Here is a 121,130-nt window from a genome sequence, read left to right on the forward strand (position 1 = left end):
CAGATTGATATAACAGGAGCTTAATGTGCAATAGATTAAAAAAAAATGAACTGAAAGCTGTATTTTGGAAGGGGCATTGACTAACTAATGCACACCCAGAGGAGGACAACCAGGATCCTCAGGGGACTTGAAACCATATCATATATGAAGAAGGGCTGAAGGAACCTGGAATATATTTGACCTGGAGAACAGAATTATTGGTTGAAGGAGAAGGGGGAATGTAGAACAGTCACGATCACCATCTTCAAATTGATAGAAGATACAAAGGGAATAAATTTGTTTATTGCTCCTGAGAGCATAACTAGGCTTCATGGGTGGTCATTGTAGGGACTTGGGCTCAGTAGTACAGTCGAAGTAAATCAACAAAGGAATTGTCTGCCTCTTGAAGCCCTGCTTTCCATCACCGAGTATTCAAGTCAAGACTGATTTCTGTTTCACACATATCGTAGACAAGATTCTTGTACTGGTTGGGAGGCTGGGCTGAATGACCTTGGACCTTAAAGAGCCGGAAGGAACCTTAGAGTTCATTTAACCTGACAAAGCCAACCCAGAAGGGACTCGGGACATGCCGTATTCAACACGAAGCAGCTAAAAGTAGTGTCAGTACCAGGTTTGCCGATTCCTACGCAGGAACAACCTTCATTTGATTCTGCTAGTCAATTATTGTTACATCTCTTGTCCTTTTAACTGCTCAACTTTTACAGAGTTGTGTGTGTTCATTGTGTTCCCTTCCTCACCACCAACTTGCCCCAGAGCTTTGCAATCTACTTTCTGAAGACTTCTTCCCTCTACTGTAACTATTATCTCCAGGATTTCCAATCTCCCTTCAAAATGTTTTATTGATTCAAAACACATTTAACATCACTATCATGTCCTTAATGATTCCCCTTATCCCACCTAAGAGAACTCTTCCTGGTAACAAATCAGCATAGCTAATAAAATAAACAGGAAGATGCTTCTGTGTCGGATTACAGCACTGTTCAGAGTTCTGAAGTCTTGCAGTGTTGTTTTTCTTGACATAATTGAGGTCCTTGTGTAAAATATTCTCTTTGGCTTACTTCGCTGTACTAATTCATGTCTTCCCACATTTTTCTCAATTCTTCATATTCATAATTTTTCTTTCAATTACATTTTCTTTTTCATTATTATAAACTTGAGACTGCATACAAAACCATGAATCTCATCTATGTAGAGGGTTTTTTTGGTTTTGTTTTTGTCTACTTCTAATTTATCATGGTAGTTCCAACATTACATGCTGGTTTATCCATTTAGAAACTTCCTTCTCTCTTTTGTTTATTTTTTAAACTATACATTCATGCTATTTGGTTCCCTTTTTTTTTTTTATCATCACTACCCCCTCCTACTCTCCTGACTTCCTTACCAACCCCTCCCTGAGGTAAGGGATTGTCTTTTTGCTTGTATTGATTTATCTCTCCATTGCTTAACCCAGAGCCTGACCCTTAGTAAGCAATAAGCACCTAATAAATGTTTGCTGCCTTCCTTTGATGATCTTCACCCATTTCATGCTCACTCATCATGAGGATCCCCCAAGGATGCTAGGCCCCTTTCTCTTCTCCCTCTATAGTATCTTGAACTTGGTGTTCTTAACAGCTCCCATGGGTTTGATGAACATTTCTGTGCAGGTGATTCCCAGGTCTATAAATCCAAGCTAAGTCTCTCTCCAGAGCTCTAATACTGATTACTAAGCTGTCTAGACATCTTGAATCAAACCCAACATGTCCAAAACAGAACTCATTTTCTTTCTTCCCAAACCTTCCCCTTTTCCCATCTCCCAATTACTTTTGAAGGTACCACCATCCTCTCAGGCGTCCAGGCTTAAAACTTCAGTGTTATCCTCCACTCACCCAATACTCCAATCTGTTGCTAAATCTTGTCACCTTACCTTTGAAATACTTCTCATATATAACCCCTTCTCTCAATTCATACAACTACAACCCTAGTTCATGCCCTCTTTGTTTCTTTTTTAATTATTTTGAATAATTTTTAACATTCTTTTTAAAAGTTTTAAGTTCCAGATTCTCTCCCTCCCACACTGACTGAGAAAATTTCCATGAAGAAAAATTGAGGCCATTCACAGAGAGCTCCCTCTTCTACCTTGGCTAGGATGTCTTCCCCTACCATCCCCATCTTCACCCTTGTCTGACCTGAAGAAGTGACCCTTATTCTTGCACAAATGATTCCATTCCATCCCATCTTCTCTAGCAGACTGTTCCTTTATCATCCCCACCTTCTCACTGATTTTCATCCTCTCCGTGACTACAATTTGCTTCATTATTACCTATTATATGTCCATGTCTACATCCCCTGCACCGATCCCCCCAAAACTTCACTGGATCAATCCATTCCTGCTAGCTATTGTCTCACATTTCTCCTCCCTGGGCTAAACTTGAGAAAACCAACTACGTAGGTGCTTCCACTTCCTTTTCTCTCTTAATTTGCTACAGTCTGGCCTCGAGTCTCATCATTTAACTCAAACTGCTCTTTCCAAAGCTACTAATTCCAATGGCCTTCTCTCAATTCTTGTTCTTCCTGACTTCACTGCAGCTTTTCACACCGGCGATCACCCTCTTCTCCTTGATGCTCGTTTCCCTAGCCTTTCCTCATACTACTCTCTCCTCTCTGCTCCTTTTCACTCTCCTTTGCTAGATCATCAGCCGGGTCATGCCTGTTTATTCCATAGAGCTCTGTACTGGACGCTCTTTTGTTTTCCCTCTATACCAGGGTTGGGGAAGCTGCGGCCTCAAGGCCACATGTGGCCTTCTAAGTCCTCAAGTGCAGCCCTTTGACTGAATCCAAACTTCATTCTTTGGATTCAAAGGGCCACACTTGAGGACCTAGAGGGACCCATGAGGCCTTGGGGCTGCAAGTTTCCCAACCTGCTCTATAGTACTTCATTTGGTGATTTCATCAGTTCCTATAGATTCAATTATCATTTCTATTTACATGACTCAGAGATCTACCTATCCAGCTCTAACCTCTGAGCTGACTTCTAGTCTTGTAACTCCAACTGCCTAATTACATCTTGAACTACAAGTCCTGTAGACATTTTAAACTTAACATGTCCAAAATTGAACTCATTATATTTCCCCCCAAACCTGCCTCTATTCCTTCCTTATGTACCTGACTCTTGAAGGTAGCATGATTCTCCCAGTTACCTAGGCTTGCAACCTAGCTTTCATCCTCAGTTCTTTCTCACTTCCCATATCCAATGTGTTGCCAAGTTCTGCCATTTTTACCTTGATAACATTTTTTTGCATATACCCCCTTCTCTTCTCTGACACTGCCATCACCCTGGAGCAGAGCTTCATCACCTCACACCTGGACTATTTGCAATAACTTGTTGGTTGGTTTCCATGCCATAAGTCTCTTCTCACTCCAATCCATCCTCCACTCAGCTGCCAGTGACCTTCTTAAAGCAAAGGTCTGACCGTGTCACACCCTTCTCTCTCACTCAATAAACTCCACTATTTAAATTATCACCTACAAGGTCAAATATCAAACCCTCTGTCTGGCATTCATAATTTTGTCTCTTACACCCTATCTTTCTAGTTTTCTTACATCTTACAGCCCACCATGTCCTGGGATCCAGTGATACTGGCCTCCTTGCCGTTCCTGATTCTAGGCATCCTCCCTCATATCCTTTGTCCTGTCAAAGAATTAACACACAGCACTATGATTTCAGGTTAATCAGTGCATTTTTATTTCATGTACAAAGGAAGAGGCATATCACTGACACAATTGAATGCCATAGCCAGGCTTTTCATTTGATATATGCAGTATGTAATTTTTTGAGAAAATAGAAAAATTGAGAGAGGGTGGTACAGATTTAGCTCCTGGGGAGGTATGGAATTAGGAGACTGACGAGAATACATAATGTGAAAATTAGTGGGGCTTGTAAATATTCTGAGAAAGTTAACATACCAATAGATTATTGATAAAGCAGGCTGAACAAATGTTTTCCTATTGTTTTGCCTAGGTATAGCAAGATTTGTTTTATGGGACTAACTTCCTCATAGTCTGAGTAGCAGTGCCTACCCTACTCATATTCCTTTATAGTCATGTCATACTCTCTAGAATAAAATAAGACATAGCCTACAATCCTCATTCCAGAGACTTCTTTGGAGAATGGCTCTTTTTCACTCACACACACACCCCCCAGAACTTAACAGTGCCTAAAACATAGTGGGCATTTTGTGCTCCTCTTCTAGTTCTGGCTGCACTGATTTGGTACAAGAGCATTTCAATGTCATGTAATGACATTTGAACTTCCATGAATGAATGAACTTATTTAGGAATTAGTGTCTCAACCATAGATGTACAAGGGATCTCTTTCCCTTCTCTAATTTAAAAAAAGTGTTTTTATATTCGGGCCATATGTTCATTTAGTATTTGTCTCTAGGATAAAATATAAATTCCATTTAACTTTCCTAATTCCTTCATAACCTGGCCCCAATCTATCTTCCTACCCTCACTGGACATTACTCTCCCTTCCACACTGCCATCCAGCCAAACTGGCCTCTGTTCCTTGCACAAGATACTCCATTTCCCATCTCCCTGTCTTTGCTCTGATCATCCTGTTTGCACTGTACTCCCTCTTCTGCTCTTCCTCATGAGAGTCCTTTTCCTTTAAAATGTAGCTCAAGAATCATATTCTGTATGAAGCTTTTTTTTGGTCCCAACTGCTACTCCCCTTCCTCTCATACTACCTTGAATTTAACTACTTCATTCAGTTTTCATATACTTATAAATGTACTTGTTTTCCTTAGAATGTTGTTTTTCTGGGGAGGGCAAGTTTCATTCTTTGTACTTATATCCACAAATGAAAAATCTATGGGGCTTTTCCTCTTAATGCCAGAGAAATGAAAATCGATCATTAAAATGAAGGTGGTACCAAGCAAAAAATAGAAGGACAAATGGTTAAATGTTGTAAAGGAAGTAGCCCTGATTTCAGCAGTCTGAGGTAATTGACCAACTGTGTGTTTCTTAAGCCTAAGAAACACAAGTTGCAGTGAAACATTTTAAAATCTATCTTTAAAAATCTATTATATGCAAATCAAGAAATAACATTTGTCCTGTTTTCTGACCTGGTCACAAAATAGTGACTTAATTACCAAGTGATTGTTTTGATGGTAGTCTAGCTTCATGTCTGACAAACTCTTCCAATTTTATCCATTTTTTTTCAAATAGAGCCCTTAATTCAATTGCTTCTGAGTCTTTCTTACTCTAGTCTTCCATTGCTCAAATTTCTATTGTTTTAAACCAGTACCAAATAATTTTGATGATTATTGCTTGTAGTGTGATTTGAAGTCTGCAAGTGCTACGTTCTTACAAGAACCACTTCCTTCCAGTGAATTTTGTCCAGTTCTAAAAAATAACCTCTTAGTGGCTTGGTATGACACCAAATCAATGGTTTTTGAATATTTTGTTCCTGGCACTATATTAGTATTCGCTATGAGGAATTAAGGCACACTGTGTAATAGTTGGAAACTTCTCCATGTATTGCAAATATAAGTTGTGTGTAATTGATGGTACACCCTTTGAGAACGATTGCTCTTAAGTTCAGGTGATGCAGCTCAACCACAATTTTCCTTCTCTACAGTGTTTTGTAAAATACTTGTCTTCATAGAAGTCCTGAATATTTTGGTGGGTTGAGTACCAGGTATCTAATAGATTTCTCTCAATAGAAATTACTGCCTCAAGTAGAAAATACAATCTCCTCAACCTGGCACTTAAGTCTTCCCCAATCAAAGACCCACTAACTTTCCTAGTTATTTCCTAATACTCTTTGCACCCTTCACACTGCTGTAGTTGTTCCCTGAACTGGATTCTCCATGTCTCTGCACAGGCTATCTCTTATTCTGAGAATGTACTTTCCCACTTCTTAGAATCTCTAGCTTCTTTCAGGTGCTGCTCCCTCCACCTCTCTTCCCACTCTTCGTGCTTTCTCCTTCACATTACTTATCTGGGGACCTGGGACATGTAAGTTGCCTGAGGACATTTTTGGGTTTTGTGCCTATGTTAGGACACATAGTAGAGACAGATAATTAAGGTCTGTTGAATTTAACAAGGCCTGCTTTATTATTCCTCCTTTATATCTGAAATCCTCTAAATTCATCTCCATATTCTTTGTTTTCTGCCTCTTCATAAGCTTTTTTGTTCTAAAATGCTTGAAGTCTGCCAGCAGGTAATCAGAACGACACTAGATGCTCATAATATTGCCCACATGGAGTCTCCACACGCTTTCAAATGAAACTTTGGTCTTGTAATGATGACACAAAGTAAGGAGCAAAGCTTTTTTTTTTTTTAAATTCTTTTTATTGCAGTAGTGAAAGTTACACTTCAAACTGAAGCAAAGCAACACAAACCAAAAGATTAAAAAAACTGTAAAAATAGACACAATATAGAATCCTTCCAGTATACAGCACTGAGGCAGAGAGGGAAGAAAGGCTCTATCACAGATAATTTTGGTGACACTTTGGCTCAGAAAGAAATTAACATGACTAGTTTTTGAAAGTACTTGTGGTGACATTAAGAAACTAAAACAAAATCCACCCAAAAACACCTTCCTCAGGTTTCTCATTTGAAACTATGTGTTCTTTGGAATACATCTTATCATTAAGATAACAATTTAAGGGAGAACACTGACCATCGAGTTTAGTTACCCTGAACACACTTTTAATTCTGTATTCATATTCATTCTCAGGAGGTCAAAATAGATAACAACATGTCACCTGGTGGTCTCAAGGGCAGTAACTTCTCAAAGACATTATTAGTACAGCTAAATGCCCTGTAAGATGCAATCCATAAACCCCATATTTTTAAACATTCATTAGAGCTCATTCAAGAATTCAACTATTTCATCTTAACATTTGTCTCTGCCGCCCCATTGTCATCCCTCTAATGGTAACTGAACCATTCCTGAAAAGTTTTAATTCCTCTTATGAAAATCTGGCTATTCTGTTTGTTGGTTATCCAAGATCTCATTTGGTTACATCCAGGCCTTACTAATATACATTAACTAAAAAGACTTAAGTAAATGAAGCATTTGAAAATCACGCAGTCTCTAAATGGCTACAGTGAAGCTAACATGGACCACTTCATCATTTTTCAGAAGAGTCAACATACACACACAAAAAGAAACAAGAAAGATGGGCCTGGTGGTAAGATAGAAAGCAGATAATGGGAAAGACAGTTTCAGGTTCCTACCATTTTACCATGCTGAAAGCTGAAATGTGGTTATTGACAGAAATTTTTGGCAAGTATAGTTAGTGTAAGAAAGGAGACTGATTTAGACAGTAATTCAGTTTTAAACATAACAATTACATACGCACACCCTTCCCCAAACCCCCAATAGTAGTTTACATCAGCAATACAGATAGGCACACACGGTCAAGATGGTTATAATGGAAACATTAAAAGGCTTTGTAGACTAAACCTGCTATCCCTTGGTGCAAGCTCCCTTCTCCTGCCCCTATCCCAGCAAAGCCCACCTTTATACTTGCTCCTGAGAAAGGCCCTCTTAAGAGGATACATTTCTACCATTGTGAGCAGAATTTGCCATTACTTGCTCAAAGTAGCAGTGAATGGGTTGGTAATGCTAATGGAGTGTGTGTGCAGATAATATAAATGTTCTCTTGGTCCACTGGAGTGGTTTGTTTATAATTTAATTCTAAATAGCACTGAGCACATTTTCTCTCTATGGGTTTTTCTTATACAAAGTGTTACATTATACATGTACTTTATTTATATGCACACACATATACAAATCGCTGCTTTCCAAAGCCTATGATCTGGAAGAGTCTTTTAGTAGCAAGCTCACATAGCACAATAATACTTTTATGGGTCCATAACTGAATAAAAAATATTAAAGCTCTGTTACAATGAAAATCCTTTAAACGAATATTTGTTATATGGTAAAGACAGTGCTCTTTATCAATAGAAATCATGTAACATTATTTTGTTCTCCCTCTTTCGGCATAATTTACCTTTTACTGTTCAGAACTGGAAGTCTTAAGTACCCTAATATAACAAGGACAAATGCCACCTACTTCAGATTAGCATCTGTTGGAAAACCTCAACTGCTTGTACCAAAAGGAGCTCGGTGTGTGTGTGTGTGTGTGTGTGTGTGTGTGTGTGTGTGTGTGTGTGTGTAAAGATACTTACACACACCCCCACACACATATATTTATATAAATATATATAGTATAAAATATATTAGGTCAACTATTAAATGAATCTATACCCTGTGTACCCAAAATGTACTCTTAAAAAAATTTACACTGTTGTAACAAGAAATTTATTTCTTGCCTTGATGCTATATGGCAAACTGTTTGACCAAGGGATGTAACCCTGTAATGGGGAGTAGGGTTGTCATCAAAAATTGAAGGAGTGTCCCCTAGCCCTCATCCCCACCACATAGAAACTTTCTTCTCCAGTAGCATTTGCAGGTTCTGTGACTTGAGGGGAAATGGAAAAGGTGCCATCATTCTAGCAAACATCTGCAGGTTTCTGAGCCCTTGGAGCTGCCAGAGGCATGGTTAGGCTCACATGGCAAAGCTACTCGGAGTGAAATAAGTACACTTTCCTCTTTAAAATAATGTTCTCCCACCCAAAAAACAACAACGAAAAACCCCAACCCCAAAGAGCAAAAAGGGACTGTTAAACCTCCAACCAGCAAGGGAATAACTGTGTACACAAAACTCAAATAGCCCACATGCCAAAAGTTAGCCAAAAAAAAAAAAAAATCTGAAGTTAAAAAGGCTGCTAATGTGATGGCTTCCCCGTGGAAACTAATTCAAAATACAACTTCAGTTACCACAGCACCACTAAAATGACTTTAGTCTTTTTGAGTCATTTACCAAGAACAATCACAAAGTAAAGTTTAGTCTTGTGCACTGAGGCTCTGGAAGAGGGGGACAGAGCAGGACATATTTGTAAGTGAACACTGTTTTTCTGATACTGGTTTTGTGAAATGAGCCTATTAAAGACACTTTCACACACAGGCAAACTGGAAAAAGATCATCTACGTAGTACCACAATACTACTACTATCTTGGATTGCAAACTTATACATACATTATCTTATTCTCACAACATCTCTGTGAGGTAGCTAGGGGCAAATATTATTTACCACCATTTTACTTAAGGGGAAACAGAGGCACAGTGGTTAAGGAACTTGTAAGGACACATAGCAATTCAGTGGCAGAGCTGGGACCCAGCACCAAGGCTAGGTCTTCCAACTCCCTAGTCAAGTTGCTTTTTCTACCTTTTGAAGGCCAGGAACAGCCTATTGTTTTCTTTATTACAGTTGCTGTTCTCAAGTCTCTGTATTTGAAAATACTTCCTTCTCACATTCAGCCCATGGCCTAGTTGACATAAAAATAAATGTTAAATAGTGTTTTCCTAGATTAAGAACAGATGTATTGGTGAAATAAAAGAATGAATTCACAGATGGATTAAGAGGAAAGATTGTAAGTAGCATTTCATTTGATATTAAAATTTAATGTAGAAAACTTTGTTTTAGTAGAATAAAAGTTGAAAATAGAGGAAATCCAGCCCAGTAAAACTGGAGGCAACCTTCATTGACTGTGAGGAATGGGATTTCTCTTGTAAGAGACTGAACACTACTTCTTTGAAGAAATAGGAAAAAAATGTTTTTATACCACCCTGCTACACACATTCCAAACACAATACACTATTTTCTATAATCAGCAATGCCCAATTGCTGGCAAACAAATCTCACAGTGACTACTCGTGGCATTAACTCTTTCGATTCTAAAGTTTTACTTAAACAGATTAGGATTTCTTTGCTCTCTTTCATCAAAAGCAGCATTGTAACTGTCCACATTAGAACTGGAAATGAAACATGAAGGTAAGAATAGTTTTATGTTCTGAAGAAGCATTATATGACACAAAACAACTGAATGCATCACAGTTTAGAAGCCTGGAATCCAGGTTGGGTAAATCTTCAAATAAATGAAGAGAAAGGGAAGAAACCAATAGCTTAGCAAATCAAAGCATATTTAAAGTGCCAAATGACTAATATTCCTAGTTTCAGGTACGATCTTCTTTTCTTGTTGTTCTTTGTATGTGCAAACACTTATTTTGCTGGTATTTATCAAAACAAAATTACTAAGTTATAATTTCATGGCATTTTAATCATCTCTCAGGAAAAATTAACAGCATGGGAATATTTGGATGGAGGAGCTCTGTGTGAACCTGGTCCTTATTACCAGCTTTAAAAAAAAGGCACACGATACTTACAAGGTTATCACTAAAAATAAAAGCTCATATAGCTTTTGCAAAGATATCTATCATTAAAAACAGAGATACTATGAATTCCCTGAACATCTGAGAACCTAGTTACACTTCACTTTCTGCAACTAACAACTCCTTGAGACTAAGTGAACTTTAATCAATTATTTTATATTCCTCCAACGAAGTTCTTCCCCAATTCCTGGTGTTTCATTGTAGTCTAGCAGTGACTAGGAGCTCTTGGCACCCCTACTGTGCTACTGGAGCACAGACCTGACAGGTCCTACGAGGCTGTTAAAGATTTGTGCCTGTCACCTGAATCCCAGCCTAGCTAAATGCAGAGAGGCTCAGCATTAAAAGGTGAATTTCTTCAGTCACAGTAATTCATGAAAATGACCTAAGATGTATGAGTTGTGATCCTGTGTTTCAGCCAAGGAAGTAACCAGACAGACAATCATGGATGTCTGAAGCATCTCTACTGCCAAATATGTTTTCCCTCCTCCATCAAAACCTACTTGACAAAATTCAACATCCTTTCTATACCATTAAGCAAAAGCCACCATTTTATCCACAGGAAAAATCTTCCTAGAGCAGGGGAGCCTTGATTAGTATTTCAGTTTTGGTCTGTTAAAGGGAGATTAAGACAGGCAATGCCATGGCAACATAATACTAAGAAAGAATGAGCATGATACACATTCTGTAAGCAAACTTCAAGATACTTCAGTTCAACTACTGAGTAAAGCAACAGTCCAGAATCCAGATTGAGTTTCCACTGCCACTGCCTCAGGCCTATTCTGCACATTCACTTGGTATATATTCTCTTTCCTAACTATGAAATTCCTCAAGTGCTGTACAAATATCCAAGTGCGGCCCACTTGGAGTGGCTGAGAAACATCAAACAACTTTAAGGTTTCAGCCAAAGCAAAACAATACTAGGAGGGCCCTACTTTTTCTTCAGTGCTTTTCCTTAATTTCACAGACCCATTTATTTACAGAGATCTCTGATGCCTCCACAAAACAAAGGGATGCTAGACACATTAGCAGTGTTTTTGCAGAAACACTGTTCCCTTCTTTGGTTTTGAAAATGTTTTTTAAAAGGTAATAAAAGATATTCCAACCACCTAGTGAGATATAATGAAGGCCAAAGTAATTACCCTTACTTGTCCTAAAGCAGTTCCATTTAAATGAAAATTACGAAACTACTTACATAAATATAGTAAAGTGTTAAGAGAAAACCCTGCTCCCCCACCAAACTCCCAATATCTTTATATGTTTCCTTCTCCTAACATTATTCATGGAAGCTCTTTGCTGATCCATCTTTTGTCCACTTCAATGGCATATTTCAACAAGCCTCAACTCACCAATCCCTATGCTTTTGTACTGTATTAGACCGAGTGTTAGAGAACTTGGGTCCAGGGATTTAACCTAAGCCAAATGGCAACATGAGCTATATGAACCATGCTCATTCCTTTCAGAAGGGAGAGATTTCTCCATAGAAGCTATAAAAATTCTGGTCTAAACTGGATCTACAAGAAACACATAAGTCTACTTTAAACTGACTACAATGTATAAATATACACTGAAAGAAAAAACATTCACATTACACAGAATTGGTAAAGGGAATTTTTTTTAAGAGGCAAGTGATTACACATTAAAGATAAACCAACTTTGACAAAGCCATATTAGTCTAGGGATATTAGACTTTTGAGAAGGGTAAAAGATTCCAACAGCATCTGCATTAAAGGGAAATATAATGGACAAATAAACCCTGGGGAAAAATATACTTGGCAATGTTCTGCATTATTATATATATTTGAACTAACAATTTGACTTTGTCCAATTCTTACTAGTCTTCCCCCTCATTAATTCAAATTAGTGACATATTAGAACATAGTCAGCTCTCAACTAACCACTGGAACTTTAAAAATTATGTGCTAACTTTGCCCATAGTCATCATGACTGTTAATTTCTCAAAATCTATGCTAAGACTACCTGCCTTTAATACTGACAACTCAGGAAACAAAACACAGAACAATTTTGAAGGCAAATCTTTGGTGGTGGTGAATCACTATATAATGCATTCCAAAGATAAATAAATATCTGCTGTATTAGATTACCTGTGTTGTACCCGCTGACTGAATTTGTAAAACTGTTTCATAATTCCAAAAGAGATTTAATTATTCTGTTGTAGACCATTTCAAATGAAGTAAATTTGAGAAAGAAATGCCATGACCATTCTGGTAACTTTCCAGATTAAGTAAACCTATGCTTTCATTACAGAGTTTGCTGTTCGAGATTTAAGTCCAAGCTGAAGAAATATCCTCAACTCTGGTAGCTTACATTGAAAAAAGCCACTATATAAACTTATGTTTTCACTATCTTTAATGTCCAGGCTGGTATTAACAAAATTAAAAAAAATTATGCTGGAAAAAGGGTTTATATAGATCTGTAGTCCAATCCCAAACTCTAAATGGAATGAATGAAATTAAGCAGTTTGGTTGATATCTTAATTACATTGCATCTGATTTCTTCTATTATGTATGATTAGAAAAGTTAACATAACTGAGAAAAGGAAGCTAAGCCTGAAAATTTCTTTAGTCAAAATATTTTAAAAGTAACATCCAGGCTATTAAATAATGAGGTGCACAGATATTGCCAATAAACAAAAATGCCACAGTAAAAAGCTCATCTTTTAAAAAAAGTGATAAACTCATAATTGCTATCGAGACCATTACAAAAAAGGACATGTTTAATTTGCCAAGGGATAGGAACTGGACCTGTGATTTTACTAGGATAAGGAAGTCCCAGGTAAAGGAAGTCCTACCAATGTAGTTCAGCACATTCTTGGCAAGTTATAGTCTTTGCTATCTAAAGTAGAGGTGCCAAACTCAAGGCCTGCAAAAGTCCCAAGGGAGACCAGAACCAGATTAAAATGTAATTAGGAATGTTCAACAAAATAAAAATGCAATGCCACATGTTAATTTTATGGTTTTCTAAGTGAACATATGGCTTGAAAGTTTCCATTTCTATTTCAGTTTGACACCACCGATCTAGAGCACCAAGAGGTTGCTGGATCACTTGCCCAAGGTCACACAGCCAATACGTATTAGAAGTGGGTTATGGAGGGGGAGTGTGCGTGTATGCGCATGCAACTATCTTCCTCTTTTAGGAAGTTTTTCATGATAAAGATAATGAGAGAAGGGCCAAGGTGTACATTAAGAGAGAAGACAAGGGTAGCTAGGTGGTGCAGTTGATATAGCACCAGCTTTGGAGTCAGGAGGATTTGAGGTCAAATCTGGCCTCAGACACTGTGTGACCTTGGGCAAGTCATTTAACCCCAACTGACTCCAAGAGAGAGAGAGAGAGAGAAGACAAGTCACCTGTGATGTATGGCCTCAGATGTACGGCAGGCAATTTTTCACTTTTGGGTATTTTCTTCTGTACTTGGGTCAATTACAATCTTGTAAAATTACAATTACTATCTTGTAAAAAGGCCTGGTAGTTTTATTGTTCTAAAAACCACCGTCTCTATGGCCTCCAATGACACCAAGAACTGAAAGGGTTACTTCCGTAAGCTCTTTGGTGAGAATTTCTTTTTACTGGAGAGAATAAAAAACAAATGCACAAAACATATTTTTCCTTGTTTTATCTTAGTCCTGACTAAGAGAAACGATTCTAGGGTAAAACACTTGGCATTTAAAAATAATTATTCCTGTAGGTTTACAACCACATAATTATTGAGAATAAAAACTGACAGCACCATCTCCTGGAAAAGGCACATCCTGAGGTCAATCACACTTTAAAAAAAAAAAAAAGAAATGCTTTATGGAGACTCAAATCTAGACAATACTCAAAAAGAGTACATAGATATAGAATTTGATAGGCATTCTTGGAACAGATACTTCAAAACAGCACTTCTTTGGATAATTCTAAGCTTCTCTATGCCATATAATTAGTATTGTGTTGTCTACATCCAATATTTAAATTTTTATTTTCAATATTTTAGATAGCCAAGCAAAAACCCGAGTTCTTAACTATAACCAGGCAGTTACAAATATGGTATCTGCACAAACTTGACCACTATTGTCTCAGTATTACCAAAATGACACTCAAAGTTATTTATTTTGTGAACTCAAAGTTTGAAACTAAAGTTATATAAATTTAAAGTACCATTTTTGAGTACGAAAGCAAGCCATAATTTGTCCCAGGAGTCAACCTGGCCACTGAAAAAGGCGAATAACACCAATATAGTGACCACACAAATGTCACTGGTAACAGGGGAAAATAATTTGAGGGAAAAACCCATTCATATTTCCTTTAGTTAATTTTACATTTGAAAGGTTATATACACATATAATCTTTCTTATTTCTTTTCTGACTCCCGCAGAGTTATCAAAAGTGAGGAAAGTATGCATGTGGCATATACATACCTTCATCATTTTTGCTAACACTGGAAGTCAGAAAACATAAACATATGGGTATATATACATAGAAGCAAGTTCATCAGGGTGTAAGATCATAGGATACACTGAAATAAAAGACTTCACATCTTGAAACAAAATCTCCCACTTGTTAAGTATGGGAATTCTAAGAACCTAAATAATCCACCAGACAAACAAAACAAAACCTCAACAACCAAACCAAACCAAAGCTCCACCAATGACAGAATGAGATTCTAATTATTCATGTCTGACAGATGATATCTAAAGGTTTATGATTCATACAAAAGGAAAATATGCCAGGTTAATGGCTTCTGGCTATAGATGAAAAATCAGATTAACCCACTATAAATGTGAAAGTTACTTTTATGTGTTATCAGTTCTCAAAATATCTCCAAACAGTATTAGAAAAGAATTAACAAATGTTTAAGATCAGCCTAATGACACTCAGTAAAAATGCCACTATACAGAGCTATTAGTTCGGCACATTGGCAAATGTTACCACCCCCCCTCCCCACCCTGGCCTTGACCAAACCCTATCCCAAGTGAACAAAAACACAAATATTAAAATTATAGCTGGTTTCTTTTGAAAGCTGGACCCAAAGGTCAAACTTCTTAAGTCACAATAAAATGAAAATAATCACTCTTGGCAAGATCATGTGGTCTTCTGAAAAGAACTTCAGTTTCGCATTTCTCAGACAATGGTCCCACATCCAGACCATCTGTCTGGTATCCTACCATACTATCATCCTGCCCCTCACCAAGGAAACTCTTTGCCAGCCTCTCCTGTACCACTGCAGCTGGCCTTTTATTTTCCTAGATATTCTCTTATCTGTAACTGAAGCTGAATTTTGTACAATCAATCAAGTACATTCTATTTGAGAATACAGAAATGAATAGGAGGCAGAAGATACAATAGTATGTATGCGTAGGTAGCTAGGCAAACTAAGCCAGGTAATGAAAAAGCCGGAGATGTTAATTCCAGGAGGCGGGGATGAGCTGTCTTCACGTACCTGTCAAACAAAGTTGTCCATCCTTGCTAATAACATCATTCCTGGACTATTTCCTTAGAAAAGAAAAAGATTACTTACATTGTGATTAAGAACATTTATTTTGATAGAAGTATACTAAAAAAATATTCTGAATTTCTCCTTAGAGAAAAACAAAAGAAATCCAGGGTCTCCAATAAAAACATCAACTACCACTGAAGATGAGCTGCCCTTTTTCCAAAAGGGAACGATTAAAACTCCAAATGTTTTAAATAAAGGAAGATATGGATATTTAGTATCAGCTAAAATGACAGCACCCATCATTATACTTGATTTCCATTCCACTGATTTTCTTTAGGAGGGAAAAAAGATACCTGGTTTCAAACACCAAGCCTTGATTCTTGTTCACCTCCTCATTCTCTAGTGCAGTTAACCGTCTCTGTTTAAATAAATATAGCAGCTACAGTATCACAAAGGTTTGGCCCCAAATGCCTGAAACTTAATAATAATGGAATGCAAAAATGTATATTGACATATTTGCATTCAACTCCCAACTTCTCTTCACATGAAAACCAATTATTCCAGCTGGTAGGGCTAACATTTGGGGGGCAAAAAGGAAATATTAAAGCAGCAAACAAATTTAACAGCACATAACAGATAGTAAGGGCAGGAGGGGAGATGCAGTGTCTCAGGAACATTTCTTTTTAAAAATAATCAAAAAGGTTAAATATTCTGCACCAAGATGCAATAATAAATGCTTAACCCAGTTTCAAAAAAAAATCTGCCATTTGACCCAGCATCTTTAATGTTCACTGTAATTAAATTTCCAATAATAATTTTAGTATGCAAAATAGGAATTTTTTTTACCCAAGCTAAGACGTTGAACTAGCATTGTTATGAAGAATCAGAGCACCCTCAAAAGGAATTACTCAGAAAGTAAATGTTTACACTTATTTATTTTGTCTAAAAAAGTGCTTCTGATAGATATAAAACAAGGGTCTCCTCAAGCAGGTTTTGTGTAAGATGCTGAGAAATATCTTCCCTGTAAATGAGGGATGTTTATAATGCTTACTTGAGAACCTAGAGTTCTTCCCACTGGACTCACTAACAAAAGGAAATAGACAGCAGCCACAGAGAAATCTGGCCCTTTATCACTTGGAGGTCTGTTGTGTTTCCTTCTCTTGCCCACCTACACAACCATGTCCAGTGCAAATTTAATTATTAAAAATTCATGTCTTTGCAGTATATATTTTCCCCCGGGAAAACTGTGAGAAAATAGATATGTACAGTATACACACTGCAATAAAGCTCTTGGAGACAAGTGTTGTGAATAGGACTACACACATTTCAATACAACATAGAAATGATGCACCAAATACAGTACTTTCTCAGTTTTCTGGCATAAAAAGAGGGACCAAAGAATTTATGCCTGCTAGAGCAAATGGGCTCAGATTTTAGGCTCAAAATACAGTAAATTGGCAATAAGTGGGTTATGTATTAGAAACAAACTAAAGAACTAAACCTATTGGTTTTCACGTAGAGAATAGATGGGATTCTAAAGGGCTGGGATAACAACAATGCCCATTATCAACTACCAGCAGTATTCTATACTCTGAACCAGTGCAAACAAAACAGTTAAAAATGCTTCTCAAGAATTAAAAAGTGCAAAGCTCCCCTGATTCCCTATTACTGAATGCTCAGTTCTGACAGCTTTATAGTCCTTTCTTCATTTTAAAGTGGAATGAAGGTATTGAGTTTTGTGAAATTTCACATCTCAGTGATTTAACTTATTTATATTATATCTCAGCCCTTAGTATGTATTTATAAAGTGAAATGAAGTATTTAAGTCACCAACACCCTAATTTTAAAAGGGAATTTGTAACAATGATTAAGCAAAAAAGTGCCTATGGTTTATTAGTTCACTAGAAGTTCTCCTGATTCACTTCAGCCAAATGAAAATGGGCACGAGGAAACATGATTCCTGAAAACTAAACCTAACCAACCCAATTCAAACATTCAGTCATTTTGAAGGCATTTCAGTGTGTTCTGAAACCTGAACTGTGCACTGGACTTTATTAAAACTCAAAGCTCTAGTTCATTCCTAACAGAGAAGCACATACCCCAATGCAGGTGGTTCCCACTGCCTTCTACCATCACTGTGAAGTTACCCAGAAAGCCCCGTGTGCCCATAGATGATAGCACTTTCTTTCTGAGATTAAGGCTTTTTTTTTTTGGTATTACTTTGCCCTTTTAAAAGTGTGGAGGTGCCGCTCTCGCCCAGCGAGTGGTACAAAGGCTGCTACAATACATCCAAGCAGACACAACTTTCCTTTAGAACAGCTTATTGCACTACAAGATAGCAAAAACAAGGCGTCAGTTCTTAAAATAAACATGATTACATTTCTAAAAAGGATGTGGCCAATATGATCCACAATTATTAAATTAAAGCATTATTATCCTAATAAATACCAAAGAAAGGAAGCTAAACTTCAAGACACATACATATGTTTGTATATATACACATACACACATACACTATATATGTGTATATGTGTGTGTCTATGTATGTGTGTGTGTGTGTGTGTGTGTGTGTATGTATATATGAAAGTCACATTAATGTAGGAGAGGCAGCAAGTAAATCAGCAAAAAAAAAAAAAATCCATCTTCCATCCTCATGCTTCAGAGAGATCTCCAATTCTGGATTTCCAATTACTTCAAATATGTACCCCCTTAGGGATACTTTCTGGAGTGGCCTTCTGTATTCAATTTGCAAAATGCAAGAGGCTTCAAAATCCATATTGCTTACCAAAGAAAAACAAAGAAAACTTCTAACAAGGTAAAACAACAACTAAGATAATTTAGGTTACTACTCCTATCACTGCTCATGTTCACCTCTTGCAAATCTGCAAACACAAAGCCCACATTTGTGTGTGTGTGTATATATATATGTATATATATATATCTCCACACATATGCTCAATGCACACATGTCAACATATAAGCATTTTCCCTTCATGAAAATGATTTCTAGAGCTGAGAACTCAGAGCTGTGTTAAAACACAAAGACAGCAGCTGGCTAAACTAACTGTGAGGGTGTGCACAAATAAAAATCTAGTCAGCCAAGGCTGCATATTCAAATGTACCAGAGAGAAGAGTTTGCAGATGTCACTGGTAGCATTAGAAAAAAAAAGGAACTAAAGTTGACGAGGTAGAGAGAAGGAAAAAGAAAAAGGGATGTGATGATGAGCAAAAAGGAAAGAGAATGCTCTCCAATGGAGTAAGGTATAAAAATATATACATAGCCATATATCTATTGTCTATGCAGATACACACACATATGCGAAGTATGCATGTGCATATTTTAAAATACACACATGGACACTTTTTACATGTATACACACTTTAACTTTTTGCACATTTCTTCTAAACAATCGTTTTGATTATTCCTGTAGGTGTATATTTGTTAAACCATAATTTTCTTTTTTTTTTTTTGCAAAGATAGTTGTGCTGCCAAGCAACTTGAGGTAAAGGCATTAGAAGGGTTTAACTACAAGAAAAAAAAAATGGATTGCGATACTTCCTATGGGAGACCGCACAAAAAGCAGTTGGCTGGTTTCATATTGCATAATAGTGCTGTGTTCCTCGATGAAGTAAACAATGTTCCGTGCGTCAATTTGAGGATCAGCCCCCGGCCCTCCACAGGGCTGGCCTCCCTATGGCTGGAGGCATGCATGCCCATTCAACTGACCCCACTAGAAACATACATTGTATGTGAATTCATTTTCAGTTTTTTTCCTCAGTGAGTATACTTGGACTCCTTTTTTAAGCAAAGTACATTGTGCGTAAGGTGTCTTGGTGAATCTGTACAGCCTTGGCGAGAGCTTGTGGGTCTCTGCCATTGCTCTGTCCTGAAACATGACTTCCTTCAGCACTGCAAGAGAAGTGAAAATCAATATGTAAACCCAAGGGATACCCTAGAGAAAGAATACTCTTCTGGGATAATTAAGTAAAATAATTGTATCACTGTTGTTATTACTCATTAGAAAAAAATGAAAACAGATAAACCCTCACGTTCATAGCAAATAAATTCAGAGTTCAAGATAAAAGCAACAATTTGTAGAGGTTATTTAGCCTAATATCATAGAACTCATTTGGCTTAGTTCAAATGCCAAAGTCTTCATCCTGAATGGCAACTCTCTAGAGTAAAAAGATATATATTAAGGCATAATAGCAGAAAAACTTCTAAGTTCACCTTACCCTGTGTGCTACAACACCTCAGAAGTCTTCATAAACAGAGAGTACCATTATTTTTCTGAGAATATATATGCATTATGTTCTGAAAGTAAGAACTTCAAATCCATTTATCTGAATCATTTTATGTCAGGAACAGAAGTTCTAGGCTTTATTCCCTCCTGTATAGTCAGCCAGGAAGCCTTAAAAAATTTATTAGTTCGCTACAATAGGAAACTGGGTATGGAGAAGGAGAGGAGAAGCTCAAAACTCAATTCAATAAACATTTATTAAACACCTAGTCTGTGACCGGCACAGTGCTATGTACCCTAAAGAATGACTAACAATACCTGTGTCCTATTCCATTTTACCTGTCATGTTCTTTGTCCACAAGATGATATCTGGCTCTGAATGCTACCAGGTGAGCATAATATGCTGGAGCAGGTATTGAAACAGATCTAGTACAACGCACATATGTGTGGCAGAGTTGGTAAGTTAGCAGCTGAAGTTCATCCGCAGTAAAACAGTTATCATCCCACAAAACGTGATAGTGTGAGGGACGGCTGGTACCCTAGGCAAAAAGCAAAACAGCAATTCTCATGGAATAAAAAACTTTTGGAGCGATGTACACTCTTCTGTCTCACACACATACACACACACACACACACACACACTGCACAAGCTTAACTGCAGTTCTTTAGTTTAAAAAAAAAACAGCTTGTCATATTAGTAAAAACTGATTCTTTCAAATCTCTTTTAAATTCATCTACTCCTTCCTGTTCCCATTCTTATTTTCCTAGTACATGCCCTCCGCTTCAGCCTCTCTGACTTCGTTCTCTACCCCTCTCCAGGTCATCTTTCATGCTACATTTACTACCTTGTGCGATTTGAAGGTGAGTCATTTACCTTGCTTGGGTCTGTTTCCTTGTCTATAAAAGTAGAGGGTACTTAAAGTCCCTCTTGGTTCTAGATATTTGATTTTATGAACCACTACTGCTAGGATAATTTTCCTTAGGCACATATATGGCCATGTCACACCTTTCATTTATCTAACATATATGAAGCACCAACAGTGTACGAAGGCACCAGGGTTACGAAGACAAAAATGAAACAGGGCCTGCCCTAAAGAACTTATATACACATAAGTGAACACAAAGTATACATACGAAGCAATCTTGGGACAAGAGCGTAGGAGCACTAACAATTCAGGGGCTCAGGAGGCAGTGCACTTCAGCTGAGCTTTGGAGGAGCTGGGGATTCTAAGAAGCTGATGGGAGAAGGGAGAGCATTCCAGGCATGGGAGACAGCTTCTGCAAAGGCTAGAGATGGGATGTTTTGCAAGGAAAGCAGAACAGTTTGGCAAGATCAATCAGACATTTCTTATCCATTTACTGGCAGCTAGACCACAGTGCACAGAGCACTGGGTCTGGAGTCAAGAAGACTCACCTTCCTGAGTTCAAATCTGGCCTCAGACACTTACTAGCTTTGTGACCCTAGGCAAGTCACTTAACCCCATTTGCCTCCGTTTCCTCATCTGTAAAATGAGCTGGAGAAGGAAATGGCAAACCATTCCAGTATCTTTGCCAAGAAAACCTCAAATGGGGTCACAAAAGTCAGACATGGAAATACAAAGACAATGAATAAAAACATCCCTTCTTGCAAAGGGCCTGGCACAGAACAGGCACTCAATAAACATCCACTGACTTAGTGTCAGAGAGGATTATTCAGCATCCTTTTCATCATCTCTGGTTCTTTTCTCCTGGATGTGCCTTTGTTCCTGGCTTTGTAAGCCTATGTTCCTACCCTATTTCCACCAAGGCCGCACTCAATAAATGCTGCTTCTTCCAGAACCCCTCTCCAGGTCTCTCCCCCACATCCCTAACATCTTTTCTTCCTGGAACCCTGCAAATCCCTTTGTATTACTCAGACTCTTGCAATTTGGCATTATAGTCACATGTAGTATATAACACATTAGTATGTTCTATTTCTCTCTACTCATTATAAGCAGATGTGAGGGCAGGAATCATTCCTCAATTCTGTTAATATCACCTGCACTTTGCATATTGTAGATGGATTAAAAAAAAGCCCGTGGAATGCATTCACCTGGAGTAAGATGTGAAATTATAGTGAAGTATTACCTGAAAGAAAAAGATACTTGAAGTAATTTCACCTAAAGCCATATTGTAATCTGAATCAATACATATTAAATGACTTAATTTTACCTTTAACGAATAGTTAAAAAAAAATTATTATTGATATTTACAAGAATATGTCAAAATGCAAAAGGCTTACCTGTATTCCAGCATGACTACAGAGGTAAAAATCAAACTCATAGGGATGGGTAATATCTGTATCTACTGTTGTTCCAGCTGGGATGTTTCCACTTCTTCCAACCTATTTTTTCCCCATGAAAATGTAAACAAGACATAAATAACATGATTGCACATCAGAGGGAAATAAATCCATGACACGTCTGCTACCTAGGCAGATCTGAGTTCTTCTGTCTAGGATTTGGGTCTCAGGTTTCCATAGCTACTTATCTCTGGTCCTCCAGCCAGTCAGGTGCTAGGGATCACTTTAGCCAGGATTCTTCCCTCCCAGTGTTCCTCCATGGATCACCTGGCATGGAGTATTATTTTATTACCTGTTCTGCTATTCTCCATCCACATATCTTTTATTTTGAAAATAATTTTCTTAGCCCGTATCTTTTTTCTTATCACTGTATTTTCCAATTTGGATTTTAAGCACTTCAGAGGCAATTTTTTTCTCTTAAGCATAATAAGGCTTGAAAATTAGACAAATGCCAACATTTAAACTCTAAGTGCCATGGGCTGTGGTTATTTGGGCCAACTAGCTAGCTGTCTTTTGGCCATGTTTATATAATATAGATTAACATGAGCTAGCTATTAAAGCTCTCTTAAAAACACAAACATAATTAATTTATTATTTATTTCTAATTATTATTTATAAGAAAATGAAGAGGCAGCTTGGCACTGTGAATAAAAAGATGACTTTGGAGTCAGGAATATCAAGGTCCAAATCTACCCTTTGACGCAAATTGGCTATATGACTCTAGGACAGGGGTGGGGAACCTGCCGCCTCGAGGCCACCTGGGATTTGTTCTGTGAAGTCTGGATTAAGTCAAAGGGCCACCACGTGGCTTCAAGGCCACAGGTTCCCCACCCCCACACTAGTAAATCACTTGACTGCTCAGTGCCCCAAACAGCTCTCTCAAACTAAGCTGCAGAGCAGCTGCCTTGGTAGCTGCACTGGCAGAAGGAATTCCCTTGCTGCTAGTTCAGTACATTGATGAAATTACAGGGCTGGTGGGGCAGTAGGAAAACAGTATTTAGACTAAATAATATCACTGAGTAAAACCAAATGAAATATAAATATCTAGATATAGATTAAATGCTTTTGTGAATAAAATTCATCCCTTTTATGAGTTGTTGGTTAATTTAACTCTGGTTTCATTTGTTTTGCTTTAAGGAGAAGCCTTTAGCCTTCTCTCATTTGTGCTTCAAGTATTAACAGCCCTGCAGCTTCCAGACAGCTTGGTATCTAAAGTCCTTAAACTACTTACTTGCCGCTTATTAAAGGGTATTGATTTACTGCCTTAGCAGTCTTCTTTTTGAGTGGATGACATTTGCCTTTTGCTCCTCACATCTTTCTCTCTTCCCAATGGCTTAGTTTTCTAGCTCAGTAAACTTGCTCCTTTCTGCTACACAGACATGAGAATGCCACTTGACCTCTGTGGTGGTCTCTGTCTAATGCAACCCAAGGCAAATTTTGCACCTGGGCAGCTTCTCTTCCTTGATTCTTTTAATTTTGAAGCTAGTTTTGATATAAAAGTTAATTTGCAGCAAATGGATTTATATCACACATGAACCAGTCTAGCAGGCTTTTATTTTTCTTCTTTATAACCTGGCTTCTGCTAGAAAGTATAGCACACTCTCTTAAAATCTCTAAAGGCTAGGTCTTTTCTTCTGAATATTTGAACATCAACAGTTTATAAACAGATAGGCAATGTTTTTATACTAACTTAAAAACAAAATGAATTTTTAATATTCATCCAGTTGTTAGAAACACTAGAAACTAAAAAGGGTCATTCACCTCTAACAGTCAACATCTCTGAGCCTATTGCTTCTATACCCACACTTTGTTACACACATACAACTACCACTCCACAAAGGCAGAGAAGGTGATTTAAATGGAAAGGATCACCCCAAACATGTCACAAGTTGGGAGAACTCTGATGATCGCATGCAATGTATGTCTGATTGATGATACTGTCCCAGATGAAAGATTACCCTTTCCGTTCTGTCAGCACAAAACAGCCGTGTGTGGTGGCGTTTCTGTACCACAATGTAGGTGATGCCAGGCTGGTAGTCCTTCTCCAAGCTGATGCAGGCTTCTCGAATGGCAAGCAGCTCATAATATAATACCTATATCAGAGAAAGTTTAGAAAGTCAATGGTGTCTGCTGTATATCTTTCATCAAAAGGAATGCTTTATACTTAAGGTTCCTTATTTTTTCCTCCCCCTTTTCAATTTAGTTTTTTATTCCATTTATTCACCATACCTCTTCAGACTCTGCCATCATGCTCGCCTACCTTTTCCCTCTACCCCTATGGTCTCCTTCCTCCCAGAACTTCCATTTTAAGGAAGGGAATAGATCAGTATCCCCACCCCCCACCCCCATTCCAGAATGCTCCCTTATGTATTCTCTTCTCCCCACAGAATGTAATCTCCTTGAGAGCACTGACATCCTCTCTCTCTTTTTTTGGCTTGTATTTGTATTCCCAGTGCTTAGCACCAATGCCTATTACACAAATAATCACTTAAATATTTCTTCACTGACTACCAACTTTGTGCAGTACACTGAGTTAAAAGAATACAAAATATTTAAACAAGAAATAATCTTTGCCTTTATAAAGATTACAATCTAGTAGAGAGGTAGAACAAAAACATGTAGTTATATGTGGCATTACATGCTAAATGCATTAAAGAGGTACAAAACTGAGCATTGTGGGTGGGCTGAAAGGTGGAGTTGTTTCTGATGGAAGTGCAGGGGGGCAGGATGATAAGTAAAGGCTTCAAGGAACAATAGCATCCCATCTGTCAAACTGTATGATCCTCACACCTATCAAAACCACACAAAATCTAACTACTGGTCATTCTAAAAATAAATTATACTGAAACATCAAAATTAAAAACCTTCTATGATGTCTCAACTCTAGATTCTTCAGAGAGCTAGAATTCATTACATAGGCATCATTTCTGGATTAATCTCTGGATCAAGACCTTCTGGGTAGCTCACCTGCCGAAACTGGCCCTCAGAAACACCATCCCGATAAAAGATGATGCGAGTGGGCTTGAAACGGGTTGACTTATAGAACTGGATGAGAAGTTCCCTGACCATGGAGGCCAAATCTTGGATGATCTCCTGTCGGGGTCTTTGAACTCTTACTGTGGCACAGTACCTGCTTGGGTGGGCATCCATACTGCCTACAACCTAGAAAAAAGATGCATAAGAAAATGAAGAAATGACTACCAAAGTCATCTGGAATTACTAAAAATGAATATCTTCCTTATACAAATTAGCATTATTAGATAATTTGTAACGAAGAGAATGAAGACCCAAATTTAACCTTACAAATTATTGCACAGCACAAGGTAACACAAAAGGCAATGGAGACTTAGAGTTGGAAGTGGGTTTTACTCTGGCTCCAACACTTATAAGCTCCATGCTTACAGACAAATCAAAATTTCTGAGACTCAGCTTTCTCATCTGAAAAATATAACTAATATTGCCCTGATGATGAGTATATCACAGGGTCATTCTGTGAAGGAAATGAAATACTGCATGTGAATGAACCTTGTAAACTGAAATGCAAAAGAAATGTGAGCATTCTTTATTATATATAGCCTAGGGTAGAACTTTGCACCTCCCTAGCCCACGCCACCAATGATGGATGGACACTACTGACGGGCACCAGTAAGAAGTCTACACGATAAGTAAGGGAAGAAAGTAATGCCGCAAGAAAAACTGGGAAACAGAGAAGATGAGTGGACGAGAAAGGAAATGAGGAGGAAAAAAAAGATAGTTTGCCACTAATAACTGCCTCAAGATCCATTCAACAGTACTAGCTCCAGAAGCATCATTCTGGAATTTAAAATACAAACTTAATGATGTAAAAAATAAGAAATACATTAGACGTAAAGCTATTAACTCCCAATGAAAACATTTAGCAAAAGAACAATAATACTTTTATATAAAATCATAGAATTTTGGAATTGGAAAAGAACCTCAAAGGCCATCTATTCAATCCACAGATCAATGGACATAGAATGAATAACATCTCTGCAAGTAGCATTCAGACCTGAAGACCTTTAATAGGGAGAAACCTACCAAGGAAGCCAGCTTCATTTCTGGAAAGCTCTAATTTTGGGGAAGTTTTTTGTGACTTATTTTGCTTCTATGGACCCTTCCAATAATTTTTTATTTCATAAATTTATCAAATTGCTGCATTCCCTCTCCTAGTCATAGTAATTTGTCCTGATTCTGTTTTCTTTGTCCTGAATCACTTCCATAGTCATCTCCTCTAAATGTCCGGCTCCCTAGCCTCCCTTGTAAGAAAAAGTTAATAAGTAAAGCCAACAGATACAGATTTTTTTTTCATGTTTTACTGTATTCTTTGTCACTTATAGCACAACAATATTCTATTACATTGCTATTCCCAAATCACTAGACAAAGAGGTTAGTTTGCAGTTTTTGTTATCATAAATAAGACTACTACAAATATGTATTTTTCTTTTAATAACATCTTTAGGAACAGTCCTAATTAGAAATATGATTACTGGGTTAAAAGCTATGATCAGTTTTGTAGTTCATTGTAGAATGCCTAAATATACTTTCCAAAGAGATTAAACCAGTTCACATCTTCATGTCTGTTTTCTGATACCTCCAACAAACAATGAATTTTATTATCTTTGCCAATTTGATAAGTGGTAAAATACTGCCTCACCTCAAAATTGTAATTTCAATTTCTCAGATTACAGGGTTGGAACAGTTTTTCAGGTGATTATTAATAATGTGTTAATTCTTTCAAGAACTGCCTGTTGTATAATCTTTGATCGCTTATTCACAAGGGAATAGGCATTATTCCTATTAATGTGTCAGAGTTTGTAGATTCTAGAGTTTTGACTTTTATTAGGACATTTATTTAGGTCAAAGGCCCTCTCCTTACAACTTACTTTGCTTTTTATGTGGGATACATTACTTTTTGCTGTGTAAAACCTTTTTTTCTGTATAAGGCAGCCTAACTAGTTTGTCTCTAGTAATTTCTTCCATTTCCCTAAAAGTTATCATAATCATAAAGATGAAATAATCCTGCAAATATGTTTAAAAAACTTATGTTTATTGATTTAATTGGAATTTATTGTAACATAAAGTGTGAAAGCATGGATCTACTCTCATTTCTGGATAAATAATCATCCAGTTTTCTCCAGTTTTAATGAATGATTTCTTTATAACCACTTATTTCTAATGTGGGTGGAGTCCTGTATTTCACTATACCTACCTGTTTAACATAAAAAACAAGTAAACCACCAATGTGCTTTATGTTTAATCAAGATAAAGTTCAATCATCACCATCTATCACTTTAATTTTGAGTATGTTTATCAGAAATTTCCTTTTACAGATCTATTTTGATTTGTAAAAAAAATTACAACGGCCATTTAATAGGCATGGATTTTATATGAAAAGATGCTGACTCCTTACAGGTCCACAAAACATCACATATGCTTCAGTTTCCCTAGAAAATGAGCCATGAGCAAGATCAACAAAATTAGCCTTTTGTATTCCTGCCATTTACATTTTTTCTATTACAGTAAATTTCTCAAGAACGTAAAGTATGACTCAGAACTAAATATAAACCAAGAGAACCACTACCAATATTTCGTGATGTGTGTGTGTTTTAACTCAGAAAAATGACCTATGCCACATAGTATATCTATGATAAACTAGAACAGGGGTGGGGAACCTTAAGGTCATATTATGGCCTTTTAGGTCCTTAAGTGTGGCCTTCTGACTGAATCCAAATTTTACAGAATAAATCCTTCTATTTTTATTAATCCATTTTTGTTCATCTTTTATAGTTTTATTCTATTTTAAAAATGAACATATTTAAAATATCAAAGAATAAAATAAGTTTCAATCAAATCATCCTCCCAGATTGACTGGCACAATCAGAACATTAGTAAGCCATAAGGGCTAAATTGATAACTGTTACACTCATTATTTAATTCTAACTTCCCTCCCCTTGACTGGCACCACTACCGCGTGAGGCTGGTTGGTGAGAGTTTATGTGAGTCGAGTATGCCAGTTTGTTATCAGCTTTTCACAAGGGTGCACTGTGTTTCTGTTTGAAGTGGAATTTGTGAATAGTTGCAGAGCTCCACGGTATTTTTTAGACCAAGAGAATGCTGAAGGAAGAAACAGATTTTTTAATGAGGATTGGGAATTGCAATATTATCTCGTTTCTGCTAAAGATGATTTGCTTGCTCTGTCATACTGCAATATCAACACTAAAGAAATTCAATGCTCATCAGCATTTTAACACTCATAAGGACCACAAGTACTTTAAATTGGAGGGAAAGGTTTTATGAAAAACTGTACTGCAGAAGTTAAAAGATGAAAAGCAAAAGCAAAGACAATATTTTCATGCAGGAATAAGACCTGGAAATAATGCCACTAAAGCAACTTATAAAATAGCTTATATACTCACAAAAAAAGGGAGGCCATTCAATGATGTAGAAATTGTGGAAGAATGCACTCACTGTCCAAGTTGTAGGATGCTTAGATCCCAACAACGTTTCAAAGTACAAACAAGTGCCTTTTTCAAGGAGAACCATAACTGATCTGCAGTATGAGTTAGCCTTCAACTTAACAGCACAACTTCATACAATGCTTCAAAAAGAAAATAAGTATTATTTGATCCCTTTGGATGAATAAAATGATACTACTGACTCAGCACAGGTTTTATACTTCATTAGGGTCATAACAGAAGATTTTCTTTGCTACAAACTCACTCTGGGAACTCTTGTGAACAGAACACAGGGAATAGATCTCTTCAACAACTTTCAAGATAAATATCGTGAAGTTGGACTGAATTTGATAAATTTAGTGGGTGTATGTACAGATGATACACCTCCCATGACAGGAAAATATTTTAAGTTATTAATAGATCATATTAAAAGTTATTAATAGATCCAGATGCTCTCATTTCTTTTCACTGTATCTTGCATCAGCACCCTATTCTAAAGCTACTACTTTAAGTGATACTTTGCAAAAAGTTGTAAGTGTTGTTAACTATATTTGTGCAAATGCAACACGGGCATTGTCAGTTTCATAACATGCTCAAGTTGAATGATGAGGCATTCAATGGGAATCTGTCATATTATTAAAGCGCACTGGCTATTGCAGTGACAGGTGTTAGCCAAAATTTTATCTCCTTGAGAACAAATAGTTAAATTTTATGAAGAACAGAATCAACAATGTGAATTATTGAAAGAAGATTTCTATAGAAATGCTGCATTTCTGTGTGATACCATGTCAAATCAAAACGACTTGAATAGTTCTTAGCAAGGTAAAATTAAGTCTATATATGAGATGTGGCAAAAACTCCAAGCATTTTTAAAAAAGCTCTCTTTGTTCCAAACCCTTCTTCAAAAGGAAATTTTGGATGAACACTTTCCCCAGTTAGCAAAGTTCACTGATGAGCAGGATGATATATGGGAATCATTTGAACAATATGCAGCTGTTATAACCTATCAACTGGAGAATATAATGAAAACATTCACTGACTTTGAGAATCATGACATCACACTCGAATTAGCATTTCGGACACCTAAAAAACTACAGATGGAATTGACTGAGCTCTCAAGTAGATGACATTTTAAAGTCATTGTTTGATGTAAAGAAAGATCCAAATGAATGATACCCGTCTAGAGCAGGGCTGTCCAAAATGCACCCCGCCCCCTGCGATTTATGCAGACCGCCTACAAGCATAGAAATTTACATAAATGCTTTAATTAACCAAAGCCAAGCTACCGTAGAGCTCTCACTAAAATGGCAAATCAAAATATATTGTCTATTGTTTCAATAAAAACCTAAGGTTGGACAGCCCTGATCTAGAGAGTCAACTAAAACTGACCTCCATGCTGCAATCAAATATTCAAATGCTTTCCAACAAAAAAAGAGACAAAACAAAGTCATTAAAAGGTTAGTTAACTTTAAAACTAACAAACTTTTCATTTTTGAAATTATTAAGTACATACTAGTTAGATTTTTACAAAATAATGTACATTTTTGAAGTTTCTTGAATGTGGCCTTATTTGATTACGGCTAAATGTTAATGTGGCCTTCCAACATGAAAAGGTTCCCCACCCCTGAACTAGAAAAATGAACAAGCAGGCTTTCAATTATGGTTCTCTATAGAAAAGTACTTCTTGAGCCACACAACTAACAGAAGTGTAGAGAATATAATATCCTGCCAAATCCATTGTTTGTTGATTATGTAAAAAAAAACAGCCATAAAACCACATTCTAATTAGGAGAACAAAATGTAGTCTTTAAGGTTTTTTCCCAATTTATCTCTCACATGTATGTTAACAGCAAGACGATTCCATGCTAAATGCAGCCATGGAGATAACTCTGTTCAGTTATTGCTGATCATCAACATTAAGCAAGGCATCAAACAGGGAGACATGTTCACCAAAGGTGTTTGCAGAGTCATGGAAGGTGCCCTGGGCAAAGTCAAAACAGAGGAGGTATTCCCTGTTTACAGATGACATTATGTTGATTGTACTGAGCCCTGCCTTCTCAGAGATCCATAGTTACTCAAAAGAGATTGGCCTAGCCACCCACAAATGAAAAACAAGGTGGGTTGCCTAGGTTATGAGATCCAGCTCTATGAGCAACCCATTAGGTTAGTCCATCAGTATACATATCTTGGCCAGGGTACTATAGACAGATAATGAACTGAGCCTAGAATGTAATCCTTCCTAGAATGGAAGGAGGAGGTTGGGCTGGACAACATCTGGGAAATGACATAGCATTTTTAACGACCCCAAGCTGCTCAATGTTTCGAAATCCTATCTTGTGAATACCAATGTTCTTCTTGTAATGCTATATACCTGTAGATCATGGAACACCATGATCACAGAAGAATCACAACTGCAGGTGACCTAAGGGGCAATGTAGGTACAAGCAGGTTGGAGCATATTACTTGCACATGAGAAGTTAAAGACATCAAGGGATACATGATGAGAAAAACAGATGTACTAGAGATATAGTAAGAGTGAAGGATAACAGAAGAGCCAAAATGTAGAGCTGTCCATGAAATAGTAAATAAATCAGAGAAAGGTTTCTAGCATATTGAATACATCATCTATGAAGCTAATTTACAGAAAGATATTGACATGAATTACATAGGATGAATAGGCATAGATGGGTTGATTTATACTGTGAATCGAACACCCACATGGAGGAGATCATGGATCCAATGAAGTACTGAAGTATAAAGTTCTGTTTAACAGTAAAGAGATAGCTTCCTTCACTTTATCAAACAATTTAAAAACCATTAACTGAAAATCTAAAGCCTCTATAAAGGGATAACCGGAACACAGTATAGAAATAAACAAGGTATATGCTAAAGTACTGTAAGTTAATTTCTGAAATTTATCAAGTCTACTTGTAAATCTAATGATATTTTAAGAATGTTGATAAGCTCATAAGCAGCAGAAAGGAACTCACCAAGCCAGTGGTATGAAATGGAGACTCACAGCTTCATACACATTCCTCCTTTTGTGTTCTACTTTGTATAAGTATTTAAGTTCAGAATAAAAAAAAAATTTAAAAGAATAAACTCACAGCAGCAATTGAAGGTTTCTTCCCATCGCCAGCAGGTGGATGAGTGACATCTGCTCCCAAAAAGATCACTGGTTGTTGGAACACAGAAGGTCTTTAAGATAAAATAAAAAAAGTGTGTGTGTGTGTGTGTGTGTGTGTGTGTGTGTGTGTGCTAGGCTACTACTAATTAGTTATAAGCTGCTTAGTTACAGATCTGCCCATTTAGAATGGGGGAAAACCCTACACAAGTGAAAAAAGCCTGTGAATAGTTTGCTTGGTAAGCCTGTTCTACTGAAAACTTTTATTTGCTTAATTCACATTTCCCTATCCCATAGTAATATTTTAAAAATGTAACTTTAAGTCATACGAATGATCTCAAGTCCACATTCTGACAGTAGTAATAAGAAGAAGCATTATAGTTACCCTTGAAGACACTGACAAAAGACTAGGGAACTACCCCAACTATTCCCAAGTTCCCTTAAATAACTTTTTACAGATATAAGATGTACCAATTTATCTAAGTATCTTTTGAATCTTTTAATATTTTCACTACCTACTACCTTTTGTAGTACAATCCTAAAGTTTATGTAAAAAAAAATGCTACAAAGAATTTAATCCAACTTCCTCTCTCTACATTTGAGGAAACTGTTACCCAAAGAGGACTGATTTGTTTAAAGTCACATGGTTAGTGAGCAGCCAGAACTAGAAGTCACATCTTCTAGCTTCTAGTCTACTACATTCCACTCCTTCCCCTCCCTACTCCAGATTCTCTTTAGTTATTCTGAAACTGAGAACTAAGGACTTCATTAGTTCAAATATTCCTAAAATTTGTTAAAACACATCTACATTCACCATATCCATATCTTATGATTTTATGCACACTTATTCAAGATCTAGCTCAAGCTTTCTCTTTTGTATTTTGCTACAATGTTTTTTATTCTGTTGCATCTACAATATACACATTCATACACATATATATGCATGCACATGCGCGCGCGCACACACACGTTGTCCATGTCTCCTCTGACAGAATGCTTTCCTTTTTTGTCTTTGTACCTCCAACACCAAGCACAGGACCTGGAATGTAGCAGGCATGTATGAAATGTTTACGACAGCTAAGTGGCACAGTGGATAGAGTTCTGGGCCTGGAGTCAGGAAGTCTCTTCTTCCTGAGTTCAAATCTGACAAACTTATTATCTGTGTGACCCTGTGCAAGTCATTTTGCCTCAGTTTCCTCATCTGTAAAATGAACTTGAGAAACAAATGGCAAACCACTCCAGGATCTTTGCCAAGAAAACCCCAAATGGTGTCATGGAGAGTCAGACATGACTAAAAACAACTGAAGAATGACAAAGAAATGCTTGTTGATAGTCTTCTGTATCTGTCCTGTGCTTTCTAGTCTCCATGCTTTAGCTCTGTTCCCTCTGCCTGGAATAGTTTATTTTGTACTCTAAGAAAATAAAATAACCATACAAGTTTAAAACAATTACGTTTGTATGTTTATGTTTCATCCCATGAAGCTGGTAATGTAAATAGTATCAACATTTTTACAAATAAGTAGAAGGAGACTCAGATTAAATATTTAGTCCCAAGTCATACAGCTTTAGTGTCCATATGAACCAGATCTCCTGACTCCAAATTCAGCTTTTCCCACTACCACATCCTGCCTCACTAAAAGACTGGATTTAAATTCCATACTTCTGGAATATAGAGGGCTGTGGCTGTGCCATTCTCTTCATACAGCACTAGAACATGGATGTATTGACTCTGTCACTTGAAAAATACTTTTTGAGGATCACAACTACTTAACCTTCCAAAAAAAGTATAATACAATTTGTTTTCCTAATAGTTTATGGTAAGATACTTGTTGCAAGGGTTCTTCTTTGGTATTCAAGATGAACTCGAAGCAAAAGTTCATAAGGATTTTGATAAAAAATTTTGATGAAACTTTAAATATTACAAAGGATGAATGAATCCCTGTATTAATGGGGATACTTGCAGAACTAAAAGTTTTTTCTCCAAGAACTATCTTTGATAGGTTATGGCAATGCAAAACCAAATGGAGTCATTTATAGAATTATATTTATTATTAGATTATCTTACCTTTGATGAGGTACAAGGATATTATTGATTCCTCCTAATTTAACATTAATCTTTAGGCACAGGTTTGAGAGGGTTTGAGGAGATGTTTTTATAACATTCTTCACTTGAACACACTGGGTAGCCATCCCCAAAAGTGTGTCTCCTACTCTCTTCACTTCCGCTGAAGAGCAAATACACATATCTCATTAGGAAAAAGCAAAAGTATAACCTTGAAATCAAGCTGGCTATATACTACTAACACATCACAATTTTACTTGTTTAAATTTAAAACAAAATAACAGATTGATTTTAGGGTTGTCTCTAGCACTTAGTTATATTTAAAGAAAAAAACCTGAAGATCAGTCAGTCAATAAAATTTATTAAGAACCTACTATGTGCCAAGCAGTGTCCTAAGTGCTGGGATACAAAGAAAGGCAGTTCCCACTCCTAATCTAATGGGGGAGACAACATGCAAACAACTATGCACAAACAAGTTATATATAGGATAAATAGGAAATAATTAACAGGGGAAAGGTACTAGAATTAAGAGGGATTATGAAAGGCTTCCTGGAGAAGGTAGCATGAAGAAGGCCAGGAGGTAGATAAGAGGATGGATAGAACTCCATGGATGGAGGATGGACGGTAAAAACTCCCTGAGTCGGGAGACACAGTTATCTTGTGAGAAGAGCAGCAAGGAGGCCAGTGTCACTGGACCACAGAGTACATAGTAGAATATAAGGAGACAGGAAAGGTGAAGGAGAGACTAGATTAAATAACATAACTGAATAAAAACATGGTATTAAATTAATTTCTTACCATACACAGGTGTCTTCCCGGGCAGGATAACAATGATGAGCTGCAGTCCTGAGTAGGTGTTCTTGAGATGCCGGAACATGGGCTCCACGCTGTCTGCACCCTGAGCGTATTTGCAGAAACAAGGCTGGCCCTGGATGGGCATCCCTGCATCCTTGGAAATCTTACGGAGCTGGTCGGTGAAACCCCTTCAGAGAAAGACCTTTGAATGTATTAATTTATCTAGGAACAACATGACATATCACGTAAAAGTGCAATGCATAAGAAAAGTAAAGTGAATCAGACCACTATGCCTTCAATAAGAAAAGTTAGAACAAGTAACCATTTGAAAATGAAGATAAGTAGCAAAACATCTTGGCTTTAAAGGAATACAGGATTGTATAACAGTACAAAAAAAGTTATTTTTGCATTTATACTTCATTTGCATTTTTGCATATTAATGATTTTTCTGAGCTCAATAAAGTAAGGTGTACTTTAACCCACTTCAAAAGAACATGGGAAAACTCAGATGAAAAATAGATTTAAGTGTTTAACTTAAAATAAATGTGTATTTATTGGAGGTTTAAATCAGTTGGACCAAAATAGAAAAGGTCCCCAGTCAAGAACTTTGTCCTTCCTTAAACATGGGTCAATAACAATGACTAGGAACAGAAGACAGGTTTTAAAAAACAAAACACCACAAAACTTTGTTTTTGGTTTAACAAAAAAAGTTTAACAATTTTGATAAACAGGAGGAGGGTGAACTTGAATGGTGGCTATATGGCAAAATATGGTAAGATTTCCAGTTAAACCAAGAGATACAGAAAAAGCCACAGTAAGAATTCACAAAAATAAAACTGGAGGTGTTTTCTCTCATCAATTTTGACTGATACCAGCTATCCAAGGAATCTTTTAGAAATGATCATTTAAGTCTTTAAGATGTGCTGGTCAATCAAGACTGACAGATTATCACTGATTTCAAAGAATAATCAGATTACTATACACAGTAATCAAGTATATTCAGTATTGAGAGAACAAGACAAAACTGGTAAATAAATGTAGCTAGAGATTTTAAAATCAAATTAAGACAAAAAGGCTTTAAGAAAGTAACATGTCTTACTTCAATATTTCTTCTCGGCACTGTCTCTGAGTGGCAAAACAGGCTATAGCCCACATTTTGATCTCAACACCTGTGTGGAACTGTTTCCCTCGCATGTCCCATACTCCATGGCTTGGAGTTGCTACAGTTCGATTCTAAAAAAAGACAAGATGAATTTGTTTCTTCTTCTTTTTGGGGGTGGGGAGGAGGCAGGGGAGAAAGCAGGGCAATTGGAGTTAAGTGACTTGCTCAAGGTCACACAGTTAGTAAGTAAGTCAAGTGTCTGAGGCCGAATTTGAACTCAGGTCCTCCTAACTCCAGGGCCAGTGCTCTACTCACTGCGCCACCTAGCTGCCCCTAAGAAGAATTTGTACTAAGCCCAAAGGGTAGTAAGAACACCTATAATCTATTTAAATGATGCACCATTTGATGAAAACAGGAACTTTTCACCTTATGTCAAGAAATGACTGGTTTCTCTTTTCTGACCCTAAATAGAAAGTAGAGTCACAGCAAAACAATCTAAATGAAAGCTATTAACAATTGTGTTTTAAAACTATCTACTATCACTTTAAACAAAGAAGAGCTAGGAAAAGAGTTAAAATTCCACTTCAACTAAGCTATCTTTCTGTTCTACCCTTGATAAATGAAATATGAGTGAAGAAGAGAAAAGGGAGGGCTTTTACCCGTCCTCCATACTGCAGCATAGGAGCGGGGAGTACACGTCCTGTTACACGAGCCATTTCATCCCGAACTTTAAACTGAAACTCCTGAACAAATGGATCAGCATCATAATTTGCACTTCTCACCTAAAGACAGAAGAAAAATTTGCAATTGTTAGGAAAGATGAATTTAATCACTTAATACTTAGAAACTTGTTATTCTTCAATTATGTTAAGCCCATGCTTAATGGGCCCATAAATGTCAAGGACCTAACAATTTTCACAAAATTTTACAATCTGAGATGACCAAAATGTCACATTGACATTAAGTTTATTTATTCACAAACCAAATATGGCCACTAAATTTTCGTAATGCTTCTTTTCTTAGTAAATTGAAGGATGTACTTCCAAAGAGGTATCTAAAAATGGTGAACAAATAAGTGGCTCTGCACCACCAGTTCTTTAATGACTCACTGGGTTAAATTTCCTGTCCTTCCTCTCACTTTTTTTATTACTAAAAAAATTTCCTGTTTTTATGGTACATAAAAATACAAACTATGGATTATATGCACAGGTTTCTACATAATGACATTTACTGACAAGGCATGAAATTTTACTGCAATCACAGAAAATAAAAGATATGGCAGTCATAATCTAGTGTGAAACTGGACCTTCTCACACCTGTATCATGTTGCAATAATTAAGTGTCCTCCGCAGTAAAGAAAAAAATAAAATTAGGAAAATCAAACTGGCTTGATAAACCTATAAAGATAAAAACTGAGGAAAGGATTATTTAATAACAGTACTTGGGAAAACTGTTCAGCAACTTGGTTGAAAAAGATTTAATCCTTATGTTTAAAGTATATACTTCAGTAAATTCCAGCTAGAGGAAAGACTTAAGAACATGAAAAAAATTAAAAGATGGAATAAAAAATGGAATATATTTATCTCAATTGTGGAGGAAAAATTTTCCTATTACTATTCAACAAAAAGAGGGAATTAAGAAAATGTAGATAAACTCAACTACATTAAAATGAAAAATTTATGTACAACAAAATATAGTTGCAACAACAACAAAAAGACAGCTTGGGAATCTATGGTAAACAGGACACATAAAAAGCTAAGATAAAAAATAGATCAAGGAACTCTTTAAAAAATTATAAAGGTAACTCCTAGTGAATAATGGATAAAGGCTCAAAATATATGGATAATTTATTAAAGAAATACAAAATGCTTACCCATTTGCAAACATATTCAATGTCACTAATTATGAAAGAGACATACAGTAAGCCAACTCTGAAGTATTCCCATTCAATTAATGAAACAAATGACTAAACTCAGTAATGGCAGGGCATGGAGAAACAGGTACCTCTGTTCACTACTATAATTTTAAAACTTGCAGAATCTTTCTGTAGAACAATTTGACAGTAGAGTAACAGTTATAAAACAATCATATCCTCTGACCCAACAATTACACTATTGCAAAGATAACCTGAAAATATTAGGCATTCTTGATATTGCTTCAGATTTTTCATAGCAACAATGCACATAACTGCAAAAAACCCAAGAGAGCAATGTCAGCGTCTAATGGGGGAATGGCAGGGGTCGGGCAGAGGCTGTCTCTTTCAACTGCACCACGTTCTTTTTCATTACCAGGATCTAACAGAATGGTAATAGTAGTAGTTCTACTGCAGGCACCACTCACTATCCTTCTTATTACCCACTAGATTACACTAGATTATAACTTCTTTGCAGCCTCAGCACACTCTCTTATTCTTTCCTTTCCCTCACTTTCCATATTCAGGTGCAAAGTCTTATGGTCTCCACCCCTACAGTGTCTCTCGTATCTACCTCCTGTCTCTCCTTCCACAACTCTTGCCTTCAACAGTCTTGACTTTTGTCCCCGTGCTTCTATTTCCCCCCTTTGCTAATCCATTCTCCACATTACAGCCAAAATGAGATTTTTAAAGCAGAAGTCTGACCTTCTTGATATTCTTTTGCTCAAAAAGCTCCCAAATGCCTCTGTTTAACATTTAAAGTCATTCATAGGAGACAGAGCCAAGATGGTGGTATAGAGGAAGCAACCCAGCTGAACTCTCCCAATATTCCCTGCCAAACAATTTTAAAATAACATGTCAAATCAAATTCTAGAGCAGTAGAGCCAATAAAAGGTCAGGGAAGGTGATATATTTTTCCAGCCTAAGACTTATGAGGTTGGCAGAAGAGGTCTGTGACACTGGGGTAGGGACCAAGCCTGGAGCACATGTGGTGTGGCGACACCAGTGGTGGGCCTTGGAGGCAAGCTCTCCGTCCAGAGGTGGTAAGTGAATTGGACGACTGGTCATAAATTCCAGGGGACCATGAGCTGGCAGTGGGTGCAGTACCCCAATGGATTGCCTAAATGATGTTCTGAGTCACAATTCCAGGGTGGAGTAGAGTACTAGTGCTTGGGGCTGCATGGGAACAGGGGTCCTTCTGGGTAAAGACCAGAGCTCAGACCAGAAGAGCAGTGACCACATCTCTCCTTGGATCTTATCACCCTGAAAGCACCAAAAACTTCCAAACCCCCAGAACTTGCAGCAAAAATAGCAGCTTGGAATAGTGCCTTCCAAACCCCAGGTGAGCAGAACTCAACTTTAACATAGAGTTAAATGTCAACAAATAGGCTGAAAAAAAAAAAGAGACAACAACAACAACAAAATCCAAACATAAAAAGCTACAATGGTGACAGGGAAGATCAAGAACAAACTCAGAAGAAGACAACAATGTTAAAAAAAAAAAAAGCCACAAGCAAAAACACCAAAGAAAAATGCAAATTAGAAACAAGCCCAACAAGAATTTCTGGAAGCACTAAAGAAAGAAAAGAATGGTAAAGGAAAAATTGGAAAAAGAAATGAAAGTGATGCAAGAAAATTATGAAAGAGGAATAACAACTTTGTAAAAGAGGCATAAAAATGCTGATGAAAAGAACATCTTAAAAAACCAAAACTGGCAAATTGGTAATAGAGGTATAAAAATTCACTGAAGAAAAGAACTCTTTAGAAAGCAGAAGTAGCCAAATGGAAAAACAGGTACAAGGCTTCACTGAAGAAAATTATTCCTTCAAAATCAGAATTGGGAAAGTGGAAGTTAATGACTCCATGAAACATCAAGAAACAAAGTCAAAAGAATGAAAAAATAGGAGAAAATGTGAAATATGTCACTGGAAAATAAATTGAGAAATAATTCAAGAATTACTGGAATATATGAAAGCCATAATTAAAAAAAAAGAGCCTAGACACTGTTTCAATTAATTATCAAGTAAAACTATCCCATTATCTTAGAACCTGAAGGGAAAATAGAAAATGAAAGAATCCACTGATCACTTCCTGAAAGACGCCAAAACACAAACTCCCAGGAATATTATAGTCAAATTCCAGAGCTAACAAAGTCAAGGAGAAAAAACTGCAGCCAGAAAGAAACCATTCAGATACCATGAAGTCACGGTCAGGATGACACAAGATTTAGCAGCTTCCACATTAAAGAAGTGGAGGACTTGGAATATGATATTCTGGAAGGCAAAGGAGTTAGGATTAGACCTAATAATAACCAAACCAGAAAAAAAAAATGAGTATAATCCTTCAGGGGATAAAATTGCCATTTAATAAAAGAGAGGACTCTCAAGTGATCCTGATGAAAAGACCAGAAAAATCTCATATTTAAACACAAGACTCAAAAGAAGCATAAAAAGGCAAATATTAAAGAGAAATCATAAGGGACTTAATTAGGTTAAACTGTTTATGTGCCTAAATGGGAAGATGATACATGTAATTCCTAGGAACATTAACATTATTAGTGTAGTGAGAAGGGAATCTACATAAATAGAGGGCACGTGTGTGAGCTGAATTATGTTGGGATTATTTCTCCAAAAAATGAAGGGGTAAGAAAGAGGCATACACGTGGAGAAGGGTCAAGGAAGAGGAAGAATGGGGAAAATTATCTCACATAAAACAGGTGCTCAAGGAAGAGCTTTTACAGTGGAGGGGAAAATAGGGTGAAGGATGGTGGGCAACACTTGAACTTCACTCTAATCTGAATTGGTTCAACGATGGAAGAAAACACACACACACACACATACACACACACACACCCTTAATTGTGTAGGACATCTATCTTACCCAGCATGGAAGTAAGAGCAGAAGGGGATAAGAAAAGGGAGGAGTGCAGATTAAGGGAGGCAGTGGTCAGAAGCAAAATAGACTTTTGAGGAGGGACAGAGCAAAACAAAAGAGAAAAGCATAAACAGAAAAAAATAGGATGGAGGGAAATACATAGTTAGCAATGTTAACTGTGAATGTGAATTGTAAATGAATTCACCCATAAAATAGAGGTGAATAGCAGAATGGATTAGAAACCAGAACCCAACAATATGCTATATACAAGAAACATACTTGAAACAGAAAGACACACACAGGGTTAAAATAAAAGGCTGGAGAAGAATCTATTATGTTTCAGCTAAGGTTAAAAAAAAAGGCAGGGGTAGCAATCATGATCTCAGACAAAGCAAAAGCAAAAACAGACCCAATTAAAAGAGATAATCAGGGAAATTACATTTTGCTGAAAGGTATCATAGACAGTGAAGTAATATCAGTTACATATAGGTGTATGTATACAGATAGATGTGTGTATGTGTGCATATATGCATATATGTATTTGTATATCTATATCTATGTCGATGTATATGTATAAAATGGCATAGCTTCCAAAGTTTTAAAGGAAAAGTTAAATGAGTTACTGAAGGAAATAAATAGCAAAACTTCAACTTCAACTTTCCCCTCTTAGAGCTAGATAAATCTAACCATAAACTAATTAAGAAGTTAAGGAGATGAATAGAATTTTGGAAAGTTAGATATGATCAACCTCTGGAAAAGACTGAGTGGGAATAGAAAGAAATATACCTTTTTCACAGTTGTATAAGGCACCTTCACAAAAACTGACCATGGCATAAAAACCTCACAAACAAATGCAGAAAAACAGAAATGTTAAATGCACCCCTTTCAGACCATAATGAAAAAAACATTCAATAAACAGCCCTCAAAGCACAGATTAAAAATTAATTGGAAACTAAATAACCTAATCCTAAGGAATGAGCAGGTCAAAGAATAAATCATAGAAACAATCAGTAATTTCAATAAAGATAATGACAACAATGGAAAAACACACCAAAATTTGTGGGATACAATCAAAACAGTACTCAACGGAAAATTTACATCTCTAAACACATTTTATATCAACAAAAAAGGGAAAGAGCAGATCAGTAAATTGGGTATGCAATTAAAAAAAACTAGAAAAAAACAAATTGAAGAGGAAATTAAAGCAATCATAAGGAGCTACTTTGCTCAATTACATACCAATAACTCTGAAAATCTAAGTAAAATGGATGAATATTTACAAAAATATAAGTTGCTCAGATAAACAGAAGAAATAGAATACTTAAAATAATCCTATCGTATAAAAAGAAATTGAACAAGCCATCAATGAGATCCCTAAGAAAAAATCACCAGGACTAGAAGGATATACAAGTGAATTCTACAATATATTTAAAGAACAATTAATTCCAACACTATAGAAACTATTTAGAAAAACAGGCAAAGGAGTCCTAGAAAATGTATTTCATGACATGAATATGGTTTTGATACCTAAACCAGGAAGACAAAAAACGGAAAAAATTATAGACCAATTTCCCTACTGAATACTGATGCAAAAATTTTAAATAAAACCACTAGCAAGGGGATTACAACAATATATTACAAAGATCATACACTATGACCAGGTGGGATTTATAGCAGGAATGCAGGGCTGGTTCAATATTAGGAAAACTATAAGCATAACTGACCACATCGATAATAAGACCAACAAAAATCATATGATTAACTTCAATAAATGCAGAAAAAGCCTTTTGACAAAATGCAACACTCATTCTCATTAAAAACATCAGGAAGCATAGAGTTAATTGAAGTTTTCCTTAAAATAACAAATAGTATCTATCTAAAACCAAGACCAAGAATTATCTTTAAATTAGAAGCCTTCCCAATAAGATCAGGAGTGGAGCAAGATTGTCCATTATCACCACTATTATTTACTATTGCACTAGAAATGCTAGCAATAGCAATAAGAGAAGAGAAAGACATTGAAGGAATTAGAATAAGCCATAAGGAATCAAAACTCTCACTCTTTACAGACAGCATAATTGTATCCTTAGAGAATCCTAGTGATAAACTAAAAAACTAGTTGAAATAATTAACAATTTTAGAAAGTTGAGAAAATAAAATAAACCCACATAAATAATCAGCATTTCTATATATTATCAACAAAGTCCAACAGGAATAGACAGAAAGAGAAATTCCATTTAAAATAACTGCTGTTACTAAAATTAACTGTTGTCAAAATAAGAAATTTTTGTGGTGGCAAAGAAATGGAAATTGAGGGAATGCCCATTAATTGGGGAATGGCTGAAGAAGTGGTAGATGAATGTAATGGAATACTCTTATGCTATAAGAAATGGTGGGCAGGCAGATTTCAGAAAAACCTGAAAAGACTTACATGAACTGATGCTAAGTGAAGTGAGCAGAACCGGGAGAACATTGTACACAGTAAAAACATTATGGGATGATCAACTATGACAGACTTAGCTCTTGTCAGAAATACAATGATCCAAGACAATTCCAAAAGATTCATGGTGGAAAATGCTATCTACATCCAGACAAAGAGCTATGGAGTCTGAATGCATATCAAAGCATATTATTTTCACTTCTTTTTGTTTTTTCCCTTTTGTTCTGTTTCTTTTTTCACAACATGACTAATGTGGAAATATGTTTACATCACACATGTATTGCTTGCCATCTTGGGGTGGAGGGGGAAGAAGGGAGAGGGAGGGGAAAAAAATCTGGAACTAAAAATCTTATAAAAAATTAATGTTAAAAAGTATCTTTACATGTAATTAGAAAAAAATAAAATACTATTTAAAAAATAACTGCAGACAAAATAAAATACTTGGGAGTCTACTTGCCAAGACAAACTGAGTACCGTGGTTACAAAACACTTTTCATACAAATAAAGACAGATCTAAATAACTAGAGAAATATTAATTGCTCATGGGTAGTCTAAGTCAATATAATAAAAATGCCAATTCTACCTAAATTAATTTACCTATCCATACCAAAGACTTATTTTATAGAGCTAGAAAAAAATAACAACAAAATTCATTTATAAGAACAAAAGGTCAAGAATATCCAGGGAATCAATGAAAAAAAAAATGAAGGAAGGCAGCCTAGCAGTACCAGATTTCAAACTATATTACAAAATGGTAATCATCAAAACAACCCGGCGCTGGCTAAGAAACAGGGTGGTGGGTCAGTAGAACAGATTAGGTAAGTAATACACAATAGCAAATGACCGTAGTTATCCAGTGTTTGATAACTCAAAGATCCAAATTTTTTCATCAAGAACTTACTATTTAACAAAAATTGCTGGGAAAACTGGAAAACAATTTGGCAGAAACTAGTTAAAGACCAACCTCTAACATGGTATACCAACATAAGGTTGAAATGGATACATGATTTAGCCATAAAGGGTGATACCATAAGTAAATTAGAGGAGCTTGGAAAATTTTACCTCTCAGATCTATGGATAAGGAAAGAATTATGACCAAACAAGAGATAGAAAGCATCATGGGAAATAAAAGGGCCGATTTCGATGACATTAAATTAAAAAGGTTTTGAACCAACAAAACCAATGCAGCTAAGATTAGAAGGAAAGCGGTAAACTGGGAAAAAAAAATTTTTGCAGCAAGTTTTTCTGATAAAGGCCTCATTTCTCAAATATATAGGGGACAGAGCCAAATTTCTAAAAATAAGAATTATCACCCAACTGATAAATGGTCAAAGGATATGAACAAGCAGTTTTCAGAAGAAGAAATCAAAACTTGATATAGTCAAATGGAAAAAAACGCTCTAAATCACTATTGATTAGAGAAATGCAAATTAAAACAACTCTTGACCACCTCATACCTATCAGATTGGCTAACATGACAAAAAGGAAAATGACAAATACTGAAGGGGATGCAGAAAAATAGGAACACTAATGCACTGTTGGTGAAGCTGTGAACTGGCCTAACTATTCTGGAAAACAATTTGGAACTATGCCTAAAGGGCTTTCTAACTCTGTTATCCCTTTGGCCCAGGAATACTACTACTAGGTCTGTAACCCAAAGAGATGAAAGGAAAAGGAAAAGGACCCATATGTACAAAGATTTTTATAGCAGCTCTTTTTATAGTGGCAAAGAACTGGAAACTTAGGGAATGACCATCAATTGAGGAATGGCTGAATAAGTTGTGGTATGTGATTATGATGGAATACTATTGTGTTATAAGAAATGATCAGGATAGTTTCAGGAAAACCTCTGAAGACTTAAGAATTGATGCAAAATGAAATGAGCAGAACCAGGAAAACACTGTACACAGTAATAGCTAAATTGTAGGGATGACCAACTATGAAAACTCAGCTACTCTGATCTCTGATCAAGACAATGATCTAAGACAATTTCAAACAACCCAAGAAGAAAAATGCTATTCACCACTAGAACAAAAACTAGATTGTCTGAATGCAGATTGAAATATAATTTTTCACTTTATTTTTCTTGCCTCATTTTGCAACATGACAAATATGGAAATATGTTTTGCATATTTTCACATGTATAATTGATAACATAGTGCTTGCCTTCGCGATGGGGGGAGGTAGAGAATTTATAACAAAAAAAGGGGGGGCGCACTAAAAATAAATAATAATTTTGATATTGGGGGGGAAATCAATAAGTTCATTCACATTTAGGTTCCAGCCTACATTTCCAGGCTTACAACCCATTATTCTCCTTCACACATCCTATGGTCCAGTCAAACTGTCCTACTTGCTATTCATCTGAAGCAACATGCCATTTCCCATTTTAGTGCCTTGGCAAAGACTATCCCTCACCCTTGGAATGTACTCTATCTTCATTTCTACTCTGTAGAATTCCTTATTTCCTTTGAGGCTCAACAAATGTACCATCTCCTACCTGTTCCTCCCTGTGATTAGTGTCCTTCCACTCAGATATTAATTTGTATAAATTGTGTTCTTCTTGTATTCTCTCAATAAAATGCAAGCTCTTTGAAAGCATGGACTGTTTCACTTTTGTTGCAATATCCCTATCACCTGACATAGTAGAAGCTTAATAAATGTTTGCTTATTGGTTTCTAGAGCTAAAATGGAGATTGGGTTCTAATGCTCCTAAAGGCAAAGGAGAGCTATATAGAAGCAACTGGGGAAGTGGGGTGAAGGAAGAGTGCAAAGTGTGAAAAACTTGATTGGATGTGCATGGAGACTTCCCTTGTGACTTGTCTCAGTTTTTAAAGGGTTAATAAAAAACTAACCAATCTGCTAATTTCTTCTTGTCTATCAGGAGCAGATCTTGCAGTTGCCTTGATCATGGTGGATGTCTGATTGTCAGTCAGCTTCTTAATGCACCGTTGTCCTGCCACAATATTACAGACCTACAAAAGGGAATAAAGATTATGTTCTAGATGTCACTTGAGTTCTTAAGAAAACTAAAACCCCAAAACAAAAACACATCATTCCTTACATAATTTGGTGTGATGAATCTATTTCACAAACCTCTACTGAAGTATCTAGGTGGTACAGTGGATACAGTGCTATGTCTGGAGTCGGGAAGACTTGATTTCAAATCTGGCCTTGGATACTTACTAGCTGGATGACCCTGGGCAAGTCACTTAACCTCCATTTGCCTCAATTTCCTCATCTGTGAAATGGGGATAACAACAGCCTCTACCTCTCAGGATTGTTGTGAGGATCAAATGAGATAATATTTGTTAAATGCTTAGCACAGTGCCTGGCACTTAAAAAATGCTTATTCCTTCTTTCTCAAAGTTTACTTTAATGAATTTTTGAAAGTACCAGAGATTTTTTTTTCCACTTTTAAACAGGAACAGTTTGTGGAATTTAATTTATACCTTCACTTATTTATTAGAAGAAAGAGTAAAGGAAACTGTAAAAAATTTGAACACACTAGGGATATCTGTGATGGATCACAAAGTACATTAGCCTATTTACAAGTTCTAATAGTTCCCAAGGTGCAGCTAGGTGGCGCAGTGGATAGAGTGCCAGGCCTGGAATCAGGAAGACTCCTCTTTCTGAGTTCAAATCTGGCCTCAGACACTTACTAGCTATGTGACCATGGGCAGGTCACTTACCCTTCTTTGCCTCAGTTTCCTCATCTATCAAATGAGCTGGAGAATGAAATGGCAAACCACTCCAATAACTTTGCCAAGAAAACCCCAATGGGGTCAGAAAGAGTAGGACATAAGTAAAAAATGACTCAACAACAACAAAAACAAACAGTTCCCAAAGTTATGAATTATAAGCTATGACAAGCAGCTTTAATTACTTCCAGAGGCAGGTAAGTATGCTTCTGCTCCTGTCCCACTTGAAGACAGGGAAGGTGAGGATACTTCAGCTGGAGGTTGTACTTCTCTCTGAAATATTGTGCTACTGTCCTTTCTACAGTTTGGCCATTTTCTAACTGTAAAGGAAAGCTGGAAAACAGAGGAAGACTTTTAGAAATATCATGGAAAGTAAGATCATCAATTATCATCCTATTAAGAATGAGTAAAGCTCCCAATCCACTTAATGCTAGGACATTTCCTACACATTGTCTGTCCACTTACAAATACCAGCTTCTCTTACGTTTGATGACTGGCAGGTCTCCTTGTTACATTACAAACACGATATTTCCGCCTCATTGTTCCACAATGAGTCACTTCAACCTTCAGACCTGTACCCAACAACAAAAACTGGGGTTACAAACCGTTGCACATAAAATACATTTGCAACTGAACATATAAAACAATAGAAGAGCCTGTCTACTACCACCAGGCCTAAAGAGCCACTTCTGAACAGCTAAATAAAAATGTTTAGAGGACTAATTGGCAGTGAAATACTTTTAATCAACAAGATCCTAATTCTCATCATACCCAATGCAGTCCCCTTCAAAGGCTCTATACTTAAACAATGAAACTACTAAAATTCAATAACCCCTATAATTCATGGGACAAAGGTTACCATAAAAAACCAAACACCTATTGGTCATAAAATCCAGGTGTTTGAAAGTGAAACTGTGAGGGTGTAAACGACATTAAGATGACTGTTCTTCCCTTTGAAAATACAGAATGTTTGATAAGCCTGATTTACTAATGTTTGGACTAGAGACAAGAACTCCAGAAACCAGTGGAAGGAAGCTCTTAACAAGTTTACTGGGCAAGAGGTGACTTGAATAGGACTTCTGTATACAAGTAGAGCTGTTCTCTAAAGAGCTTTTTTATTCCTGGCTACTGGGGACAACAGACAACCTAAAAGATTTTGATTCAGTACTTTTTTGGTGATATACTTCTTAAAGACATATCAGAAAACTATTAACTGAGTCAATAAGGAGACAGAAAATTTTACTGTTAAGTCCCTGAGGTGACTATTTTTCTGTAGAATAATAAAGGCTAAGAAAATAAAATATGGTGAGAAATGTTACAAAAATATATACTAAAGGTGTGTGTATTGCATAGCAAAGTGTTAAGTGAGGAAAATATTTCAAATGATAAAGTACAAAAAGAATTGCCTAGTTGCCTGAATTATTTGAATAAATTGTGATTGATTCCTCTTAATTGGACAGTCATTTTCATTAATAAAGCTCTGCAAACATCCTAAATAAGTTTCAAACTCTTATTGCAACTACTATTTTTATTACATTATAAAGACAAATTTCCCTCAAGATTTCTGCTGTCCAACTATTAAAGATGACCAAATTAATCAATATTCCTATGTTTATTATTAGTATTATTATAAATACAAGAAAATACAAGAAAAAATTCAACTGGAAGCAAATTAATACCATGGAAAATGAGAGTTTGGGCTTCCACTTCATACCAATATGCCTGTCATCAGGGTTCTTTCTGGGAATAAACTGAAAATCAAATATATTTTCCATTTAAAGTGTATAGCATGGAAGACTTTGAAATTCCAAGTTTGACTTTCTAATCTTGGTATATAAACACACCAAGTTTTTATTATCTCTTCAAAACCGTCTTCCTGACATCAGGAAGGGAAGAAAAAACTCAACCTGTCAATGAGAAGTACTTAAATGCCATTATTTGGGAAACATAATATTAGCCAGTCACCAACCCCCACTTTCCCAAACATAAGACAAGAGAAGCTAAGTATTCAGATCATTGTCTAAAGGGTATAAAAAAAGCTGAGTTTTTAAAATGTGGCTAAATGTTTTGGTGCCCATTCCCCTCCCCACCACCTCCACCCAACCAAATGTTTGGTTGGCTTTAATCAAACAGTTAACCTATAAACTTGGCTTTACCTTCACTATAACATCAACTTTATAATGATTTCTAGTGATTTTTCAGTCATTTCTTTGGGCCCCTGAGCAGTTGAAGTTAAGCTCGATTCCATGCTCTTCGGGCAGCAGCTGAATCCTTGTTCTGTACATCTTGTATTTTCTGTGATAGAGTGGTGATGTGAGTTGATTGCATAGTTACCACAAAGTAATGTATGTGACTGTATGAGACTGAGGTGGTAACTAAGCAGCAACTCCATTGGAAACTAGGCATTTAGATGGTATCGTATTAATGGTTCTGCACTATCTTCTAGAAAATGCAAACTGTGCTGTTAATGCTAATCATGTAAAGACAATGGCATAGCAGAAAGATAAAATAAAGGCTTCTTGTTGTACACTTGAGCAGTATTTCTTAAGATAAAACTAAGATGCTTATTTTCAAAGCAGGAGAAATTTCCCTTCTAATCTTTCCTCTCTTGGTGACAGGCACAGTATTAATGGCTGTTAGGAAAGGAGACATCACTTCTCAGTACTATTTGACATTCTAAAACATTTATAGTGGACAGCTTGAATGGTCTACTCTAGCCCACTGAACCAAAACTCACATTCACCAAGAATAGTTTTTAAAAACATGACGTATCTGTTCTTGGGCATGGGCATTTTGCAAATTTATTATCAGTTACACTAAATGGAAGCAAGTAATAGGAAAATTAATTTGTTTAGCATCACTATTCCAAGTAACTGTATGCAGGTTTTTGCCACTGTGCTAAAACTGTTAAGATTTCCATGAATCAATGGCCAACTATGCGACCAACTCTAACTACCCTTAGTCCACACTATTCTAGGACAACATATGTTAAAAAGGATTGATCATCTCCACATTCTAAATGTTTTTAAATGAACAGAAAGTAGAGAGGATTTGACTGAGGTAATGTTTGACAGTTTATATTATATCATTTCACAGAAACTTAAGAAAGTCACTGTACTGAAACACCGTCAAAGATGAAGTACTCCAGCTTTGAAAATTAAACATACCTGGGAGATGAGCTTCCTGCTTTTAAGGGCATGGCAAAAGCTGGATCCCACCAACACTCCAACTTCCCCAGCTGGAGTAGGTCTGGTATCCAGTCAAAACACTAGCTAGTACAAATTTTATTTTGCATGATAATGGGTCACACTACTTTTAAAAAGCTCAGAAATTTTCATTATTTCTATTTCATTTATTGCACATGAAACAAAATAAAGCCCTACCAACGAAGATGCTGTAGATATGAAAGCACATGACAATTTGGGGAATATTCTTATTGGTGATGTGTGATACATGAAAAATTACTTGGATTATGAAACAAAATTTCAAAGAAAGCTGTAATCGCTCCATTTTTGGTCATTATATAGAAGCTATTCCAGACATCCTTGTTTACTCACCCTTTATCTCTTTGGTGAATTTTACCCGATGAGAATCAGTCAGAGGTCTTGGTTGTTCATCAATGTTATGAATGTCAAGGACTTCACACATGAACTGAATTACAGGTTGTGCTTTGTAGAAGGCAGTAGCAGAAACTATAAGGAGAAAAAATTTTAAGGGTCAAGGACTCTTCTATCATCTTGTAAGAGATGGGGGGAAGGGTTTTGTTTCCGCAGAGTTGAAGGTGTCCTTCTATCCCTCCCCAGCCCAGTTTTAGCAGAATGTAAGTCAGGTGACTCATTGGAACTACTTCCAGTCAGAGCTCTGATCTAGCAGAAACCAGGCCTTAGCTCGGTCAGGTGAAAGGTCACAGGCTTGTGCACATGATTAAACGAGCCATTTGAGGACAGCATGATGTAGGCAGTCAGGGGGTTGTATCTGGCCAGTGAAGAGCCTGGCGGGAGAAGTCAATAAAAGGAATGGCATCCATCTAAGTCCTTTGTACTCTCCTGTACACTGTTCAGGGGACATGCCCATTTATTCAGGCCGAATAAATGTAAAAACATAATTAAAACGCCCCCGCTTGGGTGGCATCCTTTCTCATGAGAAAGCAATAAAATTCCTTTCTACATTCTACCTTGAGAAGCCTCTGAATTTAATTTGGGGAAGGGTCACTGTCCCACACAATCTTTACCTTTTGTACAGAGTTCAAATGTTACTTAAAAGAAATATCAAGATCTAGCATTCATCAATAGCACATATAACAAAAGGTGCTAACATACCAATTTTAGGTTTGTTTTTAAAGCCCTATTCATGAAGCATGATCCTAACCTGATTAGTAGACAGCCACCTAAAACACTAAAGAATGAATCTTCTTTATACAATTCTTTTCAGCTTAAAATCACTTTAGCGAAGGTAACATCACACAGCATTACTTAGACCTATTTCATTGTACAGATAAGGAGACTGAGACTCAAAAAGGTTAAGTGATTTGTGCATGGTCACATGGGAAGCAAGTGGTAAAACTGGAATTCAAACAGACATTGTCTGGCTCTTCACCTGGTGCTCTTTCCATGATACTATACTAATTTTAAAAGTGAGTGAGGCAAACTGATACTAGTGGTACTGAATGAATTATTAATATTACTGATAATAAAATCTAGATGTAGATTTTTCTAACAAATCTGTGACAAGATTTTTTTGGTTGTCACTTTCTTTTTTCTCCTCAGAGAAAAGAAAAAAAAATCCAGCCAACTGAATAGGCTAATTATTATTATGCCTGCCTTTTGTTATCATCAAGCTCAAAGACTCATATGAATGAGGAAAATACATAAAAATGTTCAGAGAAAAGGCAAGAAATAGAGTGAATTTTAATTGTCCTGTCAACACAAAAAGACATGCTACAAGTTAGATCTGATGCAATTCTCCTAGTCCTGTTAGTCATATTATGCTTTTTTTTATTCAAAGTTTCTCCTTCTGGCTTTTCTCTAGGCTAGGTCATTGTTCTTCCATATAAAGGCAGGCACCTTAGAAGTAAAATCAAATTGTTTTATTCATAAGAAACTTGTAGAGGTCAAGGAAGAATTTAAATTAAATTAAAATTAAAATCAATGGGGGGCAGAGCCAAGATGGCAGCTGATAAGCAGGAACTAGTGTGAGCTCCGTACCGAGTCCCTCCAAAAACCTATAAAAAATGGCTCTGAACCAATTCTAGAACGGCAGAACCCACAAAACAGCAGAGGGAAGCAGGGCTCCAGCCCAGGACAGCCTGGATGGTCTCTGGGTGAGGTCTATCCCACACGGAGCTGGGAGCTGGGAACGGAGTGGAGCAGAGTCCAGCGTGGGCGGCGTGGACCATCCAGACCAGGAGCCAGGCAGAGGGGGCCCTAGCGCCCTGAATATGTGAGCTGCGGCAGTTACCAGACTCCTTAACCCCCAAACACCAAAGACTGCGGAGAAGGTTAGTGGGAAAAGCTGCAGGAGTGGAAGGAGTTCGCGGTTCGGCTTCCAGCCCCGGGGGCAGTGGAGGTGGGGCAGCTACAGCTGTTGTTACTTCCGGCTCCAGACCCACCTGGTGGGAGGAATTAAGTGTCGGATCAGAGCAGGAGTGCAACAGCCTGCTGAAGATGTAAGCCCAGTCCGGGTTGGGGGTTGGGTAAGGAGCAGTGCTGGTGCAGCAGAGCTGGCACCTCCCCGCCAAACGTGGAACATAGAACTCTCTAGTCTACAAGCAGTCATACCCCACTGAAAAACTCAAAGGTCAAGTTAGTTGGCTGGGAATATGGTCAGGCAGCAAAAATGCACCGAGATTCAGTCTCAGACTCTGGATTCTTTCTTTGCTGACAAAGAAGACCAAAACATACAGCCTAAAGAAGTCAATAAAGTGCAAGAGCCTACACCAACAGCCTCCAAGAAAAACATGAACTGGTCCCAGGCCATGGAAGAGCTCAAAAAGGAGTTGGAAAAGCAAGTTAGAGAAGTAGAGGAAAAATTGGGAAGAGAAATGAGAAGGATGCGAGAAAACCATGAAAAACAAGTCAATGACTTGCTAAAGGAGACTCAAAAAAATACCGAAAAATACACTGAAGAAAACAACACCTTAAAAAATAGACTAAGTCAAATGGAAAAAGAGCTCCAAAAAGCCAATGAGGAGAAGAATGCCTTGAAAGGCAGAATTAGCCAAATGGAAAAGGAGGTCCAAAAGACCACTGAAGAAAATACTACTTTAAAAATTAGACTGGAGCAAGTGGAAGCTAGTGATTTTATGAGAAATCAAGATATTATAAAACGGAACCAAAGGAATGAAAAAAATGGAAGATAATGTGAAATATCTCATTGGAAAAACCACTGACCTGGAAAATAGATTCAGGAGAGATAATTTAAAAATTATTGGACTACCTGAAAGCCATGATCAAAAAAAGAGCCTAGATATCATCTTTCAAGAAATTATCAAGGAGAACTGCCCTGATATTCTAGAGCCACAGGGCAAAATAGAAATTGAAAGAATCCATCGATCGCCTCCTCAAATAGATCCCAAAAAGAAATCTCCCAGGAATATTGTCGCCAAATTCCAGAGCTCCCAGATCAAGGAGAAAATACTGCAAGCAGCCAGAAAGAAACAATTTGAGTATTGTGGAAACCCAATCAGAATAACCCAAGATCTGGCAGCCTCTACATTAAGAGATCGAAGGGCTTGGAATGCGATATTCTGGAGGTCAATGGAGCTAGGATTAAAACCTAGAATCACCTACCCAGCAAAACTGAGTATCATGCTCCAAGGCAAAATATGGATTTTCAATAAAATAGAGGACTTTCAAGCTTTCTCAGTGAAAAGACCAGAACTGAATAGAAAATTTGACTTTCAAACACAAGAATCAAGAGAAGCATGAAAAGGTAATCAAGAAAAAGAACAAGAAAAAGAAATTGCAAGGGACTTACTAAAGGTGAACTGTTTTGTTGACATTCCTACATGGAAAGATGATGTGTATGATTCATGAGACCTCAGTATTAGGGTAGCTGAAGGGAATATGCATACATATATGTTTATGTATATATATGGGTGAATGTGTATGTATGTAAATATCTAATATATATATATCTATATATATATATATCTATATATATATACACACACACACACACACACACACAGAGAGGGAGAGGGAGAGGGAGAGAGAGAGAGAGAGAGAGAGAGAGAGAGAGAGAGAGAGAGAGAGAGAGAGAGCACGGACCAGGGTGAGTTGAAGATGAAGGGAAGATATCTAAAAGAAATAAAATGAAATTAAGGGATGAGAGAGCAACATACTGAGAGCGGGAGATAAGGAGAGATAGAATGGGATGGATTATCTCCCATAAAGGTGGCAAGAGGAAGCAGTTCTGTGGGAGGAGGGGAGAGGGCGGATGAGGGGGGAATGAGTGAACATTGCTCTCATCAGATTTGGCCTAAGGAGGCAATACCATACATACCCAATTGGGAATCTTACCCCACAGGAAAGAAGAGGGAAGAAGATAAAAAAAATGGGGGGGATGATGGAGGGGAGGGCAGATGGGGGTGGAGGTAGTCAAAAACAAACACTTTCGAAAGGGGACAGGGTCAAGGGAAAAAATTCAATAAAGCGGAATGGGTTGGGAAGGAGCAAAATATAGTTAGTCTTTCACAACATGAGTATTGTGGAAGGGTTATACATAATGATACACATACGGCCTATGTTGAATTGCTCGACTTCTTAGGGAGGGTGGGTGGGAAGGGAAGAGGGGAGAGAATTTGGAACTCAAAGTTTTAAAAACAGATATTCAAAAACAAACAAAAATGTTTTTGCATGCAACAAGAAAATAAGATACACAGGCAATGGGGCGTAAAAATTTATCTTGCCCTACCTACAAGAAAGGAAGGGAAAAGGGGATGGGAGGAGAGTGGGGTGACAGAGGGGAGCGCTGACTGGGGAACAGGGCAACCAGAATATATGCCATCTTGGAGTGGGGGGGAGGGTAGAAATGGGGAGAAAATTTGTAATCCAAACTCTTGTGAAAATCAATGCTGAAAACTAAATATGTTAAATAAACTTAAAAAAAAATTTAAAAAAAAAATTAAAATCAATGACCAAAATGATGCTCTCAAGAAGTGAAATTCACATCTTTTAAGCGCTCTACCTTTCAATCAATTGGTTACACCCTGCTAAATTCTAAGCACTATGGAGTTAAGGAGGATGTCTCCTTCCGCTCAGCTCACTTAGCAGTGCCTTGTCAATAACACACACTTATTGAATGGTTGTCAAAGAGATGCTGTCCTTGTTATGTCAGTAGTCTATATTAGAAAAAACAAATAAAACTATGTAAGATACATGCAATTAATAAAGGATTCAAAGTGAGTTTTTTTTAGCATTGTCCTTTCTAATACTACTGATTTATTTTTTTCAGAAATTACAGGAATTTTGTGTGAGTACACGTGTGTGAGAAAGAGACAGAGAGACAGACCTGCTTTTATATTTTCAAGCTATTCCTCAATTTTTGCTGCAATGTATTTCTAAAAACCATAGCATGAAGGAGGTATTCACAATGTTGACGAATTCTTCCCATAAGAATAATACTGTAACTGGAGTTTCATTCCTGATCAAAGAGTAAGACTTAAATAAAGCTATATCATAAAAGCAAAGATACAATTAAAAACTCTCATTTATTAAATACTTTATATACATTATCTCATTTGATCCTCACTACCACCCTGAGAGGTTGTAAAGGCAATCAGTGAATGGGAAGATCTTTCCTGCCCATTCACTGGGCTTCGGGGGTGGGGCTCTCAGGGTCCTGGTGGGGAGTGGCTAGGACTGGAGCCAGCAGGCGCTACAAAAAAGCAGGACTGACCCTCATGGAGACCGGAGAATGCTGAGCAGGGGCTTGAGGCCAGTGGGTGGTCTTCTTGCTGGAGGGCCCTGGCATTGGGGGGTGGGGGGAAGCACCAGTATGGCTTGGCTTGCTGCCATAATGTTTTTCTGTGGCCTCCTGGTCAGTATTGTGAGATGGGCATACTGGTTTTGGAAGGTTCTTGCCAGGATGTCGAATTGGGGACACTGGTCCGTGGGTCTGCTACTTTTGAGTTTCAATAAATTCTTTAACTCCTCTGCCTTCTACTTAGAGAATTCCTTATGTCCTGCGATTCTGGACCATTCAAGCATGTTCATGGTTATCTTTGAAGTCATGAATTCTGCCTTAATGATACAGAGGTAGACAGCATAAGTATCATTGCCCTATAAGATGAGGAAAATATGGCTTAAGAGAGGGGCAGTAACTTAGCAACTATCCTTGTTCTAGAGTAAGTGGCATAATCAGGAAACAGGTCTTTTGACTCATAGCCCAGTGCTACTATAACCCTTTTTGGAGGGATCCATGTTGCCTCATTCTACACCATGCTGGATTTATTGGAGTAGCATCCTCTGAAGTTTCTACCACTGTACTCTGCAATCAACCAAGAACTTACTAAGTATCCAAGAAACTGTGCTAGGAACTGTAAAAGATAGGCATTTTTTAGGTGTGTGATTATGGGGAGGTCATTTAAGTTTGAGGAACTTCAGTTTTCAGCTTTGTAAATCAGGGATATGACCTATACAACTTGTTGGACAGGGTTGTCATGAGAATAAAGTTAAAAACCAAAAATGTATGGTATGTGATTTGTAATTATAAAGCACAACATGATTTATCACATTTAGCAACAAGGGCTTATTCCAGCTAACTATTTTGAGATAACGTATATTCTTTTATCCCAAGTGTTTAGAAATTAAAAGGTGACATCTATTTTGCCAGACAGTATTTTGATACCAGGCATCTGGAAGAACAGAAACAGTCAATTGAAGGCAATAAAAACTTTTTCACGTGGGTCAATAATATATGAAACTTTAGAATGAAGATTTCATACTACTATAACCAATATTGATCAGTATTTTACACAAAAAAAACATTAAAATTATTTTGGCTTTTCTAGGCAGCCCAGCATGAGAAACAGGTTGGGAATAACTATTCATAAAACTATTTCAAGTGCGACAAAGAGATTTGTATTACAGCCTGGTCTTGTAGGTTTTGTGTCTATGAAGAGTTCTCTTTTTCCCAGTTCTTTCCCTACCTAAGATTAGTAGGGCAGCTAGATGGTGCCACAGATAGAGTGCCAGGTCTAGCGTTAGGAAGACCCAAATTCAAATCCTGCCTCAGACATTTATTAGCTGGATGACCCTGGGTAACTCACTTAACTTGTTTGTGCCTCAGTTTCCTCATCTGTAAAATGGGAATAATAATAATAGCCCCTACCTCCCAGAGTTGTTGTGAGGATCAAATGATATAATAATTGTAAAGCTCTTAGCACAGTGCCTGGCACATAATAAACAATATATCAATTTTAGCTACAAGTGCTTTTTTATAGGAAATGCAACATAGTAAATAGATGAAAGGGGATCCTATACCCAGTATACATGAAGGATGAAAGCCAGAGGAAAAAACAAAGCCACTGTTACTATTTTTTCATTTGAACAAAATATTCACTAGGATCTTCTAGTAAAAAAATCTTCACGCACACAACCTCTGTCATTTCCAACTCACTTCAATATCCACAGTCACCAAATTTTGTCAACTCTTACTTAGAAATCCCTTCTACCACCCCCTCCCAAACCACTACTCCCCGCACATTTCAAATGCTAGATCCTAGGTTTGGCCTTCATCATGTCATGGTCTATTTACCTAGCTACAGTCCAGCATGGATATGTTGCCAGAATAACCTTCCTAAAAAACCACTTTCATCACATCATCTGTGCAGGTTCTTCCTAACATCTGAAATACACTGCAATTTTGCCTGCTGAAATCTTCCTTTTCCTTCAAGGCTAAGCTCAAATGCTAATTCCTCCACAAATTCTTCTCATTCCTTCAAGATGAATACGATGGCTCTCTTGCTTCTATCATATTCTATAAATATTATCCTTGTTGGGGGTAGCGGAGGGTGTGCATGCACACACACACATTTTATTTATTTATAAATAGTCATACATCATACTATATAGATACAAATAACTACACATGTATATACATATATACACACATATATGCATATGCATGCACAAGTGTATGATCCACTCAATTAAATTGTAAGTTTCTTGGAAGGATTTGGGTGAGTTTTCCTCCAAACACTGAGCACAGCATGCCATTTTATAAATGTTTGTTGAATCAAATCATTCCACTGCTCAAAAACCTTCAATGATTTCTTATTGCTTAGAAGATTAATGTTGAAATTTCTCAGCCTTGACTAGTGGCATTAATTTTGTCAAATCTCTTTACAATTTGATCCCAAGTTACCTTACCAACCAAGCCACTCTCCCTCACAAAAATAGTCTACTAACTTTCAAATATGTTATACACATTGAATTTATTATTTAAAACTACTTGATTTTGTTTTACTTCAATAATCTCGATTTGCAAATGATGCTATAAATCCAAAATCTATCTACCTATCCCAAATTTATCTCCAAACCTCATTTATCTAGATGAGAATCAAAAACATGCAATCTAAGTAATCAAAATAGATTCTAACCAATTAATATTTGTCAAATATCCATACATATGCAAAGCCCTGGCTTTGGCAATGGGAACAGGAAGATTAAAACAAACATAGGCCCTTTCCCTTGAGGAACTAACAACCTAAAAGGAAATGAAAAGACATACACATAAATAAGTATGGTACAAGGTGGAAGGTGATAAGAACAAAAAGTTCCAGGCAAAGTACTATAAGAATTTAAGAAACAAGAAATCATTTTCAGTAAAAATGAGAAAGGGTTTCTTAAGTTTGAAGGAATATGCTGCAGGTATGGAGGATGCTTAAAGACTGAAATATAGCCTCAGTCAAAACAATATTTGCAAGAGACTATAATGAACTCTAAAGCACCAATTCAGCATATGTATGACCTGGAAAGACTGCAATGAGTTTAATTCATTTTTAAAGTATTTCTATCCAAAACAGACTGAAATTAAAAAACAAAACCCAAACTATTTTGGAACTAAAGAATGAAACCACATGCTATCTAGAACAATTTGTTTGTTACTAATTGTTATTGTTTGTCTTTTGTTCTCAAAGAGGACCATGACATCAGGAAGGTGATGCCATGACTTACAAGCAAATTGGTTTTAAGTGAGGGAGGGCTTTGCAAAGTCTTCAGCCTCATTTTATTCTCCGGAGCCATGTGGGCTCAGTGGCAATATATAGATCAGGATGACTGGAAATGATCCCCTTTGCTACTAATAGCAAATAGTCAAAAGTTTTACTTGAATAGCAATTACTAAGTAAATCAAAAGGTCCCATACAAGAAGTTACTGAAGTATGTTACATATAAAAAGCTAAATACACTACTGTGGCAAGACTAGAACCAAGCAAAGGCTGGAAGGTAGGTTGGTTGTTCTACTTCTTAGTAGCTCTCAAAAAGTGATACACAAGAAAGTAGACTGAACACAGAAGTAATCCTCTAACCACCATTCTAAATAAAAATCACCACCCCATCCCCTAGATTTCCATGAGAGATGAGGACTGAGCAGTCAGAGTTCAAAAGAGGAAAATAGGGTACTTAGTGTCTAACATTACACACATATTCTCAGCACTAGGCATAATAAAAGAACAAACATAAATTAATTTAATTCACATTCAAATGCTAGGGTTTTCCAGTTTACAAAACATTAACTGACTTGTGTTTTTAAGTCCATGTAATGCCCTAAGAGCAATATCCTAAAATATTATAATAAATTATATACACATGACTACTATGGGACAATTGCAAGTAAGCACAAGGAAATCCAAGTGAATCATAATTCTCAACTCTTATGGTGGCTTATAAATTTCTGTATTTCACAACAGATTTTAAATTGGACTTGTAGGAAATTAGAATAACTAGGTTTGTTTTCCTTAAGGAAAAAATGCTAACTGATGCAAGCCTAAGGCTTTGTAAAACACTATATATGTGTGCATTTCCCTTGGTTACCTGGAGTTGCTAGTCAGCTGGCAACTGCCCATCAGTGAATGAAAACTGAACTTTATCCTCTTGCCCTGCCTCTGGATTTGTTGACCTCTAGTCAAATGACCAAGGTGGGAGAAAGCTCTTTCCAGGAGGATCTTACGATCTCTGGGTTGAGGAATTCCCCAACAAATGGAAAGAGGACTACACTGGCAAGGTACTAGTCTCGGTTCAGTCACAAACTTGCTGTAAGACCTCAGGCAAACAATTAAATGTATCTAGCATTCATTTTCCTTGATCTAGAAGAGATGACCTCTAACAACCCTTCCAGCTCTAAAATTATGTGATTAATTGCCAATGCTACCTCCACTACCAATAGGCTAATCTCCTGCTGATAAAATATAATACTTCTCTATCATGACAGACATAAAATCTTTGACATGTTACAATTTGACTTTTGATGAACTTATCCAACAGGCTAAAATGAACTAATATAGTTTCCATCACTACCTTTCCATCACTTCCAATACCACCAAGTTATTTCTAAATTAACTTTAAAGTACATCAAAATCTGTATTTAATTTGATAAATATTATAAAATAGTTAACTAGCATTTTTAAAGTTCTGAGGCTTGAAATGGAAAAAATATTTAAAAACCTAATATAACAAGACATTCTTCAATCATGCATCAGCCCCACCAACGTCAAATGAGCTGTAGCCAAGGCCTACCAAAGTCAATTACTAAATGAATAGCTTACGCCCACAACAGTTAGCAAACCAAGGTTTTGGTTTCCTTGGTAACCAAATTTATGAACTAGCTGAGGGCAGATATTTGCTAGAGTAGTGAGGTAAATGATCAAATGAATAAAGATTTATTTCCACTCTAGTTTTTACAATTTCAAACTGAAAAGAAAATATTCAGCAACTTGTACTAAAGAAACTGGCTTTATTAACTTTGCTTAATTTAAATGAAAATCTCAAGTGTACATCACACTAACACATTAACACACACGAACAATATTTTTTGAAGAGAAAAAGAAAAGGAAAATCAATGAACATAACTGATCGACACATCTAAAAAGCACAATGCATAATACTTATGGATGTCCCACCTCTGCAAAGGAGTGGGGTGATACCATCTTCTTTCGAACTATGCTTTTTTTTAAAAAATAATTTTGCAACACTTATTTTTTAATTTTTATAGTGTTGTGTGTATATGTGTGTGCATGTGTGTATGTATGGCTTTCTTGGCTCTGCTTATTTAACCCTGTATCAGTTCATGTATATCTTTCCAAGGCTCTCTGTATTGGTAACATTCATCAATTCTTTTTTTTTTTTGGAGGGGGGGAGGTAGGGCAATTAGGGTTAAGTGGCTTGCCCAAGGTCACACAGCTAGTAAGTGTGTCAATTGTCTGAGGTTGAATTTGAACTCGGGTCCTCCTGACTCCAGGGCTGGTGCTCTACTCTACTCACTGCACTACCTAGCTGCCCCACATTCATGATTTCTTATAGGACAGTAATGTTCCATTATGTTCATGTACTACAAAGTGTTTAGCTATTCCCCAATCAATGGACATTTATTTTGTTTCCAATTCTGTTATCATAAAAAAGCAATGCTATAAATTTGTGTGTGTGTGTGTGTGTGTGTGTGTGTGTGTGTGTGTGTATGGGGACTTTCTCCTTATCAATGGCTTCCTTCAGGCATAAACCTAGCAATGGAATCTCTGAGTCAAAACAGTTGGTTGTTGTCCTTCATTCTTGAGGAGGACCAAAATGACATCACTATGCTGGGGTCAAGCTGCAGTGTGTTCGACTAGGCTGATCAGACCAATACAAGCTCAGAATGCTTTACCTCAGGTTGGGCACAAATTGTCCATACTAACATTTGGGGTTAAAGAATATAGACATTTTAGTCATTTTATTTGTATAATTCCAAACTGCTCTACCATAAAACCACAGCTCTACCAACAATGCCAACCTTCCCATAATCCCTCCAATACTGACTATGCCCATCTTTGCCAATTTTCAGGATGTAAGGTGAAAACTAAAGGTTGTTTTGATTTACATTTCTCTTATTATTAATCATTTGGAGCATTCTTTCATATGTTTGTTAATAGTCTGCAATTCTTTTAAGAACTGATGCTCATGTTCTTTGATCACTTGTCTCTTGGGGAATGACTTTTGATCATATATATGTTGCTTATATATCTTAGATAACAATACCTTATCAGAGAAATTTGATACATAAAAATTTTCCCCTTTCAGCTGCTTTCCTTATCTTAGATCCATTAATTTGGTCTGTTCAGGATCTTTTCTGTTTTCCTGTAATCAAAATTATCTATTTTATCTTCTGTAATTGTCTCTATCTCCTTTGGTTAAGGATACATCTACCCACAGCTTTTCTTTTAATTTTTTAAATAGATAATTTTTAATATGAAGGTCATGTATCCATTTAGAATGAATTGTGGAATACAGTGTAAGGTCTTGGTCAAGGCTTAATCTCTTCCAGCCTGCATTTTAAAAAAATCAAACAGGGAGTTTGATTAACTAATTTTATGTTTTCTGGTTTATCAAACACTGGGTTATTGCATTCCGTTGTTTTTGAGTTTTCCTCATCTGGTGTGTTCCAATGACCTACTTTCTATTTTTTAACCAATACCAAATGGTTTTTGATGATTGCTTTATAATACAGTTGAGGCTGGGAAGTGCAATTTCTCCTTCCCTGTTTTCATTTCCCTTCAGATTTTAGATTTTTTATTTCTCCAAATAAATTGTTATTAATAAATTGTTAATTGCGTTCTGTAAAGTATCCCTTTGATTATTTGATTGGCATAGCACTAAGTATAAATTAATTCTGAAAGTATCATTTTTATTATATTGACACAGTCCAACCACGAGCACTAAACAGACATTCCTTTAGTTATTTAAACTGTTCATTTTAGGAGCACTTTGTAACTGAATCTATACAAGTCTTCTGTGTGCTTTGAAAAACTGATTCCACATTTTTTATGCATTTTACAGTTACTTGGAATGGATCTCCCTTTCTATTATTTTTGCTTAGATTGTTATTATACAGAAATGCAGTTGATTTTTGAGGATATTTTTTACAGCCTGCATCTTTACTGAAGCAAGTGTCTTAATTGCCTAGGATTTTCTAAATAAATTATTATATCATTAGCAAATAATGATGTTTTTATTTCTTTACCTATCCTTATGCCTTTAAAGCTCAGGTCTGACCATGAACAACACTCCTTCCCTCCCTCACCCACCAAAGTTCCAGTGGCTAACAACTGCCCCTAGGATAAAATACACTCTTCTGGTTGACTGTTAAAGTCTTTCACAATTTAGCTTTAGCCTACCCTTTGCAGATTTATTGCATATTACTCTGCTCCAAGCACTAAATGTTCTAGTTGAACTGGCTTACTTGCCAATCCCCTTCTACCATATTGCAGCTCTCATCCGAGTGCTTTTGTATAACATGGAAAGTGCTCCTCCCTCATGTCATAGAATATCTAGCATTTAGCTCAAGTGCCACTTCTTCCATAAGGCCTATTCTTCCGCCTGAAGTAGTCAGAGATGCCGCCCTGCCCCATCCCCACCAAATGACTTTGCATATATTTTGTATTTACTTATCTGACTTCAACATTTTCTTCCCTCAGCATAACATAAGTTCTTTGGGGGCAAGGACTGTTTCATTTTTATCTTTGTTTCTCTATATCCTAAGATGGTACCTGACACAAAGTAGGCATTTAATACTTTTTAAATCAATTAAATTCAAATGACGAAGGAGAGAAAATAGAATTTTTCAATGTAAACCAATAGTATGAGAGAATAGCTGAATATCTAAATATCTAAAATTTCATATATATAATATAACCCCCCCCCTCCATTTACAGGTTGAATTAAAAACCAAAATGCAGGTTACTTCACTAAAAGAAGGCTGTTCAGTAACTGTCTCACTACTATATACTATGGGTATAGGAGAATAAAAAGGCATTTTTATGATATTTTCAATAATTCATATAGAGACTGATGACTTCAAATTGTTTTCCAATTTTAAGTTAAGGCTTTTCCCCTCCGAATCTAAGATAATAAAAATAATGAAAAGACTTAAAACACTGTTATCTAGACTAATATTTATTGGTTAAACGTGTTTTCTTTTCCAAAGGAGACATTTTAAGTGGTTGTGTCTATAAAGCAACTAAAGTCTACATGTTATTTACTCTCCTTACTTTTTTCTAGAAGCAAAACCAAAAAAATTTTTTTTTCTTTCTGAAAAGGTAGATGCAAAAATACAACTTCTTGAGAAAGGAGTTCAAAAAAGTATGCCAAAATAAAGTTTTTCAACTCAGACTTGCTGGATTTGTGGTGTGCTTGCTCTTGGGGGAAACGGAATTTAATTATCCTCTAGGGAAACATCATATTCTATCAGGTTATGTATGTACACACTAAGTAAATCCTAGAATGATATGCTGCACTGAATTATGCTGTTCTGTAGCAAAGTAATTTACTAGATTGTAAACTCTATAGTTATCTTTGTTTCTGTGTCTAGCTCAGGGCTTGGCAAACAGTAAACACTAAATAGCTGCCTTTAAAACACACAAAATCCATGTTATTCAATTTCACAAAATCAGCACACCTCTATACAAGGCCCTGTATTGGGTGGTTTGGGGAATAATAAGTTGAGTAATACATAATATCAACTCTCAAGAAGCTGATAATTTAAAGAAAAAAATATATACACACATCAATAAAATCAGGAAATGCGATGAACAAATCCTTTGCTTGTACCCCTCTACACCAGACTTTTCAAGGTCCTCTAAACATATCTCATGCTTTCTTGTCTCTGCACCCCTGCTCACATTATACTCCATTGTTTCTCTATTCCTGACTATAGCAAACCTAATGTCTACCTGTTGACATCCTACTAATCTTTTAGGACTGGGCTCAAGCACACCTCTTCCATGAATTCTTCCCTGAACTCTAGTTTGAAGTGACCTCTTCTTTCAGATCTCCCAGCATGTTGTACATGTTCTCTCTCCTATGCTATACTAAGTATCAGTGTCCTTTCCAAAGTATGTATGTATACATATACACACATATATGTATGTGTGTGTATGTATACATATACACACATATATTTATGTGTGTGTATGTGTATATCTATATGTAAATAAAATCTCTATGCGATGTAACCTCTTTTTTCTTCTATGACCTCGTTCTATCAATCATCCTCAGATACTCTGTTCTTTGGTTTACATCAGGGCAGTCCAACCTTAGGTTTTTATTGAAATAACAGACAATATATTTTGATTCGCCATTTTAGGGAGAGCTCTGAGGTAGCTCGGCTTCATTTACTAAAGCATTTATGTAAATTTCTATGCTTATAGGCAGGCTGCACCAATCTCACTTTGGCCCAGACAGCCCTGGTTTACACGACAATATATTCTCAAAGTTTTCCTTTTCCTTCTGTTCTTTCTCTACTCCAGCAAACAACTCCTAAAATATCAATGTCCCTCTAGTCTCTATCCTTGATTTACCTTCCTAGCCTTCATCAGAATAAAGGAAGGTCTCCTCTACTTCCACAGTTTCCACCACTTTTATACAGATGACTCCCATGCCTATTTCTGAAAACTAGACTTTTCCTCAGAGCTACAGCCTCACATTTCAAACACCTCAAATTCCAAACAGGGAATCTCCATATATCTAGTTAGTAAATTTAAACATGTCCAAAACTCACCACCTTCTCCTCTTTTCTACTTTTCTGGTTGGCAGCACCATATAATCCTTGATGTCCATGCTAAAAACCTAAATCATCTCTTATTCCTTCTTCTACAACATCCTACACATCCAACTGATTTCCAAGTCCTGTTGAATCTACTGCCAAACCTAACCTTTTATCCATCCATGTGACCTCCTTTCCTATTATATCCAACAGGACCTTTTTTACATCTGGCCAGGACTATTTTAATAGGCAAACAACTCTACTATTTTAACTCTAATCTCTCCCTTCTCCTACCCACCCTTCACACCACTGAAAGATCATAAAGATAATCGTTCTAATGTACCACATAAGGTTTTACTTCTCTACTCAAAAATCATTAGTGGTTGCCCACTGCCTACCTATTAACAGGCAAGCTTCTGATCCAGATATTCAAAGGCTCTTTACAATCTGGCTTAAAAACACCTTTTCATTCTTCTCAAACTACTCTTCTCCAAGAAGCCTATATTCCAGCAAAACTAGAACTGGGGGTTCTACAATGTCCTTTCTTCTGTCTACCCCTATGTTTAGAATGATCCATTGTCACTTCCCTTCCTTTAAGGTGTAATTCAGATGCTACCTGCTCCTAAATCCCACCAACTGAAACTAATCTCTTCCTCTAACAGTACTCCCTGCACTTTGCCTGGCCCTCTCCTATGCACTTAACTGTGATATAAGGCAGAATGCAATCTTCCATTCCTGCTAGCTATTAGTCATTATCTCACCTCTCTTTCATGGCTAAACTCCTTGAGAAAGTTGTCTACAATAGAAGCTTCTCCTTTGTCATTTTCACCTAAAAACTTAGTCTCATATTTTGCTGGGGAAAAAAGGGGACCACTCACAGTTGCCGCTTCTTTCCTGTCTCAGAGGCCTTCCTCCACTATCTCCTCCTTAATCTCACAAAAGTCATGGTTCTTAATCTCCATTTAAATCCACAGGTAATCACATTTCTTCTAGTCTCCTCCAGTAGACTGCCCTTTTCCATCCCTATCCATTTCATTTACATTCAATCTCTTCCTGTCTACTGGCTCCTTCTGTCTGTATCTACTCCATCCTCAAAAAAAAAACCAAAAAAAACCCCTCAATTGATCTATCCATTCCTGCTATCATCCCTTTCCTTACCTGCCTTTTGTGGATAAATTTGAGATGGCCATTTATAATAGGTGCCTCCACTTCCTTTCCTCTCTTTTATTTTTTTTTTTGGCGGCGGGGGGAGGGGGGGCGCGGAAGAGAAGGCAGGGCAACTGGTGTTAAGTGACTTGCCCAAGGTCACACAGCTAGTAAGTGTGTCAAGTGTCTGAGGCCGGATTTGAACTCAGGTCATCCTGACTCCAGGGCTGGTGCTCTACCCACTGTGCCACCTAGCTGCCCCTCCTCTCACTCTTTACTCTCTGTAGTCTGGCTTTCCAATTCCATTTAACTTCCATTTAACAAAAACTGTTCTCTCCAAATTTATAATTTAACTTTTTATTTAAACTTTTTTTTTTCAATTAATGAACACTTATTTTTTTCTCCCACCTCCCCCCACTTTAGATGAAAAAGAAAAAAAAACAAACCCTCATAACAAACGAGTGTAATCAAGCAAAACAAATTTTTGCATTTGATATGTCCAAAAACATGTCTCACTCTGCATCTTGAGCATATCACTTCTCTATTAGGAAGTAAACAGCATATTTTTTATTGGTCCTCTGGAATTGTGGTTTGTCATTTCACTGATCAGAATTCTTAAGTTTTTCAAAATTGTCTTTACAATTCTGCATCAGTTCATACAAGTTTTCTTAGGTTCCTCTGAAATTATCTCTGTCTTCATTTTTTTTTAGGGCAAACGTGTATGTGTGTGCGTGTGCATGCATGTGTGCGCGCGCACGCATATATTTAGAAAGAGAGAGAAAGAAGAAAGTAAATGTCAAAGACTATGAACAGTTTAGTTACAACACAGATATAGTTCCAAACTTTTCCAGAAGGGCTGGACTCATTCACACCTCAACCAACAGTGCATTCATGTGTCTGGTTTCTCATAGCTCCTCTAGTAGTTGTCAATTTTCATTTTGTTGTCACATTTGTCAGTTTTTTTGGTGTGAGCTGGAACCACAGAGTTGCTGAGAATCAGAAAAATGTGTATTTCTGTATTAGTGATTTGATGCATTTTTTTTTCATGTGTTTATTGATAGCTTAGATTTCTCCCTTGAAAACTATCTGTTCACATTCTTAGATCTTGGAATGGCACTTCTTACAAATTTAAATCCATTTCTTATACATACTGGAAAGGAGATCTTATCAAAGAAACATCAGCAAATACTGTGATTCTTGGATGATTCTAATGATCTCTTAATTGCCAAAGCTAACAGCCTTTTCTCAATTCTCATTCTTGATTTCTCTGCAGCCTTTGACACTGTTGATCACCCTCTTCTGATACTCTCCTCTCTAGGTTCTCATGACATAATTCTTTCCTGATTCTCCTTCTTACCTATCTGACCTCCTTCTCAGTCTCCTTGCCTACATCTTTATCCAGGTTATGCTTGCTTGACCTTGGTGATCTCATCAGTCCTATGCATTCAATTATCTCTAGGCTGATGATTCTCAATTCTACTTATCCAGTCCTAAACCATTCTGACCTTCAGGATTATAATTCCAGCTGTCTACTGGGCATCTCAAATTGGGTGTCCTATAGATATGTTAAACTCAACATGTCCAAAACTGGTCATTTCCCCGAAACCCTTTCTCTCTTCCTAACTTTCCTATTCCTGTCCAGGGCATCACCATAATCCCAAATATGCCAGCTCACAATGTTGGTGCTTGACTCCTTTTTCAATCCTCGTATCCAATCTATTGCCAAATTCTGTCTATTTAAACTACATAATATCTCTCACATATAACCCCTTCTCTCCTCCACTCAGTTACCAAAGTCATCTTCTCATATTACAAGTTTGACTATGTCACTTCCCTAATTCAATAAACTTAAGTGGTTCTCAATCACTGCCAGGATCCCCAACTTGGTGTTCAAAGCTCCTCATAACCTTGTACCCTCCTCCCCCACCTTTCCAGTCTTCTTATACTCCCTAACTAGATCTATAATGTCCCTTTCTAGCTCAAACACTGTGATTCTTCAAGTCCTAATAATTATTAATTTGTCCTCTAGTTATCAATAACCACCTCCAGCCTTAAGATGTTTGTCTTAAGGTTTATCGAGTGAAACTATGTGCAGCATTCCAGTCACCAAATATTGCTATCATTCTGCTAAATCCCATACTCTTCCTTTTCACGTCCTGCATTTTGTTGGCTTTCTTGGTTACAGCAGTACATTAGAGTGTTATCTATGTGACTCCTAGGTCTTAAGTGACATTTCAGAACTCTCATATAATTTGGATTATTTTTCTCTCATTCTTTTCTATTTACCAAAAGCAAAATGAAAACTTTCTCCAGTTAATCCTTGTCAGTTTGATCTTTCAGTATTTGAAAAAGCTTAATTTAACCAAAGAATATTCCTTAAAATAATTTAGTTACAAAAATATTAAACATTCATCCTAAAATTTCTTCTTAGGTATTTAGCACTTCTCCATTAAGTGATGTCAGGCTATAAGCATTTATTCATTATCTACTATGTGCCAGGCACTGTGCTAAGCACTGAAGATACAAAGAAAGGCAAAAGACAGTCCCTACCCTCAAGGATCTTACCACCAAATGGGGGAGACAATTTGCATACAAGATTTATCAAGTGAAACTTTGTGATTATACCTCTATCTCCATTCCACCTTCTAAAAAAAGCTTTCCCAACCCTTTTAATCCTAGGGCCTTCCCTCTAGGATTAGTATGTATGTGTATTAAAGGGGACTGGGAAAACCTTCCTGGAGAAGGTGGGATGGAGATATGTATACGAATACATTTATATATGTACATATATAATTTTTATGTTAATGGGGTATATGGGGTTTTCAGGAAGACTAGCATCTCTGGTATGAGGGCTTGTGGAGCCCTTTTCAGGGCTTTTCATCCTCTACCTGATTCACTCAACTCTCACCTGTGGCTCCAAGAAGCTGTAGTTAACAGCAGCCACACTCCCATAAACCATCTGGGCAGACAGGCTAAACCAGGTCGAGAGTAACCAGTAGGCCTCAAACCTACTGGTGAGTTAGGGAGATGTCTACTCCAAGTATGGAAGACCTCCTCCCAGTGGAACGGACAGATGAGGACAATTTGTTCCAATAGCCATGAAGGCAGCTGAAGCAGGGGCTGTGGAGCACACAAGAGCTTGGTCAGACATCAGAGAGACACCAAGGACCATTACTAGTTTTCTCGATTTTTGTCCTTCAATGATTTAGGAAGAGAATGAGGCTGATGACTTTGTGTAACTCTACTCATTTAAATCTAATTTATGCACAAGATATCAACCATGATATCATTGGTTCTCTTCACAAAAAAAAGGACAAACAACATGCAACACACACACACACAGAGGTACACATACTCTGTGTGTGTGTATATATATATTGATAGAACAGGTGTATGTATGTATGTATGTATAATACACATATCCCAGAGGGAAGCCACTAGAATTAAAGGGGATTGGGAAAAGTCTCTTTTAAAAGGTGGAATTTTAGCTGGGACTTGAAGGAAGCCAGGATGCAAATATGAAAAGGGAGAGAATTCCTGGCATGGGGAACAGCCAGTGAAAACTCACAGAACTGGGAGATGGATGTTTCTTGGCCAAGAAACAGCAAAGAAGCCAGTATCACTGGGGCATAGAGCTTGGACGGAGGGGAGGTGTGACAAGACTGGAAAAGTGTGGGAGAGGAGGCAGGTGATGAAAAGCTTTCAATGCCAAATAGAGGATTTTATATTTGATCCTGGAGGAGACAAGGAGCCACTGGGGTTTACTGAGTGGGTGAGGGTTGGGGAGGGGGAGGAGACACGTTGGCCGGACCTGAGTTTTAGGAAAATCAATTTGAAAGGTGAGTGGAGAACATATTGATTATTTCAATAGTCCAGGTGTGAGGTGAAAAGGGCCTGCATCAGGGTGGTGGCAGTGTCAGAAGAAAGAGTGGGGCACATACAAGATATGTTAGGAAGCTAAAAAACTGACAAAACTTGTCATTAGACTAGATGTAAGGATTCAAAGTGACAAGTTAAGGATATACCCATTTGTGCCCTTTTCTCTTTAAATCATAATCAGAACTAGACACTGATCTCTATTTTGTGTTGTTTTTTTCCTAACCTTTGAGAACATTCTCAAAATATCCAAAACTATTCCTAAGTTCAATAATTAAAACAGAAATATTCACTCAACAACAGATTGGTATGAATGAAAGTACATTAGGATTGAAAATAAGAATAAACCTTTGTGGTTGAAAATAGCACTGTATTAAAAGTAGCAGTAGTTATAACATCTTTGGTCATCATGACTGTTCCCAGTTGCTTTAAAATACAAATTTTGCAAAGAAATGCTTGCTTATTAGAATTAAAAGGATAAAAATGAGTCATACAGAAAATTCTGTTCAGATCACAAAGTTAGGATTTGATATTTCTCATGTGCAAACTTAAATGGGATGAATCTATATACCCTAGGTAAAGCTTTTTTTAAAGGCTTTTTTTGGGAATGCTATTGCATTAATAAAATACTTAAATGGGATGAATCTATATACCCTAGGTAAAGCTTTTTTTAAAGGCTTTTTTTGGAAATGCTATTGCTTTAATAAAATTTTAGAAGGTTATCTTCCTGGGCTGCCAAAGTCTTATCACCAAAAAAATTCAAATGTGCAGTTTTAGTATCAGAGATACACATTACACAAAAGTCACACCTATAATGCAATCTAGAATCAGGTTCCTTACCATCAATATTAAGCATCATTTTCCACATGGCAGGTCGAACAGACTGATGGAATCCAAACCATACTTCCCTGCCTCCTCCCAGAGGGTGATCATATCCTTCAGGAGCAGAAAAAAAGGAACGGCCCACAGGGGTATACCTACAAAAAGAAAAAAAAAAATCACCTTCTGTGTTCAATTGGTCTTCCAGGTGAATTTTTAAACAACTCTTGGAACGTATTAGGAACTTTAGTTGTAACATACAAAAATTATACTATCAAAAGAACTGAAATGCCAAATATATGAAAATAAAATGAACATTTTCCTAGGCAGGAGAAAGAAAAAGGACCCAATTGGATTACATTAATGTCATTATTTTAAAAACTTGTTTAGTGGAACAAATGTTTTATTTAGACACTGCAAGAAGTCAGATGGGTTAAAAATTCAAGAGTTCCATAAGCCTAAGAAAAGGCTATCTGTGTTATATAACTGTTGATATGTAAAAAGCTACTATAAACAAAGCAATGGAGATATTCCTCTATCATAGAGCTAAATATGAGGTGGTAGTATGATAAAAACTCAAGTCATTCCCAACTAACATAGAGGGAGGTATCCAGGCAAAGTGACTAGAGGGGCAGATTTGGAGTTGGGAAGACCTGGGTTCAGGTCCTATCCACCACACAGACTGGAAGTGCTTCCCTTGGCTTATCACTTAACCTCTTAGTGCCCCAGTCAACACTCCAAGATTGTCAGTTGCAGAGGAGATGCTGACTTGCAATGATAAGAGTTTCCTTACTTGGGAGTGAAATCCCAAATGTGGTTAAAAAAGACTATTCCCATTCTTACCCTTCTTGAACCCTATGCTGCTTCTGACCCTGCTGACTACCCTTCCTCCTAGATACTTTTTTCTCTATGGGCTTTTGTGACATTACTTTTTCTTGACTGTTCCCCAAAGCTCCAATCTGAGTCTTCTCGTCTTCTCTCTCTTTCCCCTCTCGCTTTTCAATTAATGTAGCATTACTTAAAGAATGAAATCATCCCTTCTCAGAAGCTTACATTCTGGTGGGGGAGATAAGAATATATGTGTGAGTGTGTATAAAAATAAAATACATATACACATACACATAAAATACACACACATATAACATAAATATAAAGTTAATACAAATATATACAAAATAGTTAAATATAAGGTCATTTGAGAGAGGGGCAATAGCAATTGGGGGGATGGAAATCAGGAAAAGCTTAAAAACTTCACATAAAAGATAGTTCTTTAGCTCCATCTTAAAGGAAGAGAGGGATTCCACAAGGAAGAAGGCATTCTAGGTATGTGAGATGGCCAGAGCAAAGGCATGATGATGGGATACAGAGTTTCATGACTGAAGAAAGGAGAGAAGTCCAGTTAGACTAATCAAAAAATGGGAAGTAATACCTGCAAAGACAGGTCTTATAAAGCCATGTTATAAGAGGTTTTAAAAACTAAACAGAGGAATTTATATTTTATCTTAGAGTGAATAGAAGGCCACTAGAGTTAACTGAGTAGGCAGGTTATATGGTATACAAAACGAACTGAGAAAAAGAGAGATTTGAAACAAGGAGAATTAGGATGCTTTTGCAATAATCTATCCAAGAGGTGATGAACTAAGGTGGTAGTTATATAAATGTAGAGAAGGAGTTGGATATATGGAGGTAAAAATGGCAAGAGATGCCAACTAAATGGATATATGGGGTAAAGCTGAAGACAATGCTAAGACTACCAATGTGGGATAATAGAAGGATGGTAGTACCATCATCAGAAATAGGGAAATTTGGAAGAGGAATGGGTTTTGGGAGAAGATAACTAGTTCAGTTTCAGACAAGCTGACTTTTGAGATGCTTCCAAGATATCTAGTTTGAAATATTCAATTCAATTGGGGATGGGAGAGTGTAGGGAGAGACTGGGGCTGAAATATATGGATCTAGGAGTCACCAACAGTTACCAAGAATCAGTAGAGGGAGAAGAGAGCCTAGGATGGAGCCCTGGAAAACACCCACAGTTAGGGGGCATGATATGGATGATAAGCCTGGAAAGGAGATTAAAAATCTACAGACAGACAGTAGAGCTAGGAAAGAGTTGTCACAAAAACCCAGAGGAAAGAGTAGTTAACAATTTCAAAAGAAAGAGAAGATAGGTTGAGAAGGATGAAGGCTGAGACAAGACCATAAGCCTTCCTGCCAAGATAGTTGCCTGAATGGGAGGAAGACTGCGTAGCATCCACATGCCTACTCCAATAAGACCCTAAAGTGAATACCAGACAGAATGATAACGATCAAGAAATCCAATGACAAATTATACTAAGTGACTTCTTCTATCCCAGAACTGTAAAGAGTTCAACCAGAAGCTCAAGGGTAACAGGAATGAGCCTACCAGTGTCAGTGCAATGTGACCAGAATGTGCAACTACAACCTGAAAGGCTCTGTTTCTTGTGTCAGCAAGAATAGAGGGCTTCCTTAAGAAAGCCTATAGTCAGTGAACCCCTGGGGGCCAGAGAGCAGCGTGGCCCAGCCCAGCGCTGACCACAGTAGAACAGTACTCAGACCTAGCCAGCCCAGGCCCTGGGGCTCTAACAATCCTAGCATTCTGGCTTGACATGCCAAAGAAGGTCTGAAGATCCTATCCATAGTCTGAATCTCAATGATCCAGAGAGGCCTAAGAGGGAAGAAGTCAGTGCAGGAATTCAGGTCACCCAGTATATGAGTAGAACTTTTTGAGCTTTAAAAGCCCTTTATGATATAATCCAATCTATGTGCCCAATACATCACTACCTCTCCCACATGGTGTGATCCATTCCATCTAGTCTTCTTTCTAGTCCCTGTTCCCAGTCTCCATGCACCATCCACCATACCTGGAAAGCACTCCTTCCTCATCTCTACCTCAATGAATTCCTCTCTTCCTTCAAGAGGCAGCTCAAGCACTATCTCCTACAAGAACCCTTTCCAGATCCCTATCTTCCAACTGCTAGTGCCCTCCCTCCCTAACTACCTTGCATTTATTTTCTTTCCATTTATTCTACATAGACTTATACAAGTACTTGGTATCTCTCCATTAGAACACAAGCTTCTTGAGAGAGGGTCCATTTTTTTTATATTTGTAACCCAGTGCTCAGCACAGTAACTGGAAAATAGCAGGATTTTAACAAATGTTCACTGACTGGTTGAAGAGCCAGATAAATAGATTTCAAAATATAAGATGGTTTAATATAGGAATAATGGTATTGCAACACAGTGCAAAGAATCACAAGTTTGGAATCAGAAGACCTAAGTTCTAATCCTAGTTCTGCTGCTTATTGTGTGGCCTAAGGCAAGTCAAAACTTCTAAGCCTGTTTCAACTGAGAAATGGGAATAACACTTGTGTGATCTAATGGGAAGGGTTTTGGGGAGGATTAAATGAGATAACATGGAACACATTAAGACATGAAAACTACTGTAAAAATTAATCAGCTAAGAGAAAGGATGAGTGACTACTTTAACACAATGTCTATTTTATTTTATTTTATTTGGTTTTTTGGGGGGGACAGGGCAATTGGGGTTAAGTGACTTGCCCGAGGTCACACAGCTAGTACATGTATCAAGTGTCTAACGCTGGATTTGAACTCAGGTCCTCCTGACTCCAGGGCTGGTGCTCTACTCACCGTGCCACCTAGCTGCCCCAACACAATGTCTATTTTACCACATGTAGCTATTAGTATACAAATATGATGGATATTGTCACAATGAGCTACATTATTTCAAATCCTGAAGGAAAATACATTTGTACTTTAGATCATCAACATAAGAAAACTAATAAGAACTTTGTCAAAGAAAAATCTGCACAAATCACCCCTAATTTAAAAAAAAATAAAAAGAAAATAAGAGAACCCACTTCATGGAGGGTAGATGTCGTAGCACCACATCGACAGCATGAACAGGATTAGTGCTGATTGGTTTGTCTAGTTCTATAGGCTCAGGTAAAGCCCGTCCTGTCAGAACTTCATGCAGCAGATGCCAGCTCACCCGAGACACAAATTTTATTGACACCTTGAAAGGACGATCTTTTCCACCTTCTCCAGGCAATGTAACATCCAAATCTACCTACAGGGAGAGAAAAAGAACCAAATCAAAACCTAACAAGATATATACATATTCTCTGATCTTTTAATTACAAGTTCTCCACTAAGGTCCAATGCTCCATCAAGGCATAAGGCTGACACTAGGCTACAAAGACTATGCTGGTAGAACATAAACCCTGTCCAGCACCAAAACAAAAAAAAGTCTTCAAATATGGGCCCAGACTTTAAAGAGAGTCTTTGGTGGGAGGACTAGCCAGGCTGTAATCAGGTAACTTCATCACTAGATGTTACCAGAGGGGTTGATTTTTTTTTTTTTTTGGTCAGAGAAACCACGGAGACTGTTCAAGCAGAGATACAAGGAGTACATATAATAGATGAAATCACAAATGCCTTAAAATATTGAAGCCATAATTTTAAAAATAACAAAGTAAAAGTGCTAACTTACATAAACTTTTAAAAATACATATATTAAAACTGAGAAGGCGGCTGGTAAGCAGGGACTAGAGTGAGCTCCGTACCGAGTCCCTCCAAAAACCTATAAAAAATGGCTCTGAACCAATTCTAGAACGGCAGAACCCACAGAACAGCAGAGGAAAGCAGGGCTCCAGCCCAGGACAGCCTGGATGGTCTCTGGGTGAGGTCTATTCCACACGGAGCTGGGAGCTGGGAACGGAGTGGAGCAGAGCCCAGCCTGAGTGGTGTGGACCATCCAGACCAGAAGCTGGGCGGAAGGGGCCCTAGCGCCCTGAATATGTGAGCTGTGGCAGTTACCAGACCCCTTGACCCACAAACACCAAAGACTGCGGAGAAGGTTAGTGGGAAAAGCTGAGGGAGTGGAAGGAGTTCGCGGTTCGGCTTCCAGCCCTGGGGGCAGCGGAGGTGGGGCAGCTATACCTGTTGTTACTTCCGGCTCCAGGTCCACCTGGTGGGAGGAATTAAGTGGCGGATCAGAGCAGGAGTGCAACAGCCTGCTGAAGATCTAAGCCCAGTCTGGACTGGGGGTTCTTGGGGAAAGAGTAGTGCAGGTCTGACAGAGCTGGCACCTCCCTCCCAAACATGGAACATAGAACTCGTTAGTCTACAAGCAGTCATACCCCACTGAAAAACTCAAGGGTCAAGTTAGTTGGTTGGGAATATGGCCAGGCAGCGAAAACGCACCCAGATTCAGTCTCAGACTTTGGATTCTTTCTTTGCTGACAAAGAAGACCAAAACATACAGCCTAAAGAAGACAACAAAGTCATAGAGCCTACAACAAAAGCCTCCAAGAAAAACATGAACTGGTCCCAGGCCATAGAAGAACTCAAAAAGGATTTGGAAAAGCAAGTTAGAGAAGTAGAGGAAAACTTGGGAAGAGAAATGAGAAGGATGCGAGAAAACCATGAAAAACAAGTCAATGACTTGCTAAAGGAGACTCAAAAAAATACTGAAAAATACACTGAAGAAAACAACACCTTAAAAAACAGACTAACTCAAATGGCAAAAGAACTCCAAAAAGCCAATGAGGAGAAGAATGCCTTGAAAGGCAGAATTAGCCAAATGGAAAAGGAGGTCCAAAAGACCACTGAAGAAAATACTACTTTAAAAATTAGATTGGAGCAAGTGGAAGCTAGTGACTTTATGAGAAATCAAGATATTATAAAACGGAACCAAAGGAATGAAAAAATGGAAGACAATGTGAAATATCTCCTTGGAAAAACCACTGACCTGGAAAATAGATCCAGGAGAGATAATTTAAAAATTATTGGACTACCTGAAAGCCATGATCTGAAAAAGAGCCTAGATACCATCTTTCAAGAAATTATCAAGGAGAACTGCCCTGATATTCTAGAGCCACAGGGCAAAATAGAAATTGAAAGAATCCATCGATCGCCTCCTCAAATAGATCCCAAAAAGAAATCTCCCAGGAATATTGTCGCCAAATTCCAGAGCTCCCAGATCAAGGAGAAAATACTGCAAGCAGCCAGAAAGAAACAATTTGAGTATTGTGGAAACCCAATCAGAATAACCCAAGATCTGGCAGCTTCTACATTAAGAGATTGAAGGGCTTGGAATGCAATATTCCGGAGGTCAATGGAGCTAGGATTAAAACCTAGAATCACCTACCCAGCAAAACTGAGTATCATGCTCCAAGGCAAAATATGGATTTTCAATAAAATAGAGGACTTTCAAGCTTTCTCAGTGAAAAGACCAGAACTGAATAGAAAATTTGACTTTCAAACACAAGAATCAAGAGAAGCATGAAAAGGTAATCAAGAAACGGAAATTGCAAGGGACTTACTAAAGTTGAACTGTTTTGTTTACATTCCTACATGGAAAGATGATGTGTATGACTCATGAGACCTCAGTATTAGGGTAGTTGAAGGGAATATGCATATATACATATATACATATATATATATGTTTATGTGTATATATAAGTGAATGTGTATGTATGTATATATCTATGTGTATGTGTATGTATGTGTATATTCATATATGTGTTTTTATATATATACATATACGTAAAAGAGAGAGAGCAGACACAGGGTGAGTTGAAGATGAAGGGAAGATATCTAAAAGAAATAAAATGAAATTAAGGGATGACAGAGCAACATACTGAGAGAGGGGGATAGGGAGAGATAGAATGGGGTGGATTATCTCACATAAAGGTGGCAAGAGGAAGCAGTTTTGTGGGAGGAGGGGAGAGGGCAGGTAAGGGGGGAATAAGTGAACCTTGCTCTCATCAGATTTGGCCTGAGGGGGAATAGCATGCATACTCAGTTGGGTATCTTACCCCACAGGAAAGAAGAGGGAGGAAGATAAAAAAAAAAATAAAAGGGGGGGGGATGATGGAGGGGAGGGCAGATGGGGGTGGAGGTAATCAAAACAAACACTTTGGAAAGGGGACAGGGTCAAGGGAGGAAATTCAATAAAGCGGGATGGGTTGGGAAGGAGCAAAATGTAGTTAGCCTTTCACAACATGAGTATTGTGGAAGGGTTATACATAATGATACATGTGTGGCCTAGGTTGAATTGCTCAACTTCTTAGGGAGGGTGGGTGGGAAGGGAAGAGGGGAGAGAATTTGGAACTCAAAGTTTTAAAATCAGATGTTCGAAAAAAAGAAAGTTTTTGGCATGCAACTAAAAAATAAGATACACAGGCAATGGGGCGTAGAAATTTATCTTGCCCTACAAGAAAGGAAGGGAAAAGGGGATGAGAGGGGAGGGGGGGGTGATAGAGGGGAGGGCTGACTGGGGAACAGGGCAACCAGAATATCAGCCATCTTGGAGTGGGGGGGAGGGTGGAAATGGGGAGAAAATTCGCAATTCAAACTGTTGTGAAAATCAATGCTGAAAACCAAATATGTTAAATAAGTAAATTTAAATTAAAAAAAAACTGAGAAGTTTTTATACAAGAAAATTAAAGTAATAAAGACATGAAGGGAATCAATTAAACGGATAAAAGTATTTGCATCAGTTACCTCTGATTAAAGGTTAGCTATCCAAGATATACAGGAAATTAATGCAAATATGTAAGAGAAAAGAATTCCCCACAAACTTGTGGTCAAACAATATTAACAAATAGTTCTCAAAAAGATAATTGTAAACTAATGATATCCATATGGAAAAATTTCTAAAACATTAATAAGAAAAATGCAAATCTAAACAACCGTTGATGTTTTACCTCACATTCAGGAAATTGGCAAAGATGAAAAAGGAAGGGAATAGTAAACGACAGAAGCAAACATAGTGATGCATTGCTGGTGGATCTATGAATTGGTCCAAACATTCTAGAAAGCAATTTGGACTTATGCTAAACATTAGCTATGACAGAGAGATGCCTTTGCTAGGTTCAGAGAGGCAATGGCAAAATGAAAGATCCAATAAATCAAAATATTTATAGCATCATTTTTTTTTTGGTAATACAAAGAACTGGAAGAAAAAGTAGATGGGGAATGACTAGACAACTTATGTTACATAAAATGTAATGGAATATTTCTATGCTGTGAGAAACAATGAAAATTAACACAGAGAAGAATGACAAGTCATATGAATTGATACAAAAGTGAAGTCAACAGAACCAGGAAAACAACACATACAATGGCTACAACAACATAAATTGAAAACAAAATTTAAACTTAGTATTGCATGATTATGAACAAACTTTCACTGAAGAAGTATAATGATGGACCTCTCTTCCTTCTCTGCAGAGGCTGAGGGACCATGAAACAAGAATGCGACGTATAATGCTGAGCAGGGTTGATGTGCTGTTGATTTGTTTGGCTGAACTGAGTTTTTCTCTTTTTTAATTCTTTGTTAGAGTTCTGGGCTGTCCAAAATGCAGCCCATGGGGTGCATGCGGCCAGCACTGAGATTTATGAGGCCCGCCTACAAGGATAGAAATTTACCTAAATGCTTTAGTAAACGAAGCCCAGCTACTGCAGAGCTCTCCCTAAAATGGCAAATCAAAATATATTGTCTATTGTTTCAATAAAAACCTAAGATTGGACAGCCCTGGAATAGACGGCTTTCTGAAAGGAGAAGAAGGCCAAGGACATAACAGGAAATGAGGTGCTATTAAAAGATATAAATAAAACTTTAAGCATTTTAAATAAAAGTAATGCAAGACTGTTTCAAAGGCTTAAACACAGATTTTAAATGTTATTAAAACCTTAATAATAAGCATTAAGACAGCCAACTAAACTTGTTGGTTAACAGTAAATCAATGAGCATTCATTAAGCATCTACTGTGTGCCAAATTCTGTACTTAGCGTGATACAAAAAAAAAAAAAGGCAAAACACAGTCCCTGACTTCAAAGACCCCACAATCTAATGGGGGAGACAAGATTTAAGAACTGCGTACAAAAAGGCTGTAAACAGGATAAATAGGAAGTAATCAACAGAGGAAAGGTACTAGAATTAATAGGGATTCTGTAGTAAGTAGGATTTTATCTGAAACTTAAAGGAAGCCAGGGAAGCCAGGAGGCAAAGATGAGGAGGGAGAGAGTTCTAGGAGGGGAAGACTGCTCAAGAAAATGCCTTAAGCCAGGAGATGCAATATAACAAATTACATTTAAATTAATTTTCACACAGAAACTATCAACTTTTCAGCCACATCCTAGATTGCCATCAGAGTTCTTAACTTCCTCCCCTCCCGACCTTTCCCACCCCCCCACAATTCATTCTTCTTTTTTTTTCTCTTATATGATCATTGTATGTAGTGTTTTCCTGGTTCTGCTTTTTTTTTGTGAGGGTGCCTTAGTAAAAGCCTGTATTACACAGCATACTACAAAAGCATTACAAAGCATACAACAAAAAATATGAATTTCTTACCCCAGTAGTTGCTACGGGAAGTGGATTGGCTGTATAAAGGCTTCTTTTCCCATCGTAAACTGGTCTCCGGTCTCCAAATATTGTTACCTTAAAATGCTGAACCATTGAATCAACTACTTCCCTAAATTAGAAAAAACAACATTAACATGAATTTCTATGTGAGGCTGAGGGGAAAAAAGACAATAAATCACAAATTTTAAGAATTTTGGTATCACCTGTTTAGCTGAATCAATTTTTTTTATAAGATTTAAGAACCTGTCAAAATTCTGAAAGTCATTTGTTTTTCTGGAAAGTGATTATCAAAACAATTAGCTAATCCTGGCAAGGATTAGATATTTTGAGAAGACAGGGAAGAATGCGTTTGGCTGGATAACTTGATCAAGAAGGCTGCCAACTGAAATGAGGGAAAAGGTAGGAAAAAAAATCTAAAAATTGTAGAGTTAGATATCTCAGTTAAAATTGAGACAGTGACACAGGCCTCACGACTGGAATATAACAGTTATTCAAAAGAATCAGGTGTAAAAGGAAAGATAATAAAATAGCTTTGTATATAAAGAAGCTTTGCACATATAATTATATGCAAAGCCATAAACCTGAAGTTACAAGTACAGTAAGCCCACATTGCTGTCTGATAATCTTTTTATTTATTTCTGAATCCCAATCCCATTTACAAAGCTGTTCTTCAAACCTTTTCCATTTTCTTCAGGCCTCTAACCATGCCTTATCTCCTCTTTTACCAAGAAAAACTTTAATTCCTACACCGAAATTTCTTTCTATTTTCACCTATCCAAGCATGGAACTAGACAATGGAGATATAAAGACAAAAACAAAATATTACCTGACTTCAAAAAGCTAATTATTTTTTAGGGCAGAGAAATGTAAATATAAAAAATTAAATACAAAATATAAATATAAATTAATTTTGGGAAGGGGAAGGAACAACACTACCGATTGATGACATCAGGATAGGCTTCCTAAAGGCAACACAAGCTAAGCTTTGAAGGATGGAAGGGATTCTATGACGGGGAGATAAGGTAAGAATGAATTCCAAACATGGGGGCCAGCCTATGCAGGGGAACAGAGATGAGACATTTCTACCCAAGCTAAGTGACACGTATTCTGGCTGAAGATATTCTCTGTATTATAGCTAAGAGCTAAGTAAATCTCTCTTTGTTAAATGAATATATAACTCACTTCATTCTAACACTGAACCTAAACTAAAAGAGTACCAGCTAGATCCAGGCCTGCTAGTCATATAATTTCCTCACTACTCAGGACTCAAGCTTTATTCCTCTCCACACACACACACCATGATCTAGTTGGACTGGCTTATTTGCTGTTCCTCGAACATCACACACCATCTCCCAACTCTGCTTTTGCACTGGCTGCCCCTATGCCTGGAATGCTTTCCTTCCTGACCTCAGATTCCTGACTTCCTTGAGCTCCTTCAAGACTCAGCTAAAATTCTACTTTCTTGCTTGTTCTACACCCTATCCCTTCATTGCTAGCATCTTCCCTCTGAAACTACCTTCCATTTACACTGCATCCATCTTGTACGTACTTATTTTTCAAGTTGTCTCCCATTAAAATGTGAGTTCCTTGAAAGCAAGAACTGTGTTTTGGGGTTTTTTTTTGGTATTTTTATATATTGTTAAATAATTAAATTTAAATATTTATATATTTGCATATATATATTCATCTATTTTGCTAAATAATTTCCCAATTACATTTTAATCTAGTTCTGCCCCACTTGGGAATGTTGCTGCCTCATTGCTGCCTACCATTTTCAACACCTTTGGACTTGAATCATTTCAAAGGTCCCTTTTTAGCTTTTTTTTTTTTTTAAACATTTCTTTTTTAAATTTATTTTTAGTTTTCAACATTCATTTCCACAAGATTTTGAGTTACAAATTTTCTCCCCATTTCTACCCTCTCCCACACCCCAAGGTGGCACGTATTCTGATTGGCCCTTTCCCCAGTCTGTCCTCTCTTCTGTCAACCCCCTCCTCCCCAATCCCCTTTCCCCCTACTTTCCTGTAGAGCAAGATGGATTTCTATAACCTATTGCCTGTATATCTTATTTCCCAGTTGCATGTAAAAACAATTTTTTAACATTTGTTCTTAGAACTTTGAGTTACAAATTCTCTCCCGTCTTCCCTCCCCACCCACCCTTCTTGAGAAGGCAAGCAATTCAATATAGGTTATACACATATTGTTATACAAAACACTTCCATAATAGTCATGTTGTGAAAGACTAGTTATATTTCCCTCCATCCTAACCTGTCCCCCTTTATTCAATTTTATCCTCTGACCCTGTCCCTTTTCAAAAGTGTTTGCTTCTGACTATCTCCTACCCCAATCAGTCCTCCCTTCTATCATCCCCCGCCCCTTCTCCCCTACTTTCCTGTAAGGTAAGATACCCAATTAACTGTGTATGTTATTCCCTCCTTAAGTCAAATCTGATGAGAGCAAGATTCATTCATTCCCTTTCACTTGCACCCTCTTCCCTTCCATTATAACTGTCACTTTTATGTAAGATAATTTACTCCCATTCTATCTCTCCCTTTCTCCTTCTCCCAATATATTCCTCTCTCAACCCTTAATTTTTTTTTTAGATATCATCTCATCATATTCAACTAACCCTGTGCCCTCTGTCTATATATATGCATATTCCCTTCAACTACCTTAATACTGAGAAAGGTCTCATGTGTTACAAATATCATCTTTCCATCTAGGAACGTAAACAAAACAGTTCAATTTTAGTAAGTCCCTTATGATTGCTCTTTCTTGTTTACCTTTTCATGCTTCTCTTGATTCTTGTATTTGAAAGTCAAATTTTCTATCCAGCTCTGGTTTTTTCATCAATAATGCTTGAAAGTCCTCTACTTCATTGAAAATCCACATTTTGCCCTAAAGTATTACACTCAGTTTTGCTGGGTAGGTGATTCTTGGTTTTAATCCTAGCTCCTTTAACCTCCAGAATATCATATTCCAAGCCCTTAGATCCATTAAGGTAGAAGCTGCTAGATCTTGTGATATGCTAATTGTGTTTCCACAATACTCAAATTGTTTCTTTCTGGCCTACTTGTGATATTTTCTCCTTGACCTGGGAACACTGGAATTTGGCTACAATATTCCTAAGGGTTTTCTTTTTGGAACCTTTTTCAGGAGGCAATTGGTAGATACTTTCAATCTCTATTTTACCCTCTGGCTCTAGAATATCAGGTCAGTTTTCCTTGATAATTTCTTGAAAGATGATATCTAGGCTCTTTTTTTGATCATGGCTTTCAGGTAGTCCAATAATTTTTAAATTATCTCTCCTGAATCTATTTTCCAGGTCAGTGGTTTTTCCAATGAGATATTTCATATTGTGCTCTATTTTTTCATTCTTTTGGTTTTGTTTTATAATATCTTGATTTCTCATAAAGTCAGTATCTTACACTTGCTCCATTCTAATTTTTTTTTGTGTTTTTTGTCTATTCTTTTTTCTTTAAATTTAAATTTATTTATTTAACCAAATGGTTTTCAGCATTGATTTTCACAACAGTTTGAATTACAAATTTTCTCCCCATTTCCACCCTCCCCCCCACTCCAAGATGGCTGATATTCTGGTTGCCCTGTTCCCCAGTCAGCCCTCCCCTCTATCACCCCCCCCTCCCCTCTCATCCCCTTTTCCCTTCCTTTCTTGTAGGGCAAGATAAATTTCTACGCCCCATTGCCTGTGTATCTTATTTTTTAGTTGCATGCCAAAAACTTTCTTTTTTTCGAACATCTGATTTTAAAACTTTGAGTTCCAAATTCTCTCCCCTCTTCCCTTCCCACCCACCCTCCCTAAGAAGTTGAGCAATTCAACCTAGGCCACACATGTATCATTATGTATAACCCTTCCACAATACTCATGTTGTGAAAGGCTAACTACATTTTGCTCCTTCCCAACCCATCCCGCTTTATGGAATTTCCTCCCTTGACCCTGTCCCCTTTCCAAAGTGTTTGTTTTGATTACCTCCACCCCCATCTGCCCTCCCCTCCATCATCCCCCCCCCTTTTATTTTTTTTTTATCTTCCTCCCTCTTCTTTCCTGTGGGGTAAGATACCCAACTGAGTATGTATGGTATTCCCCCTCAGGCCAAATCTGATGAGAGCAAGGTTCACTCATTCCCCCCTCACCTGCCCTCTCCCCTTCTCCCACAAAACTGCTTCCTCTTGCCACCTTTATGTGAGATAATCCACCCCATTCTATCTCTCCCTATCCCCCTCTCTCAGTATGTTGCTCTCTCATCCCTTAATTTCATTTTATTTCTTTTAGATATCTTCCCTTCATCTTCAACTCACCCTGTGTCTGCTCTCTCTCTTTTACATATATATATATATGAACACATATATATACACATACATACACATACACATACACATAGATATATACATACATACACATTCACTTATATATATATATACATAAACATATATATATATATATATATATATATATATATATATATATATATATATGCATATTCCCTTCAGCTACCCTAATACTGAGGTCTCATGAATCATACACATCATCTTTCCATGTAGGAATGTAAACAAAACAGTTCAACTTTAGTAAGTCCCTTGCAATTTCCGTTTCTTGATTACCTTTTCATGCTTCTCTTGATTCTTGTGTTTGAAAGTCAAATTTTCTATTCAGTTCTGGTCTTTTCACTGAGAAAGCTTGAAAGTCCTCTATTTTATTGAAAATCCATATTTTGCCTTGGAGCATGATACTCAGTTTTGCTGGGTAGGTGATTCTAGGTTTTAATCCTAGCTCCATTGACCTCCGGAATATCGCATTCCAAGCCCTTCAATCTCTTAATGTAGAAGCTGCCAGATCTTGGGTTATTCTGATTGGGTTTCCACAATACTCAAATTGTTTCTTTCTGGCTGCTTGCAGTATTTTCTCCTTGATCTGGGAGCTCTGGAATTTGGCGACAATATTCCTGGGAGATTTCTTTTTGGGATCTATTTGAGGAGGCGATCGATGGATTCTTTCAATTTCTATTTTGCCCTGTGGCTCTAGAATATCAGGGCAGTTCTCCTTGATAATTTCTTGAAAGATGGTATCTAGGCTCTTTTTCAGATCATGGCTTTCAGGTAGTCCAATAATTTTTAAATTATCTCTCCTGGATCTATTTTCCAGGTCAGTGGTTTTTCCAAGGAGATATTTCACATTGTCTTCCATTTTTTCATTCCTTTGGTTCTGTTTTATAATATCCTGATTTCTCATAAAGTCACTAGCTTCCACTTCCTCCAATCTTAATTTTTAAAGTAGTATTTTCTTCAGTGGTCTTTTGGACCTCCTTTTCCATTTGGCTAATTCTGCTTTTCAAGGCATTCTTCTCCTCATTGGCTTTTTGGAGTTCTTTTGCCATTTGAGTTAGTCTGTTTTTTAAGGTGTTGTTTTCTTCAGTGTATTTTTCAGTATTTTTTTGAGTCTCCTTTAGCAAGTCATTGACTTGTTTTTCATGGTTTTCTCGCATCCTTCTCATTTCTCTTCCCAAGTTTTCCTCTACTTCTCTAACTTGCTTTTCCAAATCCTTTTTGAGTTCTTCTATGGCCTGGGACCAGTTCATGTTTTTCTTGGAGGCTTTTGTTGTAGGCTCTATGACTTTGTTGTCTTCTTTAGGCTGTATGTTTTGGTCTTCTTTGTTAGCAAAGAAAGAATCCAAAGTCTGAGACTGAATCTGGGTGCGTTTTCGCTGCCTGGCCATATTCCCAACCAACTAACTTGACCCTTGAGTTTTTCAGTGGGGTATGACTGCTTGTAGACTAACGAGTTCTATGTTCCACGTTTGGGAGGGAGGTGCCAGCTCTGTCAGACCCGCACTACTCCTTCCCCAAGAACCCCCAGCCCAGGCTGGGCTTAGATCTGCAGCAGGCTGTTGCACTCCTGCTCTGATCCGCCACTTAATTCCTCCCACCAGGTGGACCTGGAGCCGGAAGTAACAACAGGTGTAGCTGCCCCACCTCCGCTGCCCCCAGGGCTGGAAGCCGAACCTCGAACTCCTTCCACTCCCGCAGCTTTTCCCACTAACCTTCTCCGCAGTCTTTGGTGTTTGTGGGTCAAGGGGTCTGGTAACTGCCGTAGCTCACATATTCAGGCAGCTCACATATTCAGGGTGCTAGGGGCCCCATCCGCCCGACTCCAAGTTTGGTTGTTCCACGCCGCTCAGGCTGGGCTCTGCTCCACTCCGTTCCCAGCTCCCAGCTCCATGTGGAATAGACCTCACCCAGAGACCATCCAGGCTGTCCTGGGCTGGAGCCCTGTTTCCCTCTGCTGTTCTGTGGGTTCTGCCGTTCTAGAATTGGTTCAGAGCCATTTTTTATAGGTTTTTGGAGGGACTCGGTACGGAGCTCACTCTAGTCCCTGTTTACCAGCCGCCATCTTGGCTCTGCCCCCCTCCATTCTAATTTTTAAGGCAGTATTTTCTTCAGTGGTCTTTTGGACCTCCTTTTCCATTTGGCTAATTCTGCCTTTTAAGGCATTCTTCTCCTCATTGGCTTTTTTGGAGGTCTTTTGCCATTTGGGTTAGTCTATTTTTTAAGGTGTTATTTTCTTCAGTATTTTTTTGGGTCTTCCTTTAGCAAATTGTTGACTCACTTTTCATGATTTGCTTGCCTCACTCTCATTTCTCTTCCCAATTTTTCCTCTACTTCTATTGATTTTCCAAATCCTTTTTGAGCTCTTTCATGGCCTGAGACCAATTCATATTTTTCTTGGAGGCTTTTGATGTAGGCTCTTTGACTTTGTTGACTTCTCCTGGCTGTATGTTTTGATCTTCTTTGTCACCAAAGAAAAATTCTATAGTCTGAGTCCTTTTAAGTTGCCTGCTTATTTTCCCAGCGAACTACTTGACTTTTGAGCTCTTTGTCAGGCTATGACTGCTTTCAAAGTGAAGAGTGCTATGTCCCAAGCTTCAGGGGTTTTGCGCTGCTGTTTTCAGAGCTACTTCTATTCTGAGGTGGTATGATACTCTTTCTCCTGGCCTGTGCTCTGGTCTGTGAGTGATCTCAAGCACTCCTTTCTGCTGTGTAACTACCAGGAAGACTCCCTCTTCACATTCACCACAAGCTCTGCCACACCAGCACTCCTTCTCCCCCAAGGACCACCAACCAGGACTGCAACCCAGATCCAAGCAGGGTAAAGCAAGAGAATGCTGCCTCAGCACCAGCAAAGAAATCCCTGCATTCCTGTTCTGATCAGTTTGATTGCCCCCACCGTGTGGGCCTGGAGCTACAGAAGCAGCCCCTGCTGCAGCCGCCACCCAGGGGGGCTGAGGCCGCATCCTACACTTCTCTCACCCAGGTCCAGCAGTTTTCCTACTGACCTACTCAGTTGTCTTTGGCGTTTGTAGATTGAGACGTCTGGAAACTGCCACAGCTGCCAGTGACTCAGTGCCCTGAGGCCTGCTCCACCAGGTCTACTCCAGTCTGGTCTCTTCCCGGTGCAGCCCACGCTGGGCTGTGCTCTGGTCCCAGCACGGTGTGATAGACTCTTCCCAGTGACCATCCAGGCCATTTTGGGCTGGAGACTTGTTTCACTCTGTCACTTTGTGTGTTCCGTAGCTCTAGAATTTGTTTAGAGTCATTTTTTACGGGTGTCTGGAGGGATTTGGGGGAGAGCTCAAATGAGTCCCTGTTTTCACACCCCCATCTTGGCTCCAACCTCTGTGTTTTTGTTCTTCTCCACATCCTTGATGCTTAGATCCTGGCACATAGTAAATCCTTAATAAATGCTTGTTGACTGACTGACCAAATGGAATATAACATAGCTATGAGTCCATTTGCTAAGATACATACAAGAATTGTATGAATACAACCACAAAGCATTTTTACAGAAATACAGACTTAAATAACTATAACTATCCTCCAAGGCTCACTCCTGGATCCTGTTCTCATACACTATTTCACTTGGTGATCTCATCAACTCCTATGGATTCGACTATTATCTCTTTGTAGATGACTGTCAGATTTGTTTAGCTCTAATCTTTCTAATGATATTGAGTCTCCCATCTCCTATTGGATATCTTGAACGGAACGTCCTACAGAAATCTTAAACTCAAAATGTCCAAAACTGAGTGTGTCTTTTCCAAACCCTCCCCCTTTCTAAACCTTCCTATTACTGTCCAGGATACCATCATTCCCAGGTCTACAGCTTAGGTGTCATTCTTTACTCCTCACCCTCTTACTACTTCCCATCCCATTTCTAATCAGTGTTCAAATCCTGCTGTTTTTGCCTTCATAATATCTCTCAATATACCTCCTTCTGTTCTCTGTTACTGCCACCACCCTAGCGCAGGCCTTCATCATCTCACATCTGAATCATTACAAATAGCTTGCTAGTTGGTCTCCATGGATTCCATGACTTCCTTCTAGTCCCAACTAAAATCCCACCTTTTATAAAAACCTTTTCTTTATTCCCTTTACTTCTAGTACCTTCCCTCTGTTGATAAGCTCCAATATGTCCTGCTTCTACCTTGTTTACACATATCTATTTTCAAGTTGTCTTCCCCATTAGAATGTGAAATCCATGAGTGCAGGGAACTGTGCTTTTGTCTTTCTTTGTATTCCCAGAACTTAGCACAGTGCCTGGCACACAGCAGGTACTTAATAACTGCTAGATGACTAACTGACCCAGGATTACAGAACTCAGACTGCTCTCTATTCACTGTGCCCAGCTGCTGTTAGTCTTTACTTAATAAAAATTTCCTAAAAGAGCTGTATCAAAGTAGAATAGGGTTTCTCAGGAGGCATTAGGCTCTCTCAGAATAGGTCTTTAAGGGAAAAGTAGATAGATGGCTAACTACTTGGAGATACTGTACTAGGGATTCCTGAACAGGTAAGATAACTAAGGTCCTCCAACAAATCTGTCATCACATAACTCTCTTCATTTCCAATTGGCTACACTCTTCAGGACTCCTCCACATGCCCCAGAAATCTCTTCATCCTGGAAGATTACTTCAGCCCAGAAAACACCCACCAAAGTAGTGCCCTTCAGTTCTCTCAGATTGAATGACTCCTCCCAGAACCTCTATTTAAGGAGGGACTCATTAAGGAGGGATCACAGGTTTATACAAAGAAAAAAAACTCAGATTAAACTTAAAAAGGAGAACAGAGTTAAGAAAAATAAGGAATCAATCTGCAGGGTCCTATTTATTCAGTTCTAAAATGTTATGATTTGCCAAGATTGCCAGAAGTTAGGAAAGGCATCTAATTTTATATGTAAAAGTTCACATGTATCATTCCAAATTTTAGTTCTATCCTAAAAAGAATCCTTCTTCCTTTCAATTAAGATGTATTTAGATATTATTCCGAGATCATTTTAAGCTCTGTGAGGCATTCAACTGCTATTTGCAAGTTTTCTCACCAAGCAAAATAATGAATAATAACACTATTAGTTAATATATTTTTGCTTGCTATACTTTCTCCAACAGAGCTTAACACTGAGAGCAGCACCTAAAAGTAAAGTTCTCACAATCTTCTTGGGTGTTTCCTTCTAATCACATCAAACAAAAGCATTCTATACCTGCATTGGAGCAACTACCCCACTGTAGCCACTAATATTCCTATAATTATTGGAGCAGAATTAGTATATCTATTAAAAATACCCTACACAGAAAAACGCTAGTTTCTTTTCTTAAAATCAGTCCATTAAGAAATTACATTGCAGAGCTCCCAGGTCAAGGAGAAAACACTGAAAGCAGACAGAAAGAAACAATCTGAGTATTGTGGAAACACAATCAGGATAATACAAGATCTAGCAGCTTCTACATTAAGGGATCAAAGGGCTTGGAATATGATATTCCAGAGGTCAATGGAGCTAGGATTAAAACGAAGAATCACCTACCCAGCAAAACTGAGTATCATTCTCCAAGGCAAAATATGGACTTTCAATAAAATAGAGGACTTTCAAGATTTCTCAGTGAAAAGACCAGAGCTGAATAGAAAATCTGACTTTCAAACACAAGAATCAATAGAAGCATGAAAAGGTAAACAAGAAAGAGAAATCACAAAGGACTTACTAAAGTTGAACTGTTTTGTTTACATTCCTACATGGAAAGATGATGCGTATGATTCATGAGACCTCAATATCATAGTAGCTGAAAGGAATATGCATATATATATGTATATATATGTGTGTGTATGTATGTATATATGTAGGTGTATATATATATATATACACACACACACACACACACACATACATACATACAGAGAGAGAGAGAGAGAGGGGACACGGTGAGTTGAATCTGAAGGGATGATATCTAAAAAAAAAAATCAAATTAAGGGATGAGAGAGGAATATATTGAGACAGGGAGAAAGGGAGAGAGAGAATGGGGTAAATTATCTCGCATAAAAGTGGCGAGAAAAAGCAGTTCTGTAGGAAGGGAAGAGGGGGCAGGTGAGGGGGAATGAGTGAATCTTGCTCTCATCAGATTTGACCTGAGGAGGGAATACCATACACACTCAATTGGGTATCTTACCCCACAGGAAAGAAAGAGGAAGATAAAAAAGGGGGGACGATAGAAGAGAGGGCAGATGGGGGAGGAGGTAATCAAAAACAAACACTTTCAAAAAGGGACAGGGTCAAGGGAGAAAATTCAATAAAGGGGGATAGGTTAGGAAGGAGCAAAACATAGTTAGTCTTTCACAATATGAGTCTTGTGGAAGGGTTTTACATAATGATACACATGTGGCCTATGTTGAATTGCTTGCCTTCTTAGGGAGGGTGGGTGGGGAGGGAAGAGGGGAGAGAATTTGGAACTCAAAGTTTTAAAAACGGACGTTCAAAAACAAAAAAAAAAAGTTTTTGCATGCAACTAGGAAATAAGATACACAGGCAATGGGGCATAGAAATTTATCCTGCCCTACAAGAGAAGAAGGGAAAAGGCAATGAGAGGGGAGTGGGGTGACAGAAGGTAGGGCTGACTGGGGAATGGGGCAACCGGAAAATACGCCCTCTTGGAGTGAGCGGGAGGGTAGAAATGGGGAGGAAATTCGTAATTCAAACTCTTGTGAAAATCAACGCTGAAAACTAAATATATTAAATAAACAAAATAAAAAAAGGAAATTACGTTGCACTTATATATTTTATTATTTAATATCTCAGTCTTCACAATATCTCTGCAACAAAAAGAATATTATCCTGTATTTTACAGAGAAGCTATGGACAAAAAAGCAAGCACTTGGCACACTGATGATACAGGTCAATGGCACAGCTTCAAAAGCATTCAAAAAGGATGTCATTTTTCACTTGTCCTACCAATTAAATATATGCTAGTGAGCTTAGCCTTAGCAATCTTGGTATGGTTATAGCCAGCTTGCTGTGGGGTATATAACAGCTGCTACAGGCTCAGAAGAGAGTTGCTGAGGTTTCTGAAGCAAGAATATGAAAGAAACAGAGACTGAAGCAGGCAAAAGCAGTTCTGGATAGAGAGTGAACAGTAATGACTACAGAAAAACAAAGATTTGAAGGTCAAAGAAGATATAGCTCTGGGTCATGGCAGTGATAGCACTGAAGTAGAGAAGGAAATCTTGGCAACCTGCTGGCTTCTGTGTGATATCTACCCAGAAATCCACAATGACAATCACATAATGCATAAGAAAAAAACAAATAACCTCATATTCCTCAGATTGGGCAGTTCAGTTGCTCTATAGAATAATATGAAGCTTTAGCCATGCTGCAATCAGATGCTTAGATTTTAAACTATTTCTGTATTGTATCTGGTATGGTACTTTTATCCTTTTTGGAGACTAGAGAATCTAACTTCAATACAGAATGAAATCTCATCCAAATATTTAATAGTCTTCTCTTATTTCATAATAATTCATTTTAATGAATATAAGGTTTCTGTGCCTTTTAGTTGGCAAAAAGCAGAATGACACACTGCTTCATACGTAGCCGTAGTACAGGAAAAAAAGCAATTCTTTAAACAAAGGAGTTAAAAATCATATGCAGTTCTATGTAGCTTTCTCATAGGTTTCATCATTGCAAGCATCAACATAGCAGTGGAAAGTGGTAGGCATACTTAAATGGTCCCATCTAGACAGGGGTTAGTCTAATAGTATTGCTAATAGAGCATTTAAGATCCTTAGAGTTACTCTTGATGGAACTGGGCCAGGTGGCAGAACTCAGTCGCTTTCAAATACCATAATACATTAGTACATAGATAGGCACTTGAAAGTAACACAATATAAAATAAAATACATGGTAGAACATATAGTCCTTTGGAAAATTATCAATGTATATAAGTTAGCAAAATAAAGAACCAGCATGGAACTTGGAAAAGTTAAAGTATTTCTGATCTGGGTCAGTCCTTAGAAGGTTTCTTTTTATTATAATCCATCTAATTTTTTTTAAATAGGCATTTACAGCATTTGATACTAATGTAATAAAAACGGTAACAAGTTCCAATCAAAACCACTGGATAGGAAAAACATCAAGAGAAAAGGGACATTACATTCAGCTATGTTGTGGTATATGAATGTAATGGAATACTATTGTGCTATAAGAAATGATGAGAAGGCACACTTCAGAAAAACCTGGAAAGACTTGAATGAAATGATGCTGAGTGAAGTGAGCAGACCCAGGAGAACATTGTATACAGTAACAATCACAATGTACAATGACTAACTTTGATAAACTTATCTCTTCTTAGCAATGCAAGGATCCAAGACAACTCCAAAGGACTCATGATGGAAAATGTCCAAATCCAGAAAAAGAACTATGGAGTCTGAATGCAGATTCTTTTTTTCGGGGGCAGGGGGGGTTGGGGTTAAGTGACTAGCCCAAGGTCACACAGCTAGCAAATGTGTTAAGTGTCAGGCCGGATACGAACTCAGGTCCTCCCGACCGCACCACCTAGCAGCTCCTGAAGCATATTATTTGCTGTATTTTTTTTCCTTTTTTTGTTTCTTCTTTCTTGTGGTTTCTCCCATTGATTCTAATTTTTCTTTACAACATGACTAATGTGAAAATAGGTTCAACATGAATGTATATTTAGAGCCTGTATCAAATTACATGCAGTCCTGGAGTGGGGGGAAGAGAGATGGGGAGAAAATTTGGAACTCAAAATCTTAGGGGAATGAATGTTGAAAACTAAAAATAAATAATTTTTTTTAAAAAAGGACACAAAGGTAGTAGACTCTGACATCTGAAGACTAAATCTTGCCAGCTCACTCATGATATGATTCAAAGGCATTTAATGCAATGCTGAAAACCAATAAAATTCCTTCTGACTGAAGTGGAAATTCATTGGGATCTATCATTCTATTACTCCATTTAATACAGTTCTGGCAAATATTTGTGTGAACTGCATATGGACCTGCTGAACCTAATACATATTGATTTCAGAGTATTTCAGAGTATTAGTCAATTTTAAGTGAGTCACTCATAAGCTTTCTCAGAAATAAACCTTTCTACTAACAAGTCATCGGATAGAACTTGACCACTCTGCAAATTAAAATCTAATCATACATTGGCTTTGGGATTTTATTTACATCTGTCTGGTTAAAAATAAATGCCCAAAGGGCTATAAAAATGTGCATACCCTTTGACTCAGCAATACCACTTCTATGTCTGTATCCCAAAGAGATCATACAAGTGGGAAAAGGACCCATATGTACAAAAATATTTATAGCAGCTCTTTTCATGGTGACAAAGAATTGGAAATCAAGGGGATGCCCATCAATTGGGGAATGGCTAAACAAGCGGTGGTATATGAATGTAATGGAATACTAGTGTTCTATAAGAAATGAGGAGCAGACAGACTTCATAAGTACCTGGAAAGACTTAACATGACCTGATGCTGAGTGAGGAGACCAGAACCAGAAGAACATTATACATGATTACAGACACATTGTATCTGTGATGACTAACTTTGATAGACTTGGCTCTTCTCAGCAATGCAAGGCTCTAAGATAGCTCCAAAAGACTCATGATGGAAAAAGCTATCCGCATCCGGAGAAAGAACTATGGAGTCTGAATGCAGATTGAAGCAAACTATTTGTGCTTTTATTTCTTTTTTGGTTTTGTTTCTTCTTTCTCATGGCTCATTCCATTGGTTATAATTCTTCTTTACAACTTGACTATTGTGAAAATAAGTTTAATGTGAAGATATACATAGAACCTATATCGGATTACATGCCAAAAGAGGGAGGGTGAGAAAATTTGGAATTCATAAACTTGTGGAACTGAGTGTTGTAAACTAAAAATTTTAAAAAACTTAAAAAAAGAAAAATGAGGGAGGGGATGTGGAAAAATAGAGACACTAATATACTTGTTGCTGGTGGAGTTGTGAACTGGTCCAACCACTCTGGAGAACAATTTGAAACTATGCTCAAAGGGCTATAAAAATGTGCATACCCTTTGAGACAGCAATACCACTGCAAGGTCTGTATCCCAAAGAGATTAAAGAAAAGGGAAAAGGATTGATATGTACAAAAATATTTATAGCAGCTCTTTTTTTGGTGGCAAAGAACTGTAAACTGATGGGGTACCTATCAATTGGGGAATGGCTAAACAAGTTGTGCTTTATGATTGTGATGGAATACTATTTTGCTAGAACAAATGACAAATGGGATGATTTCAGAGAAATCTGGATTTATATGAACTGATGCAACAGCAATACTTAATGATAATCAACTGTAAGAAACTTAGCTACTTTGATCAATGATCCATAGCAATTTCGAAGGACTCGTGATGAAAAATGCTATCTACCTCTAGAAAGAGAACTGATGAACTGAGTGCATACTGAAGCATATTTTTACATTTTTTTCTTGCCCCGCCCCCCACATAACATGGCTAATGTGAATGTTTTGCATGATTTCATATGTATAATGAGTGCTATATTTCTTGCCTTCTCAATGGGTGGGGAAGAGGAGGAAGGGAGGGAGGGAGAGAACTTGAAATTAAAAATAAAATCAAAATCAGAGATCCTCTTTCCTCCTACTTGAGTAACAATAAAATGATGAAACAAATGAGAAGACAATCAAATTTCAAGATATAAAATTGGAGACTTAATGGAACAATGTATTAAGAATAAGAAACATGGAGTTGGAAAAGCAGTTATAAACCATCTAATCCAACTCATACCCCAACGATTAATCTCATCTACATTTAGCATTTTTATAGTAAATCAACCATATAAATCTTTGAAACTACAAACATAACCAATATTAACACACACACACACAGACTGGTTTGTGGTTTCATAATTTACTTGTTTGTTTTTAAACATCTAGTTGACTAGTATCCCTTTTCTTCCATTCCTACTGCCACCACTCCCTCTAATCCAGTTCCTCATCACCACAAGTCTGGTCTACTTCAAGAGTCAATTAACCCTACACACAGACTCTACCCTACTACTAATTAACTGATGGATTGTCCTAACATACTATTTTTAACATAACATTCTCCTTCTCAAACATCTACAATGGAGAACATTTTGTGTTCACATACATACTATCTTGTAGTTTTCTTATCCATTTTCAGATATAAAAAATAAAACACCAATAAACTTCAAGTTAGACAATGTAACAGCATTTTTCACCCCTATGCATTTGTTTCCCATATCTGGGAAGCATTTCCTTCTCACCTCTACCTCTTAGAATCCTTATCTTCTTGCAAGGCTCAGGTCAGTATCACAAACTTTAGAGGGACACCTCAGCAGCCTAGTCCAACTGATAACCCAAAAGGAATCACTATTAAGACTTATTATAGTTGTCAAGTAGTCTTCTAGCTTCTGCTTCAAGACCTCTGCATAGAGAGAACCCACCACCTCTCACGGAAGCCAATTATACTTTTGTATGCTTCTGATAGGAAGTTTCTACTGACATTAAGCCCAAATTTGCCTCTTGGTCCAAACAAAACAAGTCTAATCCTTCCCCCACATATCAATCCTTCAAATACTTATATATATAATGTTTCCCTAGAGTCTTCTCTCCTCCATCATAAATTTACTCAGTTCTTTCAACTGATTTTCACTTATGACCTCATAATTCAAGGCCCTTTACCATTCTGGTTACCTTTCTCTGGACACTCTAGTTTGTTAATTTTCTTCTTATATCATTATACCCAGAACTGGAAACAATACTCAATTACAGTGCAACTATCACCTCTCTATTCTTGAAAGCTAGTCTTCTAAAGATGACTTTTTTTTAAAAATTGGAGTGGGGAAAGATTTGAGGCAGGGAGGTCAATTAGGAGGCTATTGGCAGTAATCCAGGTGAGAGGTGATGAGGGCTCAAACAGGAATAAAAAGCCACCAAAAGATCTTTTTCATTTACAATTACTGTCTAATCATACTTAAGCTTTTATCATGAAATCTTCCCTGATTCCAACTCCATGATTCCCCTCCTTCCACCCCTAATATTTTCACTCAGCTCAAATTACCCTGTATTTAGCTATGTATTTATTTAGTACATGTTGCATCCTCCCACTAGGATGTAAGCTCCTTGGGATCTGGAACAATTTCATTTTTGTCTTTTGTATCCCCAGTGAGTCCAGTGTTTCAGGAAAATATGGCAACTCAAACAGACAAGTTCAGGGAACCCCTTAACAGCTCTTAACACTAACATGGAATGTCAAAGATAGTAAGCACTTAACGTTTGTTGAATTTGATTGAACATCATAGAATATGCATTCAAATATTTATTGAATGATCAAGTTTTTAGGCACCTTTGTAGCAGTGCACATTAATTGTTTTATATTTTTATTATTTAATAGTTTAGTGTATTATGGATTACTTTTCCAACCAGGCTGTAAGCTGCTTTAGGTCAGGGATCTCTGTTAGCATCCAAAAATGGTGGGCATGTAAAAGCTCAATTCCTGCTGAATTCAAATTGGGATAAATCTACTTAGGTTGATTTTCTATTTATATTTGTTCTTGTCGATATAGTGAAAAGTCCTGATTTTGACAGCAAAAGATTTAAGTTTAAATCTTCCATGTGCCATTCATAGTTGAGTGACCCCAGGCAAGTCAATTTTTCTGGACCTCAATTTCCTCATTTGCAAAATGAAGAGATTTGACTAGAGACTCTCTAAAATATTTTCCATCTCTAGAATTTTATGATTCTAGGTTACAACCCATCTAAGCCTCCATTCCCCCATCAATGAAAATAACAATTCTTACACTACCTGTTTATTTTTATATATCATTTTATAAACTTTTAATTCTCATGAGCAGGGATCAAATGACAAAATGTGTAAAGGGATTAAAAAGTGTAAGGTGTGGGGGGTGGGGACAGGTGGATACAGAGAGGAGATAGATTTGTTAGTTGAAAAATAAAATAAACTTTATTTAAAATTTTTTTCAAGTATAAGGTACTATGTCAATATGAACTATTATTATTTTCTATAACTATGGAACTGGAGTACAATTGGATCATCAAGTTACTTTGTACCACTCAAATTACCATAACTCAACTTCTTCAAAATGATCATGATCTCTTAATCATCAATTCTGATAGTCTTCTCTGTCCCTCATTCTTCTTAGCCTCTGCATCTGACATTGCTGACCACCCTCTCCTCTAGGACGTTTTCTCCTCTATGAGTTTTCTTGACATTATTCTCTGGTTATTCCTCCTACCTCACTGACCACTCCTTCGACTAATCCTCTATATCACACACTCCTTTAACTGAGGGTATTCCCTAAGGCTCTGTCATGAATCCTTCCCTCTCTCATAGTGATCTTACCAGCTCCCATGAGTTTAATTACATTTATGCAAATGATTCCAAGATCTATACATATCCAGCCTAAGTCTCTCTGTGGAACTCTAGTCCTGCATTACCACTTGCTTATTAAGACATTTCAAACGAGATATCTCAGAGAAGTGTCTTAAACTCAACATAGCCAAGAGAACTCATTATTTTTGAATTTCCCTATTTCTGTCAACTCAAGCATATTCAATTGCTCCATCTCACTCCACATACTGAATCATATTTGACAAATCTTGCCATTTCTACATTCACAATGTTCTTCACATTTGACCTGAACCCTTCCTATATCTCTCACACAAGCACCTTTAATTCAGGTGTCCTTGCCATCTCTCATCTGGACTACTTCAAATAGCTTCCTACTTGATCTCCCTGCCTCAAATCTTTCCCCACTCCAATTAATCTTCCACACAGAGGGCAGAATGATTTCCCTCAAGTGAAGATTTAACTATATCACTCTGCTACTTGATAAAATCTAGTGATAGCCCATTGCCTCCAGGATAAAATATAAATTATTCTGATAGGCTTTTAAAGCCCCTCACAAACTAGTCCTAATCTATTTCTCCAGCTCATTATACATTACTCTCCTTCCCTTACTCTATAGTCCATCCAAACCAGCTCTCTCTCAGTTCCTCACACACAGCATCTTATCTCTCATTTCTGAGCTTCTTCATTGGTCTTCCCCCATGCCTGGAAAGCACTCCTTTCTCACGCCTCAATAATTCCCTCACTTCTTTCAATATGCAACTCACATAAAGCCTTTATTGACAACCCCCCAACCCCCACCAATAGCTAGTGCTCTCCTTAACCACCTTGAAGTTATTTATATTTATTCTATATGTACTTATATCAGTACATGCTGTCTCCTCCAATAGAAAGTAAGCTCCTTGAGAGAAGACTATTTCTTTTTTTTTTTTTTGGTCTTTCTATTCCTTAGCACCTAGGAGAGTATTTGGTCTGTGGGCACTTGAAAAATACTTGATTGACCAAAATAATCTCTAAACCGAACCAAGACATTATTTGGTTCAAAGTCCTGTGACTAATAAGTATGACAGGGTATTGACACATCCTAACTGTTCTAGTAGCCTAATATCATCATATTGATGATTAAGAGATCATGATCATTTTGAAGAAGTTGAGTAATGAGGTAATTTGAGTGGTACAAAGTAACTTGATGATCCAGTTGTATTTTATATATAGGTCCCTAAACAGGAGGAACAATTTGTTAGAAGCTGAAAATGAGGAAATGTGGGCAACTGTGAAGGATAGGTGAAAAGAGGTAGAAATGGGAGAGAAGAATATAGCACAAACATGAGACCATAGACTTAGGGACCATCTAGTCTTAACCCCTGTTTTTAGAGATGAATAAAGTGAGGGCCAGAAAAGTTAAACGAATTTGCCTGAGGTCTCATTCAAACCCCTGACTTTAAATCTAGCACTCTTTCTACAATGTCAGAATCTAACACTCCCCACCTCCTTACTGGGTCTACCCTGAGTTGAGGAGGGATGTACAGATGCAGCAGACTTTTCCTATCATAACTAGGGAAATATAAATGTTCAAGTTGAAGTGAAATGTAGCTCCAAAGCAGTTTATACAATAGTACTGCCATTTTTGCAACTCTTCTATCTCTAAGGCAGGGCTGTCCAACCTTAGGTTTTTATTGAAACAATAGACAATATATTTTGATTTGCCATTTTAGTGAGAGTTCTGCAGTAGCTCAGCTTCATTTACTAAAACATTTATGTAAATTTCTATGCTTGTAGGCGGGCTGCATAAATCGCTGCATTTTGGACAGCCCTGCTCTAAGGTATACTGAATTCTAAAGTAAGTTGAAGTATACTTAGTGTAATGGTAATGTAAATTTGAAGGTCTTTCCCACCCATTAATAGGCCCATGTGACCTGCTTATGTCACAGGAAGCATAAGTCACATGTGGTGGTAGGAGCTTGCTGAACCAGTGGAACTGGGAGGATGGTGCAAGAAATGCTTGGAGTGAGTTAGAACCATGGGAGGAGAAGGACACAGGCAAGGAGTAAGCTAGGATTTATGAGTGAGTGTGGAAAGGCCCCAGCAGGGGGAAAGGCTAATGGGATGGTGAGACTCCATGCTGTGATATTGTGTCTTTAAGTTCCTTGTTATGATGAAGAAGGTTTACTGGCTTTGGGATTTGATTGCTGCTTGGATGGACTGGACTTATTGGTTTTGGGATTTGGTCCTCTGGTGTCTAAATAAATGTTTTACTTCTTCTACCTTCTATAAGGAGAGTCTCTTATATTTTGTGATACAGAACTACACAGGCATACTCACAATTATCATTGATGCTGTGATTACTGCCTTCCTGATACACGTAGTCAAAGAGTAAACACAGTCTTATAACAGATGCACAAACAATCAAATTAGGTTACAGTACCCCTAAAATCAAAATGTTTCATATCTTACCTGTTTACCCTCCTAGGACATTTGTCAGGTTTAATATCTACCTCATAGAGATAGACATCAATCTTTGGGATTTCAACTTGGAAGCAGTTGGCCAGCAGCTTAATGGGTTTGCCCATGGTGCCATAGCCAGGACGTCTGGGCACCATGAGCAGGGGCTGTGCCCCAACTGGTCCTGCTAGGAAAAAAAAGAGGAATATATCACTACATCTTACATTTGCTATATTAGGGTAAGAGATTGAGAGGAGGGGTATCTTATCTTGGGATCCATAAACTTCTTATTACCGTAAAAAACATTTATAACTTTCAATATAATTGGTTTCTTTGATAATCCTCTGTATTTTATTGCATGCATTTAAAAATATTATTCTGAGAAAAGGTCCACAGACTTCATTAGACTGCCAAAGTGGGTCAATACCCCCTCCCAAAGCAGAAGGGGATGATGAAGCTTATAAATCCCTGTTCTACATGACTAATACTTACACTGTCATATCCAAGTGGGGGTAACCTAATAATACTTGATAGCTCCTGGATCTAGGCCTGATTCAAAGCTTAATGTATATGCCTTGGGCTGAGGATTCCTATGCATTTAGTATGAACAAAGTCAATTTTGACAGTGTCGCCTAAAAGTGTATGTCATATCAACTTAGAGATAATCATCCTAAAACTACTGAGATATTCACAATAATGAACTTCAAAGGGAAGAGTCGTGTGATTGGTAAGACCTTAATAACCAATGCACTTTAGGAGTCAGGGAGGCCAGTGGAAATGGGAAGGGGTAGTCAGTCAATAAGTATTTATTGTGAACTATAACTATGTGTCAGGTACTGTGCTAAGCACTGGGAATTCCTTCCTCCCCCCAACCCCTCCCCACTCCCTCACCCCCGGCCAAAAAAAAAGGTAAAAGACAGTCCCTGCTCTCAAAGACCTCATGGTCTAATGGAGGGAAAACCAACATACAGCTATGTACAAACAAGTTATGGACAGGATAAATTGGAAATAATCAATAGAAGACACTAGCATTAAAGATAAGCAAAAAAGGCTTCTTTTAAAGTGAGATTTTATCTGGGACTTGAAGGAAGCCAAGGAAGCCAGAAGGTAGAAGTGAGAAGAGATTATTCTAGGCCAAAAGAAATGCCCAGAGTCTAGAGATGTAGTGTTTGTTCCAGGAATAGCACAGAGGCCAGTGTCACTGCATTACAGAATTCATTGAGGAGATTTAAGTTGTAAGAAGACTGGAAAGATGGGACAAGGGAACCAGGTATGAAGGCCTTTGAATGTCAGAGGATTTTTTATTTGATCCTAGAGGTAATAGGAAACAACTGGACTTTGTTGAATGGGAGGAGTGACATGGTCAGATTAGATATGAAGAGTGAATGAAAGTAAAAAGATGAAGATGACATCTAGATTGTGAGTCTAGGTGACGGGGAGTATGGTGCTGCCCTTGACAGTAATAGGGAAGTTTGAAAGCAGAGTTTGGGGGGAGAAGGAAGGTGAGCTTTTTTTGTTATAGAGAACTTTCAAACTCTCTCTACTTGGGCAATTTATAGTATTAGAAAAAGTTACTTAACACCTGTGATTTTGGACAGTGGCTTCATTACCAATACATCAGCAGCAGGACTACAACTAAAACTGACCTTTTGGATACTATACTATATCTGCCTCCACCCCCACCCCCACCCCCACACATCAATGACCTCTAATAATTACAAGAGGGAGATTAAGTCTGACTAAAACCTACAGAAGTAGGAACTATACAGATTTTAAGGAGGTTATCTAGGACTACCATGTTTTCATTGCTCTCCAGGATGCAATGCTAACTTATTTCCTCGAGCCATTCTTAAGGACTGACTGAATGAATGGTAAGGCTATTAAAAATGCAAGGCCATATCTATAACCTAGTGGCAATCACTCTTACTTTGTTTTACTTAATTATTTTCTGATAAGGTACTAGATTGGTGGTTTGTGTGATTAAGCCTATCTGTTGAGCCAAAACAGAAGAAAAGAAAAAAGGGAGACTCTCCATGGGGATGGCACTGCTCACTTTTCTTGCCACAAGATTTCAATCTTCATCCAGAAACAGCCACAAATCAAGATGGAAATTCAACTGACACAAATATGTACTGAGGGCCTACTGTGTGCACCAGGTCTCGAAGGTACAAAGAGAAACCAAACTGTCCTTAGCCTCAAGAGGAAAATAGAACACATACACAGATATATATCACATTAACCTGTAGAGAGCAAGAGAAATATCAAAGTATCCTAAGAAACTTTTAAAAGGGAGAAAATAATAAATACGGGAGGAAATTACAGAGGACTTTATTGAAGAAGTGGCACCTTTGCTAAACGTTCATGATAAAGATTCCACAAATCAGAATTGAGAAGGAAGTACATTCCAAGCATGGGATATAGCTAGTAGTCCGATATTGCTAGAAAACAAGGCATTAATTAGTTAGCATTTATATAGCACTTAAAAGTTTGCAAAGTGCTTTAGGTATTTTATATTTGCTTTACCTATCTTTATATACATAACTCATTTTATCCTCATAACAATTATATGAGGAATGTGTTATTATTATAAGGAGTTACATAGGACAGTAGATTTTCCAGAAAAGGAAACAAAGGCCCCAGAGAGGATAAGAAACTTGCCAAAGGCAGTTAAGTGTCATCCAGGTAGTTAAGTGGCAAAACTGGGATTTAAACCAAGGTTCTTCTGACTCAAAACAAACATTTTTTCCCCTGTACCATGCACATTTTCAAGTGTCAATGAGACAATCAGGTAGATATGTCCAACAGGCACATAAGAGGAATCAGATCACAGTAAGAGAATTACAGAGATGGAAGGGACCCCAATGGCCATTTAGTACAACCCACACCTGAAAGAGAAACCCACTACAACAGACAATATAAGTCTCTGTCAAGTCAAGATGTATTAAGCATCTACTATGTGCCAGGTACTGTGCTAAGCACTGATGATACAATGAATAGCAAAAGACAGTCCCTACTCTCAACAACCTTGCAGTCTAATGGGAAAGACAGCACGCAAACAGAGAATATTAATTAGGGATAATTCCAGAGGGAAGGCATTAAGATTAAGGAAAATTAGAAAAGGCTTCTTGCAAAAGGTAGGACTTCAGGTAAAACTTAAAGCAAGCCAGGAGGGAAAGATGATGAAGGAAAGAATTCTCCTTCTCATGGGGGATTGGCATGGGGAATAGTCAGTTAAAAATACCTGGAATCAAGACATGTACTGTTGTGTACAAGAAAGAACAAGGATACCAGTTTCACTAGTTGCAGAGTACACAGGGGAAGGGGTGGGCATTTAAGAAGACTGAAAAGGTAGGAGGGGGCCAAGTTATAAAGGGCTGAAAAGCCAAAAAGAGGATTTTATATTTGATCATGCAGGCAATCGGGAGCCACTGGGAGTTTATTAAACAGTGAAATGACAACGTACTTTAGGAAGATCAATTTGACAGCTCAGTGGAGGATGAACTGGAATGGGGAGAGAATTGAGGCAGGGAGACCAAACAGCAAGCTATTGTAATAGTCTGGACATTTGGTAGTGTTCTGGACAGTAATAAGGAAGTTTGTAAGGTGGAGAGAGTTTGGGGGGAAAGATGATGAGTTCAGTTTTGGATATGTTGAGTTTAAGATACTTTTAGGACACTCAGTTCAAGATGGGAGATGGGAGACTGGAAATCATCACAAGGGCGAAGCCTGGACAAATCTGACAGTTGTCACCATAGAAATAATAGTTGAATCCATGGGAGTTGATGAGAGAGAAGAGAAGGTCCAGAGAGAACCTTAAAAGGACACCCATGTTTAACAGGCATGACCTGCATGAAGATACAGCAAAGAAGACTAAGAAGGAGGGGTCAGATAGATAGGAAAGAACCAGAAGGGAATAATGTCACAAAAATCTAGAGGGACGAGATCAAGAAGGTAATCAAGAATTGAGAAAATGCCATTAGATTTGGAGATTAAGCGGTATAGACAGGAGAGAACCATTTCAGTTGAATGATGAAGTTGGAAACCAGGCTGTAGAGCAGTAGTGTCAAACTCAAAAAGAAACAGATTCCTGCTGGCTGCACATTGACTTAGAAAAATAAAATTAAAAGTTATCTATATCATATTGTATTTTTATTTATTAAGATCAGTTCCCATGGATTTAATTACCACCTTTATGCTGATGACACTCACATCTGCTCCAAACTCTCTGCTGACCTCCAATTGCCTTTCAGAAATTTTGAACTGGATATCCAGTAGACATCTAATTAAATTCACTATGTTTGAAACAGAACTAATTATCTTGCCCCCTAAATCATTCCTCCCTCCTACCTTTCCTATTACTGTAGAGGGCGACACCAGCCTCCTAGTCCCTCAGGCTCACAACCTTGGAGTCATCCTGAATTCCTCACTCTTACCTCCTATATCTAAGCTATTACCAAGGCCTACCAATTTCACCTTTGCAACATCTCTTGAATATGCTCCCTTCTCTCCTCTGACACTGCAACCACTCTGGTGGCAGGTCCTCAGCACCTCATGTCTTGATTACTAAGACAGCCTGCTGAAGGGTTTCAGCTGTCTCAAGTCTCTCCCCACTACAATCGATTCTCCATTAAGCCATTTTACTAGTGATTTTCCTAAAATACAAGTGTGATGATGTCACTTCCCTACTCATTAAACACTAGTGTCTTCCTATTGCCTCCAGCCAAATACAAAATGTTCTGTTTGGCATTCAAAGCCATTCATAACCTAGCTCCCTCCTACCTTTCCAGTCTTCTTACACCTTACTCCCCAAGATTTCTATCCAGTGACAGTGGCTTTCTGGCTATTTCACAAACAAGACACTTTATCTATGAGCTCCAGGCATTCTCTCTGGCTTTTCTTCATTCCTGGAATGCTCTCCTTCCTCTACTATGACTGCTGATGTCCCTGGTTTCCTTGAATTCCCAACCCTTCTCAGTTCCAATGCCTTTCTTCTATTAATAATTTCCTATTTATCCCGCACATAGCTTATTTTATATATATTTGTTTGCATGTTATCTCCCCTATTAAACTGTAAGCTCCACGAGGGCAGGGATTGTCTGTGGCCTCTTTTTGCATCCCCTGAGCTCTGTACAGTGCCTGGCACATAGAAGGCACTTAAACGTTTACTGAATTGCATTTTTCAATAACATTTTAATATGATTCTGGCTGCTTTCAGGACTTTTATCTAATGTTAAGCTTGACAACTATGATTTAGAAAGTTAAGAAAGGAGGAGAAAGGAAGTGAAAGTACACACACAACTAAAGACAATCTTCAACATTCATCTTTATAAAATTTTGAATTCCAAATTTTTCTCCCTCCCTCCCTTACCTCCCCCGCTCCACAAAGATAGCAAGCAATATGATATAGATTATACATGTACTATCATGGGCCTATGAGGAGTCATGTCTGACTCCTCATGACCCATTTGGGGTTTTCTTGGCAAAGATACTGGAGTGGCTTGCCATTTCTTCTCCACCTCATTTACAGATGAGGAAATTGAGGCAAGCAGGGTGAAATGACTTGCCCAGGGTCACACAGCTAGTAAGTGCCTGAGGCAGGATTTGAATTCAAGTCTTCTTGACTCCAAGCCCAACGCGTTCTACCCACCAACTCTGTCAAGTCAAAATGTATTATGCATATACTATGCACCAGGTACGGTGCTAAGCACTGATGAATAGCAAAAGACAGCCCCTACTCTCAACAACCTTGCTGTCTAATGAGAAACACAGCATGCAAACAGGTAGGTATAAACAAGATACAGACAATATTAATTAAGGATTAACTAAGGAGAGGGAGGTGGGAGAGACTTTTAAAGTACCTAAAAATATACAAAATAAATACAAGATTCTTTTTTTGGAAGGGAGGGCACTAGCAGGCAATGGGATCAGGAAATGCTTCATATAGAAGGTGTTGTTGAACTCTGGAGAAAATGAGAGATTCTAAGAAGTGAAGACAATTTGGAAGTGTATTTTAAGCATAAGAGACTGTCAGTGCAAAGGTGCAGAGATGAGAGATAGGTGTCATCAGAATAATGACTATAAATGAAAAGCCCTAAAAGGCAACTGGACACAGATTATTTGCAATGATCAACAGCAGATGCAAAGAACAAGTGATAAAATACATTTCCCCTCCCTTCACTAAGAGAGATTTACAGGTGTAGAATGAGGAAATTCTATGTTACAGATATTCATCAATTATGTTTGGTGGTGAAAAATTATCTGCATTATAATATGCTGCTTGTGAAAGTGAAGGACAACAGAGCACTGGAGTCGGTTTTCACAAAAGCAAGTGTCCAGTACTTTCTACCTGCTTCTTTAAATAATTGTAATGCTATCTGTCTAAGGATTTAGGTAACCTCCCCATATATTTTTATCTGGCATATCTTGTGTTTTGTATTTTTTATAATTCTAGAATTCCTTTTTCTCCTGTTGATGTTATATGATGAGTCATGGCACACTACAATTTCCAAAACCAAAAAAATTTTAAAAAACACCAAAACTTCAAGGCTCTGGGGTTTTTTTTAAGCATTTCTCTAATTGGAGAGCATCCACTTTGTTTCCAGTTCTTTGCTACCACAGACAGGTGCTATGAAGATTTTGGTATTTACTGGACCTTTGCTTCTGTCTTTGACTTCCTCGTTGAGTGTATGCTCAATAGTAGGTTTGGTGTCTCTTTTCTTGAATGATTCCATATTGATAACCAGAATGATTGCACTGCTTTACAGTAATGTACATTTAGTCATACTTAAATCTTTATGTATTTGGGATTATATACTTCAAGTTTTAAGTGTTACCTGAGTTCATTCAAACAAAATTGGTGCTAGGGAAGATAGAAGACTTAGATAAGAAAGGCAGGATTCCAATTCCTGTGGAGTTTACTGTCTTAATAGCGGAATAAGACAAAACATAAATAAGATATGTAATGCTCTAGTTAACAAATGCTTAGTATGTCCAAAGTATTAAGCTAGATTCTGGAGATACAATGACAACAAAACATTCCCTGTCCTCTAGGAGATAAAATATGTAGGGGCTGTCATTGAAAGTATTTGTGAAGAAGGTGATGTTTGACTTGAGCTTTACTGAATGGTAAGGAATAAAACAAGCTGAGGGAAGGAAGACATTCAAAAGACAAGAAAGTGAAATGGTAAAATACAGTACAGGGAGGTTAGGGGTCAAGTAGTACAAAGAGTAGTCAAGTTGGACAATGAGTTTAAAAGAGAAGAATATTATAATACTAAAAGGTAGTGTTAAGAAATTGTGGAGGGTCTTGAATGCTAGACAAAGGGATTTTTTAAATAATTTTTTCCAATTACATGTAGAAACACTTTTTCACATTTGTTTGGGGGTTTGAGTTCCAAATTCTATCCTTCCCTTCCCCCCTCTTCCCAGCCTCAAGACAGAAAGCAATTTAATGAGTTACACGTATGCAATCATGTAAAACATATTTCCATATTAGTCATGTTGTGAAAACACAGACCAAAAAAAAAAAAAAAACCATGAAAAAAAGTGAAAAAACAGTATGTCTTGATCTGCATTCAGACTCCATCAGTTCTTTCTCTGACTATAACCAACCACAAAGTCCATATTTAAGATGGAGAAGTATATGAAAAGGTTCCGCTGAATCCTTTTCCCCGTTCATTCTATCAATACCTGAAGAAAGTTACTAATATTATCACACAGATAATGGAAATCTAAAAAAATTCCACAAACACAGAAAGGCTGTTTATATATCCTAACTGCAGAAACACTATGCTTGAACCACATACTACACTTTCTCATGTCTATTTTGTTTAAAAGCCAAAGATAAGATCTATTGAGTATTCTAGATAACTGAATTAGAAGTAGGAATGTCTGGTAAATGGTATTCATAGCAGCATTTTGAGGCATTATAGCAACTTCTTCTAATCTTCCAAACAAGTATGTAAAGAGTATTGATCTGAAATAAAATTATCCTTTTATTTTAACCTCCCCTCAAACAAGAAATGTCATTTCTCCCTTCCTCCAAGCATATAATTAGTTACTTGCCAACGAGGTAAAAACAGCATACTTTTCTGTTCTCAGTTTTCAGTATTACAAAACAAAGTATTTGGGATTAATGATATATTTAGTCTAATCTGCCCTTTAAGCAGAACCAAAATCCTTTAAACAGATACAGGGTGAGACAAGATAATTTTGTTATTAAGTAAAATATCACTTCACTATGGTTTAGAAGCTCCAAATAATTTGTCTAAGCAGATATTCTGCTCTAAACTGAAGCTTTTTATATCATAGAGAACGGGTCTGTGTCCAACAGAAAGAACCCTTCTAGGAAAAATTCCCTTTTACAGGGCCCCAGACCTTTGCTTAGACTCAGAGGCCCAGTCAGAACAACTCATCACTTCCTTTGGAAAATATAAGTCAATTCTACATTAATGAAGATATCCTCACCCACTTTAAAAAAAAAGGCTTTTAAAAAGTACCATCACCTAAAGGTCTTTTCATTCATTTCAGTCATTTTCAGTCTTTTCTTCATAACATTTGCAATTCTTTGAGTTGTTTTAAGGAAATTATTTTCCTCAAGTTACTCTGTCAATAGCAAAGTTAAGTACAGCTACTAACTTAACACCTCCCTCACTTAAATCTCCCACAATTGTTTAAAATCTTACAACTTGCCAAACCTACTACAAACACTAACGCACTGAAACTGGGCAATTAATATAAAATATGCTTTATTTAGCATCAGTGAAATATGAAATCCATTACTTCCCAAATACAGACATGAATGTCCTTTTCTTCTTAAATTATAATAAACATACCAAAAAATATCCCAAAATGGGCATTACACTGAACATGTATGCTATGTTCTATACTCAGAGTTGCACTGTTTTAATGTTTATTAATTAATTTATTAACAATTACTACATGGCAAGTATTGTACTAAGCACTAAGGATATGAAGGGCAAAAATAGTCCCCACCCTCAGGGAACTTATATTCTAGCAGAAAGTAATATGTGAATCATTAAATATATACAAAGTAAAAAGAAAGTAACCATAGAGAGGAGGGATTCTAGGACCTTGGGGGAAGAGAGGGAAAGAGGAACCTCAGGAAAGGCCTCCCCAGAAGAGGGGCTTTGAGTTGAATCTTGAAGGAAGCCAGAGATTCTAAGAAGAAACAGAGAGACAGCATATTGCAGGCATCTGAAACAAACAATGTAACGGCACAAGATGAAAGTGTCATGCAAGCAGCTTAATATGACTAGAGCAGGGAGTGTGGAGGAAATTAAAATGTAAGGAGACAAAAAGTAAAAAGAGGCCTGTTTGTAAAGAGTTTTAAATGCCAAACAAATAGCAAGGTGGCAGAATGGATAAAGAATTGGGCCTGAAAGTCAGGAAGACGCAAGTTCAAATCCTGCTTCATACACTTACTAGGAGTATGACCGTGGATAAGTTAACTTAACCTTGCCTCAGTTTCCTCATCTGTAAAATGGGAACAATAATAATGCCTATTGTGAGACTCAAATAAGATAATGACTGTAAAGCACTTAGCACAGTGCCTGGCATATAGTAAGCACTATATAAATGTTAGCTATTATTATTAAAAAACTTTATATTTGATCCAGGCAAGAAAACTGTCTGAATTTAACTTAAACTGTGATATTCACTGATTTACCAGCTTGGTAAAGACTAGAATGCTTCACTTACTGCCTTTGACTCCTCTGACAGGAATTTAAAAGATGCCTGCCTCTCATGATGTAGCTGCAGCCAAGATCAACATGAAGTTTGTGTTTCAGCTTATAAGTGAGTGCTATGACTCTTGGAATGTCATTTGCATCAGGTTACATCAGTGTTGAGATGCAATGAGAAGAGTTTGAGTAGTAGAAAACTTTAAAGAATATATTTAGGTTTAATGAAAATTACTGAACTACTGTTTTTAGGTAAAAATCCTCAAAATCTCCTAAGAATTATTAACTCTTTTCAAAAGCTGTGTGGAAGACTATAAGAGTATTTCAGATATCTAAGCCAATACATGCTAAAATATGCTAAGTTTAGGGGCAGAAATCTTACATCTATAATACTGCTTATGAAATTAAGATTTTAAAAAACTTGAATACAAATCATATTGGCGAAATTCTTTGGTTAACCTACATAATCTTATCTTTTGCAAGACACATACAAATACATTTTTATCTTTGCCTGCAGCCTTGGCTTTTCTTTGAGCAGTCTGTGGTTGAGATTCATTCTTTTAAGAAGCCTACATTTCTTCAATGATAAAAATAAGCAACACTGATTTGAGGCCAAGTTTCAGAGGGCCATATAAGTTGATGGGATAGTGGAGCTAAACTCAGTAAGAACGAATGATGGCAGCAAAATACATGCCCTTATTTCCACTCATACAGTTACCATTCTAGTTCTGGCTCTCATCCCTCACCTGGACTACTGCAAAAGCCTTCTAATTAATCTCCCTGGCTCAACTCTTTCTGCTTCAATCCATCTTCTTACACAGCTGCTAAACTGGTTTCCTAAAGTATAGGTCTGGCCATGTCACCACAACCCCCTCTCTAAAATCTTCAGTGGGTCCTTCCATTTTTCCTTTGTTCCTTCCTCCTTCCCTTCCTTCCTCCCTCCCTTCTTTCCTATTATTTTTAAGTGTACACATGATGTCTCACCAATTAGAGAGCATGAACTGTTTCACTTTCATATTTGTATTCTCAGTGCTTCACACCTGCACATAGCAGGTGCTTAACAAATGATCATTGATTTATTGATCAATTTACTTCATATACAAATTCTTTCCATATGCCCTGACTCAGCCAGCTCCAATGCCAACCTGTCTGCAGTCATTTTCTACTCAATTTCTTTTCACTGTTTTGCAAGGCAACGCTTCCTGTCATCCTTGAAATGCTTTATAGAGTTTATAATTAAAACTAGCATTTCCATTGGCTACTGTGCCTCCCTACTTAGTAAACAAGATTCAGTATTTTCTGGCTGACATAGTTTTTGATGTCTTTCATGCTCCTCATTGTGGTGGCTGTTTTGCTTTGTTTACACACCATTGTAATGGTGATGGTCAAAGCCAATTAATATCTTTGCTTTTAAAAGGTTATCTTGCTATTTTTTAAAAGGGGAGAGGGTGAAGGAGAAAAGGTGCTCAGCTTTTTTTTTAAGTTGGGTTGAAACTACAGTAATCCTATCTAGTGCCTTAGACCACAGTTTAAGTTAAATTTGGACAGTTTTCTCACTTATATCAATTAATTGTGACAAATAGGGAGGTGGAGATCATAAAATAATCTTAAATACTAGTTAAAATATTTTATCTGAAACAAGCAGCTTACAGTTTGTGGAAATGATTCATAAAACAATTTAAATAAAATTATGTAGTTTTTTTTCCCTTCCAGAGCCATATAATACAAAACAATTCTATAATTGGAGTTTGTTCTCTAACCACTAATTAAAACAATTACCTTATGTCCTAAGATTCTTATTTCAGAAATTTAGAAAAATAACATTAGCACATAGCTGGGGGGCTCAAATTATACTTCAAAAATAGGAAACTGACCAAATAGGTTACTCTAACACTTTGGTGAACACTTGTCAGGAAAGCTGTAAGCTAGGATTCTAGTTCAGACATAGTTTGGCATTAGACTAGATCAGAGACTTCAAACACTGGACCTGCAGGCAGACCACAACACTCCAAAGTGCAGCCAGAACTAAATTAAAATGTAATTCAGAAATATCCAGCAAAAAATAAAACAGAACACAAATAATGCTAATATGTGGTTTTATAAGTCAATACACAACCCACAGGGATTCTTCTGCAGTGGTCCCATTTCTATTTGAGTTTGACACCAATGGACTAAATGGTCCTAGGGGTCCTGGTTCCAACTCTGAAAATCTGGGATTCTAACATCTAAATATTCTAATACAATATATTCTCTACTAAATATCTTAAGTTCTTGTTCATAAATCTTTTTGAGGTTCAGTATTCCTTTTTCACCTAAGCAAACCTTAAAGTTCTACATAAATGCTTGCTATTGAGTTGTCATATTCCCCATCATCAAAAATTTAAGGAATAGTACAAGATTGTTTTATTAATAACAACCAAAGATGATTACTTTAAAATAACGTTATAGTTATTTTTAGTTACTTGGCTATAGTAAATTTACATTCTAGCTATAACCAAGAATATAAAATGATTCTGTTTCAAGATGCTCAAGCATATGGACAAAGTATAAATTAACTGTCTCTGCTTTCATTTCTCATATAGAGAACGTGTTTCAGCATTAGTATAAAATAAAAGCGGTAAAACTATTCAAATAGCAAAAACACAGTATAATTTGTATTGAACTGAACTTCTGGGCAGAAAGGCTAAATTAGGAGAAAATATTTTGAGGAATTCATTTAAAAAGGCAGATTATTTATTACCTGATCTTTCCTATAACCTTATACGGAAACAGAAAAATCAAAGTGAATGAGTCTAGATACGTAAAGAATCAAAAAGAGAAGACGGGGGTATGGAGAGAAAATTTCAGAAAAAAAAAACCTTTTATTTTCTTTTACCTAAAGCATAAGTGAAAAAATATGTTTTAGAATGACTTATAAGATAAAGGTAAGGTTGTCATACATTGCTACTGGGCTAAATTAAAAACTATGTAGTAAAGAAAACTTAATATACAATATATAACTGACATTTATGTAGAATTTTAAAATTTGCAAAGCATTTCATATATTTCATTTACATTTCAGAACAACAGGAGGCACACTGCAGATATTGTCCCTATTTTGCAGCATAATCCCTTAAAATTTTCTTATTCTAGCATAATCCCTTGCCCACAGTAGGTCCTTATTGTTTATTAGTTTCCTCATTTGCAAAATAAAGACAATCATAGCACCTACTTCTTAAGGTTGGGGTGAAGATCAAATGGGATATGTGTATGAAAGGTTTTGCAAACTTTAAAATAATGTAGCAAGATGTTTGAGGGAAAGGAATTTTTCTTAGTATTCTCGCACAAGTACTTGCTATATTACTTCAAACTCCATAAAATGCTTACTGAATTTTCATAGTCTTAGACAGTATCCCAGAACTTAAGTCCCTCCTGATTTTCAAGGTCAGTGCTAAAATTCTTGTAAAAGATGGTGTATCTTGCACAAATCCAGGTGAACAAAACCTCCCTTTTACAGGATGTTATAAGGGTAAGAAAGTAGCATCTTAAGAACAAAAATTGTAGTTAATGAATTTGGAGATGGAGGGCTTTTTTCCCCCTCACAATCTTTTCTGAAAGAGAATGTTTTCTGTATTTGCTGGATGTTATGGTGGGCACCATGCCCAGAAAAATGTAGCAATTTGGCTTTACTATAATGTTGGTTTCTTCTTGTTCAAGTTTTTGCCTGTTTCTAAAACAGGCAAAGAGTAAGTTCAAAGCTCAGCAATTTGTAGCTCCATTTATGATAATTATCTAAATAGTAAATCAAATTAATTTCTAAATGTTTGAATAAACTATACTTTTAAAGTTAGATTTGCCAAATATGATCACTTTAGAAACAAATCAAGTTGAGCATACATCTTAATATCCTACACAAAGGGCTTTTTGATGAATAAAAGTAGGTAAAATAAAGTATTGCTTAGATTTCAACTCCCCCCAAAGCAAAATCTCCAGAAATGTTATATTTGCATTTAAAACAGTTTGAAAACAAATCATCACTGACACTACTTTTTTAGATCAGTTTCCACAGGGGTAAAGACCGTTCCCCTCACACACCCACGCAAGTTAAGCGATTACTATGTGTCAGGGACTATGCTAAACGCTGATAATACAGATATAAACAAAAAGAAAGAGGTCCCTGTCTTCAATGAGCTTAACCAGTCTGACATATCTACGTTCCCAAGGGACCTTGTCTGTGCCAGGCCACCAAGGCACTCCCACAATGACCTAGGCTGATTCGCTTAAAGGATTAACTTTAAAGCACTTTACAATGGTAACGACTAAGAGGAGAGTAGTAGCAACAAGTTATCACCTCGTATTTCCGTAGCAGTTTATACATTTTTTCACAGCTACTCTAACACATTCGTTCTCCCGTTAATCCTGATGTTCGGTGAGGTGGGCAAGAAGTCTAAAAACAAGTCTGGGACACACACACACGCACAGCCTGGTCTAGCGAACAAACTATTTCCCTTCAGAAGACAAAGCAATGAATGGTAGAGCATCTCCTAAAGGTGACATGTTCCGGACACACAAATGTCAGCACACGCGCGCACACACCCTCTAGACCGCCCCACAGCCCCTGGGGTGGGATGGAGAAGGCGGCAGAGAGATGGACAGCTGGCCCACGAGGCTCTGTCCCACACACCTCACCCAGAAGTGACAGAGATGGGTGGCGTCCGCCGCTAGCGGCGTGAGACAAACACGCCCCCATGGGACTCCGCGGAGACTCCCGGGAGGGGCGGAGTGAGGGCTCCCACGGGGAGCGCGCAGGGTGGTGTATCACCGGGGGCTCCCACTCACCTGCGGGGCCGATTTCCATTCATGGAGCTGGGCAGGCCTGCTCTAGGAGAGAGTGGGGCCCGGTCCGGCGAGGGAGGAGACGAAATGAGGTGGGTGGCTGCTCGCTCCCCGCGCCAGGCTCCCGGGGCGGCGGCAGCTCCTCCTCTGGGGCCCCTTCCCCGAGCTGGCAAACTGCCGGCCGGGCTCTGCACTCCTCAGCTCCGCCGCTCCGACAACGCGGGGCGGGGACGGCCGCAGATGAAAGGCAGGCGCTCGGGTCGCACAGACACGAGCTGAGCTGAGAGGAAGAGAGGACGGGAGAGCGGCGAGCCGAGGTCCCGAACTGTCGTCGCCTGCAGCCGCTGGCACCCTGACTCGCTCAACCGCCACTGCCGCCGACTTCCCCGCCGGCGCCCCCCCGGAAGCCCTCCGACGTCACTTCCGTAGCCAGTTCTAGCCCGCTGCCTCTGTTGCCTAGCCGCCCTTTACCCTGAATGAATACTTTATTCCGGCGCGCGCTCTAACGCACCGCGACTGGGAGGGGAAAAGGAGGCGGGGCGCGAAGCTCCGGGAAAGCCAAATATCCTCTTGCCAAAGGAGGGCGGGGATGGAGGTGAAGGGAGTGGAGAATGGGTGTGTGGGTAGGGGCGGAGCAGATGATAATCCATGGACACATGCGGGGGGTGTGTCCTCACCTCCAGGCCTGAGGAGACCTGCCGGCTTGGGGCAGGTCCCATCGGCTTCAGGTGTGCGGGGGTTGGGGCCAATCGGGAAAAGGAACATTCTGGGGGCGTGGTCTTCCTAGGGTGCAGAGCTCTCCGAGTACCTCCTATTGCTCCACTCTGACGGACAGGCGGGGGGCGGGGAAACGTAGCTTTTTCAGACAGCCCCCCCCCACGGCTTCAGGATTGGCTGGTGGCCAGGTCTGTCACCTTTTTCGCTTCTCTGATTGGACGCTCTGAGCCCCGCCCCTCCGGCTGTTTATACAGTTACACTTAGGGGTTCAATAGCATGAACATTCCACCAACTGCTACTGCCTGGCCGTTTAACGGTCGCCCGCCCACTGCCCGCGCGCTGCCTGGGCTGCCCAGTACGTTGCCCACCCAGCAGCTTGCCTCAGCCCCGAGCTTCCCAGCAAGGCCGCCATGACAGTTTCTACTCTCGGTCATGTCTAGGCAGAGAGAGACATCAGCCCCGCCCCCCATGCGGGTGATTAGTCAACAAGCATTATTAAGCGCTTATTATGTGCTAGGCATGGTGCCAATTCCTAGACTTTCGCAGGCTCTGATCATCATATGCATTCAGTAATTGTACGTCAGCTATTTACAGGGGGCTTTTCTTTTCCTCCACGAATCCCCAGCGCCTGGTACATAGTAGGCGCATAATAAATGCTTGTTGAATTGATGTCAATGGTCAAAGGGGCCTTAGGACTCATCTAGGCATTTTACGGATGGGAAAACTAAGGCTCCCTTACCAACAGCACCGTCAATTCTTCTGATCCTCTCAATTGCCTAGGATTAGGAGGAAGGGATACAGCGGCAGGTCCCTCAAACGTTCCTAAAAGGGGGGGGGGGGAACAATATTTCCAAGAACGGGAACGGCTGCCTTAAAACCCATTCTTAGAATGAAGAGAAGTTAAAGGACAGACGCTTACAAGCCAGCTCTGCTACTCTTTTACCCCAGTATCGCTGGCTCTCCATCCCCACCCCCCCACACCAATTTTTAATCATTCTTAACTAAAAATCTTGGACTGAGCAGTAAATAGCTGAGGGAGTTTCCAAAACGCACTCCTACCCTGGCCAAGCTGGTCCTCCGGGAAATAGAGCACCTGCAACTGACTGGAATTATCCCTCCGAGTGAGGACCGTCTCCAAGCTGTCTTTAGTCCACTTTTCTGTTTACACTTCCACCATGGTGCACTGTTGATGACTTTGAACCTCTTTCCCTAAATGATGCCCCATTTTTCTAGTCAGTCCTCTGAGTCTTGGTAAAAGGGAGAGTGCTTGTGACTACTGGATCCCAACTTTCTCTTAGAACTAAATCCCTGGATTCCAGGCATAGGGAGTTTCTGTCAAGTAGATAAGCTATTTAATTAGGCCTTTTTAGACTAAAGGATCTTGGCAGTAACACCAAGTGGTGTTTGGCTAGAGGGGACATTATCACTGTCTTCAAATTCCTGAAGATCATGAGAAAGAGGGATTATTCCTTCTGGACTAAGGTGAAAGTTACAGGGAGGCAGCAGTCAGCTCAAGATAAAGGAAGTACTATAGCTAACAATTGGAGCTATTCAAAAAAAAGAAATGGACTTCTTTGGCAGGTCACCAGTGAGGTCTCCGGAATACAGGCAGGAAGACCTTTGATGCCTTATTGTGGCATGAAGGTGACCCTGAGTTTTCAAAGGCTCCGCCAGCAGGATATGAGCTCCTGGGAGATTCTGCCAAGCTAGAAAGGTTTCAAGGACAGGCCTAGTGACATAGTTGTTTGTCATACAGGAACCAGTCTAGCTAAAATTGAAGTTCACCATTCATTCGTTGTAGGGTTGACCATCAGGTGATGAATTTGTTGATAACTACAGTTCATGAAACAGACCATTCAGATGGAGGAGTTGTGCACAGGTGGAAAGAAAGCCCATAGCAATAAAATAATGAATTTTCTTTAGTATCTAATCCAAGTCATTTATTGTGTACCTACTATGTGCTAGGTCCTGGGGTTACAACAAAAAAAAAGTAGTCCCTGGCCTCAATGAGCTTACATTCTAATGGTATTGAAGTATCCAAGCAAGTAGAGGGGCTCACACTTCAGGTAAAGGATAGACCTCAAGGACTTCTTGAAATTGAATTTCTAACTGATTTTCTGAGATGTCTAGTTCTCTGCAATAGAAATGAGGAAGTGGAAAGAAAGGAATTGGTATTTTTCAAAGGCATTAATTTTTTTTTAATGAAAAGCAAAGCTGGAGACCTGGCTGTGTGATCAATCTTCTAAACTGATTGTGCCTTAAAAACACAAGTATCTGGTTCCCCACTACCTGACCCAGGGCTGTCCAACCTTAGGTTTTTATTGAAACAATAGACAATCCATTTTGATTTGCCATTTTAGTGAGAGTTCTGCGATAGCTCGATAGCTTGGTAGCTTGGCTTCCTTTACTAAAGCATTTATGTAAATTTCTATGCCTGTAGGCAGACCAGCCCTAACCTAAACTTTGAGATTGGGGTGGGTTGCTGGAACTAGAACTAATTTGTAGAGGCAGATTTTGATTGGACATAAGGACAAACTTCCCAACAATAGGATCTATCTACAACTGAAATGAGCTGACTCAGGTTGGGTAATATGTTCTTCTGGTCTTGAGAGCTTTAAGTGAAAAGTTGGATAACCATTTGATGGGGACACTGTAAGAAGTAACCCTCAATCAGGTATGGATTAAATGTCGAAATTCCTTCCAACTTTGAGATTGTGACTGAATAAATAAGCTATATCAACCCAGCCTGACAGCAGCAGCTACCTGCTTATAACAGCTCTTTCCTCTTTCCCATTGGCATATATTAACCCAAGAGGAACACTACAGAAAATAGAACAGAAGTCCTGGTAAAACAGGGAGGAGGCTGAGTGCCCCATAAAAACTAAAACATCTCAGCTTCCAACAGGATGCCCACTGTGCCCAGGAGAGATGAGGAAGGCATAACCAGATAGCTGCAGTTATCAGTTTTATATAGACACTTATCGACGTGTCTTCTCATCACATACACCCACCCCCCAAATCCCCCAGTTAGGCTCTGGCCCTGAGATGATTGCACATGGGATCTTTCAACCACTATATGGGGGCTGGGACTGCATCTGAAGTAGCCTCATTCCTCTTCCCCTGGGTCCAACTGCTGATGCTTGCCTTCAAAGAATGAAAAAGCATTTATTAAGCACCTAATATGTACTACTTACCGTACTAGGACCTGGAGATACAGAATTCCTAAGATTCTTTCCTGTAGCAGGTTAAAAAAAAAAAAAAAAGCTCTTCACACAGTATTTCTCCACGATCTGGCTGGGATCCTTTACCCTAATCCTACATCCCTGACATCTTATAAAATATGGGATATTTTTTGCTGGGGAGAGAGGTTAGGGGCTGATCAGGAAACCAAGGTGGACCCCAGGGACTGCTGTTCCCTTCTGCCTCATACCTTGTCCCTCTGTAGCACTGCTGGCAGGGTAAGCTCTGTAGCAGCCCCTGGAGCAGCATACTAGGGAGAGCAGGACATAATGTTCCTTGAGTGTAAACCACAGCAGCCTGTGGAAAGGGAACATCCAAGGAAAGGGAGGGGCTGGGGTGGAGAGAGGGGAAGCAGTGCCTTAGCTTGGCTGCAGGCCTCAGACAAAGCAGTTGTATCGTGTTAACCAAAGGGCTCTTCAGTCAGAACCAGCAAGCCTCGATTTTTCCAACCTCTCCTTCCAGAAATGGCAATTTTGAAGGAGAGCTCTAGCTGGGTTTGGTCCACCTTCCATACCATTTATCTTTCCTCAGCTCTGAGAAGCATATACATATGCATATACATACATATATATGTATGCACATACACACACACATATATATATATATACATATATATTCTAGGTTTGCTGCTAGAGCAGCCAAGAGAAGGACTGGTAAAGTTACAGTACCACTCCCCAAAACCAGATTAGCATCTGTGCCAGGGTTGGCCTAATCTAAGAGCAAGAAACCTAGGTTCTTCTGGCTCTGTCCCTACATCTCCCATCACAACTTACCTAAATGCCATCAACTCCTTGGACATGCTTTCTAATGTGCTGGCCCTATAAGCCCACAGGGACCCCATGTCACCCTCAACTTTGTCTCTGTACTGGCTTCCATCATCATTTCATTGGGAATTGCTGTAATCCCCTCCCCCGCTGTCCCCCCACACACCTGCAAAGATATGGGAGACAGGATAATTTGTTCACAGGAATGCTGGATACAAGTCCCCAGCCCAGGATGGGCAGAGAGGCAGCACAACCTATGCAGAGAAAGAACATGGAGTGGCTGAGACAAGCCTGAGCCCAGGATCTTTGGCTTTGGGCCCAGGTGGAATACAGCCTTGGCCTGGAACTGAACACACGCTTGGCCAGCCCCAGCTCCCTGCACTAGCAAGATGTCTGTCCTCAGGGGAGCAGCCAACTGCCTAATGCAGAGGCTCATACAACTTCAGTTGCTTCTATGTCCAAATATAGCAGCGAGCCATCCAGGTCATCTCCCCAATCCTCACCTAGACACTTTGTGTCCCTTGGGATAGCAGAATAAGCCTGCTGCTAGTGTTTGGATTACAACTTATTTTTCAGGTTTCCATTTCAGTTGGAAAAAATTCATTCCAGATTCCAACTTGCTCTACAGTTTCAACCACAGCCAGCCACCCTTCATCCATCCCTCCTTCCTCACCAAAAAGAAACCAGGATTTGGCTGTTAATACTAAAAGGTTTTTTCCCAGTGAAATTTGGCCAGGTATGCGGCCACAGGCAGTTGCAGCACTTGTGTTCAGGACATCTGGAAAAATCCCAACACCTAAACCTTATTGGAAGATTGGGCCGGGGCATGTGATCTCTTCACCTCCCAATCTGGAGGCTCTAATTCCTCATATCCTGCTTGAGCTATCTAACTGAGATGACCATGGCACTGTGCCAAGGGTCAAGCCAGTCTGCTCAGCCAGAGGGGGTCAGATACCGGCTTTCCTGGA

General features: G+C 37.9%; 1 protein-coding gene across 1 annotated transcript; it reads right to left on the reverse strand.

Moving 5' to 3' along the window:
• Positions 1 to 19,081: 19,081 nt before the first annotated feature.
• On the reverse strand, positions 19,082 to 116,250 carry AGO3 (argonaute RISC catalytic component 3). Its single transcript, XM_036746627.1, has 19 exons — positions 115,445 to 116,250; positions 100,938 to 101,112; positions 80,747 to 80,867; positions 75,246 to 75,454; positions 71,368 to 71,504; positions 50,328 to 50,462; positions 47,255 to 47,342; positions 46,956 to 47,103; positions 45,925 to 46,044; positions 36,503 to 36,625; positions 35,841 to 35,974; positions 34,745 to 34,929; positions 33,950 to 34,109; positions 31,868 to 31,958; positions 25,252 to 25,446; positions 24,243 to 24,377; positions 22,225 to 22,326; positions 20,304 to 20,503; positions 19,082 to 19,633 (listed from the first exon to the last, which is right to left on the reverse strand). The coding sequence occupies exons 1-19, from the start codon at positions 115,461 to 115,463 to the stop codon at positions 19,525 to 19,527; spliced, it is 2,586 nt and encodes an 861-aa protein (XP_036602522.1). The 5' UTR covers positions 115,464 to 116,250; the 3' UTR covers positions 19,082 to 19,524.
• Positions 116,251 to 121,130: the final 4,880 nt, after the last annotated feature.

The sequence above is a fragment of the Trichosurus vulpecula genome, chromosome 2, assembly GCF_011100635.1.
Source record: "Trichosurus vulpecula isolate mTriVul1 chromosome 2, mTriVul1.pri, whole genome shotgun sequence".
NCBI lineage: Eukaryota > Metazoa > Chordata > Mammalia > Diprotodontia > Phalangeridae > Trichosurus > Trichosurus vulpecula.

Coding starts and splice junctions, on each gene's coding strand:
- AGO3 (XM_036746627.1), bottom strand. Junction 80,868..100,937: donor TGTCCTAGGAGGGTAAACAG/GTAAGATATGAA, acceptor TTTCTAATTTAG/GGAAGTAGTTGATTCAATGG. Junction 34,110..34,744: donor CGGGAAGACACCTGTGTATG/GTAAGAAATTAA, acceptor TTTGCTCTTCAG/CGGAAGTGAAGAGAGTAGGA.